This window comes from Cydia strobilella, chromosome 27, assembly GCF_947568885.1.
Source record: "Cydia strobilella chromosome 27, ilCydStro3.1, whole genome shotgun sequence".
Taxonomy (NCBI): Eukaryota; Metazoa; Arthropoda; class Insecta; order Lepidoptera; family Tortricidae; genus Cydia; species Cydia strobilella.
The window spans coordinates 2,074,937-2,208,492 of record NC_086067.1 but is presented as its reverse complement, the minus strand read 5'-3'; the positions used below and the strand labels follow the sequence as shown (position 1 = coordinate 2,208,492).

At 41.1% G+C, this 133,556-nt stretch overlaps 1 protein-coding gene across 1 annotated transcript; it reads left to right on the top strand.

Moving 5' to 3' along the window:
• The first annotated feature begins 29,532 nt into the window (after nucleotides 1–29,532).
• LOC134753462 (ankyrin repeat domain-containing protein 50) lies at nucleotides 29,533–126,850 on the top strand. Its single transcript, XM_063689336.1, has 46 exons — nucleotides 29,533–29,605; nucleotides 29,854–30,108; nucleotides 30,713–30,807; nucleotides 31,671–31,840; nucleotides 32,634–32,732; nucleotides 34,340–34,519; nucleotides 38,192–38,310; nucleotides 38,931–39,061; nucleotides 40,272–40,363; nucleotides 41,826–41,935; nucleotides 45,242–45,887; nucleotides 46,601–46,711; nucleotides 47,429–47,572; nucleotides 47,995–48,094; nucleotides 50,821–50,920; nucleotides 52,020–52,142; nucleotides 53,701–53,834; nucleotides 54,560–54,718; nucleotides 58,432–58,518; nucleotides 60,325–60,454; nucleotides 61,210–61,276; nucleotides 65,603–65,761; nucleotides 66,029–66,138; nucleotides 74,551–74,688; nucleotides 75,888–76,067; nucleotides 77,018–77,088; nucleotides 77,866–78,047; nucleotides 79,553–79,694; nucleotides 80,470–80,660; nucleotides 84,129–84,227; nucleotides 85,335–85,518; nucleotides 86,161–86,344; nucleotides 86,520–86,589; nucleotides 87,631–87,777; nucleotides 88,315–88,398; nucleotides 88,898–89,001; nucleotides 92,535–92,566; nucleotides 94,648–94,843; nucleotides 95,513–95,696; nucleotides 105,715–105,824; nucleotides 106,246–106,373; nucleotides 106,470–106,645; nucleotides 111,192–111,309; nucleotides 114,181–114,264; nucleotides 119,204–119,274; nucleotides 119,754–126,850. Exons 1-46 carry the CDS (start codon nucleotides 29,576–29,578, stop codon nucleotides 119,867–119,869), a joined length of 6,342 nt encoding a protein of 2,113 aa, XP_063545406.1. The 5' UTR covers nucleotides 29,533–29,575; the 3' UTR covers nucleotides 119,870–126,850.
• Nucleotides 126,851–133,556: the final 6,706 nt, after the last annotated feature.

The window sequence follows — 133,556 nt, the reverse complement described above, 5'->3', positions numbered from 1 at the left end:
GACACAGATACCACATTATGAAGCGAAGTGTTTACAACAAGCCCTTTAGTACCGTTTGGTCACCAAAATTTCGTAACTAGCTACAGAATGGGAATCAAGATTCCGTACGTATTGGTTACGTATTGGGCCAGCATGTTACCGTTTGGTGACTAGCTACAAAACTGGAATCTAAAATTCCCTGTATGTAGCCAGTTACGAATCGGGCCAGAGTGGTACCGTTTGGTAAATAAGTTTTGTAACTGGCCACAAAATGGGCATTCAAAATTACATTAAATCAATAGGTAGGTAGGTTAGGTTAGTTAGGTAGCTTCAAATGCCCGAAGCGCAAACTGGCCAGAAATAGGTGCCCCGCGAAGCAGGGCTCCGTCTAGTTGTAAAGGAAATGTTCTTTGAAAAGAAACAGTTGGACAAACTCCAGCTAACTCTAACAACCGTGGCTACGAATCGGTAATTCAAAAGTCCAATTTTTTGGTGACAGAACCCTTTTGGAAAGTGAAGTATTTGATGGAGCTCTAAATAAAAAAAATCGTTTGTCACTAGCCGGGTCTACACAAAGCGAGCATACGCGCGAGGCAATTTCCTCGCGCTCAAAACGGCCAGTGTAGACGTGCCTCGGCCGAGGCGGCGCGCGCGAGGCAAGTCTACAGTGTTGGATGCATATGCTCGCTCTGTATGGCCCGGTTACTCTGGACCAGATATACCTATAGAAAGGCTGTTTTTTTTTCTTATTATTACAAGTATTCTCGCGGAGCCCCAACAGAGGCTTTGCGGAGCCCCAGGGGTCCGCGGAGCACACTGAGAATGGCTGTCCCAGATACATCCCTAAAGCTTGATTTTTAAGGTTCCGTACCCAAACGGTAAAAACTCCCATACTCATTTTGTACTCCCGTACTTATGTGTGGTGACCTCGATTGTCTTATGTGCACCATCTTTTGGTTGAGGTAGTTGTGTGTTGAGCTCATAAAAATGGTAGTTCACTCCATCTATGGTAATCTTATTCCATTGGAATAAGTGATGAAAGTTATACACATTTTCCTGGATTTACCGCCATTATTTATTGTGCGATAATAATACTGTAAATGTTATTACATTTAATCACTACAGCAGTACTCCTTAAACATGGGGCATGTGATATCTTTAATACATGAACTGCCAGCTTAAATTTCTTGTAAAGTTTTTTTTACAACCTATAAAGTGCCCCATTGCTGGGCACATGCCTCCCCGTAAGTTATCATTCATCCCGATTATGTGAAGTATGAAGTATCCATCCGGTTGCTAAGAAATGCGTCCAAGAAAAAAGCTCATAGACCACGGGCCAGGAACAGATTTCCATGACCAATCGCCTCCCGGGCGAAAACTCGTATAGTGGTTAACGGCTATGTATGATGAACCCTCGTGAACGTCAGCTGCCGCTCCGTTGGTGGGTTGAGGAATGGCAGCCATCGAAACGCGTAACGCGGTCTTTCCACCGCGATACAACCGGCTGACGGTTTGTTTTATTCACAATAGCATCTAAACTATCATCTGACAAAGTATCAAGCGGGAGGCGATGACCAAATTTTTTTTATAGACTTTATTTGCTGACTTTATTCTTTTGTTTTTATTGAGGCTTTGATTGGATATATAAAATATTGATGATAACATTTTAGTTTTACTTTACTGTTCAATTCAATAACAATTTCTATGAAAGAGAGATAAGAATGTTTACTTATCATTATAATAACAATTTCTAGGACAAAAGTGAATCAATCTGAAGTCAGAAGTCTTATCTATATATGACACTTAACTTCAAACTCGAGTAAATCCATTCGACCCTCTCAGCAAATATTTACCCTAACCTTTTCTTAATACCAAAATCGGATAATCTGATATATGGATTTAGAGCGGTTTCGCACTACGTCTGCTCTGAATCGCTGAATCGGTTCGGAAAGAAATCAGTTCCGAAATCGGATGACGTAGTGCGTAAATTACCATAGAAATAGTTCTACGGCTACTTCGGACCATATTCTCACGGATTCGGATCGGACGTAGTGCGAAACCGCTCTTACCCGAGTTTGAAGTTAAGGGACTCATATGTGCCATTTTCAACCAAAAGGGTACTTATTGTCGGTTGTCAATAAGGCGCTATTTCCATATAGCGTCAATTTGAAATCAACCTTATCGACAACCGGCAATGTGGTACGTTTTGGTTGAAAACGTCACATATATGTATAAATGTATAAGTTTGGTGCAATTAAGAATATTTACTTACTTACTTAAATCAATCCCTATTTCACTTAGTCACGACACCACGCGTGAACGGGTGGACCAATTTCGCTAATTCTGTTTTGTTGTTTTTTAATGTCAGGAGAAGGTTCTTATGAAAGAAAAAATTAAGACTGCAAAAAAAAAATTGATAGATATAGGTGAAACAAAGTTTGACGCGTCATCTAGTCATAAATAAATCTATCAATATTTTAAGAGTATCTTAACATAAACATATTTCACATTTTCTTTTTTTTTTTCTTTATATTCCGCTACCCTTAGTTTGTCTAGAAGATCCACTTTGGCCGTCACTATCTCTCCTATTTAGATTTTTTTAATTTGAAACCCTTAGACCCCTTTGTTATCCAAAATAGATTGTGAAATAACTCCATATTATAAAAAAAGAACAAAGATGATCCTGGCAGTTGGCTCATTGCTTTCTATAGTTTCTATTGTTTTTTCTGGACGCCCCCTTTTTTCCTATTTTTATTCCTATAGAAGTTTAGATTCTTCAACCGATCAAGCATCTACAAGGACTGGACCAAGATCTGTTACTGAAATTCTGCTCTCACAACCTTGATGCTGGCAAAATTGTCCCAATGGACAGATGCCATAAGAACCAAGAACTGAACTGATCATTGTGAGTATTTCTCACGGTATTTCCTTTGTGCTACGACATGGGATTCTTCAAGAAACGGGTATTTAGGGTTCTCAAGGGTCGGCAATGCTTAAGTGGCTCCTGTGATGTTGCTTACGTCCATGGGCGACGATGACTGCTTCCCATCAGGCGGCTCGTCTGCTCGTTTGCTATCACATAAAAAAAAAATATATATATGTACAAAAATTGTGTGAAGTGTCTTATGGCTCCTTTACACTATCGGCGATGATAGACGATGACTGACGCGCACGATAGTGTAGTGGGCGTACTCGGCAGTCCCCGCCAGTCATAGTCTATCATCGCCTGCGACCCGTCAGTTGTCAGTTTTTGGGCACGCATCAAAGGGAACCGCCGGGTTGCGTTGACAGGCGATCGTGTGGATGCTTGCACGATGATCTCGCCGATGATACTATCAACGATCATCGGTCATCGCTGATGGTGTAGAGGCGGCATTAGAAGGCTATTTATTTTGATGCATACATGTACAGACCTTAATACACACAAATATGGTATGATATGACACACAAATAGCCAGATTTTTTTGATTGATTGTTTGATTGGTTTATCTTTTTTTTTTGGGACAATCTCACACAAATAAACCTAGTCTTAAGGGGCCCACTGACTATCAGTCCGCCGGACGATATCGGCCTGTCAGTTGTTCGGAACTGACAAATTTTTGTTCTATTACACATAGAAAACACCCATAACTCAAAAAGCACACAAATAAATGCCCTTACCATTACCATGACTTGAGCCCCAGAACTAGAGGTCCTTTTACTTCTTCACGACAGTCAAATGTTTTGGTTAATCATGAATTCATTACATGACATTAAACAAAGAGATGCCCTAGGTATAGGAAGTAACTATATTTGCCTAGCCATTGGCATTGAATACAAATTGCATGATTAAAATTATCATTGTGGTGACGCAAAAAAGGTATGAGCTTTGTCAATATCAATTATTGACTGCTAACTAATCTATGTCCACGGTTCCTGTGTGGTGTGGGATTTGTAGTAGTAGTAAAACTCTTTATTGTACAAAAATAAACATAAAACACGAGAAAAACGCATCATTTGTACAAAGGCGAACTTATCCCTTAAGGGATCTAATAATATAATAAGGGAAAAAATAATAGGGATTTGATCGGTTTACGCAACCTGGCGAAACACGTGAACGCGAAGCGATGCGGAGCGGGGTGAATCAATCCTTTGATACCTATAGAAGTGTCCTACGTGGGCGATCTCGGTGCGAACGCGAACGCCGTGGGCCCGCCGCGCCGCGCCGCTTCGCTTCGCGTTCGCGAGCGTTCGCCTACGTAAGACGCAGCGTTACAAATTTGTCTTTCTCCCTCCCTCTTATGTAGGATTGTCAAATAAGAAACGCGAGTGAAATGTCTTTAAAAAAACCGTAGGGGTCGGATCAGAAACTAAAGTAACTAAGTCCGACTCATGCTTGACTGCACATGTCTAATAGGTTTTCCTGTCATCTATTTCATAAGAACTACTTTGTGTATTTTTTTCAAAATTTTAGACCCAGTAGTTTTGGAGAAAAAGGGGGGGGGGGGAATGGTGCTTAAAATTCATTTGTTTACGTTACATTTATAATACATTAGCAGGACGGTAATTTTTAGGGTTCGGTACCCAAAGGGTAAAAACGGGACCCTATTACTAATACTCCGCTGTCCGTCTGTCCGTCCGTCTGTCCGTCTGTCAATACCACGATATAACAGTGCCCATTAAATCCCAAATTTGGTGTAGTTTGGAGTTGTGCAGAGGAAAGGAAAGGTTTTTAGGGTTCCGTACCCAAAGGGTAAAAACGGGACCCTATTACTAAGACTCCGCCGTCTGTCTGTTACCAGGCTGTATCTCATGAACCGTGATAGCTAGACAGTTGAAATTTTCACAGATGATGTATTTCTGTTGCCGCTATGACAACAAATACTAAAAAATACGGAACCCTCGGTTGGCGAGTCCGACTCGCACTTGGCCGGTTTTTATTCTTATATACTACGTCGGTGTCAACTACTAGGAGTGCATAGGTACACTGTCTAAATAATTCGCCCGGACTGCCAGTCAGTAAATGTAAGTACCTAATAACTGAGTAGGTATGCAAGTAAATAAAGTTCGAATTCATATTTTATTTTTCAATAAGCCCTCAAGGGCCTAGGGTAGGGTGGACCTAGACGGCGCCTCAATCAATGCTCCCCAATATAGCAAAGGCTGCCCCCCTGTCTGCGATCTCGTGTAGATCTAGATTTCTGGAAGTGCAGTAAAATGTTTCAGACCAGCGAGCTAATATAACTACAGAAGTCTGACTAGAGCTAAAAACCGGCCAAATGCGAGTCGGACTCGCGCACGAAGGGTTCCGTACCATTACGCAAAAACGGCAAAAAAACCTTTCGGCCGCATATGTAACCGAGTTTTGTAACCAGGTACCAAATAAAAAAAAATCTCTTTTCTCGAAACCAGTTACAAACTAGTAAAAATATTTAAAGACTTAGAAATATTATTAAATAGTTACCATGTTGTCGGACTGTTCCTTTTCAAAAAACATTTCCTTCACGACTTAACTAGACGAAGCCCCGCTTGGCGGGGCTCCTATTTCTGGGCGGTTTGCCCTTTGGGCATCTGTCGTCTCTATTATAGTGATAATAACTCGATGCGCGCAATTTGACAATTTTAAATATTGTAATGTCGCGCAAGATGTTTGACATAGGTATGTACAGAATTTTATTTTAGCCAATCAAGTCAATTAGTGACCAATTCCAATTTTTTATAGTGGGACATAAGCTGCGGGTGTTGTGATACGTGTCACTGTCAGGTAAGTGTAAGCAGGCGTGGCTCACTCCGCGATTTCGTCGCGTCGCTACAAGTACACGCGTCCCACACCAATTTTGGTGTCTAGCCGTAGTAGTTGCCGCGCACCGCTACGGAACGGACGCCTGTTCGCGCTTGCGCCACCTAGCGGCCATATCCGTCGTTATAGACACGTTTTGTTAGAGTGAATCTTCTGTACCTAGTTATTCTGTGGTGTAAGCCAATGTGGAGCGTTTTTTTAAGTCAAAAATGTACTAAAAGCATCTATCGTCAGCAAGCGTCTATTTATATATTCCCTCATTGTGAGTATTGTGACACATCCAGTAATATCTTAAATCATATCTCGCCCCCTATTTACCTTTTGCCCGCTTTCAGTGGTAATAAATAGCGTTAACATTTGCCTGCGTGGATTGAAAGCACTCTAGGGTATCTACAGACGTATTTCAGTTGCGAAATACAGTAAACCCCGCTAAAGGCGCCCACTGATTACCAGTCCGCCGGACGATATGCGCCTGTCAGTTGTTCGGAACTGTCAAATTTTTGTTCTAACTGACAGGCTTGTATCGTCTGGCCATAGACATAGTATAGTAGTTATAGACATGAAACCAAGCGACCAGGGGTAAGAGAAAGACATATTCATGTATTGACTGCAGGTTAATGTATGGCAGCATAATCCTTTTTCTCTTTCACTATTATAAATTTCGGTATTTCGCCATCGCCTCCTACCTATGCTGCCATAACCCGACCATGAAAAAAAACCCGGTCGGTGATAATGATAAGGACAAAGCATGGCACTATTTTCTCTTTCTTCTTATAGGAATCGCAATAAGACTATCTTTCTCTATCAAAGAGTGTCAGGCCCTTGCGTCTGGCGGACTGAAAGGCTTTAGAGCATTTAGTAACTGGAGACGCCTTGTCTGTCATTTTCTGTACAAAACAATACGTAACGTCCAAATAGCCATGTCAGATAAACGTCAGTCCATAGAAAAGTATGCACATTGGTGCAAGGTTTTCGGCCAAGGGCCTGACACTCTTTGATAGAGAAAGATAGTCTTATTGCGATTCCTATAAGAGGAAAGAGAAAATAGTGCCATGCTTTGTCCTTATTACCGACCGGGTGGCATCATAGGTAGGAGGCGATGGCGAAATAGCGATATTTATAAGAGTGAAAGAGAAAAAATCCTATGCTGCCCAAATTTTATATGAATATTCTTTCTCTTACCCCCGGTCGCTCGGTGGCGCGTCTATAACTACTTGTATATACTGTCTGTTTTCGGCAGAGGGGTAATTTCAGTTCAGGGGTTTCAATTTAAACATTATTACTATTAAAAACCATCCTATATAGAAACTATCCGTAATTAGCAGTCGCGAGCCATCTAAGCCCCTAGATTAGTGGATTGCCCACTTTTCTATTCCCGGTAGAGAGACGTCGCGTTCTCGGCTACCAGTCCCGTTCTAGGCATGCCGGATTCATTTGACATTCGTAAAGCTGTGTCTACATTTAGGAATTAATCCTACAAATGTTTTAAATGAGCGAGTTATTTTTGTTCTATCGTTTTTCCCTTACTCTTCATATTGTACGCGAAATGTAGGTATCTATTTATTTGCAAAATTACGTGATACGAAACTAAAACCTAAATGTGACATAAACCAGATATGGATTGTTACCGCTATGACGCTACGATTATATTCCTAATAACTTTATTTTATTTTTACTTTATTGCACATGAAATAATAAATAGGTTCAAATGGTGGACTTAATGCCTTAAGGCATTCTCTACCAGTCAACCACAGAGGACACTGGGCCTAAAGGAGACTTGTGAAACATTATAAATATAAATGAAATGAAATTTGGAATGGATGGGGATAGTTTAACGGCCCGGCCACGACATCGCGCGGCGGCGGCAGCGGCGAGCCGCCGCTCGCCGCTGCCGCTGCCGCGCGATATCGTGGCCGGGCCGAAAGGCCCCTATGTCCTTTACATAGGGTAGTTTTTAGGGTTCCGTACCTAAAGGTTAAAAACGGGACCCTGATACTAAGACTCCACTGTCCGTCTGTCTGTCACAAGGCTGTATCTCATGAACCGTGATATGATAGCTAGACAGTTGAAATTTTCACAGATGATGTATTTCTGTTGCCGCTATAACAACAAATACTAAACAGCACGGAACCCCCGTTGGGCGAGTCCGACTCACACTTTTCAGGTTTTATTATCAATCATTATCAATTTACACAGATGAATCACGGGGAGAAGCTGAAATAGTAGTATAAGGAAGTATTGTTTAAACAGTCCCATGAATGTAAGTCTACTGGTGGTCTACTGTAACCAAATGGCTCAAAACTAAAACATACGAGGAAACAGAAAGCCTTTTACGTTGAGTACCATTACAGACACACACACACACACATACATGCGCGCAGGCTTGAGTACCTACTGGAACTTCCATGTTGTTTGTATTGCTTTTATTAAGCGGTGCCTCCCAATACAGGCAAAAATATTGCTTACCGGGAGACACCATCCCTCAAATTATATGGACTATCCATACTAATATTATAAATGCGAAAGTCTGTCTGTCTTTCTGTCTGTGTGTTCCCTCTTCACGCTTAAACGGCTGAATCGATTTAGATGAAATTTGGCATAGAGATAGGTTGATTCCCTGAGAAGGACATAGGATAGTTTTTATCCCGAAAATCATCCCTTAAGAAAGTAAAAAGCGGGGTGGAATTGAGATAATTAATGAAGTGTCTGCTAATTTGTGTGCATAATATGCTCAAATTGAATAATTGCTATAAGACTTTCTCCAGGCGCTATTCGTCCACGCAGACGAAGTCGCGGGCAAAAGCTAGTATTATAAATGCGAAAGTCTGTCTGTCTGTGTGTTCCCTCTTCACGCTTAAACCGCTGAATCGATTTAGATGAAATTTGGAATAGAGATAGGTTGAGTCCCTGAGAAGGACATAGGATAGTTTTTATCCCGAAAATAATCCCTTAAGAAAGTAAAAAGCGGGGTGGAATTGAGATAATTAATGAGGTGTCTGCTAATTTGTGTGCATAATATGCTCAAATTGAATGATTGCTATGAGAATTTTTCCAGGCGCTATACTTACTTTAGCTGCTGTTACTAAGTCCACGCAGACGAAGTCGCGGGCAAATGCTAGTGTTTTATAAAATAAAGAATTTTTGTATTTTTTTGTATTTGTATTGTTGATTTTTGTTCTGACCTACCCCTCTTTCTCTTTAGTACCGAGCGTTATGCGTACCATTATCCATGTGTGCATTTAGGCATGTTTACTATTTATGCGTTTAGCTCCACAATGGAGACATTGACTTTGCTACGAAACAATACATCGTAAATTATATCGTATGTCATGTTTGATTTACGTTGCCGCACTTTCAAATATATGAGCTTTTACTGTTATTTAGTAGAGAGCTTCTGCCCGCGACTTTGCCCACATAGAAGTCGAAGACGGCTAGACAGATTTGTTTTTTTATTGACCGAGCGTCAGCGAAGGTCTCCGGTTCAGCTTGGGCGAAAATGCTTTCGTAAATATGTCCGGATGTTCTCCTCTACAGGTCGCAATGGGGTTGGCCGGTCGAAATAATTAGCAGATGGCGCCAGCGTAGCTTGCCCCGTCAATCCCTAGAATTGTCAAATTTTTGTTTTTTTAATGCCCTGGATGGATGTTTAATTTAAGCCAAATCTCATAGAAAAAGGGGCAAGCTATGATGGCGCCATCTCTGCAAACCTTTGACAGTTGCCAACCCCATTCTCAACCGATTCTCGTGAAATTTTGTGAGCAGAGTAGTTATAGAATTTTTCTGGCGTTTCGTTTTTTTGGAAAAGTTCAAAATGGTGGAAATTAGCATAAAGGACTTAAGTGCCATTAGCGTCTATGACACTTCTTTAGACCATTGTGAGTTCGCTTTCACAATGACTCAACAAAGTATTTTTCTTTTTAAGCTGCGGTCGTAAAGCTAGAAAATTCGAAGGGGACTAAGAGAGTTTTCACATTGTCCGACTCGATATCGGATAGAAGATAGAAATCTAGAACTGATTTAATCCATCCATACTATTATTATAAATGCGAAAGTGTGTCATGTCTGTCTGTCTGCCTGTCTGTTACGTCGTTACCTCTTCACGCTTAAACCGCTCAACCGATTAAGTTGAAATTTAGTGTAGAGATAGTTTGAGTCCCGGGGAAGGACATGGGTAGTTTTTATCCTAGAAATCATACTAGAAGGGGGTGGAAGTTTGTATGGGGAATCGATAAAAAGCAGATTGGGTAAAAAATAAGCTACGCAAATTAAAACTCACGCAAATCAAAAGCTAGTTATACGTATATCGAGCTTAGCACAGATCGAAGTGCTTTTCTATCCGCGGATGCCCGTGACATATGTAGGCCGACGGACGCCGCTAAGCTTATCTGGGTTTAGCTAATGCTTCGACAAATCCTAATGAGACACACGTAAGATATACTACCTAAATGTTCCTTTCGTTTTATGTGTGTACGTGTGTGAGTATGTTTGTGTCGTTTGTTTCACCGTTAGCTTTAATAAGTTTTTGCAAAAATTTCACATTTTGGTACAAGCTTTTATCGCTGACTGTACTTTTCTTGCCACATGCAACGAATACTCGTCGAGAAAATTCTAAAAACTCCAAAAACAATTAGATTGCGTTGTTTTATCACAGAGTTCCCATTGCCACCTCCTGTCTCCATCATCAGATCATCTCCATGTCATCATAATATTGCATTGCCATCCGATTTACATATATATACATATGTATATGCAAAATTTCAGCTTAATCGGATATCAGAAAGTGGTTGAAAAATGTTTTGCAAGATTTGAAAAAAAAAAAGTTACATACGAACATGCCAAGTTAAATAAAAGCTTGTAAAAACCCAAGCTATTTTAGTTAATAATATGTCAATCGATTTGCTTGTTTCAGTTTAGAATAGATTAGATTCCACAGGATTTTGACAAGGACAAGGAGTGGAACGCCCTGCCCGAGTCTGTGTTTCCGCATGAGTACAATTTGGAGCTCTTCAAGGCAAGAGTTAATAGGTAATCTCATAGGTAAGCGTGCTCCACCGTAGACCACATCATCACTTACCATCAGGTGGGATCGTGGTCAAACGCCTGCCTATTCATCATAAAAAAATAAATAAAAAATAACTGGAATTTCGAATGTGTTTTAGGTTTGGGGTAAATAGTCAACAGGGGTAAGAAAAAAGGTCCTCCGTAATTCCGCATCACTATTCAAGATATGTAGGATAAAACAAAGCAACAAAATATGCACAACTCCGAAGACTCATAGTTCACAATAGCACTGAACATAAATATCGGTCATTTCTCTTGAGATGAGCGATCGCTCACAAAACATGGAGGCTTTTAGCGGATTGGACGAGTCTGATAAATACGATCTGACAACTGACATGTGTATTTTGAGATTACAGTGAATTCTGTTTAAGAAAATATACGTAGACAACACAATTAGGAGTAGAAATTGTTGAAAGTGATGTTGTATAATATTCTACTATTAATTAAAACGTTGAATTAATCATCAGTAGGCCTAGACAGGAACGCCACGACAACGTATATCGCCCGCGAAACAGACTAACCGTATTTTTCTAACTGTATTAATTAAAGCAGGTGTCCAATCTTTCCTCTTCTATTTTCTATGGTTCTCAACAATGTCTCTCCTCTTTTCTCATACCATGCGTAAAACCTCTTCATATGTTTTCTTATCTATCCAACTGACCAACAACTGATTGAATGACTGAGGGAGAGTTGAGAGAAGACGGTGGGAAGGAGTCGTGTCGTGTCGTATCAGGCTGTCAAGGAGAAGGCAGAGGACCGACACACATGGAAATCGCTCCATCGACAAGAGTCTAACTCTAAAATATATGATGATATTGATTAATTAAAGATCCCCGGAGAAAAGGAAAGAGTCCCGGATAGTCTATCTCGCGGCCGAGACACGTCGCTCCAATCATGTGCTAGCCTGGGTACCATCGGATTTTAGGGGGCAAAATTTATTGACAGGTAAGGAGTTTATATATCCATAAACTTATTTATCGATGCTTTTTCAAAATGTATACTTAGTGATAGCTCCAAGTTTTGTTTGTAAAAATATAATTCTGTTGAAAGTATAAAAAATAAGCAAAATAATAGTAGTAATAGGCGCGGCTCCAGTTCGCACCGGATATATATGTAGTCGGAAATAAGCCGGGGAACATTACAATCGATACGATGTGTGCGTATCGAGTTACTTAGCCTGAAGCTTAGCGAAATTTTATCAAAGTATTTATGCCAAACCTTATTTTGTAATAAACTGCAACATTTATTGAGTTTGCAGTTATTTAGTCTGGGATATTTCTGAAGTTCAAATGAGAAATATTTCATTTCGCTAGACTTATATTGACCGTGATTACCTTTCCCGTTTTTTACCATGAATCATTCAAAACTGTTATCAGGCGTGTCTCACTCCGCGATTTCGTCGCGTCGCTACAAGTACCTGCGGCCGCCTCAATTTTGAGGTTTTGCCATAGTAATTGCCGGACACCGCCATGGAACGGACGCCTGCACGCGCTTGCGCCGCCTTGCGCGTAGTAGTCGCGTTTTGTTAGGGAGTGAGTCTTCTGTACCTAGTACTATTATATATTCTGTGCTGTTATTTCATTTGGCGTTGGATAGTCGGAAGCATTTATTTGCTTCCACATTTCTTATGCGAACTGCCAAGGAGTGGAACGCCCTGCCCGTCTGTGTTTCCGCATGAGTACAATCTAGGGCTCTTCAAGGCAAGAGTTAATAGGTATCTCATAGGTAAGCGTGCTCCACCGTAGACCGCATCATCACTTACCATCAGGTGGGATCGTGGTCAAACGCCTGCCTATTCATCATAAAAAAAAGCACAAATATGTACCTATTTACAATGGTTAAGTGGGTGCAATCATGCAATGATATTATACACGGGTGCTAAAAAATAAGTGCATTCCCGTTGCCAGGGAGGTTTTGGGATTATACTGAGCAACTTTTACTATGGGACCAATCCCGAAATCGCTAAAAAAAGTGGCTGTTTCATACATTTTGGCTGGTCCATTTTCTATGTAAGGGTAAAGTTTTTTTACCCTCCAAACACAATGCAAACAAAATTGAATTACGTTGAATAAGTTCGCTACGGTTTGTTCGGAGTTTTTGCTTCGTTTGTAGCCAGTGTGATTCCTTCTAATTTAAATAAAAATAAAACAACAAAATTCCTTTATATCGCTTTACTGAACACGGGCGCATGTGGAGATATTCTACGTAATTATACCAACAGTTTATCAGTTGCGAACAAATTGAATTGCGTTGAACAAGTTCGCTTCACGGTTTGTTCGGAGTTTTTGCTTCGTTAGTAGCCAGAGTGTGATTCCATCTATTATTTAAATAAAAATGAAACAACAAAAATCCTTTATATCGCTTTACTGAACACTGATCACGGGCGCATGTCGAGATGTTCCACGTAATTATAACAGGTACGTTTGCAATAGAAAAATGCCTCTACAATAAACCATTCAGTACCAGTTATTCCAAGAGTTTATCAGTTGCGAACAAATTGAATTGCGTTGAACAAGTTCGCTACGGTTTGTTCGGAGTGTTTGCTTCGTCAGTGTGATTCCCTCTAATTTAAATAAAAATAAAACAACAAAAATCCTTTATATCGCTTTACTGAACACGGGCGCATGTCGAGATATTCCACATAATTATAACAGGTACGTTTGCATAGAAAAATACCTCTACAATAAACCATTCAGTACCAGTTATTGCAAGAGTTTATCAGTTGCGAACAAATTGAATTGCGTTGAACAAGTTCGCTACGGTTTGTTCGGAGTTTTTGCTTCGTCAGTGTGATTCCCTCTAATTTAAATAAAAATAAAACAACAAAAATCCTTTATATCGCTTTACTGAACACGGGCGCATGTCGAGATATTCCACGTAATTATAACAGGTACGTTTGCAATAGAAAAATGCCTGTACAATAAGCCATCTCGTACCAGTTATTCCAACAGTTTATCAGTTGCGAACAAATTGAATTGCGTTGAACAAGTTCGCTTCACGGTTTGTTCGGAGTTTTTGCTTCGTTAGTGGCCAGAGTGTGGTTCCAAATGCTTTACCGAACACAGGCGCATGTCGAGAGGTGAACCCAAGTTGAACCATTATTTACCACACATTAGTGTCATTCGTTACATTCGCACTTCGTTCCAACGTTCCAGAAATATATTTACACACCCTTCAGACACTGACAATAAGGTAAACTTTCGGTCCTTGGTCGTCAGACACCAAAAAAATAGTAAAAGAAATTTCTACAAAACTTATCTGGGTGTCTGGCGACCTACGAGCTGGCGCATTTTTTGCGCAAAAACTCAGCCTCACTGTGCAGAGGGGGAACGCGGCCAGTGTCCTGGGCAATATCTCAGGCTAATTTAGGTTTAGAACTTTATACTTATGATCATTAATTTGTGACGTTTCAACCAAAAGGTACCGCATTGTCGCTTGTCGATAAGGTTGATTTCAAATTAAAGCTGTATGGAAATAGCGCCTTATTGACAACCGACAATAAGTACCCTTTTGATTGAAAATGGCACATTTGTTTAATCTCTGTTTTACAATAATGTTGGCTTGTAAAGATGTTTGTGGACACGACTACAAGACTGTACTTAAATTACAGTAGACACGGTGCAGTCGGTGCTCCAGTCGAAGATCCTCGGAAACAGATCGATCGAGCGAAACATGTTCGGCTTAAGGGTTAACATTAATTACGTCACACGTGTGACGTCACATTTTTTTAATGAAATCGGCAAATCGAATTAAGTAACTATTAATATTTTATCAAAATATTTTGAAAAAATATTAGTAATTTTATAACCCAAAACTAATTAGGACAGAAAATTAAACGAATAAAAACGATTATCGTTCCAAAAACTTGTTATTTAACTGTACAGCGAATAATAGTTATTTACGATACAAGTGCGGAAAAGAGGAAATTCGAAACAAGTGGCGATAAATTAAAACACGACCGCAGGGAGTGTTTTAAATCGACACGAGTTGCGAATTATCTATTCGCACGTGTATCGTACAACGTTTTACAATACATATGGCCCTTTAAACTTTCGATATATGCACGAAAAGTGCTCTGTTACGCACTAGTGCGAGAAAGTAGCACCATATGTACTGTAAAATAATTTAAAGTGAAAGTTTGTGACTCTCCCCTCCCACTTGTCACATTTTCTTGACACCCTCCCCCCCTAAACGTGTGATGTAATTAATGGGTGACCCCTATAAAATAATATGTGAGTAACCCTTTTAAAATATGTTTTTTATCAAAATCTTATAAACGAAATATTCTGCTTCATGTCATTTATTTATTCTCTCATATAAGCTTACAGTAATATGCCAAATCGCTTACACGGTAAACATTATGCATAATTAATTAACAAATACAAAATTTTGACACAAATAACACCAGACACTACAAACTACATAGAAGAACAACAAAACACTTATTACGGTTAAACAGATAAATAGCTGTTAGATAAATCCAACTAAATATTACGTCACTAGTAACAGAAACAATATCGAATTACTTTCGACAAAAGCCCTTGAAAGAGACGAAAGGTCTCAGAGGACGCTCGAAGGTCTGCTAAGTACACATTAACCTTTATCTGACAAATGTCTGAAATTCTGAATTATATCAAGCTCGCTAAATGATATCGACCGAGAAAAGCGATGTTTTAAGGGGCCCACTGACTATCAGTCCGCCGGAGCCGGACGATATCGGCCTGTCAAACCGACCAAGTAACGAATTAGATAAACCATTCATATTTAAGAAACAAATTTATGACGTTTTGCAACCTTCTTATTTTGGCAAATATATTCCGACACACCCAGGCATGCATATTGCGAAGGATGGTATTCCAACTGTCCAATCTTGGTCCAATGTGTATTTGCGTTTCACATTTTGCTTAATAAGAGAGTGAGACGCAATGCACATTGGACACAGATCTTGAACAAGTGGAATACCACCCCAAGAGAAGAATTGAGTCTCTGGCTTGTCAGCAGGCTCCGGGATGTCAGGTCTTTGCACATAGCATGATCGGCCCGGGCCCGAACCGTGCCCGCACCGTGCCACTTCCGAGCCCCGGTCATGACGTAATGCTTTTCATAGAAAACAACGCCCCGGAAGCTCCGGTCCGGTCTAACGTGAGTCATTTTGACAGTTCCGTTAGGATTAGTCCGGTTTCCTCACGATGTTTTACTTCACCGAAAAGCGACTGGTAAATATCAAATGATATTTCGTACATAAGTTCCGAAAAACTCATTGGTACGAGCCGGGGTTTGAACCCGCGACCTCCGGATTGAAAGTCGCACGCTCTTACCGCTAGGCCACCAGCGCTTTATAAATTGCCAAATTTCATCGAAATCTGTTCAGCCGTTTTTGCGTGAAGGAGGAGGAATTATCAAAACATATCCTTCATTCAAGCTTTTAGCTTTCCGAAAAGCATTATCTATCTACAGGGTGACTAAAAAATAAATGCATTCCCGTTGCCAGGGAGGTTTTGGAATTATACTTGGCAACTTTTACTATGGGACCACCGGGACCACCCACAGAATAGCGAAAAAAAAAATACTCTCTATAAACAATGGACCAGCCAAAATGTATGAGACAGCCAAATTTTTTCCGCGATTTCGGGGTTGGTCCCATAGTAAAAATTGCTCAGTATAATCCCGCAGATGGGAAGATGACATAAGAGCTATCGCTGGACCAACATGGACAAGAAGAGCAACCAACAGAGAGGAATGGAAGGTCTTAGTGTAAGGCCTGAGTGGACGCTCGAAGCGGAGCGTTCGGCGGGGCGTGCAGCGTGGCGTCGGGCTCACAAGTGATTTGAGCAGCGTGCACTAAGGCCGCTCCTATACGATTGCATTTGTTTAACATGGACGCCGCACGCCCCGCCCCGCTGCACGCCCAACTCGAGCGTCCACTCAGGCCTTACACTTAGGGGAGGCCTATGCCGGGAGGCAAGTCGACCGATGTCAATAAAAATACCAAATAACATATACGACAAAGAACTTATTATTATTATGTTTAAATTAAGAATTTGACATGTTTTGTTTTTCTTTTCCTAAAACTTGACAAGAAATGTAAATTTTTTTTTAAATTTGAGGTCGAAATAAATGGCTATTTTATTTTATTTACTTTATACAATACCAAAACCTCACTGGCAACGGGAATTCACTTTTTTAGCCACCGTGTAAAGTGCCTATACCGATATTACCAAAGCTCTAACCCGAATGGGAACAAACACGGAACAAACGTGCTATCTATACCGACCACGTGTTACCGATCCATAAATACATCCACACCTACAGTCACTGTCAGATATATCGTAGCGGCTGAGGTGCTCAAAAATATCCGAACACGCACTCTAACGCTTTGAGAATACAAGCGTGTTCAGATATTTGTGAGCACCGCGGCCGTTCCGATAAATCTGATGGCGACTGTACACCATTTCGTAGTATTGATCTATAAATACTCGTATCAATCAACAATCAACCTTATCTTCAAGACATAAGGTCAAATTTCCTCTGTCTCTCGTTGGAAGATTGTCTAGTATTACAGTTGCAAAAATGACGTATGTACAAGGATTTAGAAAATTGATTATGGACTTTACACCGTTTCAATAAGGTTTATTTTTTGTAAGAGTTAAGTCGTTTCGTATATAGGGTGTTGGAGTAATTGTAAACATTTCAGTATGATCATGTCATAACTGGGTGTGATGGTAAAGTGTTTTATAGTTAGTTCAATAACATGTGGTTTTTTTATACATTTTATACGTAATGGCAAAGATATATTAACTCCGTATAAGAACAAAATAAAACGTACCTCGAAAAATCAAGAACAATTTATGCTCGAATAGATGGCGCCATACCTTTGGCCTATACTTGTTTGATATATAGACACCGTTTGATATTTAACAATTTTAACACATATCAGTGAAAGAACATGGGTCAAAGTCATATGGCTTTCTAAAAATAATAAAGAAAAACTTAAATATAAAAAATCATTTATCCAATTATCCATACCTATATACAATTGCATATGTAATTGTTATACATATTAATTTTTAGTTTTAATCCTGTGTCGAAAGATGCCAGTAAAGCGGTGACTACAAAATTTACTATGACAATAAGCCTCTATACACTCTATTCTCTTTGCTAATGGTAATTGTTTGATTGGTAGGCAACGTAATGGTTTTTTTCTATAAGTAATTTTGATTACTAAACTGTACGAGTAATGACATCGATATGAGTTCGTGATACTACTACTAACTACTACTGCGTACTAGTTTCCTTTAAAAAACGAAGTAGTTTTTAAAGTAAAGTATGAGAACCCTTTCTAGAAAAAAAACCGGCCAAGTGCGAGTCGGACTCGCGCACCGAGGGTTCCGTACTTTTTAGTATTTGTTGTTATAGCGGCAACAGAAATACATCATCTGTGAAAATTTCAACTGTCTAGCTATCACGGTTCATGAGATACAGCCTATTTACAGACAGACAGACGGACGGACAGCGGAGTCTTAGTAATAGGGTCCCGTTTTTACCCTTTGGGTACGGAACCCTAAAAAAAGATTACTGAAATATTCGGTCAGGATATTTGATATAAATAAATATAACAAACATCAAAAGTTGTGTCGAGGAAAGGGTTCCCGGCAGGCTCGGTTCTCCATAGCAACGTAGTTACGCTCTCATTTTAAAACGACTAGCTAGATTGCTCTGAAACTTTGTACTTACAATAGGATAAGTTATATCTATGTCTGTAATTAGTTTATGTAGCTTCAGATACGATTGTTAAAAAAATACAGCGAATTTAAATTTTTCATACAAACTTGTTTTTGCTCTATTTCGTTTGTTTTATAAACTGGAGCTATATAAACTAATTACAGACCTAGATATACCTCATTTCATTTCATTTAATTATGTGCAAAGTTTCATTACAATCCAACACGTAGTTTTAAACTGAGAACGAAACCGTTTGTATATGGGAAGGTGAAATTCGGCCGAGCTTGCCGGGGACTTAAAGGGGCCCACTGACTGGGCACACTGTCAGTTAGAACAAAAATTTGACAGTTCCGAACAACTAACAGTCCGGCGGACTGATAGTCAGTGGGCCCCTTAAGAGACACGGATATCGTATTTGTCACGTTATCGGCCATGGTTTGATAACGGGTATCAGCAATGTTATCAGCCGAATGTCTGGGTCACGTATTATGTACATAGGGTGCCGTAGACCACGAATGTGTATGGTTAGGTTAGGTTAGTTTGGTTTTAATCGATTTTGTTCAAAATTAAATCCGTAGACAGTTTCGGCCGAAACCAAAACTTTAGACGTTTAAAAATTGAGTCTAAATGTACATATTCATTGCAATCTAATTTGAACCTTTTGATGAAACAAATAGAGTAGCATTTAAATATATTAATAACGGGCCACTCACGTGTAGAGTAGCATTTCTGTTGTTTTACTACGTTGTAAAACAAACAAAATTCGTTCCTATTTACTTATAGAACAAGGTTCAAATTAAGAATAGAAAAAACTTTATATGGTGGGTCTTACGAGGTTAAAGACGTTTAAAAATCGTTGAAAAACTTGTCGGTTGCCTTTCTTTTTACACATTGCACATTATCATATATTTAAGTTAGACTTGTCGGTGGAGCGATTTCCATATGTGTCGGTCCTTTACTTGATCTATGTACGTTCTCCTTGGTCTCCCCCTCCGTCTCTTTGCCTCAACTCTCCCTTCAATTATGTTTTGCACACATTGCACACATATAGAAAAAAAGACTGAAGACTAATCTCAATAGAAAACTAGCCGAACGCGATCTGTAAGTTTCGGCGCGGCCGATAGGTTCGGCGGTTTTCTGGCCGAAACCAAGCCGGCTAAAACATGATTTTTATGCCGAAACCGTAATTTCGGTCAGACAACTAATACATACATAGACTGCTTAAATCATAACCCTTCTCGTAGTCCGGGAAAATGGGTCCCTTTTCTTCAAGGAACCCAATTTGTCCACAATTTATCCCTCAAAGCTGTACGGGAAATGAGCCCTCGCCACCGTAATGGGGGCTTTTCAATTTGAAGCTTCCAGCGAGAAGCTTCATTGTTTTAACCCTGCCTAAGATATACCTATTTATGGGTATTGTACTTACGTACTTACGTCAAGATAATGACCCATTCTTCATCTTATCCCCTAGCCAGTAGCTGCTCAGATATTATAAAAAACCGGCCAAGTGCGAGTCGGACTCTCGCACGAAGGGTTCCGTACCATTACGCAAAAAAAGGCAAAAAATCACGTTTTTTTGTATGGGAGCCCCACTTAAATATTTATTTTATTCTGTTTTTTGTATTGGTTGTTATAGCGGCAACAGAAATAAATCATCTGTGAAAATTTCAACTGTCTAACTATCAGGGTTCATGAGATACAGCCTGGTGACAGACAGACGGACAGCGGAGTCTTAGTAATAGGGTCCCGTTTTTATCCTTTAGTTTAGGTACGGAACCGTAAAAATAACCCTAATAACAATAACTTGCGGCTCAAGACCAGGATAAAAGAAAGAAATGACATATTTTAACATGTCATCATTAATTACATCTGTCCCACTATCTACTTGACATACTTAATCATTGTAACATTGTCCGTTTGTACTTGATAAATGACAATAATGTCAACGGTCAAAGTCATGAATACATAAAGGCCGAAACGTACCGCATGCGTGGGCGAGCGGGCGTAGAAATGCGCGTGGACGGTTGTAATATTTGGAATTATAAGTCAGCTGTCACATTGCTTGCGTTGCGTAAATGCGCATCCAACGCAAGCGATGTGCCATCTTACTTACAATAGTCTAGTTTCCTATCACTGTCACATCAACTATTCTAAATAAAACTTGTAAAATACTTGTCACTATGAAGTTAAGGTGCACCGGGATTATTTATGATTGATCAGGAAAAAATATGTAAAGAAAAAAAAATTATTCTTAATTTTTTTTAAATATAAAATGTAGGATCCCTTTCCAAACAGCTCGACGTCTACGAGTCCTTTCATTGGCCACACTTAGGCAATTCAAAAACTTCTAGCACGCTCCAAATCTAACAAACTTTCACAAACACCTACCTTAATCCCTATTCCTTCCTGTCTAACAACCATTTTCAAATGGCACAGCTACTTTTACTTCCAACTGGAACTTTTCTAACAAATACAACTTTGTACTTTATTGGTTTAACTTAAGGTTCATTTTGCAATGACAGAGTTTTAAAGTGAATTTCCTCCTTAAACTGACAATTGCCGGAAGCCCTACAGAACAGAGTATTAATTTTTAAATGTGTTATTGTTTTAGAAATATGAACCTAGATTGTTTGAGAATAGGGTGCAGTTTTGAGTGGGTATTGTTTCGACTAGGGTGGTTTTTCCTAATATGGCACGCGTCTAATAAAGAAGCCCTAACAACCATTTTCGGTCGCCGTTACGACACGGTGTAGACACATCTTGCGTCGACACCGTCTTTTCCGGTCACAAAACGGTCGCAGTGTGGTCGCCGTTACGTCGTCGTTACCAAAATGGGGAAGGCTCGACACGGACACATTTCAGTCACAAAGTGTCGTCGCCGTGTGCACACATTGTTACCAGTTTGCGACTAGTTATCCCAAAATCATTCGTTCATTCGTTCATTTTGTTCGTTTCAAATGGGAACTGTCAGATGGAAATATACTTAAATAAAAATAAACAAGTGACAAACGCCATCGCTAAGAAGGATTTACAAGACGTAAGTATTTATTGTTTGCATTTATATTACATTTTGGCTTTAAATACTATGGGAAATTAAACTGCTCGAGTGATTTGATTAACTAGGTGTAATTTTATCAACGCGCCACCTCATTATTTTAGTTTAGCCAGAAATGAAATTATTTACTTCTCAGTGCATGTGTTCATAACTACATTATTTGATGCAATTTTAGTGCTCCGATGCATATACTATACCTAAATAATAAAAATAACGCTTTACATACTACTAAACTTGGTAATTATGATGTGAAAATATGGTTTAAGGCTGAGAAAAATTCCAGTCACAAAGTAGTCGTAATGTTACGACTCTGTGTAGACACTGTGTAGACATATGTCAAAAGTAGTAACAAAGTTACTGGATTTGCAAAATGGCTCCTTGTACTCATTTGTTTTCAGATCAGTGTTGCCAGATCGTACCTTTTATTTACGTACTTTTTGAATAGCATACGTACTTAAAACGTACCCCGCCCAAAACCGTACTAAAATCGTACTTTTTGGCTAAACCGCACATTTTAGTAAAATTTTACGTACTTTTCGTATGAGCGGTTCAAAAATATGCTATAATGGCGTAGAAATAATAGTGACAGACCAAAAAAGTACGATTTATTTGCGTAAAAATTTGTGACTTTTTGTTTTGGTATTTATGTGCCTTACTATTTTGCATATTAATACTGTTCCCTTTGCCCTGAGAAAAACAAACTAAACATAGTTTTTTGCCCAACGTGACCGCAAGTTATCTTTATTTTCAGATCTAACCAATTGCTACAGAATACAAATGACAAAGAAAAGAAGCAAGAAGAAAATAAAACAAACAAAAATACAAATGATTCCTCGACGCAATCGGGTGATTCTTAAATTGTGTCCAGATTTTTTGTTTTTGTCATAAAAGTGTTTATAAGAGTTTTGAATGATTCACGGCTAGTTTCACTACCTATATAGACCGTGATTACCTTTTGTATTGTTTTTGAGGTCCCGATATTTCGACGCGGTTACATGCATCTTATTCACGGGTGACTGAAGATAGCGGGTGGGTGTCAAAGTTGTGTAGACTGCGCTCTGTCTACCCTCATTATATCATATGGGGGATATCGGGAGCTCAAAAACAATACAAAAGGTAATTACGGTCTTTTTTTTTCATACAAAACATGGTACTATATTGGTGATTCTTGAATTGTGTCCAGAAGTTTTTTTGGCATAAAAGTTTATTTTTCACATATTGTTACATATGAAGTACATACAAAAAGTGAGCGTTCCGTGACATTTCTTGCATTTTCTAAATATGTATTCTTTATCTATGAGGATCTCACTAGAATACCTAATATAATTAAGTCGTTAATTTTTAATTATTTGTAGTTTAAGTTTTAAATAAGTATTAAATAAGTACAGACGGATGGTTGTGATATAATATATAGACTGCGAGCCACGAACCGATTTTAATGACCAATACCTAATATAATTAAGTCGTTAATTTTTAATTATCCTGTATAATGATCTCAGCAATTCGTTTTAGTAGTTTAAGTTTTAAATAAGTATTAAATAAGTACAAACGTATGGTTGTGATATAATATATAGACTGCGAGCCACGAACCGATTTTAATGACCAATAGCCTCCCGGGCGAAAACTCGTAAAGTAGAAAACCCTGGTTTTTTTCTTGTTATTTTATAATAGTTTAGTATGGTCAACCACTGAACAAATATTAAACTTTAAAATATTTTGAGTCTTGCCAAGATAAGGGTAAAAAAAAGTATGCTTAGAGAATGTTAATAATTAATGTTTATTTATCGAAGCGTTGATAATATTGGAAATAATACCATTTCGGTATTGCAATCCATAGCAAAAACTTTGCATTTAATGTCGTCTAAATTATATTCTCTCAATTCTTCATTTTCATAAATGATCGCTGTAGCATATATGTTTATGTTTGATGATTTAAATGGCAACTCAAAAAAAATATATTTGTTTTTTATATTCCCGCCGAAGACTTTTATTTTTCCTTCTACACAAGTAGCGTATTGCATTTCTGTTAAATTTTTGTCAGTAGTTAGAAACCACTTGTCCTTATTGTTTTTAAGCTTAGAATAAATTTAAAAGTGGAAAAATTACTGCCTTAGGTGAGACTTGAACTCGCGGTCTCTGGATGCCTCGGCAGAGCGCTGGAGTATCTATCCAGAGGCCGTGAGTTCAAGTCTCACCCAAGGCAGTAATTTTTCCACTTTTAAATTTATTCTAAGCTTAATAGCATCGATCGCAGACGTTTCTGCTTGTTAAAAATTAACTTATTGTTTTTAGATATCGAGTATTTTTTACTAATTCTGACTGTCTTAAAAACTTTTTCACCAGTTTCCAGTAAAATTTCGTTTTTGAGGGCGGGATCTGATTTGTTGCAAGTAGTCTCTATATTCAATTTCGACAGTTCTTGTATGCGATTCGCTACTTGCGCCAATGGTTGGTCCCCTTTTCGTAACAGGTTTTTAATACTGTTAAGCATACCTTCAAAAGGATAGGCGCTAAGAGAAGGTAGAGACCCGAACTTCATAACGTCAATCATTGACAACATGGCATTAAATCTTTTATACTGGACGCTCGATGCCCAAAAGGGACGGTAGTTCGGAAGGGACGACAAAGGGACGGTAGTTCGGAAGGGACGACAAAGGGACGGTGTGGCATTAAAAAGGAAAATCGTCCTATTTGGGACCATCTGGCAACACTGCTATTAATGGACAGTTTGACAAACCTTCGTTTTCAAGAGGTATTTTATATTGTCATTTGCGGTCACAATGTTTCGAAACATTTCAGTAACCGTTACGACACATTGTGTAGAGATTTGGTCACAAACTGAACGCAAAGTGTACACAGTGTGTCGACACCTTGTTACCGAAAAGTGTACACACGGCGACGACACTTAGTTACTGAAACAATTCTGGTCACATTGTGTGCACACGGCGACCACACTAAGTTACCAAAACTGAACACAGTCGCAAAGTGTAGTAACGGTTACGACACCGTTTCGACACATCTGACATTTAGTTACTACTTTGATGATTCTGCGACCGGAATGGTTATATGGGAGAATAGTGAGTGATTACGAAAATTGCTTGATTTAGGGATCCTCTTTTCCAAAGAAACATTAACGGTTTTTTATGTAAAATCGCTCACGAAAATCACAAAATTTCTGAACTGTCCATTGAAATGGGAAAACATAACTTTTGACCCATTTTACAAGCTTTTATTTAACTTGCCCTGGTACGGCTGTTAGTTATTTTGTTAGTGTGGGTCAAATCTTGGAAGCTAAATTTGACCCAATTTCCGATTGAGCTGAAATTTTGCATACAAAATGTAAATCGGATGACAATGCAATATTATCGTGACAGGAGCTGATCTGATGATGAAGACAGGAGGTGACCATAGGAACTGTATAAAACAACGCAAACTAATTGTGTTTGGGGCTCTTAGAACTTAGAATTGCCTCGATGAGTATTAGCTGCCTGTGGACAGTGTTGGCCGAAACGATAATGCAATTAACCATTAACCAGTACAAATTGAACCGTAAACTGTAATCGTCCGTTACGGTTTACGGTTCAATCTGTACTGGTTAATGGTTAATTGTAATTAACGTTCGGCCAACACTGCCTGTGGAAAGAAAAGTACAGTCAGCGATAAAAGCTTGTACCAAAAATGAAGATAAAATAAACTATAGTAGATTGTTCACCAAGGGATGAAAGGCACTCATTTCTGCCGAGGTATTATGGTGCTCGAACGCAGTGAGAGCGCCAATAGTCCGAGGCTGAAATGATGCCTTTCACCCGAGTTAAACATTCTACTTTTCATTTCTAATACGAGGAAAGTAAATTGAATGTGTTTTTTTTTAAAACATGACTAAGTACCTATATACATTTTTATAGTATTTGTTGAGGGTACTTTCAATTAACAATTTAGGCAAAAGTATCGTTATTTATGGAATGTTGAGTCAAATATCAGACTGGAAATTGTATAACAAATCCATTTAAACTCAAATTTCAATTGCTTATCGTAAAAAAATTAAAAAAAATCGTATTTCGAACGTAAAATGCTCTAGTGCAGACACGTATCATTTTCTGCACACCTTTTAGAACAACAACGACCCTCTTTCAGAGCATGAGAAATGGAAAATAAAGATAAAGATAGGCATATTACAAGAAATTTTTGGCAAAAACTTATTTATAACGGAAATAAAAGCCCTTTAACATTCGGCTTTACCAAAGTCCGCGCGCGCTCTTCAACTGTCGCGTCGTTAATATTCATACTCGTACATATGTGGGAGGCGAGGCCTATTTGCTCTATTCTACTGTCTACCGGTTTGCGGCAAAAGTGATGGTCAGTTTTGTATATACCTACATACATAGCTGGTTTATTTACTACCCTTAGCTTCGCGACTTGGTCTGTGTAGAATTAGTATTTTGGGTAGTTTCTTTTTTATCCAATCTGCTTTTAATTGATTCCCTATACCAACTTCCTTATATCCTTATTTGAGAGACAATTCTAACTTCTAACGCCTTGATAAAATGTAAAGGCAATGAATCAATTTGAGCATAATACTTACATCATTGTCAGATGTCCTTCCCCGGGACTCAAACTATCTCTATGTCAAATTTCAACTGAATCGCTTTAGCGGTTTAAGCGTGGAGAGGTAACACACAGACAGACTTTCGCATTTATAATATTAGTATGGATTTACATGTAACATAAGTATAGATATACAGATTTTATTATGGTTCTTGTATGTATACATATACTATAAGAATAATAATGTACATATAATGTTTGTAGGTAACCGCCTCACAAGCTTAGACATAAAACGCCAGCCAGGAGGGCTTAGGTCTCTCTTTCCGTGAGAGCTAAATTAGCTATATTTGTGACGATTTCAACCAAAAGGTACCGCATTGTCGCTTGTCGATACGGTTGATTTCTTTGAAGCTATATGGAAATAGCGCCTTACTGACAAGCGACAATAAGTACCCTTTTGGTTGAAAATGGCACATTTTTGCGTCACGTTTTTGACCGTACCTTTTCAAGGCTATGGGTATCAGAATCAAAAAATTTGTACTATCAAAATTCAAAACGCATTATAACTTTCTGCTAGGGACCTTGTAAGTTGTACCGAGGTCTCTCAGACCTCCGGAATGTTTCCAGTTTTCCACCCACACGGGATAAGTCATATGACATTTAGATACGTACGGATAGCGAGACAGACTGACAACCGGGGCGTTTATCTGCGATTATAATAATAATCCCTTTAAATTTACTATTTAGTTTCAGTATTTATTTATCTTATGGATTACATATTATAACAGGAAAACAAAAAACTTATATTTAGACTCTAGAAGAGCCTTTGCCTCCTTGTGTGTGTTCTACCGCCTGTACAATGGGCTGTGCTCTGAAGGATTGTTTGACATGATGCCAACGGCCGCTTTCTATCACCGCACCGCTCGGCATCGGCATGGCGTTCATCCTCATACTCTAGCACCTAAATGATCGCGTGCTGTGCGGTTTAAGAGGAATTTCCTCCCGCGGACGCTTCGGCTGTGGAATGAGCTCCCTGCCGAGGTTTTCCCGAGGGGCTACAGTATGGGGTTCTTCAAAAAAGGAGTGTAAAGGTTTTTAAAAGGTCGGCAACGCGCATGTAATATCTCTGGTGTTGCAGGCGTCCATAGGCTACGGTGACTGCTTACCATCAGGCGGGCCGTATGCTTGTTTGCCACCGTCGTGGTATAAAAAAATAATTTAGAATTTCGCCCTTCCCAGGTACGCGACTGCTTCTTCTGACAGGATCTTAAAATCGTCTACATGGCCTGTGTATCTGGTAAGGGGGCATTCCAGAATGATGTGGTTGATGCAGGTTGATGGTCTGATCTGGGTGCCCGCAGTTACAGGCAGGAGAGGAGCTCCGGCCCCATTATTAAATACAGCCCGGCAACTCGAACATGTCATGCTCGCTTAAAAGTCTTTGCTTACGGTGGCGTCGTTGATCGGGTCGCCACTTTCCCGAATGAAGGTTGAGGGAGACGATGACTGAGATACGCGTCATACTCGTGAACGGGTGCTGTTTGTGGAGACCGGTCTGTTTAAGTTTACACGGGCTTCATTTTACCTATGTAACTTTACTTTTGAGTGGCATTAACGTGAGGCACTTCATTCGGTTCTTGTCTGTTTGTCTGATTTTATATCTTGTCTTTTTATTAATTATATACTCGTAACAATTCAAGTCTTGGAGACCCTTTACATCTCTGGATAATTTGATGATCTTTTTTATTATTATATGTATACATTTTATCTCTGACACCTAGAGACTTTTACATCTCTAAACAATTTTAGTACTTCTGTTGTTTGTATATTTTTTATTAGTTTTTTTTTGTGTAATTTGACATTTATATTTATGTAATTGTTTTTTGTAATTTTGGGTTAATTTTTATTGTTTGTAAAAATTGACATGTAAAAGTGCCCCTGTGGCCTATTTGCTGAATAATTGTTTGATGTTTGTACCAGTGCCCAGGTAGCAAAATGACGTCAAATGACGTCATAATGACGTAATAATGCCGTCATTGTGACGTCGCTGACGTCATTTTACGTCATTTTGCTACCTGGGTGGTGGCCGCAAGTCGCCAACTCCTGTTCTATAAATAAATAGTTTCAGTTATTGTACAGTCCGTTGCCAGAAATAAACAAATTTCTATGCAATGGGGGTCAGTTATCTCTGCAGCTGATTGTACATGTACGGTTAGCATCAAAAGGAGCTGATAGTAGATAGTAGAAGAGTAAAAACGGGACTCTATTACTATGACTTCGCTGTCCGTCCGTCTGTCACCAGGCTGTATCTCATGAATCGTGATAGTTAGGTATCTCATACGTGATAGCAAGACAGTTGAAATTTTCACAGATGATGTATTTCTGTTGCCGCTATAACAACAAATACCAGAAACAGAATAAAATAAATGTGGTATTTTCTATAAAAAGGGACCTTATTGTCGATGGCGCTTACGCCATTATTAACGATGCTCCGATATAAATACAATGCCGCGCGACGCTGTGCGGCGTAAGCGCCATCGACAATAAGATCCCTTTTCATAGAAAATGCCCCATATTATTACAAAGGTACTTATACAGGGTGGCTAAAAAATAAGTGCATTCCCGTTGCCAGGGAGGTTTTGGGATTATACTGAGCAACTTTTACTATGGATAATGGGACCAACCACAAAATCGCGAAAAAAAAATTTACCCTCCCATAGGAATGGACCAGCTAAAATGTATGAAACAGCCAAATTTTTTTTCGCGATTTCGGGGTTGGTCCCATAGTAAAAGTTTGTATAATCCCAAAACCTCCCTGGCAACGGGAATGCACTTATTTTTTAGCCACCCTGTATACGTACGATACATAATGTGTCATAGATAGATAGATAGATTTATTTATTGGTATTGATATACTGTCAACATTTGATCTAAATGAATTACAATAAAGTCAATAGGTATATACATTTACAATTATCAAGTTAGGAATTATTAATCAATGCAATTAGAAATTACAATAAATTACAGTTAAAAACAATAATAAAAAAAAAACTATGTATACAATTATGTCAATGTCAAAGTATTTCTTTTTTTTTGTATTATTAATAGTTGAATATGCTATGCACCCGTTTTAACATAAACTTTTCTCCTTGTTCCAGATAACCGCAGCCATTATAGCCCCTGTGATATGCTGCCTATCGTTCCTCCATCGTACTGTCAATTACCAAAGCTAAACCTCTAGATATATTTACCAAAGCTAGCGTAAGATGTCCAATCACATGCCAATCTATAGTCAGGTGGGTTTCTATTAATCTTACTTTAAAAATCCCTAATAACATTTTATATAATCGGTATAAATGATCTCGGGCCTTTTTAGGCCACTCAGCAATGACCAAAGCTAAACCTCTAGATATATTTACCAAAGCTAGCGTAAGATGTCCAATCACATGCCAATCTATAGTCAGGTGGGTTTCTATTAATCTTACTTTAAAAATCCCTAATAATATTTTATATAATCGGTATAAATGATCTCGGACCTTTTTTAGGCCACTCAGCAAGACCAAAGCTAAACCTCTAGATATACTTACTCCAACATTTCGTAGAAAAGCCGACAAAATGAGAGCAGCACCAGTCACGTAGTCAGCGAATAGAAGTTAAGAATGTAGCTGTTTTGACTTCTAAAAAAATACAAAACCCCCATTTTATTTTTCAGGTAGTACCAAAATCACAATATCGAAAACCGAAACCGGTGAGCACCCGAGAACGCCCCCAAAACTTGGCACGGACCGATTTCGACCCCCTCAACTATAACAACGGGGGCAACTTCCAACTTCTCAACGCTCCTCTGGAGGTGAAAATGGATAAAGAGAAGAAGGAGAGGAGGGTGGAGAGGGAGAGGGAAAGGGGGGAGAGAGGGGAAAGGGGGGAGAGAAGAAAGACGCAACGAGCGGAGACGAATGATGGAAAGGTAATGTAGCATAGTTGTGGTATTTTCCATAAAAAGGGACCTTATTGTCGATGGCGCTTACGCCATTATTAACGATGCTCCGATATAAATACAATGCCGCGCGACGCTGTGCGGCGTAAGCGCCATCGACAATAAGGTCCCTTTTCATAGAATATGCCCCAGTTTTGAACCTATTAAGCAAAGGGTCATCATCTTGGCCTGGCAAAGAGCCGGGGTCCGTCTGGCAATCCCATGAATTGGCACAGGCACTAGTTTTTACAAGAGTGACGACTACAGTTCAAAGTTCAAAAATGACAATAGAATCGCAGTCTTATACGCACTGAATATATTTGAAGTGAACTGAAGTGGTTCTTTGATCTCATTATAGTTCAAAATTAGATTTGATTTTGTCCTTTAAAAAGGACATCGGGATTTAAAAATAAACATAAATTATTGCTTTGAGCTGGATTCGAACTAGCGATCTTTCGCCCAAAGCAACAGCAAAATTTTCACAGATGATGTTGCCGCTATAACAACAAATACTAAAAAGTACGGAACCCTCGGTGGGCGAGTCCGACTCGCACTTGTCCGGTTTTTTACATAAACGTTTAATTGTGTTTTCCAGGTGGAGGCATATTTGAGGCAAAACCAAGTGAGCATAAGACAGCAGCAACACAGACACTCGGCGGTGAGGCAAGCCGAACACAGAGTCAATTTGAGGTAATACATCACTAACTTTAAAAAAAATAGGATGCCAAAACCACGCCAAAAACGGGACCCTATTACAAAGGCTCCACTGTCCGTCTGTCTGTCACCAGGCTGTATCTCATGAACCGTGATAGCTAGACAGTTTAAATTTTCACAGATGATGTATTTCTGTTGCCGCTATAACAACAAATACTAAAAAGTATGGAACCCTCGGTAGGCGAGCGCAACTCGCACTTGACCGTTTTTTTTTTAATTTGCCGCCTTTTTCTACTTTCATTGTGGCTGTGTCCAAGTACAACAGTAAAGAAAGTACAGTGGGCGATAAAGGCTTTTACGAAAATTGATTTTAATTACACAAATGTAATAAATTTATGTATGGTAGCGAAAGTTGGGTATGGCAGAAGAGGCATCAGAGCCAAGTGAATGCAGTGGAAATGAGAGCGTTGAGAAGTGTGGTGGTGTGGTTACAAGATAGAATTAGGAACAGTGTGATAAGGGAAAAGTGTGGACTGAACGAAGATGTAGTGACAAAAATTGAGAAAGGTATGTTGAGATGGTTTGGACACGTGGAAAGAATGAGTGAACGAAGGCTAACAAAGAGAGTATATAAGGGAGAGGTAGAAGCGGGAGTTGGAAGGGGCAGACCTCGGCGGACTTTCTCTGATCAGATCGGGGAAATCGTGAAGAAAGGCCAGGTCAAGAGCACCCTAAACCGGCGAGCGTGTATGAGGAATGTTATGAAAGTGAAGGAAGCGAAAGAGGTATGTCAGGATCGTAGCTAGTGGAAATCCATGGTCTCTGCTTACCCCTCCGGGAAATAGGCGTGATTATATGTATGTATGTATGTATGATTTTAATTTAATTTTTTCTCACAGATCTCTACCGCTAAACGAGAACGCGATATCTCGCGATCGCGGCCACGACAGAACACCAACCGAACGGCACCGAGGTTTCGAGAGAGAGCGGGACAGGGAACGGGAGAGGGAGCATCGGCGCGAGAGAGACAAGGACAGGGATAGAGACAGGGAACGTGATGAGTTTGATGGTGAGAAAACACATACTCGTTTTTTATATTTAAATAGTATCCTATACAGGGTGGCAAAAAATAAGTGCATTCCCGTTGCCAGGGAAGTTTTGGGATTATACTGAGCAACTTTTACTATGGGACCAACCCCGAAATCGCGTAAAAACATTTTTCCCTACCATAGAAAATGGACCAGCCAAAATGTATGAAACAGCCAAATTTTTTTTCGCGATTTCGGGGTTGGTTCCATAGTAAAAGTTGCTCAGTATAATCCCAAAACCTTCCTGGCAACGGGAATGCACTTATTTTTTAGCCACCCTGTATAGTATATGGGGCATTTTCTATGAAAAGGGACCTTATTGTCGATGGCGCTTACGCCGCACAGCGTCGCGCGGCATTGTATTTATATCGGAGCATCGTTTATAATGGCGTAAGCGCCATCGACAATAAGGTCCCTTTTTATAGAAAATACCACATATGTGTGCGAAGTGCGTAGTGGGAAAATATATGGAACGACAAAAAGCGTAAGAAAAATGTGACCTTTCATGGGATGATATAATACATTTTGACAGCTGTCAACTGTCAGAAAAGTCAGAAAACTAACGTGTTCATACCCGCCAGGCGCTACAGCCATAACAATCTGAGCTATTTTTTCTGTGTATTGTGTTTCACACATTGTAGCTAGAGTTAGACGCAGTGCAAGTGTTATTTACTTATTTTATAGGTACGTCATAATTTCACACTTTTACTGCACATCAAAATCGTTGCAGACTTATCATGGTCTAACTCTAGCTACATTTTTATTTCATTACAGGTTTTCTTGAGCGTGAAAGAGAGAGAGAACCGAGAGAGCACCGGCGCGAGCGAGACAAGGACAGAGATAGAGACAGGGAGAGGGATTTGGAGTTCGATGGTGAGTATGAATAATAAACTCTTCTTCTTCTTTGTCCGTCCCTGCTCCCGTTATCTGAGGTCGGGTCTCCTCACATTTCTGCGCCAGGCCCGTCGGTCCTGGATTGTCGGTTTTGGCAATTGGGTTTTCTTGAGGTCTCTCTCTATGTTAGACCACCAGGTCAATGGCGGGCGGCCGATACCTTTCTTACGTTCTGGTAAGTTTAGAGCATGAAGAGAGAGTATGAATAATAAACTCAATGAATATAAAAACTAAAATAGATGTACTAAGGAAAACATGTACTAGATTAAAGCAAAGAGTATTAAGAAGACATAGAGTGCTCACTTCATATACCAGTTTTGTTACCAAAACGACATCTAGCGTCAAGTAGCGGCTGCTACTCGACAATAGATGTCGCGGCGAACGGAAAGTCTAATTGCTCGACGATTTTCAGCTAATATTATAACCGGATTAACCGGAACTCTATTTTCAACTCCTTCTTGTCTACTTTGGTGTCCCACTGCTGGGCAAAGGCCTCCCCTCGTTTTTTCCACTCGACCCTGTCATCGGCGTTTGACCACCATTTGGGGTAGAATGCGTCCAAGTCGTCCCGCCATCTCCGGTCTGCCTGAACCCCGACCTGCACCCGTCTATGGTGTTCCGTGGGTCCCACTCAGTAACCACTCTGCTTATAATATTAGCTGTAAATTGTTGAGCAATACAATTTTCGTCAGTCGCGACACAGGTGACATCTATTGTCGAGTAGCAGCCTACAATGGCTACTTGACACTAGATGTCGACTACGAAAATAATAGTCTTTTTGGTAACAAAACCGATGTATGGAGTGAGTACTCTATGTCTACTTAATTTCTTTGATCAAAGTGAGGGAGTGTCATTATGAACGCCATGCAGAATTAGCTTGGTCCGACACTAGATTCGAATCTGGATTACTACTAGATTCAGCTTAGAAACAAATTAAAAGTGGAAAAACTCACTGTCTTCGGTGGGACTTGAACCCACGACCACCGGATCGCTAGCCCGATCTGAGCTACCTTTTCGGATTCCTGACAGTTGGTATAGATGGAATCATATCAATTGAGCTAATGCACTTACCTGTTTACTCAAAGAGTCTCAAGAATACAATGCCATTGAGTGGTAAACCACAAATTAGAATAACTACCTCGTAGTAAAAGCAGATTATAGCCGCCTTGAAATGTTAGTATAGATTAACGACTCTATTTTTTAACAATAGGCTACAAAATACACTAACTAAATAATGGCTAACATAACTTTATTTGCATTTTACAACCGTCGACACCCAAAACCAAATCACTCTGTAGAGAACCATTTGCTACAACATGTTTTTAGACCATTTTAACCCCATTCAACAAGGAATAAGGCTAAAAATTAAATATACATGCAATGCACTTCTAACTTATTTTGTAAGTAACTGGTTGGCGGCTACGAGAACAAAAGCAGATAATAGTATTGTAATAATACAATGCCATTGTTAGTACAGGTAAGTGCATTATAGCTCAGTTGATATGATTCGATCTATACCATGTATAATCTGTGAGTTTTCAACCACATTCCGCGTTGTAATCACCTAAATGCTTTTCTTTTCCCAGCAATCCCTCTAACCCCACCGTCGTCGCGACCAGTTCGCAAATCATCATCAGCGCACCGCGTCTCCGAGACTATATCCGCAGACAAGAGGAGGTTTTTCTGTCGCGAGTGGGCGTTTCAAAAAATAGCACATTGTCTGGAGCAGCGACCCGCTAGCAAGGCGTGTGGGGCGCTTATTTTGGGTACGTATATGGGGCATTTTCTATGAAAAGGGACCTTATTGTCGATGGCGCTTACGCCGCACAGCGTCGCGCGGCATTGTATTTATAGCGGAGCATCGTTTATAATGGCGTAAGCGCCATCGACAATAAGGTCCCATTTTATAGGAAATAGCACATATTATCATAGGTTAGGTTAGGTTTGTTTTATGGCAATCCCGAAAAGTTACGCGTTTCTGAGAAAAACCAAATTATGACTAATGATAATATATATTTGTAGTAATTTTAAAATAAATAGTTTAGAAGTTATTAAAGAAAATAGACAAAAAATGACCATCCCCCCCCCCTCCTTATCTCCGATATTACTGGGTCTAAAGTTTTGAAAGAAATACACAAAATAGTTCTTTATTTTAAAGACATTTCACTCACGTTTCACATAAAAAAATACATTGTTAAAAATTGTGTAATGTACGGAACCCTTGGAACGCGAGTCCGACTCGCCCTTGGCCTTTTTTTTTAATATATTCTGTAATATCTCTTTTTTAATGTGTGGCAATAAATGTTTTCTTACTCTTATTTATCATTATTCGCTATTATACGTATAATTTATTGATTCAATCCAATTTAAGGTGGTTCGACTAGGTTACCCAAAGCTTAAACCCCGCTAGATGGCGTCACTTTCGCAAATTTTCAGGTTTTATTTTTTTGTGGAATAGTGTTGGTATCTGTATACTTAAAAGTATGTTTAGCGCACTCTTTACATAAATATTGAACTATTATAATAAACATTGAATACTTCATTAGTGTAAAAAACACTTTTAAAGTCGACAGAGTGTTTCTGTCATGCTATTTCCTACTATTACTCACACATGCAAACAGTGTTTGCGTGATTGCTTGTAGTAGACAATTTCATGCAGTGTAAGTATGCTGCAATGGCGTTGCGGTATGTTCGTGGAAATACGTGCAAGAGGATTCGGGTTCGAGACTGGTACGTCAGGGGTACTTTTTTTTGTCCTTTTAGTGTTATCTTATGTTTCTTATACCTTCTATTCTTCGAATTCTTGTCCGATTCCGATATAACCGAAATATATTTCAGTGATATCGGAAACGGCTCTAACGATTTCGATGAAATTTGCTGTAAGGGGTTCGATCTAGCTAGGTCTTATCTCTGGGAAAACGAGCATTTTTGAGTTTTTACTTGTTTTCTTTTTCTCCCAGATATTCAGTATTATTAATAAATTTAGTTTATAACGTTTTATAAAAATATGTGACGTTTTGAACTAAAAGGTACCACATTGTCGGTTGTCGATTAGGTTGATTTCATTTTGAAGCTTTATGGAAATATTACAACAATAAGTAGGTACCCGTTTGGTTGAAAACGCCACATATATTGAAAACCTGACTTTCACAAATCTCACCTTTTTGGGTTCTTCCAACTCAGAAAGGATGGAGAATACTGACGATTCTTAGTAGCACTAGCCCAAGGAAGTCCAGGTTTGTAAGTGTCAGGTATCAGTTTTTTTTAAAGCGCTAAATATAGTTCTACAAGTAAAGCAATCCCTTACTGCCCAGCCTCTATAGTATTTTTCAAACTGGAAGGGTACGATGATAGATTTCATCTCCATACAATTTATAACCTAATAATGCCAAATGTTGCAAAATTATATTGAATTGAGATCTATCATCGTACCCTTGCAGTTTGAAATAGTTATTTACGATACAAGTGCGGAAAAGAGAAAATTCGAAACAAGTGGCGACAGATTAAAACACGACCGCAGAGTGTTTTAAACCGACACGAGTTGCGAATTACCTATTCGCACGTGTATCGTACAACGTTTTACAGTACATATGGCCCTTTAAACTTTCGACATATGCATGAAAAGTGCTCTTTACGCACTAGGGCGAGAAAGTTGCACCATATGTACTGTAAAATATTTTTAGTACATATGGTGCTACATATACGTTACCGCCCTAGTGCGGTAATTAGTACAATACGTGCATATGTCGAAAATGTAAAGGGCCATAATTATGTACTGTAAAACGTTGTAAAATACACGTGCGAAAAGGTAATTCGCAACTCGTGTCGATTAAAACACTTCCTTCGGTCGTGTTTCAATTTATCGCCACTCGTTGCCAATTTCCTACTTTTCGCACTTGTATCGTAATGTACTAATAATAAAGTAGTAATTGTAAAATAAAATTAAAACTTTTTTTATATATTTTTTTTTGGATTCAAGTAGGTACAGTGAGTAACAACATTGCATGGCCTTCTCATTATAACTATTATAGAAAACGGGATATTTATCATGTTTATTTATATTATTTATTTCTCGATATTTTGGTCGGTCTTGCAAGACCAATCGTTGTGGAGATCCCTGGGGAGGCCTATGTCCAGCAGTGGATGTCTTGTTGGTGTAGATGGATTCACACAACAAATGAAATAACATTTTTTCATATTTGTTATCCGTAGTTGTCCCTGTACCTGAAAGAAAAATAATATCATGATAGCACAAAATCTCTAATGTTATAGGAAGAAAGATGAAGCAACAATATGGATTCTAATAAAGTTATCATTTACTTACCTAGTAATAATTGTGTTTTTCATTCATAGACAAAATTCCATAATTTTCATCCCCAGGAAATGTTTTATTTTACTTTATTGCAGTGAGGATGTCCTGATTTTTTCTGGCTAATGAAGGAAAACATTTTATTTCCAAGAATGCCTCTTCATTTTGCACAATACCTAAAAAAACCTAGAGTTAGTGACACATTGACTATTCGGCAACCAAAACAGTAATAATTACATTATATAGGTATTGTTCACTGCTTATATCTACCATTACGGAAGAAGTGAGAATTATTTTCTAAAAAGATCGGCACGAGAAAATTACAATGCACAATGAAGGAATGAAACTGTACCTACCTTACGAAACTTCACCATCATGAATTCCGCTTCAATTGAGTCTGAATTTTTCTGGATTTTCGCGGACCAGAACACCGATGATTTTTGTAACTTGATTTAGACGTTGCTACATATATTATTATACTCTTTGCGTTGCTATCATTTTCAATTTATACAAACAAATTGATGTCACAATAAACATGACCCTATGTGTCAGTGTCAACACTGTCAAATAAAAATGCACTAAACATGACGGCACTGCAAATCCTGCCAGGACGGCCAGGCAACGTCGCCAACGTCATAGAGTGGCAACGCCGCACGCAACGTATTTGTACACGACATTTGTGACACACACATACGTAAAATTGATGAAAAAATTACGTTGATTTATGTATGATTTCTGTATGAAACAAAGTTTTTCTATTAATTTAGCGCAAACGAATATTCGAAAGTAGATAAATGAGCAAATATTTGTGTAGTAATAGTGTGTAGTGCCTTAATTAAAGCAGATTGAATTTTGTATGAAAATCGAACCACCTTAATTTAAATTTATTTTATTTACTGTAATTAACGGAATCATTCGTCTTGCCAATTATTGTATTATTAAATTACTTGACCGTCACTGGAAGCTTTATAATTGAGAGAGCATATCTGTTTCCGTCGAATCTATTTAAAAGTAATTAATGCATGTTAGATAATAGGTAATATAATGCCAAATAGCACGTAAGGTTTATCTGTTAGTGCTGTCTGATTGATATAAATAAATAAACTAAATTATCTTATCATTACTTCAGGGGACGCCGGCAGTGGCAAAACTGCGCTATGTCAGGAGCTAAGCGATCCCGGTCAAGGTCCACAGGCTCGCCAACAGAGGGCGCTGAACAGAAGACTACTGGCCAGGCATTTCTTACAAGTAAGCACTTATTGCTACCATCAATGGTCATTAGATTGCTGGTTATAAAGCGTTCATGAAATGGTCTCCACTTAGCTTCATGTCAAGGAACCTGTGAGGTCCCCGACGCTAGTCTTCCGTGGAAACCCTTCCGAGAGAGCGCAACAAATACAAATACAACTTAAATATAATACAACAGCTATACAAATCATATATAACAATAAAAAAAAAATTTTAGTTAAATTATTGATCCACATTAAAACTGGAAAAACTGTTGACCAGTACAGTAACAGTCATACTTGTTATTTGTAAAATTAGTTCCACAAAGAAGAAAGAAACACACAAGTACACAAAAAGAATTAGCACAGACTTCTAACTACGATTTTTCTGTACACTTAAAATGTATTTTTTGTAATTCACTTTGAACGAATTCACTGACAATGAGTTCCTAAGAGGAGGCGGTATATTGTTCCAGCATTTCGTGACACGAAATGCAAAGCTGCCACGAAATGCGGCGGTGCCGTGCCGTGGACAAAGCAAACGAGTCATTACTAAACAAGCTAAAGTCTCAATGGATATAAGACTTCTCAGTATAACGATAGTTTCTTTAGGGTTTACATAATTATTACATAAATTTTCAGGGGCACAGCGAAAGCAGCCTTCGTCCAGGCGAATTCATCCGCTCCCTGGCTATGCAGATTTTGAGCCAATCGTCGCGCCGCCCCCGCGCTGACACGAGCGAGAGAGATGCATCTCCGAGGGACTGTGACGGGTGAGGAACAATTGTTTCGTTTTCAATCAAAAGGTACCACATTGTCGCTTACCATAAGGACGAAAATTGCTTGTATCTTTCTGTTAGAGCCTCCTTATGACAAGCGACAATGTGGTACCTTAAATTGTGTTTGAAAACGACACATTTACACTCAGAAGCTATGAAAATGGGTGACTTTTTAAGAAAATTTACTTGTCTGCATATGCAAATTCTGAGACAGGCATCTTGCCACTTTCGATCTGACACAAGCGATGAGAAAGGAAAAGATTATGTGGCTTTCCATCACAGAAAGGTCCGTATGCTTCAAGTACAATAAGGTCCTTTCCATCTGAAATTCCAATAGAAATTCAGATAAAAAGGTCCTTATTGCATAAGGACCCTTCTCTGATGGAAAACCACATATAAAACTTATAAACAAAAAACCTGTAAAAGAGTTCTGTGACCAAACTCTTAACATGTGATAAATTATCACTGATAATGATAACTGTAGTGGTTAAAGGAGGTGTATAATGAAGCCTCGTGTACATCAGCTGCAGCTCCGTTGTTAAGTTGCGCATTACCTACCTAAACACAATGTGATTTTCTTTCGATTGTGAATTTATACAAGCAAAAGCTAAAGAAAAAAAGTTTAAGGACTTAGTCCCCGGCAAGCTCGGCCGAATTTCACCTTCCCATACAAACGGAGTTTCCTTCTCATTTTAAACCTAAGTGTTGGATTGTAATGAAACTTTGCACATACAATAACATGAGGTATATTTAGGTCTGTAATAAGTTTATATAGCTCCAGTTTATAAAACAAACGAAGTAGAGCAAAAACAAGTTTTATATGAAAAACTTAAATTCGCTTTTTTTTTACTATGGTGTCTAAAACTACATAAACAGACATAGATATACATACCTTATCCTATTGTAAGTACAAAGTTTCTGAGCACTTTAGCTAGTCGATTTAAAATGAGAGCGTAACTACGTTTGTATGGAGAACCGAGCTTGCCGGGGACTCTTAAAGGAGGTGTACAATGAAGCCTCGTGTACATCAGCTGCAGCTCCGTTGTTAGGTTGCGCATTAGCTATCTAAACACGTAAACACAATGTGATTTTCTTTCGATTGAGAATTTATACAAGTAAAAGTTAAAGAAAAAAAGTTTAGTAATTTTAAGGACTTAGACAACGATAGAAGTAATAGGTAATTAATTATGCTTTTCATCGACAGACGCAATTCCGAAGAACGTTTTATCAGCAAGTTCCAAGAGCTTGGTGACGATGGCGAAGAAAGCTGTAAACCTCTCCTGGCTGATAGCGAAGGTTCGTATCTTTGCTTTGAGGGACCTGTTTTATAATGAACTAGCTTTTGCCCGCGACTTCGTCTGCGTGGACTTAGTAACCGCAGCTAGAGTAAAAATAGCGCCTGGAAAATATCTCATAGCAATCTAAATTTGAGCATATTATGCACACAAATTAGCAGGCACTTCGTTAATTATTTCAATTTACCCCGCTTTTTACTTTCTTAAGGGATGATTTTCGGGATAAAAGCTATCCTATGTCCTTCTCAGGGACTCAACCTATCTCTATGCCAAATTTCGTCTAAATCGGTTCAGCGGTTTAAGCGTGAAAAGGGAACCCACAGTCAGAAAGACAGACAGACAGACTTTCGCATTTATAACATTAGTATGGATGAAGCAATTTGTTTCTTGATAAACATAGTGTACGGTCGCCATCAGATATATCAGAGCGGCCAAGGTGCTCACAAATATCTGAACACGCCTCTATTGTCAATGGTGTTTAGATATTTTTGAGCACCTCGACCGCTCCGATATATCTGATGGCGACTGTACATACATAGATACTTACATAGGTACATTACAACAAATAAACAACCTTATAGCAATGACATAAAATCTAGAATACTATGATTGAATTTGAAATCAGTGGGTGAAGTTCTATTTTATCTGTTTAAATAAATGAAACCCACTCCCTGCTTCATTTCCTGTTACCCCAGCAGGGGGTAACAGGAAATAAGGAAGAGAAGAAGAAGTAAATTAAGATTAGATTTGTTATGTTTTACATCTGGTATATTTGTCGTGGTAAAAAATGTTCTCTTTTACTCGGCAGTATAATTTATTCACCTCTCATGACTTGAAACCTTCGTAACACTTAAGATTCCATTTTTTTAGGGTTCCGCACCAAAAGGTACAAAAGGAACCCTTATGGTGCGACCCTGTCCGTCTGTCACATCGCAAAATTTTTGGAATATGAACAACGCTAACCCAAACACATTGAAAGTGTATTTATTTTTTTATTAATCATGGAAAATGCACAATATAACTTTAAATACTTACTACGCTCTTGGTTTAGTTTTGATGATGGGTAAACAACAACTGCTTCAAAAAGTGCAATCTTGAGCGTTCCTAGGGTTTCAAGGCACGAAGAAGGGTGAACAAACTTCGCTGTAGAGTGAAAATCACCAAATGTTATGCACGTTAATTTAATATTTGTGCCATTTTCAACCAAAAGGGTACTTATTGTCGCTTGTCAGTAAGGCGCTATTTCTATATAGCTTCAATTAGAAATCAACCTTATCGACAATGTGGTACCTTTTGGTTGAAAACGTCACGTTTGTGACGTTTTTTAATAAAAGGTACCACTTTGTCGCTAACCATAAGGACGAAATTTGTTTGTATCTCTATACGAATAACTTGTCAAAACGTTCTTTTGGCAAGCGACAATGTGGTACCTTTTGCTTGTAAACGACACATTTTGTGAGCAGACCAACGAACGGACGAAGAAGATGGCGGCGGGCGGCGCGCGCGCACGATCGATCGCATCCACGAGCGAGAAACGTATACAGACTCTATGGCCGATACTAGCGCTGACAATGTGAGTAATGGAGTTCAATAACTATTACTAAATATTAACAAACCAGTAGGGAATATTACGCGAAACTCTGCGTAGGGGGCGCCACTACCACAATACACAATCTGAAGGTCTATCGCGATCGCGAAACAAGAAAATCGAAATTTCGTTATTTAACTTCTCTGTCACTTGCATATTCGAGCGATTTTATTTTTATTTAATCGTATGGCATTATGTTAATATATACAGATACAGAGAAATCATAAATCTAACTCCAGAGAATTAATCCACTTGATAGCTTCGTCGTTCAGTTTTATCAGGTCTTCCGGGGGGCCTCCAGTATATCGAGTAGATGGGCACTCTTGGAAAATATGTCGCATACTCTGTTCGTCGGCACCACAGTGACATGCAGGAGACTCCACCCACCCGCAACGATATTTATATAGGGCACAGCGACCGTGGCCGGTGCGCAATCTATTAAGGTTACACCATGTCCGCCTCGGCAGCTCAAATCCATCTATTTTCTTACCCGGAACAATCCCCGATCCAAACTTTCCAGCCATTGCAGTAGTCCATTGTTGCGTCCACTCCCTGTTAGCGTTGTAGTCTCCCTGTGAAAGAGTTGACGCAATACTGTAGGGAGGGTTCCTGGACTTCAGGCGACTATTTACAGGGTGCGTGAATTCGCTGTGTATTGGTAGATTTAGGTTTTCCCTAATTTTGCGAGACTCTTTCACAAGCGCATCCTTCCTTCGCAAATCAGGCGGCAGGATCCCACAAAGAACCGGGAGCCAGTGGCATGGGGTAGATCGCAGTGTGCCAGATATGAGCCGCATAGTTTTGTTTAGCTCCGTATCGACTTTGTTAGTGTGAACACTGCCCAGCCAGACCGGCGCGCAATACTCAGCTGAGGAATACACCAGCGATAAGGCAGATGTACGCAGAGTGTTGGCATTTGCTCCCCAGGATGTTCCAGTTAATTTGTGAATGATGTTGTTGCGCGTTTGTAGTTTACGTCCAGTACAAGTGAGATGTTCTTTGAAGGTTAGAGAGCGGTCAAGGATGGCACCGAGGTATTTTGGAGTAGAATTGTGTCTCAGGGTCGAACCGTCAAGAGAAACTTTGAGCTCGCGGTTTGCCAGTTGGTTGTGTAGGTGGAAACAGCATGTTTCGGTCTTACTTGTGCTAGGTGTGAGGCGCCAAGCTTTGAAATACCTTGCTAGTGTAACCATGTCCTGCGTTAATGTCCGCTCCAGGTTGCTAAAAGTCTTATGCTGCGTGACAAGGCAAATATCGTCGGCGTATATAAATTTACGAGCCCGAGTAGGAGGCAGGTCGTGGATGTACAGATTGAACAAGGTAGGGGCTAGTACAGAGCCCTGTGGCAGCCCGTTGTTCAGCTTCTTCACTTTGCTGACCTTGGAACCCAAGTGAATGCGGAACCGTCGTTGAGAAAGCATACTTGATATAAGTTGAACGATTTCTAAGTTAGGGACTGCAACTAAAAGTTTGTAGAGCAGCCCCTCTCTCCATACCGTATCGTACGCTGCTGTTAAGTCGATAAAAACTGCCCCAGATTTAAGTCCATTTTGGTATCCCGTCTCTATGTGAGTGGTTAATGCTAGAACTTGATCTGTACAGCTGCGCCCGGATCTAAAACCCGCTTGCTCCACTGGAATAATGTTGTCTATGAGCGGCGCTATTCGTTTCAGCAAGACTCTTTCCAGAAGTTTATAAACATTACTTAGTAGAGCTATGGGGCGATAACTAGAGGGATCATCGTCATTCTTTCCTGGCTTCAGTAATGCGATCACTTTGGATTCTGTGAATAACCTAGGTAGTTTATTGGACTTCAGAATTTCGGAGAAAAATAAAGACAACCACTTTATAGCATGAGAGCCCAGATTTATGAGAAATTCGTTGTAAATTTCATCGACTCCTGCTGCTTTTCCAGGCTGAAGACCTTTGATGGCTAGTTTGACTTCGTCCACTGTGAAGGGTTTTGACAGGCCGGGGTCAGATTTATGCTCGGCCTTCAGCTGTTGCCACTTTTTCTTAACCTTTTTTGTCTCCAGCTTGTCTCCTTTTGCTCTGGACACAGAAACTAACCGGTTTGCTATTTGATTTGGGTAGATTGCAGGTAGAGAACCCGACGATGACTGTTTCCCAGAAAGCCTGTTTAACACCCTCCATGCTTTACGGCTTGAGCGCCTGAAGTCCATGGATTGGACAGTATTCCTCCATTTGTTGGAGCGGTTTTCGTCCAAGGTGACTAGAAGTTCAGTGCCGATCGAGCTATCCCCAGTTTTTTGGTAGTCTTTGTAGAGCTGTTCACTAAGTTCATTCCATCCAGGAACATACTCCCTTCTGAAACCCCTGCATACGTGGGCCTTAGCAGAAGACAGAATCAATCCCACGAAACGTGTGATTCGAGCGATAAAGAGGCAGATAGCGAAATTTCGGATTCGCGTTTCCCGGTATTAGGTCCCCTGTAAACAAACCGCCTTGATGCATCAATGTCATATTTTATTATCTCTGAAAAGCCTGTTAAAGGTACAATATGTATAAGTTACTCTATGGTTTACTAAAAAGGCTAGTGCTGCACTCTGGTGACAGAACATTGCAGTAATATCCCCTATTAGCCTTTATTAGAGATGAGGTTCAATATCGTCAAAAGAAAATTGAGGGTCAAGTTTTTTTTTAGTATGAGTTAAGATTATACAACTTTCTTTCCTGAACGTTTGTGACCCTTAAGCTTACTTTTTATAAAACTTGATTGATTTGGGGTTGATTTTGATGATTTTTAACCCCCGTTTTATTTGGTAAGTAAGATTTAGCTTGAACTTTTCTCCCCAAATCTCACGTGAGATTTTTGATCATGTGACATGATTTAGATTTATAAAAAGTAACCTTAAGGGTCACAAAAGTTCAGAAAAGAAAGTTCCATAATCTTAACTCATACAAAAAAAAATGTAACCCTCAAGTTTCTTTCTATTTAAGACTTAAGTCTAATACTTCTAATACCTATTACTTTCAGCTTTCTCGCAATTATAACATTCTCTCGGAAAATAACAATAAGTACGTGATGTTTTCCGATACTCCTCTCTGGAGTGAAATTTTGCTCGTTCCATAGTATACTAACTAGATAAACATACAAGATATATACAGCAGTACTACGTAAACGAAATTAATAACTAGCTTAATTTTAAGCCCTTGAGGCATTGTACCAAGGATGCTGGCAGCATTTCCTCGCTGTATCGCAATGTTAAACGTTGTGCGAGGAAGCCGCCAGCTCTTCGGTCACCAGTAAAAAAAACTTTTTTCTTTCAGGTGCCAGAAATCCTACCCCGTTCCAGCGTAAAAACCACCAACCCTTTCGCAACAGACGAAAAAGAGAACCCCCTATACGAAAACCACGAAAACGTGTTCCTACGCAACATTTCCCAACGCCAATCCAAAGAAATACGCAACTCAAGATTACTTCGTCAAAGCTCAGAACCGCTTAATGAGAAAAAACCCAGCGCACTACAGAAATCTTTATCTACAGAGCAGAAAACTGATAGTAACAGCGAAAACGAAAAATCTAATAGCCCTCCTAAATCGAGAATACCAGTGGCCAACTTCAAATATCCAAATAAGAGTGAGCTTAAACCTAATTCTGTTGAAAACTCGCCGCAAAAATCTAAAGAAGTCAAAGAGTTGCCTGAATATCAGAATGTTTTAGAACGTGAGAAAAAAGAGGATGATCCACCGCCGATACCTTCTTTACCAGTCAGTCCAAGGACTTTAATAGCAAATGCTTATTATGATAAGTTATTATCGGAACCGGAGATACAGCAAGCGTTATTGCCTCACAATTTGGAGAAGAATCCGGATGAATGCTTTAAGAAGGCTTTATTATTCCCGCTGCTGGAGATAGATCCGCCGAAGCAGTGCTTATTTTTGTTGGTGGACGCTATTGACGAAGGACTAAATGGTAAGTTTTCTTAACAGTTAAGGAGTGTTAGGGTCGGCAACGCGCGTGTAATATCTCCGGTGTTGCAGGCGTCCATAGGCTACGGTAACTGCTTACCATCAGGCCGGCCGTATGCTTGATTGCCACCGACGTGGTATAAAAAAAAAGTTAACTTTCTAATTATAAATCATTTAACATCTATTATATGTCAAATCGCGGACGCCATAGACTAAGACCTAAAGGGAAATAGGTAAAAAAAAGGAGAATAGGTGCCAGGTTGCGGGCGCCTGACAGTTTTACGTCGGTGGACGACTGAGAGAGTAGAATCCGGGTGAGTGCTTTAAGAAGGCTTTATTATTCCCGCTGCTGGAGATAGATCCGCCGAAGCAGTGCTTATTTTTGTTGGTGGACGCTATTGACGAAGGACTAAATGGTAAGTTTTCTTAACAGTTAAGGAGTGTTAGGGTCGGCAACGCGCGTGTAATATCTCCGGTGTTGCAGGCGTCCATAGGCTACGGTAACTGCTTACCATCAGGCGGGCCGTATGCTTGGTTGCCACCGACGTGGTATAAAAAAAAAGTTAACTTTCTAATTATAAATCATTTAACATCTATTATATGTCAAATCGCGGACGCCATAGACTAAGACCTAAAGGGAAATAGGTAAAAAAAAGGAGAATAGGTGCCAGGTTGCGGGCGCCTGACAGTTTTACGTCGGTGGACGACTGAGAGAGTAGAATCCGGGTGAGTGCTTTAAGAAGGCTTTATTATTCCCGCTGCTGGAGATAGATCCGCCGAAGCAGTGCTTATTTTTGTTGGTGGACGCTATTGACGAAGGACTAAATGGTAAGTTTTCTTAACAGTTAAGGAGTGTTAGGGTCGGCAACGCGCGTGTAATATCTCCGGTGTTGCAGGCGTCCATAGGCTACGGTAACTGCTTACCATCAGGCGGGCCGTATGCTTGATTGCCACCGACGTGGTATAAAAAAAAAAGTTAACTTTCTAATTATAAATCATTTAACATCTATTATATGTCAAATCGCGGACGCCATAGACTAAGACCTAAAGGGAAATAGGTAAATTTTGAAAATAGGTGCCAGGTTGCGGGCGTCTGGCAGCTTTACATCGGTGGAGGACTGAGAGAGTAGAATCCGGGTGAGTGCTTTAAGAAGGCTTTATTATTCCCGCTGCTGGAGATAGATCCGCCGAAGCATTGCTTATTTTTGTTGGCGGACGCTATTGATGAAGAACTCGATGGTTAGTTGTCCCAAGTAACATTTTAGTTTTATAAAATGGCAGCATTTCATCGGTGGTGGCCAGAGAGGTAGGTCAGCAAAGGGTTGTAAACTCAATTGCATATAGACGAAGAATGAGGTGTTAATAAATTCTATTTTATTCTACGATGTACTTGCTGGTCTGCTACTCTCACCTCCACCGATTAACAACTGCCAGATTCCAATCCAGAGACCAATTAGTGAGGTTTCGTTGCTCTCAAAATGGTATACCTTTTTCCATGGCTAGCTCTTTGTCTACCAGTGTTTATATTTACCTCTTTTTCCTCAGGACAACCGCCAGAGCGAGACAGCACGACGGAGTCCCGTACTGTTGCCGCTCTCCTCTCTCGCCACCAGCACCTGTTCCCTCAGTGGTTGCTGCTCGTCTGCTGCGCCAGGAGACAAAGCAAGAGTCTCACCAAGATGTTCACAGGTACAAGCGACTTTCAACCTAGAGTCGTTGGCATAAAGTTCAAAACAAATGTTCAAGGGTAAAGGTAAAGTTGACGCAATCGTCCGCTAGATGGCGCTGAACTGGTCGTGGCGTTTTCTACATCGCGCTAACGATGTGTCGACGTCGTGTTAAAAGTAACAATTGTAGTTTTTTTTTACCAACACGTCTAACTCCTACTTTATAGATTATCAACCTTAGTGTCATGGACGTAAAGTTGAAAGTCTAATGTTAAGTTAAGAGTAAGATGAAGTTGACGCAACTGTCCCCTAGATGTCGCTGTTGCTGTACTGGCCGGTTTTTCATTCATCCCGGTAACTTTATGAGCGATTCTTTTTCTTCCAAATAACATTTTTTGTTGTAAAAACATTTAATTTTAAGTAATAATATTTCTTTGCTCACAGGATTCAGGAAGATAACTTTGGATGAGCTCCAGCGAGCTCACGTGTCGGCTGACGTTCAGAGATATGTACTGTCCAGACTAGATACGGAGCCTAGACTCAGGTAAACATATCAGTCTAATGTTCTCAATAGTATCTGTTTTTGGGATAAAAAAATAAGAAGTTTAGAAATAAGACTCAGTAACGAATCCTTAGAGCCAAAGATAGATATAACTCCGTAATAGATGGATACAGTCTAAGGAAAAAACGTGCCTAGAAAATCACGAAACATTTGATTCTTGTTCAGAGAACGCTACTAGCTTTGGCCTACTGTCGTATAGATGGCGTTGACGGTTTCGTTTGTTATTTAACCATTTTAACGCATATCAGTGAAAGAACATGGGTCAAAATCATAAAAATAATTAATGCAAATAAAAAAAATCATTTATCCATATTTAAATACATTTTATCGTATTTTTATCAATCTTCATTTTTAGTTTTAAAGTGTGTCGACAGATGGCAGTGAATTTACTGGGGTTACAAAATTTACTATGACAGTACCGCTCTAGTATAAGTTACTCTATGTTAGAGCTCTTGAACGCCTCGAGCATAATGGCAAAACAAGTGAAGTAGGCGTAGTAGCGTTTACAGTCACGGGGTAAATAGAGAAAAGCTGACGAGAAAAAATGCGGTATCATCATTCAAATTGGTTTTATTGAATATTTTACTTTTTCATCACACTTGTTTGAACAAGATCTTATTTCATGTAGGTGTACTGAAGGACAAAGGCCTATATTGTTCCCGCATGAGTTATGGATTCTGAAAAAAAAAAATCTATAACTCAGTCGTGAGTTATAGCTTTTTTTTAAATTATATCACTAATTCATACGAAACAAGTAGGTATTAATGAATTTTACTTTGAAAATACTGACGCTTACAAATTATTTTTTGTTTGGTTATCCTTAAAAATATTTAATTTGATTAATTACCACAATAAAAATTTTTTTACACATTTTTCAATTGTGGCTGAATGCCGAATTTCAAAATGGCGGACGAATGTTTGAAATGTCACCGTATTTAAGAATGATTTCGCTTAAAATTTAGTTTTTTCTTCGCTAGTGTAAGCGAATCCTTTTGAACCGTCCTTTTTATGCGATTTACCACTAATTATTATTAAAATAATGTAAAACAATTAATAAGGTTTCGTTTTACCAATCATTGGCGCGACTCGATTTGCGAGTATTGGAACGGCCATTCGAACGTCATCGAAAAAAAAAGAAAAAAGAGGGGTTAGAATTGGCGGACAGAAGATGTGGGACGTCAATTAGATAGCGATCAAAAAAAGACAATTATATGTTAATGATTATTGAATATTATAGTAAACACATTTATAAAATCAAGACGGTGTTTGCATTAAGGCCAAATACGGCTGTTCTAGAGGATTAACCTTACACTAGTGTGATGAAAAACATTGTGTGTAACTCCGGGGGTAAGAATATTGTTACTCGATATATTTGACTTACCCCCCCCCCCCCACACTGTACTATAAGTTTTGGCAACCGTGACAAGGTATTCAAAATACAGAAACGAGCTTTGCGTGTAATCTCCAACAAACCGTTCGATCACCCCGCCAAGGAACTATTTAAGACCCATAAGATATTAACACTGCCAGCCGTTTATATATTAGAAGCATGCAAATACGTTAGAGCAAACCTAGATGCATATAAAAAAACCTGTACCCGCGACGCAGACAGCCGCAGAATGCCCATGCTCCTACTCAACGACTCGCGAAGTCCCGAAAGTCTCTCAGTGTTATCGGGCCAAAAATATACAACAAAATTCCTAATGACATTAAATTTACAGAAAGCGATTCAATATTTAATAAAAAACTTAAATGTCTACTCCTTGACCGAGCATGTTACTCTATTGATGATTTTATGAAAGAGATTATTTAAAATAGTATTGTATTGACAACTATTGCACGATGATTATTTAAGAAATTGTAAACTTTGACCAATGTATTTTATCAATCATATTTAATTGTATATAACTGTCGTATTTCAAATGTACCTGTGTGACCTGTAATAGTACATTATGATACAAGTGTGCTAAGTTGGTTACTACACACGAGGCGATAGAAAGCCGATGTTTGTAATGACCAAAGCACACGCGTTTCATACGACGTTTTTGAACACACTTGCGAGAAAAAAAAGAAACTCATATTAATCAAATTTTAATAGTTAAAACAGTTAGTATTGTGTATTGCATCTGTCATACTGCCGGCCGCCCTTCGCCCCGCCGGCGGGCGGGCGGGCGCGCCGGTGCCCGCCAGTCCGACCAATTAAAGAAGGTTCCCTTTCCATGCATATAATGAAAAAGCACGAGTGGAATAATACACTGAAAGAGCACGCGTGTTTAATATCTAAGATTATTAGCCAAAAATCGGTGAAATAAAAACGTCGTTTTGAGCAAGTGTGTTGAAAAACGTCGTATGAAACGCGTGTGCATTGGTCATTACACACATCGGCTTTCTTTCATCATCTTTCATCGGCATTCGGCCGGGGCGAGCGAGGGCCGGCCGGCAGTACGAGTATGACAGATGAAACACACAATACTAACTGTTTTAACTATTCAAATTTGATTAATATGAAAGTTTCTTTTTTTTTCTCGCAAGTGTGTTGAAAAACGTCGTATGAAACGCGTGTGCATTGGTCATTACACACATAGGCTTTCTTATTGCGCGCTCGCTTACAGCTCGCGCGCACAATATCGCCTCGTGTGTAATGACCAACTTAGCACACTTGTATCATAATGTACTATTTTACCAATGAACTGAACTGAACTGGTCAGAGCGCGCGTGTCGCACGACGCCACCGCCGCCGCGGCCGCCGCGGCCGCGCTCGACCACCTCAGGATCAAGAGCGACGGCTGCCTTCTGTATCTAGAGAAGGTAAATAATATATCCGAGTCCTCATCATGCCGAATCAGAACGAGCAAAGATAGATATAACTCCGTAATATATGGATACAGTCTAAGGAAAAAACGTGCCTCGAAAATCAAGAAAATTTGATTTTCGTTCAGAGGGCGCTACTAGCTTTGGCCTACTGTCGTATAGATGGCGTTGACGGTTTCGTTTGTTATTTAACAATTTTAACGCATATCAGTGAAAGATGGGTCGAAAGCATATAAAAATAATTGATGCAATTAAAAAAAATCAATACATTTTATGGTATTTTTATACATCTTCATTTTTAGTTTTAAAGTGTGTCGATAGATGGCAGTGAATTTACTGTGGCTACAAAATTAACTATCACAGTATCGCTCTATCCTATTATATCCTCTTTGTTATAACGAACTCCCTGTGTAATATCATCAATGCACATACGCATACGCACTATTGCTGTTGTTTTTGATCTGTAATTAATCAAAAAGGTTTTTAGGACATAATTAAAGCGCCAACTTATACGGACCTTTTAGAGCCCGATAAAGAGTACAGCGGTGTCAGCATGGTTGCATTTTTATCACCTGTCGCTATGCCTGTCACTTTTGCACTTACATACTTGTTAGAACGTGACAGGCATGGTGACAGGCGATAAAAATGCTACCGTGCTAAGCCCGCAGTGTATAATGTGCTGTTTGTTTAGAAATAATTTATCTAAACCATAGAGTAACTTATACTAGAGCGGTACTGTCATAGTAAATTTTGTAACCCCAGTAAATTCACTGCCATCTGTCGATACACTTTAAAACTAAAAATGAAGATTTATAAAAATACGATAAAATGTATTTAAATATGGATAAATGATTTTTTTTATTTGCATTAATTATTTTTATGATTTTGACCCATGTTCTTTCACTGATATGCGTTAAAATTGTTAAATAACAAACGAAACCGTCAACGCCCTCTATACGAGAGTAGGCCAAAACTAGTAGCGCCATCTGATCGAGAATCAAATTTTCGTGATTTTCGAGGCACGTTTTTTCCTTAGACTGTATCCATCTATTACGGAGTTATATCTATCTTTGTCTAAACTAAACAAAATCTACAGGTGTTAGATGGAGTGGCGGATGGCTTCATAGCGCTCCGCGAAATCAAAGAAATACCAGGCACGCTCAACGGGTTGTATCTATGGCTGGCCCAGCGGCTATTCCATGGACGGCGATTTACTAAGGTACTGTTATTACTGTTATTTTCAAAAGATGCTAAATAATATAACATTTTCCAAAATATTAAATCATTTTACGGTTTAGACTCACTTGTTTTAGTCACTCGCGCGACATGTGTATGCGGCGCGCGGCAGCGGCAGTACGCAACACACGGTCGTCGTGAACGCTGCTCGCACTATTAGTGCTTGAGAAAGGAGACCTAGGCTCTCCGAAACATGTCGCGCGAGTGACTAAAACAAGTGAGTCTAAACCGTAAAATGATTTAATATTAGTATCACAACAGTTTAAATTCGATTATTTTCCAAAATTTTGTAATAATGTTTAGGTGTAAAAATGCACCATTACATGAAAGGACGAACTTGCGACTAATAAATTTAATACAGATTTCGTTCGGACTGTTTTTAGGGTTCCGTAACCAAAGGGTAAAAACGGGACCCTATTACTAAGACTCCGCTGTCCGTCTGTCCGTCTGTCTGTCTGTCACCAGGCTGTATCTCATGAACCGTGATAGCTAGACAGTTGAAATTTTCACAGATGATGTATTTCTGTGGCCGCTATAACAACAAATACTAAAAACAGAATAAAATAAATATTTAAGTGGGGCTCCCATACAACAAACGTGATTTTTTTGCCGTTTTTTGCGTAATGGTACGGAAGCCTTCGTGCGCGAGTCAAACTCGCACTTGTCCGGTTTTTATTTAATCACCTGCAATAATTTACAATGTGAATATATAGCCCATACTGAACAACGTTTACTATGGCACCAACCCTGAAATCGCTAAAAAAAATGGCAGTTTGACTGGTCTGATGCTAATATTTTGTACATCTCGTCGAGACACCCCTAGACAGGCCGAGATCGAATGTGTACATACTGCTCTCTCGTCTCGCTCTTACTCGTCTCGCGTTCTCCGTTTGGGTCGGAGACTCTTGGCGAGAGAGAGAGAGAAAGAGAGAGAGAATTTTTATTTCGCGATTGTGGGGTTGGTGCCATAGTAAAGGTTGCTCAGTATGACCAAAGATAGACATAACTCCGTAATAGATGGATACAGTCTAAGGAAAAAAAGGTGCCTCAAAATTAAAGAAAATTTGATTCTCGATCAGATGGCGCCACTACCTTTGTCCTACTCTCGTATAGATGGCGTTGACGGTTTCGTTTGTTATTGAACAATTTTAACGCATATCAGTGAAAGAACATGGGTAGATGTGGTATTTTCTTTAAAAGGGACCTTATTGTCGATGGCGCTTTCGCCATTATAAACGATGCTCCGATATAAATACAATGCCGCGCGACGCTGTGCGGCGTAAGCGCCATCGACAATAAGGTCCCTTTTCATAGAAAATGCCCCATTACATTTTATGGTATTTTTATACATCTTCATTTTTAATTATAATCGTGTGTCGATAGATGGCAGTGAATTTACTGTGGCTACAAAATGTTCTATAACAGTACCGCTCTATTCTATTATATCCTCTTTGGTATGACCTATATATTCAGTAAATTATTGCAGGTGATTAAAAAAATAAATATTTATTCACTTTATCTAAAACTAAAACATGTTGCAGGTCCGTCTACTACTAGACGTATTGCTCGCGGCCCGCTGTGGTGTCACTGAAGAAATGCTCTACAAATGTCTACTCACTAAAGAGTACAGTGTTACTAGAGAGGATTTCAATAGACGCCTGCATTTGCTTAGAAGGTAAGATCTAATCCTGATGCTTAACCTTATTCATAAAACTTCGGGCTTGATTTAGTTAAATTATGTTTTATCCCTTTCTTACAAATACATAAGTCAAAATGACAGATAAAGACAAACGATAATGTTGCAGGCGTCCATAGGCTACGGTGACTACTTACCATCAGGCAGGCCGTATGCCTGTTTGCCACCGATGTATTAAAAAAAAACGATTTATAGCTAATTCATGCCAGTAACTCATTTATGAATAACGCCATAAGACGATATTACAGAGCAAATGCTCTACATGTGACTCTACACTAAGGAAATTAGTGATCTAATCTACTTGTAAATCTAAACTTGCGACAAGTCGCGGACACAATAGTTTTCGATGAGTTACGCAGTGTTCAGATATTGTCATTTAAAAATATGTGCGCGTTTAGTTGCGTCCTTGTTGAAAACTAGTACTTTTTAGTTTTTGTGAGAAAAGGGTATAAATATGCATAAAGTTACTAGTAGCGATACATTGCGGTAAGATTTTATTAAGATTATTTTTTTACAGTAAAATACTTACAGATGGAGGAGGAAATGTTGTTAACCATTTAATACAATTCAAAATATTTAGACAAGTACGGTTTCAGTCACTATTATTATTAGTCGCTTTATGTTTCGGATTCATCGTGAATCTTTCCTCAGGCACGAGTGTCCGCGGCGGTTGTACGTCGTGCACTGACATTTAATACTTACAGGATACTAGTGATGGAGCGTTCCACCGGCTACCTATCCATCTTCCACCACTCGTTCGCCGTGTGGCTGTTGGACGTGAAGCACTGCACGCGGCGATACCTCTGCTGCCCTGCGGATGGACATGCTGCCCTCGCCATGTATTACACGCTATTGGCTAAAAGGTAATACATGATTTCCCCAAATATGAAAGCCTTATCGAGATATCGAATGCGCCTAGCCGTATTACAAAAATTGCCTGGTCTAAGAAGGCTGAATGATAGTTGGAGTAAATGCTAAAGAGGTATGGTTTTTTTCCCATATATGAGAGCCGTATCGGGATATAGAATGCACGTTGTCGTAATTCAAAATAGTAGATTGTGTCACAAGGGAGCAAAATTACATATTTACGGCGAGGGCGTACATTGAATCCTAAGCGAAGCGAAGGATTCTATAATAGAATCCCGAGATTAACGAGGGATTCTAAAGTAAAATCCTGAGCGTAGTGAGGATTCAAGTGTGTTACGCCCAAGATGGAAATAATTTTGCTACCATGTGACACATACTGCTTTTTACATCACGTATGAGGTAATTATGATGTTACAGATATTATTTAAGCTAAAAAAATAATGTGCAATAAATGTGAAAATAGTGTCCTAGAAAAGAAAAGTGTTACTTTGATCCCTCCTAGCAGGGAAGAAAAGTGCCACTTTGATCCCTCCTAGCAGGAAAGAAAAACCCCGTTTTCGAATTGGTGATGTGAAAAAATTGTTACATAGATGCTCTGAAGAATTGTTTGACATGATGCCATGCTTTCTATCACCGCACCGCTCTCCATCCGCAGGGTGTTCATCCTCACACCCCAGAACCTAAATGGTCGCGTACTGTTTATTTGTTTATTACTGTGCGGTTTAAGAGGAATTTCCTCCCGCGTACGCTTCGGCTGTGGAATGAGCTCCCTGCCGAGGTTTTCCCGAGGGGCTACAGTATGGGGTTCTTCAAAAAAGGAGTACAGGTTTTTAAAGGGTCGGCAACGCGCATTTAATATTTCTGGTGTTGCAGGCGTCCATAGGCTACGGTGACTGCTTACCATCAGGCAGGCCGTATGCTTAATTGCCACCGACGTGGTATAAAAAAAAGATAGATAGATAGATAGATAGATAGAATACTTTTTATTGGCACACCTCAGTTAAAGATAAAACTTAAAGAAAAACGATTGATTAAACATAGAGATTGGCAACAGGCGGTCTTATCGCTAAAGAGCGATCTCTTTCAAACAACCTTGGGGTAGCGGAAACAAAGCAAATCAGAAAAGAGTAGGAAATGTCTAGGATGGTTGGAGTAAATGTACTACACTCTGCTGGTCAAGAGGTATTGTCACAGATTTAATATATATACGCTAGATGACGCAAATACCACGATTTGTATTGAAACCAATCGTGCCGACTTTTTCATTCAAAATTTACGCATAATATAATTTTAAAATTACTTATCTGTAATAGGAAATATGTTGTTGCCTTTGGGTGCTCGCAATTTTTGGACTGTTGCAGTCAATTATCATGCAACGAAGCATTTTTTAAGTTTTTACGGACGTCCGGCTGCAACAACTGACGCGCGTGGACTGTAAAGAGCGACGGTCAACCTCGACGCTTGGTCGGGGTTCGGACACGCAAAGTAGATGCATTTGCGTCTTCTATGGTATATTTATTTCTGTGGATATGGTTTTCCCCAGTTATGCAAGTCATAATAATAATAGCCTTTATTTACAATCATTCTTTAAATATAGTTACAATAATCTTATTTATTTATTTGACACCGGTACGTGAAGATTGTCTTGCTGTCCAGCATAGGCCTCCCCTAGAGTACGCCACTGAATGCGATTCAGCGCTTGTCTTTTCCAAGTAATTCCCGCTATTTTCTTTATATCGTCTTCCCATCTACTTCGTTGTCTCCCTTTTTTTCTTTTGAATTGTCTCGGGCACCACTCTGTTACTTGCCTAGACCATTTATCCTTACTACTTCTAATCATATGGCCTGCCCACCTCCATTTTAGTTTTTTAATGCAATAAGTGATATCTGTAATTCCAGTTTTGTTCCTTATAGCATCTAGTCTTATTTTATCTCTTAGTTTTATGTTTAGTAAGCTTCTCTCCATACTGTGTTGGCAAGTTTCTAATTTACGTATGCTATGATTAGTTAAGCTCCATGTTTGGCATCCATATGTCATTACAGGTAGTATACATGAATTAAATATTTTGCTCTTCGCTTTCATTGGTATGAGAGGGTTTTTTACTACCTCCTTGAGAGACCAGTACCTTTTCCATGCCAAAGTGATTCGGTTGTTTATTTCTTTCATTGTAAGGTCTATTGGCGATATGATCTGTCCAAGGTATGTGTATTCGTTCACATAATCTATATTTTGGCCGTTAACAATTATAGGGATGTTTTCCGAGTTTGACATTATTTTAGTTTTCTCAGTGTTCATTGATAGCCCTACTTTACCACTTTCATACACCAGTTGTTTTAACATCTTTTGTAAGCTTTTTGGATCTTCGGAAATTATTATTAGATCGTCTGCAAACCTCAAGTGGTTTAGTCGCTCTCCATTGATATTTAAACCGTAATTTTCCCACTGGAGACGTCTAAACACTTGTTCTAGAACAGCTGAGAAAAGTTTTGGTGACAAAGGATCGCCTTGCCTTACTCCTCTTTTTATCGGGAAATATTCTCCATCTCTTTCAGTTCGTATTTTTGCTTTCATGTTCTTATATATGTTGGTAATCAGTCGCACATACTTTTCCTCCACTCCTTGTGTTTCTAAAGCTTCCCATATTGTTGCGTGTTTTAAGGAGTCAAATGCTTTGTTATAATCCACGAACGCAAGGTAAAAGGTAATATTGTATTCTTTACATTTCTGGATTATTTGTTTTATCGAATGGATGTGATCTATTGTTGAGAACTCACTGCGGAAACCTGCTTGTTCTTTAGGCTGATTTTCATCCAGAGTTTTTGTTAAACGTTCTAGCAGTACCTTAGAAAATACTTTGTACACATTGGACATCAGGCTAATGGGTCTGTAGTTGACTATATCATCCTTTTTACCTTTTTTGTGTAGTATTATTATAGTTGATATAGTCCACTGTTGGGGTATATGTTCTGTGCGCAAAATTTCATTGAATATGTCTGTGATAGTGTTTATCGTTACTTTGGATGATCCTAAGAGCAGTTCGTTAGATATGCCGTCTCCTCCGGGTGTTTTTCCTTTATTCTGTGATTTGATAGCTTTATTGACTTCATCACTCAGTATACATGGGACCTCTTCATTGTCGCATTTCACTAGCTTGGTGGGTTCCTCTGTTGTTACTTCGTTGTTGTATAATTCGCGGTAATATTCTGTCGCTGCTTGTAGTATTTCAATTCTATTTGTGTTATTTTTCTTGTTTTTATAGTGTTTCATGTTATCGATCCAGGTTAAATTATCTCTTAGTTCCGTCCATGCTTTCTTAACTCCGCCTGATTTTTCTATATGGTAATTTAGTGTTTCAGTTCTTGTTTTCTCTCTGTGTTTACGTATTTGCAGGTTTATTTCTTTACTCAGTTTTATTATTTCTTTTTTGTTGTTTTTTCTGTCTTTGAACATACTTTTCCTTTGCATGATCAGCTTCCTTGCGTCTGGTCCTAATTTGTCTTTTACCTTTTTTGTTGTTCTAATTTTACTTTCGACTTCCTTCGAAGTCATATCCCGATATCAAATGCATGTAGCCGACAAACAAGATCTGTCGAGGATGGTCGCTCTGTTTGAACTTTTGAACTGCAAAATGTAATGTGTTTTTTTAAATAATTAGTATTGTTATTTTATGAGTATTTATATTTGTTACATTTATATATTTATTTACAGATTGAGCGCTCTGGAAATACACAACTATGTGTTCCACATGACTAGTTTGGAACAACATATGGCCGCACAAAAGAAAAAGACTAATAAGTAAGTTAATTTTGCATATTTATTGTATAAAATTAGTTTTTCCGACCAATATAACTTTAAGATTAAACCTTGCCTTATAATTGACGGCTGAAGTAGATGGTGTACGGCTCCATTTGTTTTACAGTGGTCTTACAGTGCGATTTAGGGTCATTTGCACCAAACTGTTTGTCATCGTTAAAGAGTTCGCTAAATTTTATTGTATGGAAAGTTTCATAGTAAACCGCCGCGGCGCGCCGGGTGACGTTGATCAGTCTGTCAAGTTCGGATGGTGCAACTGGCACTTATTCTGTACAATTTCACGCGTCTTTACTTTTAGTTTAGTTTCTTCATACCAAGGCTCGGGACAGGTTTTTTCTTCATACAAAAAATACCGGTACCTATTATTACGTTATATTCGTTCTTTGGTTTATTATTTCATTTTTAATGGGACGATCTAATAATACGAAGTTGTTACCTAAATACCTACATGATTCAGTCCGACGTAAAGAGCATAAAATAATCCATACTAATATTATAAATACGAAAGTCTGTCTGTCTGTCTTTCTGTCTGTGTGTTCCCTCTTCACGCTTAAACCGCTGAACCGATTTAGATGAAATTAGGCATAGAGATAGGTTGAGTCCCTGAGAAGGACATAGGATAGTTTTTATCCCGAAAATCATCCCTTAAGAAAGTAAAAAGCGGGGTGAAATTGAGATAATTAACGAAGTGCCTGCTAATTTGTGTACGTGATATGCTCAAATTTAGATTGCTATGAGAATTTTTCCAGGCGCTATTCTTACTCTAGCTGCGGTTACTAAGTCCACGCAGACGAAGTCGCGGGCAAAAGCTAGTTAAAAACATTGTGCTATTTCGGGGTTCTGAAAAAAACTGGTTCCAAGAATCCATACTGATATTATAAATGCAAAAGTATGTCTATCTGTGTGTTACCTCTTCACGCTTAAACCGCTGAACCGATTTAGTTGAAATTCGGCATAGAGATAGTTTGATACCCGGAAAAGGACATAGGATAGTTTTTATCTCGAAAATCATCCCTTAAGAGGATGAAAAGCGGGGTCGGATTAAGATAATTAATGAATTGCCTGATAATGTGTGTCCATATGTTCAAATTGAATGATTGCCATGAGACTTTATCCAGGCGCTATAAAGTGTGTCTCAGACCATGGGGCTTTAAATTCAGGGCTTGATTCTATTCCCTAAACTGAGCTACTTTTATTATGGGACCAAACCTGAAATCGCGAAAAAAAAATGGCTTTTTCGTACATTTTGGCTGATCAGATGTGACGTTTTCTATGGAAAAGCCAAATTCATTTTCGCGATTTTGGGGTCGGTCCCATGATAAAAGTAGCTTAGTTTAGCGATTAGAATCGAGCCCTGAATTTAAAGCCCCATGGTCTGAGCCACTGTATTTACTAGACTTATATTGACCGGGATATAGACCGTGATTACCTTTTGTATTATTTGTGAGCTCCCGATATTTCGACGCAGTTACACGCATCATGTTCACGGGTGACTTCGTTTCTATTGACAAAACGGGTGTGTCTGTGCTACAAACTGTGTTACTCCCATTGTTGCATCCTATGTTACTTGAGTCACCCGTGAACATTATGCATGTAACTGCGTCGAAATATCGGGAGCTCACAAATAATACAAAAGGTAATCACGGTCTATATCCCGGTCAATATAAGTCTAGTGAAACTAACCGTGAATCATTCCAAACTCTGTATTTACTTAAGCTGCTATTACTAAGTCCAAGCAGACGAAGTCGCGGGCAATGGCTAGTTGGTTTATCTTACGTTTTTTTTTAGTGACCAAGAGGAAGTGATAGATCTCCACACACTAGTACTTTTATGGGTACTGGATTCGGGCTGCGACGTGGAGTCGGCGTTGCGAAGAGAAAACGATACTATGCGACAACTAGAGACAATTGACACTCAGGTATGCCCTTAATTTAAAGTACATCTGACAAGGGTAAAGACGGGACCCTATTTCAAAATATTTATCAGTACGGTTTTTACTCACTATTATTTTTAGTCGCTTTTGGCGACATGTTTCGGATTCTTTGGGAATCCATCCCAACGACGAACAACCGCCGCGGACACTCGTGCCTGAGGATGGATTCCCAAAGAATCCGAAACATGTCGCCAAAAGCGACTAAAAATAATAGTGAGTAAAAACCGTACTGATAAATATTTTGAAATATGTCTCACGATAGTTTAAGTGCGACGGGACCCTATTACTAAGATTTTACTGTCTGTCTGTCTGTCTGTCACCAGGCTGTATCTCATGAACCGTGATAGGCTAGACAGTTGACAATTTCGGTCGGTTTATGACTCTGGATACAGGCGTTATCAGTTGTTTAAACTGCCTGCCTGCATTACAAATAATAATAATAATGTATTTCTGTTGCCGCTATAACAACAAATACTAAAAAGTACGGAACCCTCGGTGCGCGAGTCCGACTCGCACTTGGCCGGTTTTTTCTTAAATTATGTATGTATGTATGTAAACACTGTATTGTACATAAGACAGATTACAAACACAATAAAGGAACATAAATATATACAATGTACAAAGGCGGACTTATCCCTATAAGGGATCTCTTCCAGTCAACCTTTGAGCATTTGACCAATTATCTTGTGGTGGTAAAAACTGCGATTATTTTAATTTTAATACGGGGTTTTTGTTTTCAGAAAACAGAAAGTAAACCCGAGGATAAAGAAGGCGACCCAGAGTCCGAAGGCAAGGATTCCATTTCCGGTAAGTTTATGTATATGTGACGTTTTCTATGAAAAGGGACCTTATTTTCGATGGCGTTTACGCCGCACAGCGTCGCGCGGCATTTTATTTATATCGGAGCATCGTTAATAATGGCGTAAGCGCCATCGACAATAATGTCCCTTTTTATAGAAAATACCACATATGATCTATTTAATTGCTCTAAAGTGTACTTTCGCTTACACATAATACACATACAATTAATTAAGGTCATCACCAGCATAGGCACTGTGAGTGCAATGACGCTCGAAACGTCGGAGGCAATTTTTAGGGTTCCGTACCCAAAGGGTAAAAACGGGACACTATTACTAAGACTCCGCTGTCCGTCTGTCTGTCACCAGACTGCATCTCATGAACCGTGATAGCTAGACAGTTGAAATTTTCACAGATGATGTATTTCTGTTCCCGCTACAACAACAAATACTAAAAAGTACGGAACTCTCGGTGGGCGAGTCCGACTGGCACTTGTCCGGCTTTTTAAATTTTATTTGATACCCAGTTGAGTCCCGTTTCCTTTTGTTATTTTCCGTATTATTTCTTAACACAATTGCGGACACGAATGCTATAGCATTCGCGTAGGTTTTTGTTTCCTTTGACCGTCATTTACCGTCCGCGAACGTGTTATAGTGTTAATTTTATGAATTGAGCTTGGTTACTCAAAGTGTCAAGAATACAATACCATTGAGTGGTAAACCACAAATTAGGATAACTACCTCGTAGTAAAAGCAGACTATAACCGCCTTGAAATGTTAGTATATATTAACGACTCTATTTTTTAACAATAGACTACAAAATACACTAACTAAATAATGGCCAACATAACTTTATTTGCATTTTACAACCGTCGACACTCAAAGTGGCTAAGGTGGATATGATTTCACAAAATATTGAATATGATATTATCTTTTTAGACCATTTTAACAACAAGGAATAAGTCTTCGGTTACCGCGATAGTTACTCATGAAATAAAACTATGAAAACGGATTATATCGCGTATATTGAATTTATAATACATCCCGACGTTTCGAACTCTTTACAGCGTTCGTGGTCAACGGGTGACTGAGGAAAATTACAAAATGCAAAAATACCCACATACTAAAATAATGAACAATCATAGACTACACCAGCCTTAAAGTTTGTAGTCTATGATTGTTCATTATTTTAGTATGTGGGTATTTTTGCATTTTGTAATTTTCCTCAGTCACCCGTTGACCACGAACGCTGTAAAGAGTTCGAAACGTCGGGATGTATTATAAATTCAATATACGCGATATAATCCGTTTTCATAGTTTTATTTCATGAACAAGGAATAAGGTTAAAAATTCAATATTCACGCAATTCACTTCTAACTTATTTTGTAAGTAACTGGTTGGCGGCTACGAGAACAAAGCGGATAATAGTATTGTAATAGTACAATGCCATTGTTAGTACAGGAATGAGCTCAGTTGAAATGATTTAAACTATAACCTTTGACCAGAACAAAATATAATTAAATAAATAAATATACACGCTAGTGGTTTAATACAGGTCATTTGTCTTGCTCATTTGTTTTCCTGGTCGCAATAGTAGTTTCAAATGAACCAGGTGGAATATAATAAGTTCATTAAAATTTGAACCTTAATATGTAAACAAGAAGGTTTAAGTTGTAATAGTTTTTATATATGAATTAAGTAACTTTTATTTCCTTGTATCCTTATTATTGTGTTTTCCATTAGCGTCAGAAACGAATCAGCGGACTTATTTGTATTTACAATCATCGTCTGTATTATTATTATTCATCTATTTCATAAGACACAGTACATAGGTGTTACATTGAAATCATAAACATAGTATATACAAGTAGTTATAGACGCGCCACCGAGCGACCGGGGGTAAGAGAAAGAATATTCATATAAAATTTGGGCAGCATAGGATTTTTTCTCTTTCACTCTTATAAGTTTCGGTATTTCGCCATCGCCTCCTACCTATGATGCCACCCGGTCGGTGATAAGGACAAAGCATGGCACTATTTTCTCTTTCCTCTTATAGGAATCGCAATAAGACTATCTTTCTCTATCAATTGACGATAATTATTTAAAATACGTATAAGTTTGTGATACAAATTTGTATTGTGTTTTTATAATGAATAAACAAATTCTATTCTATTCTATTCAAAGAGTGTCAGGCCCTTGATTGAAATAGTACTGCCGCGAGCAGTAAATAAGAACGCCTCTAGATAATTCTATATATTGGCCTATTTAACACAACATAACTGTCGCTTGGTATAAAAAAAGCCGGCCAAGTGCGAGTCGGACTCGCCCACCGAGGGTTCCTTGCTTTTTAGTATTTGTTGTTATAGCGGCAACAGAAATACATCATCTGTGAAATTTTCAACTGTCTTAAGTATTACCGTTCATGAGATCTAGCCTGGTGACAGACAGACGGACAGACGGCCAGACGGACAGCGGAGTCTTAGTAATAGGGTCCCGTTTTTAGTTTTTGCCAAAAACTTCATTTTTGGTACAAGCTTTTATCGCTGACTGTACTTTTTCTTTCACAGGCAACTAATACTCATCGAGACAATTATAAAAACCCCAAACACAATTAGGTTGCGTTATTTTATCACAGAGTTCCTATGACCACCTCCTGTCTCCATCATCAGATCAGCTCGATAGTACCATAATATTGCATTGTCACGACTTACATATATATGCAAATTTTCAACTTCAATGGAAGTCGGGAAGTGGGTAAAATTTAACTTGCAAGATTTGACCCGTACAAACATACATACTTATCTTCTCTATGTAATGTACATACATTGCAAGTTAATAAAAAGCTTGCAAAAACCGGTCAAGTGCGAGTCGGACTCGCGCACTTAGGGTTCCGTACCATTACGCAAAAAACGGCAAAAAAATCACGTTTGTTGTATGGGAGCCCCACTTAAATATTTATTTTATTCTGTTTTTAGTATTTGTTGTTATAGCGGCAACAGAAATACATCATCTGTGAAAATATCAACTGTCTAGCTATCACGCCATATATAGCCATATTCTGACAAATAATTACATTTCATTTCATTTCATTTCACGGTTCGTGAGATACAGCCGGGTGACAGACAGACAGACGGACAGAGAAGTCTTAGTAAAAGGGTCCCCTTTTTACCCTTGGGGTACGGAACCCTAAAAAGCACGTCACGTACTCAAACCCTTTATCAGTTGGATAAAACGTCAAATTAACTGTCAAATAAAACAAATGGTGTCACTGTCAAGTGTCATTAGCCCTCATTACAGTATCAATTCCACAAACTGATTACCAATTACTACTAACTCTTATCTCATCCTGTGTTTACATGCCGATAGCAAGACAATTTCAATCGTATTGCTCATGGGATTAGGTTGAAATTTAATCGTCATTTTATTGTCATATAGGAGAATGCTTAAAGTATATTAGAAGTGTGAATGAATTTGTGTTGTTTCTGAACGAAATAAAGTTTAAATTACAATGACATGTTTTGAGGATTTAAATGTTTTCCTTCTTCGAGAGATAGTATGTTGTGTACAAGGAAATTTGAATTCTATTTCTAAAGTGATAAGGTTGAATTGAAAAGGATTCGTAATTGTTTTAGGGAAATAAATTATTAGTTGTGAGCAGTTGTTGTTTAATTGTGGTGATGGATGGTTGTTTTGATTTTTTTTTATGAAAATTATAAGAACATTTAAATTGACTTATAATTAGTAAAAGTTTTTTTTAAAACAATTAACCTTTGTTTAGAATAGAGTTGATATTCTGAAGGGATAATATTAGTGTGTTTGTGTAGTGTTTTTAAGGAAAATCTTATAGTTTTAAAATAACAATGAAAGAAAGTAGGACAACGTGGTATTGTAAGTAATCATGTATATTGTTATCCTTAATTTATTATTTCATGTGGGTCGATGTTTATTATTAAAGATTCAAAGATTAAAGATTCAAAGATTTATTTGTTTAACATATGTACGTTACAAGATGTTAAATAAATATTTCAGTATCACTATGTCGTGCCTATTGGCATACAAATTCAATAAAAATACACACTAATCGTAATATAACAGAGAAACAGTAATAGTTAAAACGCACAATGCAGTAAATCTTAATTAGGTAATTCAGTCGAAAGATTCTATAATAGAGTAATATGCTTTCTCGGTAAGAAAAGCTTTTAGGTTTCTTTTAAAAACATTATCCTTGTCTTTACATGCAATTATATTCGCCGGTAACTTGTTATATATTTTGTGAGCTATTCCAAGTATGCTTTTATGTAAAATTATTCTAATTATATTTTTTGTTTGTCCACAGACCCCTCGGCCCTAGAGTCCATCATGCCGGAGCTAATATCAGGCAACACAGACGCAAGGTGGCCCCACGACAGACGCGTACTTCGCGCGCTATTAGAACTGAGCCGCTCTGATTCTGCCCCAGGAGAGACTACCGAGGAAATACCTGATTTGGTAAGTTAAACCTTATTGTGCGTTTAATAAAGTTTAAATTTAAATAGAGCAGCCTTAGAGTCCATGTCCGAGCTAATATCAGGCCACACAAAGGCAAGGTGGCCCCACGACAGACGCGTACTTCGCGCGCTATTAGAACTGAGCCGCTCTGATTCCGCCCCAGGAGAAACTACCGAGGAAATACCTGATTTGGTAAGTTAAACCTTATTGTGCGTTTAATAAAGTTTAAATTTAAATAGAGCAGCCTTAGAGTCCATGTCCGAGCTAATATCAGGCCACACAAAGGCAAGGTGGCCCCACGACAGACGCGTACTTCGCGCGCTATTAGAACTGAGCCGCTCTGATTCCGCCCCAGGAGAGACTACCGAGGAAATACCTGATTTGGTAAGTTAAACCTTATTGTGCGTTTAATAAAGTTTAAATTTAAATAGAGCAGCCTTAGAGTCCATGTCCGAGCTAATATCAGGCCACACAAAGGCAAGGTGGCCCCACGACAGACGCGTACTTCGCGCGCTATTAGAACTGAGCCGCTCTGATTCCGCCCCAGGAGAAACTACCGAGGAGGTGCCTGATTTGGTAAAATTAATAAATAAAAACAGGTTTGGAAAGAAATCTAATTATTTTATTAAATATTTTAATTTGTGTTTTTATATTGTTATGACAGTACCGCATTCATACGATTATTAAAATTCTGTTAGTTTAAATGCGTCAGTTTTTAAGAATGACCCTAGTAGTTTCTGGTAGTAAGATCATTAAAGAATACAAACAGTCATAATAACTAATAGCTAACTGGTGTTACCTAATCTTGTATATGCACATACATATGTGGCTTTCCACACAGAAGGGTCCTTGGATGTTTTTTTTTCGTTGTAAGTTCATGAGTTGTTAGGGATTTGTGAAATTTTAGGTTTTCTCTACTCAGAATCACGAGCCTTATCGAATCTACTAGGTGAAAAAAAGTGGCCCAATTTTTACGTATAACTTTTTTACTTCCAAAACGCTACTGCCATACAAGAGCTAATAGAAAAGTAGCGTTATTGGAACAAAAAAAATAATGGGACACTTTTTTCTCTCTCGTGCTCGTGATTCTGAGTAGGAAAAACCAAAAATTTCACGGATCCCTAGCAACTCGTGAACTTACAACTAAAAAAAAACGCCCCCTTGGAGCGTTTTCACATTGTCCGATCCGACTTTGGAAGTAGGATCCTACATCCGCGTAGTCAGGTAGCGGTCAAGCACACTACAACAAGTGTACGCGCGTGGATATGGCTAGGTTCAGCTCGTAGCCTCTTGGAGCGGGTTCAGCAGCAATAATGTAGACGACGCCTTTCGTTTTAAATACTTTAATTACAAACTAGTACAATTTGTACAGAAATCAGAAAAGGTATAAGTATATATAAAAAGGCACGTATGCGTGCATCTGGTAATGCGGTGAATAGCGAATGCCTTGAGTAGGTGGGGATCGGCTCCTCCGTAGCAACGTCCTGGACCAATCACAGGGGCTTTAGATGTCGTGATATCGGCGCTGATTGGCTGCCGATGATGCGATCTCGTACGGTAGGCTGCGTAAGTTGCATTGGGTACGGTCTCCCACATAAGTTGCATTAACATACTCCCGGCCTTGGAAACTGGTGGTTTACAAAACGTGAAGAATAGGTCGGAGATGTAGCTAACAGTCTGCCTGAAGAAGCGGACACAGTTTCGAGAAAGCGCGTCTCACAGTTCCTCCTGAAGGCATCTTTACGTCGGCCACTCTCGAGACGCCGTCCTTGCCTGGATACGTTTTGACGATGCGGCCTAAACTCCATTTTAGCGGGGGAGTATTGTCTTCCTTTATGACGACAAGCGTGTTTTCTTTAAGGTCGTCAGACTGGAACCTCCATTTCGATCGGGCTTGTAACTCCGTCACGTACTCTCGCGACCAACGACTCCAGAAATGCTGACGAAGCTGTTCGACTCTCTGGTAATGCGTTAACCGATGCTCAGGAACGTCGCTCAGGCTAGCGCACACAGGTGCAGTTAGCGGACGACCAATCAAGAAATGCCCTGGGCTAAGCGGTAAAAAATCGTTGGGGTCGGATGACATAGGAGTAAGTGGTCTAGAATTAAGCAAGGCCTCAATTTCGGTCAAGGTCGTGCCTAATTGCTCAAATGTCAAATGTGCGTTGCCTACAACGCGTCGCAAGTGGTATTTACAACTTTTAATACCTGCCTCGTACATCCCACCGAAATGACTTGCATATGGCGGGTTCATGCGAAATTTAATTTTCTGAGATACGGCGTATTCTTGTATATCGCCAGATATACTTGAAATAAATTTTTCAAAATCGTTCATTAGTCCGACAAAGTTTTTTCCATTATCGCTTATTATTTCAACGGGTTTACCCCTACGCGATATAAAACGCTTTAATGCTAACAAGTAACCATCAGACGTGAGGTCACCGACCAGTTCTAAATGAATAGCGCGCGTTACTAAACATACGAATAAACAAATATATGATTTTATTAATTTCGCACCCCTTCCTTTGCGATTCAAAATAAGCACTGGACCGCCATAATCTACGCCGCAGTATATGAACGGATACCCTGGTTCCAAGCGTTCGCGAGGCAGATTGCCCATGATAGGTGTCAATGTTTGACCTTGCATCCGTTTGCACGTGACACAATCATGAACGATCTTCCGTGCTAAGTTTCTAGCTCCTACTGGCCACCAGGTTTCCTTTATAGTAAACAACAACAGCTGTGGCGCCGCGTGTAACAGTCGCTTATGTTCGAAACGAAATAATAGCACGGCTAAATAATGTTTACACGAAATTAAAATAGGGTGTTTTTTCTCGTAACTAAACTGGCTAGCATTATCTAAACGGCCGCCTACTCTTAATACGTTGGTATTGTCTAGAAACAAATTTAATTTAGTAAGGCTTGCACCGTGTTTATTTGTTAACAGCTGTTTACGTGATAAGCAATTATGCACATCTCGGTATGACTCATACTGCGCCAGCCTAGCTAGCAACAGAACGGATTCATTCAACTCGTCTACACTTAATGACCCAGTTTTTTTGCTAAGTTTATTGCGCGCATTAAAAATAAATCGCAAAACATAGGCCGCGGTACGCTGTAAACGATTGAATTGAGAAAATCTATGGAAAGGAAAACATCCCTCATTATCACGATTAGGTACACAAAAAAGTGTAACATTCGCCTTTAGCTCGGGTAAATCGTCATTGTTATTATTTTGTAAGTCAGAGTTAGGCTCGAAATTTATATCGTGGAGGAATTCTGGGCCTTGTTCCCAAAATGTAGAAGACCACAACGAATTTAACGGCCGAGATCGGGAAATCAAGTCAGCGGGGTTATTTTCGCTTCTGACGTGATACCAGGGATGATTTTGGGTTAAATCGTGTATTTCGGTGACCCTATTTTGTACAAACGTTTTAAGTAAGTTAGGTGGCGTGCGTAACCAACATAACACAATTGTGGAATCGGACCAAAATACAACTTTGTTTAACCGACTGCGAAGTGAGCTATCTATTTTTGCATACAGTCGTGCCCCTTCTAGAGCCGCACATAATTCCAATTTTGGCAGGGTCACCGGTTTTATTGGGGTCACTTTCCCCTTTGCGCATAATAACCTGACTGTGACGCTGTTATCATTATCAATAGCGCGAACATATGCGCACGCTCCATACGCGGTTATAGAACTATCACAAAAAATATGTAACTCTAAATGTTTAGGATTGTCACTTGATACGTAACGCGGAATGCGAATTGATTTTAAATTCGAAAGATCAGCGACAAATCGTGTCCATGCCTTTGCGATGTCGTTTGGGACCGGGGTGTCCCAATCGGCCTTTAACATCCACAACCTCTGTAAAAGTACCTTTGCGATCATAATAGTCGGGCTAAGCAAGCCGAGAGGGTCGTATACTTGAGACGAAACCGATAAGATAATGCGCTTTGTTATCGGCTCAGAATTTATTTCAAATCTAGTGTTATAAAACAATTCATCAGAACGGTTATACCATCCTAACCCTAATGTTTTATTTTGTACGTTTTCACCTAATGATAACTCTTTGGACGAGTCCATCGATTCGGTAAATTCATCAAAATCGAAATTAAAAATCCATTTACGCAATGGAAAGCAACCCGATTGCAAGACCTTGTCGACCTTTGAACAAATTTGTTTTAATTTATCCTGGCTAGGGTTGCCACAAATAAGGTCATCGACGTAAAAATCATCATTAATTACGCTGGCTATTTCAGGGTCATCACACTCTAGCGCTAACTGCTTAAGGCACCTACAACTTAAAAACGGGGCGGAATTCGTGCCATAAGTCACAGTTTTTAATTTATATACTTGTAGGCGGTCAGACGGATTTTCCCGCCAAAGAATTAATTGCAAGTCGCGTTGCTTCTCGTCGACCAGTACTTGGCGGTACATTTTTTCGATATCCGCACACGCCACGTACTTGTTTTCCCTAAAGCGCAATAGTATGGATAGCAAATCACCCTGTATCGCGGGGCCTACAAATTGCAAATCATTAAGTGAATATCCCGACGTAGAAGCACAGCTGCAGTCGAACACGACCCTTAAGCGTGTAGTTTTGGCGTGTTCACGAAACACGCCATGATGTGGCGTAAAGTAGTGTGGCGTACCATACGAATCTACTGGCGCCATGTGACCTAAGTCGCAATATTCCTTAATAAAGTCGCTATACATTTTTTTATAATTCGGATAACGTTCTAACCGTCTCTCTAGTGCGAGGAATCTATGTTCGGCTTGTTTGCGCGTATCGCCTAAAATCTCAGGTGACTGTTTGAACGGAATGCATACACAGAACCTACCGTCGTCAAGCCGTTTTGTGGTTTGCATGAACAAATCCTCACAAATACGTTCATCCTCACTGCGCGATTCGTTAACCCGTTGAATTATCGGCGCGTCTTCGAGTTCCCAAAATTTACGTAACTGCTCGTCTATGGAACCTTGCTTGTCTATAGTTTGCATAAAATTACATACAACGTTAGTGCTCGTTGTATTTTTGCGCGTATTAGATGAATTGCATGTACGCCCGGATACGAACCAGCCAAAATACGAATTTTGCATCACCGCTCCGTTACCTAGGCGAATAATACCTTCTTGAACCACGTCCCAATATCTATCTGCCCCTATTATTAGGTCTATCGGTTTTTTTTCATAAAATTTGGGATCCGCGAGTACGATTCCGTCCGGTATAACGAATTGTTCTTTGCGCATATTAAGGTATGGCCGCGGGGGGGTTACGCGTGGTAATACTAAACACTTAATGCGCGTAGAATAAGTGCTAGTTAAGGATTTAATGCCAATTTCACAAAAATGCGTGTCCTGTGAGACTGGCACCTCCCCGACGCCATATAAGCTTCGTGTGGACTGTATAACGCGCGTATTTAATTTATCGCATAATGATTCAGATATAATGCACCGTTCGCTTCCATTGTCGAGAAGCGCGCATGCCTTCGTAATTTTACCTAAATCATCGACTATTTCAATGATAGCGGTTGTCAACAAAACCGGTTCATCGAAATCATCGAATGATGCCTGTGCGCATTGGACATCTAACTTAGACACCTGACCGTTGTCAATGTGTGCGTGATTCGTTATAGAATAATTGCTAGATTTAGCAGTGGAAGTATGGGGCTCATTAGGTTTATTTTGGCTCGCATTCGACGTGCCGGAGCAACTATTTGTACTGATAGCATTAACTTCATCGCGATGAATAACTGAGTTATGTTTTTTGTCGCATTTCCTACAAGGCCCATACCTACACACATCAGCTGTATGACCAGTTCGCAGACAGTTTTCACAAAGGTTTTTATCGTGTACTAATTGCAATCGATCCTGCATTTTCAAATCCAGAAACGCCTGGCATGAATATAAAGGATGCTTCTCACTGCACATCGGACATAATTTAAATTGTTTTTTGAAAGGTGTTTTCACTTGCGGTTTTTCCGTCACGACATTGCAGTGCAACTTTGGTGTATAATTACTGTTAGTATACTTTTTAGTGTCTTGCGAATTGGCCTTACTGTGCGTTACGATTAAAGTTTCAAGCATGTCTGCCCTGCCTCTTAAAAATGTTAGTAAATCGTCAATAGTTAATTTTGACTCAGTTGAATCTGCCGACAAAGAACCTTTGTGCTGCTCCCACTCTCGTTCTGTGGTGGAATCTAATTTAGAAACGATCATATAAATAAGTAATGTGTCCCACGAGTCTACAGGCTCCTTTAGGGCTTTGAGAGCGCGTATATTTTTTAACACGTTATCTATTAGTTTCCTTAGCAACACCGGTGATTCCTTTTGCAGCGTTTGCATTGAAAATAAGGCCTTTACATGATTATGAACAAGTAAGCGGCTATTATTATATCTATTCAATAACAACTCCCATGCGATATTGTAATTGTCGGTTGAAAATTCAAGTGAGTCTATAACTAATTGCGCGCTTCCTGTAAGTGACGATTTGAGATAGTGAAATTTTTGAATGTCTGAAATTTCTCGCGAGCTGTGTACTAATGACGAAAATGTATCTCGAAAGGCAATCCAGTGCTCATGTGAACCGTCAAAGCTAGGCAACGAAATGGTAGGTAATTTAACCGATTTTAATGCAATCGCCGATTTTTGGGTATCGATTTTAACCTCGTCCTTTACCAAACTTTCAGCATGGGCCAATATACTATAATACTCGGCTTCAAACTCGTCTCGCGCGTCGAGTTGAGCGCCCAAATCTGTTTCGGGAAGTGCATCTTCGATTTGTGACTGAATAATATTAAATTCGGTATATAAACCCGTAGCGCCTTGTGTACGGAGCCTAACTTCGGCCATTTGATTAATGGATAAACCTTGGTCGAACGTTTCTATATATTTAATGAATTTTGTGAGTCTACCTTTAACAGAACCTCTCTTTTTAATAAGATCTTTTAACACCTTATCTTCCGCCATGTCGGTAGGATGTAAGAAGCGAGGTACTTACAGTTATCCGGATTAGGTACTTATCGCTCCCTGCAACTGCTAACGATGCAGCTGCCGGCCTGGCGACCTTTGCGTGTAGGCAGATCACAAAGACGGCACGTTACAACCACTGGAATTTAAATATGAACACGTTTATCACAACTGAAATGAGACAGGGCCGCTATTCTTGATTGGTTCGCCTTACCAAAGCACTGAGTAGCTGCTATCTTTGCCGATTGCGTTACTCTTGCCAAGTATCCTTTGTAGCCACGTCGCTGGTTGCATCCGAGGTCGAAGGACCAAACTTTATGTACGCGCGTAGCGTTCAGCTCGTAGCCTCTTGGAGCGGGTTCAGCAGCAATAATGTAGACGACGCCTTTCGTTTTAAATACTTTAATTACAAACTAGTACAATTTGTACAGAAATCAGAAAAGGTATAAGTATATATAAAAAGGCACGTATGCGTGCATCTGGTAATGCGGTGAATAGCGAATGCCTTGAGTAGGTGGGGATCGGCTCCTCCGTAGCAACGTCCTGGACCAATCACAGGGGCTTTAGATGTCGTGATATCGGCGCTGATTGGCTGCCGATGATGCGATCTCGTACGGTAGGCTGCGTAAGTTGCATTGGGTACGGTCTCCCACATAAGTTGCATTAACAACAAGCATTATGCCTACACATACGCACACAATCAACTATTATCGTTCCGACAGCTGACGGGGGGCTCCGACATGGATGGATCGCATGTCAAAAGGCGCCTACGACAACAACAGCTGCAGGAGAGTGCCATTGGCATTAAATCCGCCTTTTTTAATGGTGATTTATTAAATGCATAAATAAATATCTTACATTTTACATCCTTCCGACATCCGATGTCGGATCGGACAATGTGAAAACGCTCTTATGCTTCAGGTGCAATAAGTACGTTTCCATCTGAAATTCCAAAATAAATTCTGGCATACGGACCCTTCTCTGATGAAAAGCCACATATTTACCATGGCATCTGCATAAAGGAGATAATGTACCAATATTTAAAAATAAATTGTATACAATGTGATGCTTTCACTATCTTTATTGTGTTGCCAACCTTGTACAAGAGTACACATTGGTGTAAATATGTTAGATATTTGAGCCGCAAAATTACATGGACATTGGACATATTATGAATGGAGTTCATTCTTTATTTATTACCGATTTACCGAAGTAATTAATTAATTAATTAGTAATTAATTAATTTAATTTATTAGAGGCTTCTGGTGACCAGAGGACTGGCCAATATGTTGCCCAGCGGATCAGCATTGCCATCAAAGAGGATATAATAGGATAGAGCGGTACTGTCATAGCATAGAGTAACTTATACTAGAGCGGTACTGTCATAGTAAATTTTGTAACCCCAGTAAATTCACTGCCATCTGTCGACACACTTTAAAACTAAAATTGAAGATTTGTAAAAATACGATAAAATGAATTTAAATATAGATAAATGATTTTTTTTATTTGCATTAATTATTTTGATGATTTTGACCCATGTTCTTTCACTGATATGCGTTAAAATTGTTAAATAACAAACGAAACCGTCAACGCCATCTATACGACTGTAGGCCAAAACTAGTAGCGCCATCTGATCGAGAATCAAATTTTCGTGATTTTCGAGGCACGTTTTTTCCTTAGACTGTATCCATCTATTACGGAGTTATATCTATCTTTGGTATTAGTTACCTGTGGAAAGAAAAGTACAGTCAGCGATAAAAGCTTGTACAAAAAATACGATTTTTGCCAAAAACTGTTTTCCCTTATTATTAGTGTCGTTGCAGCTCTCTCTGGACGTGCCTCTTGAAACAGAAGTTCTGGCGCCGGACGTAGAGTCCGTAGAGCCGATCGCCGTTGATCCGAACGCTGTCTTTGAATTAGCGACCAGAGGAGAGGACGACACTCTCACGGCTTTGCTAAAGGTTGGTTGACTATTTTTACTTTAATAAATATACTAGGAAGCATAGACAAATAAATAGTTCAAGTGAAATTGACATTTACGATAGTAGGGCTTCTGAAGATTCAGATGCGGACTTTCGAATGATCCATGGAACATGGCGGATCGTGCTCCAGACATTATTTTTTCACCTCTGCAGCTCGAACAAACCTACTTTCGTCAAACAAAGTAGCTTTTTAATTTAGTGAAGGCCATGAACTGCCACTTTATACTTCTATTACAAATTGTTTTTCTTCGTGTATTATTTTCTGTGTAATTCGAAATACATTTTAACCTTTAATATGTTCTCACTACTGAGGTGAAAAATAATATGAACAACACGAGCGCAAAGTTATTTTACATCTCGTGTTTTTGAGTCCCTCGCTACGCTCAAGATTTTAACTTAGAATCTTTCGCTTTCTCGGGACTCAAAATAAACACTCGCAAGAAAAACCAACTTTCCTCTCTTGTTGCACAAATAACAATTTTTTTTTTTTTTTGCATTCTGCTGTTTAATGTATAATTTTGCTAGCATATTATGCAGAGAATGGCAAACGTGACGGATGCAGTTAATGAAGAATTCTTCTGGAAATGCGAATAACCAATACTTGGACATCATTCGCCAGTACTCTATACCGGTGGTTCCTAAAGTTGACTCTCTTCTTCCTCATGGCTGAGGGTCGCGACCACATGAGGTCGTTATTTTGTGCACCTAGGCTCTCCATTCTGCACGATTTTCCGCCTTTCTAGCGATAGGCGCCTGTGCCAGCAGGCCTTCTTTACAGTGTCTGCTCAGCGGGTTGGTGGATGTCCACTACCCCGTCCTCCATCCACGATGCCAACCATAATGCGCTTTTCAAGGTAGTCCGGCTCCCGCCTGGCCACGTATCCAAAGTAGCTAAGGATCCGCTGGAGGCAAATGGCTGATAAACGACACTGGATTTTAAATTTTTGAAAAGTTGGAAAGTTGACTACCACTTAACAAAAACTGCCAAATTCGGGACCCACCATTTGGTCGTCCTAAAAAAGGTACATAAAATAATACTCACGCTCAGATACCACGGTAGTGTTTATGGTAGTTTCAGGGCCCACTAAATATTCGCTCGCGACCCATATTTTGGGAAATGCTCTATACATTTATTTGACATTTCACGAATAAATTACTATTCTAGTTACTTTTCACAGCGCTGCCCAGAGCTAGCACTAGTAACAGACGCGACGGGCGGCACCGCGTTGCACGCCGCAGCACGCGCCGGTCGCGCGTCAACTTGTTGCGTATTATTACGCGCCGGGGCCCGGCCTGACGCCCCCGACGCGGACGCTTGGAGCGCGTTGAGGGCTGCGGCATGGGCGGGACATACTGAGGTACAGTCGCCATCAGATATATCGGAGCGGCCAAGGTGCTCACAAATATCTGAACACGCCTCTATTGTCAAGGCGGTAGGTGCGTGTTCAGATATTTTTGAGCACCTTGGCCGTCAGCACGTGAACTTCCTATTACTTTTATATATATTACGACAAGCATACGAGTCATTCGACCCGCCGATGGTAAGCAGTCACCGTAGCCTACGGACGCCTGCAACTCCAGAGGTGTTACATGCGCGTTGCGACCCTAACGCTCCGCACCCTCGTTTGCTAATGCTGTTGCACGTCAAAAACTAGTACCTAAATACGGCATCCCGATTTACAATATACTCGGATGCTACAGATGTGTGATACGGAGCTGTTTTATCACAAAAGGATTGTTTCATACACTCATGTTATAATGGTGAAAACAAAGAGGATATAATAAGATAGAGCGGTACTGTCATAGTAAATTTTGTAACCGCTGTAAATTCACTGCCATCTATCGACATACTTTAAAACTAAAATTAAAGATTTTTAAAAATACGTTAAAATGTATTTAAATATTGATAAATGATTTTTTTATTTGCATTAATTATTTGATATGCGTTAAAATTATAAATAACTAACGAAACCGTCAACGCCCTCTATACGAGAGTAGGCCAAAACTAGTGGCGCCCTCTGATCGAGAATCAAATTTTCGTAATTTTCGAAGCACGTTTTTTCCTTAGACTGTATCCATCTATTACGGAGTTATATCTATCTTTGGTGAAAAGAAAGACGAACTGCACTTTATATAATTTATTCTAATTAAATCTTTGTGGAGCACAATCCAGACACTTGTACAGCGACGCCATCTTGGGTGAAAGAGAGAGTTGCCACAGATAACACTAAATGTCAAACTAAACTAGTGATGTTATTACCAACCTAACAACAAATACGTGTAAATATTCTTACTTTATTATTTGCAGGTGGTTGAGGCTCTACTCGAGTTTGGATGTGACGTGGATTGCGTTGATGCAGACAACAGGACAGCTTTGAGGTGAGAGAAGAAATATAATATAACTTAAATATGATTATCACTTATTTGCATACGGATAAGTATTTCCTAACGTCTATTTTGAAATTCACCGTATTTGAAAGCAATGGCCATGTATAAAGTTTTAAATTAAAATAAAAGTGTTGTTATTAAAGTCATACGCAGAATAATTATTGACAAGCAAAGTAAACTATAGTAGAATCAGACATAAAAATCATGTTTAAAAAAATGTGTTGACTTTCCCATATCATTTTTAATTAAACCAGTTTACCACGCTTTTAGAATAGTTATTTGTGTATAGTTAGTTGGTTTTTCTTGCGAGTGTTTATTTTGAGTCCCGAGAAAGCGAAAGATAATTGAATCACGAGCGAAACGAGTGATTCTAAGTCAGAATCTTGAGCGTAGCGAGGGACTCAAAAACACGAGAAGTAAAATAACTTTGCTCTCGTGTTGCACATATAATTTTTCACCTCAGTAGTGAGAACATATTAAAGGTTAAAATGTATTTCGAATTACACAGAATAATACAGAAAAAAAAAAAAAAAAAAAAAAAACAATTTGTAATAGAAGTATGAAGTGGCAGTTCATGGTCTTTACTAAATTAAAAAGCTACTTTGTTTCACTCTCTGGAGTGACGAAAGTAGGCTTGTTCGAGCTGCTGAGGTGAAAAAATAAATGTTCACTTTTTTACGGCTTCTTTCCGTGACCCATATGGGGCTCATGCTTTTAAATTTATACGTACTTATATCAATATATTTGTATTGACATATTGTCCGACAGAGCGGCCGCCTGGTCGGGCCACGAATGCGTCGTATCGCGTTTACTGGCGGCGGGCGCGGACCCGGACAAGGCGGACGCGGAGGGCCGCACGCCGCTCATAGCGGCCGCTTATATGGGACATGCCGATATTGTTCGAGCGCTGCTGGACGCTGGGGCGAGCGTCGACCATGCTGACGAAGATGGTGAGATAGTAGTTAGAGTGAGATAGATATAGTAGGAGGGCCGCTCATCGCGGCCGCTTATATGGGACATGCCGATATTGTTCGAGCGCTGCTGGACGCTGGGGCGAGCGTCGACCATGCTGACGAAGATGGTGAGATAGTAGTTAGAGTGAGATAGATATAGTAGGAGGGCCGCTCATCGCGGCCGCTTATATGGGACATGCCGATATTGTTCGAGCGCTGCTGGACGCTGGGGCGAGCGTCGACCATGCTGACGAAGATGGTGAGATAGTAGTTAGAGTGAGATAGATATAGTAGGAGGGCCGCTCATCGCGGCCGCTTATATGGGACATGCCGATATTGTTCGAGCGTTACTAGACGCCGGGGCGAGCGTCGACCATGCTGACGAAGATGGTACGTGTTGGTGCCTGTTTGACGAAAGAAAATCAAATTTCGAATTGGAGATTAGATTTTTTTTTTCTTTAAAACGAGCTCTTTCCATCTCAAAGTGTCCCAGTTTTAGTTTCTGTGCCTAACGTACAAAATGGGTACAAAAATATGACGATTTAGTAATAAATTGGACATTCGAACTACATGGTTAGAGTTTTGAATGATTCACGGTTAGTTACAAAAACAAAACGTGAACGTGATACAAAAGGCATAGAGTAACTGATACTAGAGCGTTACTGTCATAGTAAATTTTGTAACCCCAGTAAATTCACTGCCATCTTTCGACACACTTTAAAACTAAAAACGAAGATTTATAAAAATACAATAGAATGTACTTAAATATAGATAAATGATTTTTTTTTATTTGCATTAATTATTTTTATGTTTTTGACCCATGTTCTTTCACTGATATGCGTTAAAATTGTTAAATAACAAACGAAACCGTCAACGCCATCTATACGACTGTAGGCCAAAACTAGTAGCGCCCTCTGAACAAGAATCAAATTTTCTTGATTTTCGAGGCACGTTTTTTCCTTAGACTGTATCCATCTATTACGGAGTTATATCTATCTTTGCAAAAGGTAATCACGATCTTTATCGCCGGTCAATATAAGTCTAGTGTAACTACATGGTTGTTTTATTCTGTTGTAAGGTCACATTTCCCTTTCAGTACCATTTCTATTTATCGAATAAATGCCCTAATCGTACGGCTGCGATCGTGGCCCGAAATGGTCCCGCCGGAAGATCAGCGCTGACTTTCGGGTCAGCATTATGCTGAGGCGAGACCATTTTCGTGGTAAACTTCTACTCCTACCTATTTTATAAATTCCTATAGTTTTAGTTATACATTTGTATGTAATTTTAGTTTTAAGTTTATTTATTTATAATTTCTTTATTAAGATAACTAGGATCCATTGGGGTTAGGCACATGGTGACTTAAAATCTATTGTTAATATTTAAAATACTAATTAAATTAAATTAATTTAAAAATTTACAATAAATTAAATGAATGTTTTTTTTTTTTATGACGAATAAAACATTTGATTCTGATTCTAAGCGTATTATTATGTCCCCAGGTCGCACAGCACTGTCAGTAGCGTCTCTCTGCGCCTCGGGAGCGGCTTGCGCGGCGCTGCTGTTAGAGAGGGGCGCTGACGTGTCCCGCTGCGACCGGGACAGAGCCACTCCGTTATTAGTCGCCGCTTTTGAAGGCCACTCGTAAGTAAATAGGAGGATATGATGGTCGCGTTTGATGGGAAAGCGTGACAGTAACAAATATCTGTCAAATTGAAATAATAAAATAAAAAAACCGGCCAAGTGCGAGTCGGACTCGCGCACCTAGGGTTACAATTTTAAAACTACGTGTTGGCTTATAATGAAAAATTGCACATACAAGTAATCTCTTTATTAATTTTCTTCATTTTCATCAAGTCGATCTTATCAATTATTATGCTGGGGCCACACTAACGGAAAAAGCCGTTGTTTATCGCGATCGCGATAATCCCAGTGTGGCCGTATGAATAACGTCCAATAGGGTAGTTGACACTTGTTTTATGGTATCAGTCGATCAGGTTTGTTTTGAGGATCAAATGTCTGTATGGGACCCATTGTCTTAAAGCAATACAAAAGTCACAAATGATCTATAAATTGTATAAACAGATGTCAATCACAATGAAAAAAAATTCCCTACATTTTTCAAACTTTCCTCTTTGTTATCGCTATACAAAGTATATGGGGAAACGGTAACACAATAGGAAAAAAACCTTAGGACATTTTTTATCCCATTAGGATAGAAAGAGCTCGTGATTCTGAGTAGAAATAACACAAAAGTTGCAAAAAAGTTCATATAAAAAAATGGCAAGAAAAAAGAAACGCTCCAATATTCTATTTTATTTATCCGTACATGGCGACCCTGCCAGGATTTGCCTGCCTGCCTACTTGTGTGAGAAATAAACCCTTTTGAAAAGACACTCCTCAGTTGATAATTCCCCAGTGAAATCTGCGAGCTGCTACTAGAGCACGAGGCGGACATCGAGGCGCACGACGCGCTCGGGCGCACGGCGCTGTGGGCCGCCGCGTCCGCCGGACACGCGCGCGCCGCCCGCCTGCTGCTGTTCTGGGGCGCCTGCGTCGACTCCATGGACAGGGAGGGGCGCACTGTGCTCACTACCGCTGCTGCACAAGGTGGGTGTAGTTAGTTACAAGTGGGTCATATGTGGGCCACGCGGCTGCTGCTGTTCTGGGGCGCCTGCGTCGACTCCATGGATCGGGAAGGAAGAACGGTTCTCACTACCGCTGCTGCACAAGGTGGGTGTAGTTAGTTACAAGTGGGTCATATGTGGGCCACGCGGCTGCTGCTGTTCTGGGGCGCCTGCGTCGACTCCATGGACAGGGAGGGGCGCACTGTGCTCACTACCGCTGCTGCACAAGGTGGGTGTAGTTAGTTACAAGTGGGTCATATGTGGGCCACGCGGCTGCTGCTGTTCTGGGGCGCCTGCGTCGACTCCATGGATCGGGAAGGAAGAACGGTTCTCACTACCGCTGCTGCACAAGGTGGGTGTAGTTAGTTACAAGTGGGTCATATGTGGGCCACGCGGCTGCTGCTGTTCTGGGGCGCCTGCGTCGACTCCATGGACAGGGAGGGGCGCACTGTGCTCACTACCGCTGCTGCACAAGGTGGGTGTAGTTAGTTACAAGTGGGTCATATGTGGGCCACGCGGCTGCTGCTGTTCTGGGGCGCCTGCGTCGACTCCATGGACAGGGAGGGGCGCACTGTGCTCACTACCGCTGCTGCACAAGGTGGGTGTAGTTAGTTACAAGTGGGTCATATGTGGGCCACGCGGCTGCTGCTGTTCTGGGGCGCCTGCGTCGACTCCATGGACAGGGAGGGGCGCACTGTGCTCACTACCGCTGCTGCACAAGGTGGGTGTAGTTAGTTACAAGTGGGTCATATGTGGGCCTCGCGGCTGCTGCTGTTCTGGGGCGCCTGCGTCGACTCCATGGACAGGGAGGGGCGCACTGTGCTCACTACCGCTGCTGCACAAGGTGGGTGTAGTTAGTTACAAGTGGGTCATATGTGGGTCACGCAGATACTACTCTTCTGGGGCGCTTGTGTGGACTCTATAGATCGTGAAGGAAGAACGGTTCTTACTACGGCCGCGGCGCAAAGTTAGTTACGTGTGGGACATATGTGGGCCACGCGGCTGCTGCTGTTCTGGGGCGCCTGCGTCGACTCCATGGACAGGGAGGGGCGCACTGTGCTCACTACCGCTGCTGCACAAGGTGGGTGTAGTTAGTTACAAGTGGGTCATATGTGGGCCACGCGGCTGCTGCTGTTCTGGGGCGCCTGCGTCGACTCCATGGACAGGGAGGGGCGCACTGTGCTCACTACCGCTGCTGCACAAGGTGGGTGTAGTTAGTTACAAGTGGGTCATATGTGGGCCTCGCGGCTGCTGCTGTTCTGGGGCGCCTGCGTCGACTCCATGGACAGGGAGGGGCGCACTGTGCTCACTACCGCTGCTGCACAAGGTGGGTGTAGTTAGTTACAAGTGGGTCATATGTGGGTCACGCAGATACTACTCTTCTGGGGCGCTTGTGTGGACTCTATAGATCGTGAAGGAAGAACGGTTCTTACTACGGCCGCGGCGCAAAGTTAGTTACGTGTGGGACATATGTGGGCCACGCGGCTGCTGCTGTTCTGGGGCGCCTGCGTCGACTCCATGGACCGGGAGGGGAGAACAGTCCTCACTACGGCCGCGGCTCAAGGTGGGTTAACATACCTTATGTAGATTCTAATGTCTGCGGGCGGGACTGTACTTACTACAGTAGTTTCGACATACTTTTTTGAAAATATATACACTTAGCCCAACGTAGCTGTGCTTACTACAGCTGCAGCACAAGGTTAGTTAGAATAGAATAGAATAAGATTTTGTTCGTAAGCACAAACAAACAAGACATTACATAATATAAAAGAAATCATAAAAAAAGATTAAAGTGCTACGAAATGGCCTCATCTCAGCATGTTGCTGGTGGCTTCCAGCGCTGATAGTTATGTGTGGGTCATATGTGGGTCACGCAGTTCCTGCTGTTTTGGGGCGCCTGCGTGGACTCCATGGATCGTGAAGGAAGAACGGTTCTTACTACGGCCGCGGCTCAAGGTTAGTTATGTGTGGGTCACATGTGGGTCACGTAGTTCCTGCTGTTTTGGGGCGCCTGCGTGGACTCCATGGATCGTGAAGGAAGAACGGTTCTTACTACGGCCGCGGCTCAAGGTTAGTTATGTGTGGGTCATATGTGGGTCACGCATATACTGCTGTTCTGGGGCGCCTGTGTGGACTCTATGGATAGGGAGGGGCGGACTGTGCTTACTACCGCTGCCGCACAAGGTGGGTGTAGTTAGTTACGCGTGGGTCACCCACAGACCACGCAGTTACTTGCGTATTTGCGGCGTTTGTATGGACCAGGTGGATACTGCTGTGGAACAAGGTGGATATTGTGGGGCATGGACGCGTGACGCTACCGTATAGTAATAGAATACGAACGAAGCTGACATTAAATACTGAGCACTGTTCATTGTCAAAAGTCACACAGTTAAACCGGTAGGTCGAATTTAGCGTTTCTGTTTGGCCCAGTGGTTGACTGGTAGAGAATGCCTCAAGGCATTAAGTCCGCCTTTTGTACTTGTTCTTGTGCAATAAAGTTTAAAATAAATAATAAATAAATAAATAAACCGCTATGCTAAACCATTATTACATCTTATCATCGTCAGTTGCGTTTGGCATAAATATGCATAATTACATCGATCATTTGTCCTGAATAGAATAGAATATTATTCATCCTCACACCCTAGCACCTAAATGGTCGCGTACTGTGCGGTTTAAGAGGAATTTCCTCCCGCGTACGCTTCGGCTGTGGAATGAGCTCCCTGCCGAGGTTTTCCCGAGGGGCTACAGTATGGGGTTCTTCAAAAAAGGAGTGTACAGGTTTTTAAAGGGTCGGCAACGCGCGTGTAATATCTCCGGTGTTGCAGGCGTCCATTGGCTACGGTAACTGCTTACCATCAGGCGGGCCGTATGCTTGATTGCCACCGACGTGGTATAAAAAAAAAGAATAAATAATGTTTTGACTTAACTATGGCTTAAAACGCCCTGCGTTTAATTTCTTGCGGTTTCAGTCTTTAAGTGTGTGCGCTTATGAAGCATGCCGTACGTTACACTTTTTGCGGTTCTGAAACCGCAAAAAAATAATCGCAGTGCGTTCTCAGCCTCAGGATGGTATTCCATCCGTCCAATATCTTGGTCCATTGTGTATTTGCGTCTAACATTTTGCATAATGAGAGATTGAACTAAGAAATTGGACCAGTGGAATACCCTGATTTAAACTAACACGATTTTCACTCATAATTTTAAAACTAACACAGGACTTAATCACGTTTATTTATGGCCTGACGTTTCGAACGTGACGTTACGTTCGTGGTCACAGGCAGACTGGCGAGGAATTGTATCAACATCTTCTTGCCGCGCGGGTTTTGCGAACTACCCGCACTTGATCTTGATTATACGCGGCTTGATTAGTTTGTACGCGATTAAGTCTCGTGTTAGTTTTAAAATTATCAGTGGAATACCATCCTAACTTCCTACTTTTGTTTAACAGGCAACGTGGAAGTAGTCCGGCAGCTCCTAGACAGAGGCTTAGATGAACACCACAGAGACAACTCCGGGTGGACGCCGCTACATTACGCCGCTTTTGAAGGTACGCTGGCGCGGCTCACTCCGCGATTTCGTCGCGTCGCTACAAGTACATGCGGCCCACACCAATGTTGGTGTCTAGCCATAATGGTTGCCGCGCACCGCTAGGGAACGGACGCCTGCTCGCGCATGCGCCACCTAGCGGTTATAATCGGTGTCGGTACTCGCGTTTCTATGTGTGAACGGCACGTCTGTACACGCGTCATGCGTTATTATGTGAGTAAGTTGCTTAAAATCAGTACTGAACGGCCGGCAAACGGCCGTCAATCTGCTGTCGCGGGGCGAGGGCATTCGAGTCAGGGCGGGGCGGTGCGTGGCCGTTCTGTATGATAATACTATTACTTATTCTGTGCCTATGCCTATACAGTACATCTAATAATCTATTTAATTTTATTAAAGCTTATGAGTAGATAAGGACCAAAGCAATAAAAAAATTACAGAAATATATAATTATGTCGGCGGCCGATTGTAATATCCGCCAGATCATGAAATTCCTCGGAATATCGTGAAACGTGAAAATCATTGTCTTGTTCCCTGAGTCGACGGAGCTCCTATTTCTGGGCAGTATTAGAATAGAATTAGTTTATTACTCAAACAGTTTTACAAAACATAGTTACCAGGGGCCCCCGCACTAGGTTGTTGCACCTGTATCGCGGGGAACCAGTTACACAGGATCTTTACGATCGGGCGGACATTACGATCGGCCGCTGACTTAAATACCTACTCAGTTATTTAATGAAATGATGCCATGCCATTATTAATAGTATTTAGTCGTAGTTAATGTAATTTTTAAACTGAAATAAATGTCATATACGAAGGAAAATTTTTTACCAAAGCCTCCAGTGTCCAGAGCTGGTATCGAACCAACGTCCCCCGTTTACCGGACAGGTGCCTGAACCGCTCGGCTATCTGGTCACGGTGGCATGGGTCGAAATTTCCAAGTATGGGGCTATGGTCATTTTTTCCTTCGTATATGACATTTATTTCAGTTTATAGTTTAAATAATACTGCGTCTACTTGAAAGAACACAAATTAAAATATTTTCATAGAAAATAATTTAATTTGTTCTTAGAATGTAATTTTTGTTTAATACTGTAATGTTACCCCGCAGGTCATATAGAAGTATGCGAAGCATTATTAGAAGCGGGTGCTAAAGTGGACGAGGCGGACAACGATGGCAAGGGAGCTTTAATGTTGGCCGCTCAGGAAGGACACACGGGATTGGTGGAGGTGCTGGTCGATGATTGGTCCGCGCCGGTGGACCAGCGGGCGCACGATGGAAAAACTGCGCTCAGGTATGCCGAATTACTCCGATTTGCCCATTAGGACTCGACATATACCGGATTGTCCGTTCGAAAGTCGATATCAATCGGCAAAGAGGATATAATAAGATAGAGCGGTACTGTCATAGTAAATTTTGTAACCCCAGTAAATTCACTGCCATCTGTCGACACACTTTAAAACTAAAAATGAAGATTTATAAAAATACGATAGAATGTATTTAAATATAGATAAATGATTTTTTTTATTTGCATTAATTATTTTTATGATTTTGACCCATGTTCTTTCACTGATATGCGTTAAAATTGTTAAATAACAAACGAAACCATCTATACGAGGCCAAAACTAGTAGCGCCCTCTGAACGAGAATCAAATTTTCTTGATTTTCGAGGCACGTTTTTTCCTTAGACTGTATCCATCTATTACGGAGTTATATCTATCTTTGCAATCGGCTTACCTAATTATTACTCGATTTGGGAATCGCCAGCGCGCCAAATTTGAGGCTATTGTCTTACAGTTAATAAGTAAAATTAGCTATATTACTCAAGCTTGCCCACTAAGAACTTAAATCGCATCGGTTTATGTATATTAATCAAGAATATTAGCCCAAATTATCAACGAAATTGAACTTAATAAAGATATTTTCCCTTCCCCAGACTGGCGGCCCTAGAAGGCCACTTCGACACAGTACGAGCGTTATACCAGCGCGGCGCCGACGCGGACGCGTTAGACGCAGACCGACGGAGCGCATTATACGTCCTAGCGTTAGACAATCGCCTCGCCATGGCTAGATTCCTCTTGACTGAATGTGGGGCGCGAGCAGATACTACAGATCTTGAGGTTAGCCACATTTGCCGCTAGATGGCGTTGTAAAGGGCGCTGCATCGCGCTAACGATACGAAAGAACGAAAATATTTAAATATTAAAATTTAGTGTATCTGAAATATACGTTGAAATTACACAAAAAGTTAGCATATGTACTAGTATAAGGTTAATTTTCGTTATTTTATTACAGGGTCGGACTCCCTTACACGTGTCGGCGTGGCAAGGGCACGTCGATATGGTGAACTTACTTATTAAAGTCGGTTAGTACTTAATAAAAAGTTAAAATCTCACTATACGCTGAATTTTTCATCTTTCCTCAAAGGATGACTCACGCTAGACCGGGTCGTGCCCGGGCCGAGGCGTCCGACATTTTCTATGACGGCTGATCGGTGATCACGTATTGCTTTCCAAAGATAACGAAGCGCCGGAAGCTCCCACCTGGCCCCGGCCCGGTCCAGCGTGTCATCCTTAAATTCTATTATTTCGTTGGCTATAATATTTTAAGGGTAGGAAACCTGTCAACACCTGTCATGGTGTCATCTCCATATAATTTATAACCTAAAGAAGCCAAATCTCGCAAAATTGTATTGAAATGACTCACGCAAGAAAAACCAACTTTCCTCTCTTGTTGCACAAATAACTATTTCTCAAACATGCTATGTAATATTGATATTACGTTCTTTATATTAGGCTGGGAAGTATCACGTTTCAGGCGCGGCTAGACGAGAGGTCTGTAATGAAATTTCATACAAAGTTACAGGCCTAGTCCGGGAAGTGGCTTTTTTTTTAATTTCTATTTCACATATAATTGTGGCACAGCATCATAGCATTCAGCCATTTTTTTTTTGAACCTGACTTGAGCTCTATGGCACTATATGGCCATTCGAGCGGTAGGACTGTGTGGGGGGATGGTAGCCTAGGGAAAATCCAGGACCCTTCCGCATCACACGAGACGGTTTTGCTACCCTGGAAGCTGGAATACTCCTAGAGTTAAAAAAGAAAAAAAAAACGATATTTGATTGATATATATAGTTGGTCAAGCAAATCTTGTCAGTAAATAAGAACAAAAAAAACTATACTCATCCTTTTCTTTTGGGTCTTAGTACTAGTGTAAGACAAAGATAGTATGATTCTCTCTGTCTATGTTTGAAATAAGACAGTCCTTTGACAAACTATGTACCTATATTAAACGTTTGAGAAAAGCACTATACATACATCTCACCACGTACGGCCGTATATTCTATTCGGCCGGCAACCCCTTCCTTCCCGGCCTCTGTAGTAATGTACAAATTTTGTTACAGGCGGTGCTGACGTAGACGGGCGCGATAGATGCGGTCGCACCGCGCTGCACGCGGCGGCGTGGCGCGGGCGCGGCGCCGTGCTGGCGGCGCTGCTCGCGCGCGGCGCCGACACCGCCGCCGTTTGCACGCAGGGCGCCACTCCGTTAGGTAACTCAAGGCGGAAACAGTGGCTCAGCTCGAACAGTGGCTCAGTCGCCCAAATATTTTTTATTTCCAATTTCATTTTTATTTTATTTTATTTTATTTATTTTATTTATTTTATTTATTTTATTTATTTTATTTATTTTATTTTATTTATTTTATTCATTTTATTTATTTTATTCATTTTATTTATTTTATTAAATTATATATTTCATTTATTTATTTAAATATCGCCTCTCTCCTGTTGAAATTAGGTTGAGTGAGCCACTGTACCCGGCCTTTTTCTACCAAGCCACTGTTTCCTCCTTGACCCTACCAGACTATGTAACTCCGTATAAGGTCAGTCTAAGGAAAAAACGTGCCTCGGAAATGAAGAAAATTTGATTCTTGAACAGATGGCGCTACCATGACTGGCTGGCTGGATGGCTTTGGCCTATTCTCGACTATATAGCGTTAACATGTATTGACATAACAGTATTCCTCTATCCTATATATATATCCTCTCTGATAACATTTATGGTACCGGTATGCTGTTGTTTCTAGGTATCGCAGCTCAGGAGGGCCACGAAGAATGCGTTTTGTGGCTGCTGCAGCACGGCGCGGACCCATTGCAAGCTGACCATTGTGGTAAGCAACACATATTCTCATACATGTGCGGAAATAGAATAGAATAGAATAAAATTTTATTCCTAAGCACAAACGAACAAACATTACATAATATAAAAGAAAACATAAAATAAGATTAAAGTGCCACGAAATGGCCTCATCTCAGCATGTTGCTGGTGGCTTCCAGCGCTGATCTTCTGATGAGACCTCCTTCCTCTCGGTCCTTCTGGTGAGAAGAATCACGGAAGGTAACAGACAAGAAGAAAAAAATCAAATAACATACAGTGAACAAATAGTGATTTAATGATCGGATTTCAAATGTAAATATTTAACATTAAATAACTTCACGGTTTAGACTCACTTGTTTTAGTCACTCGCGCGACATGTTTCGGAGAGCCTAGTAAATATAAATAAGCCATTTTTTTAAACTACGCATAAATACTATGCCATCTAACATTTTCAATTCATCTGGAAGCTGTTTAAAGACATTCATAGTATAGTAATGTGTATATTGTTGCAGGGCGTACTCCGGCCACGGTGGCGTGGCGCGCCGGGCACGCGCACATCAGCCGCCTGCTGGAGCGCGCCATGCCCCTCCAGCAGCTCCCTGCCCAGCCCGAACACAACACCAGTAAGTTTATACAGTACTCCGGCCACGGTGGCGTGGCGCGCCGGGCACGCGCACATCAGCCGCCTGCTGGAGCGCGCCATGCCCCTCCAGCAGCTCCCTGCCCAGCCCGAACACAACACCAGTAAGTTAATACAGTACTCCGGCCACGGTGGCGTGGCGCGCCGGGCACGCGCACATCAGCCGCCTGCTGGAGCGCGCCATGCCCCTCCAGCAGCTCCCTGCCCAGCCCGAACACAACACCAGTAAGTTTATACAGTACTCCGGCCACGGTGGCGTGGCGCGCTGGGCACGCGCACATCAGCCGCCTGCTGGAGCGCGCCATGCCCCTCCAGCAGCTCCCTGCCCAGCCCGAACACAACACCAGTAAGTTTATACAGTACTCCGGCCACGGTGGCGTGGCGCGCCGGGCACGCGCACATCAGCCGCCTGCTGGAGCGCGCCATGCCCCTCCAGCAGCTCCCTGCCCAGCCCGAACACAACACCAGTAAGTTTATACAGTACTCCGGCCACGGTGGCGTGGCGCGCCGGGCACGCGCACATCAGCCGCCTGCTGGAGCGCGCCATGCCCCTCCAGCAGCTCCCTGCCCAGCCCGAACACAACACCAGTAAGTTAATACAGTACTCCGGCCACGGTGGCGTGGCGCGCCGGGCACGCGCACATCAGCCGCCTGCTGGAGCGCGCCATGCCCCTCCAGCAGCTCCCTGCCCAGCCCGAACACAACACCAGTAAGTTAATACAGTACTCCGGCCACGGTGGCGTGGCGCGCCGGGCACGCGCACATCAGCCGCCTGCTGGAGCGCGCCATGCCCCTCCAGCAGCTCCCTGCCCAGCCCGAACACAACACCAGTAAGTTTATACAGTACTCCGGCCACGGTGGCGTGGCGCGCCGGGCACGCGCACATCAGCCGCCTGCTGGAGCGCGCCATGCCCCTCCAGCAGCTCCCTGCCCAGCCCGAACACAACACCAGTAAGTTTATACAGTACTCCGGCCACGGTGGCGTGGCGCGCCGGGCACGCGCACATCAGCCGCCTGCTGGAGCGCGCCATGCCCCTCCAGCAGCTCCCTGCCCAGCCCGAACACAACACCAGTAAGTTTATACAGTACTCCGGCCACGGTGGCGTGGCGCGCCGGGCACGCGCACATCAGCCGCCTGCTGGAGCGCGCCATGCCCCTCCAGCAGCTCCCTGCCCAGCCCGAACACAACACCAGTAAGTTTATACAGTACTCCGGCCACGGTGGCGTGGCGCGCCGGGCACGCGCACATCAGCCGCCTGCTGGAGCGCGCCATGCCCCTCCAGCAGCTCCCTGCCCAGCCCGAACACAACACCAGTAAGTTAATACAGTACTCCGGCCACGGTGGCGTGGCGCGCCGGGCACGCGCACATCAGCCGCCTGCTGGAGCGCGCCATGCCCCTCCAGCAGCTCCCTGCCCAGCCCGAACACAACACCAGTAAGTTTATACAGTACTCCGGCCACGGTGGCGTGGCGCGCCGGGCACGCGCACATCAGCCGCCTGCTGGAGCGCGCCATGCCCCTCCAGCAGCTCCCTGCCCAGCCCGAACACAACACCAGTAAGTTTATACAGTACTCCGGCCACGGTGGCGTGGCGCGCCGGGCACGCGCACATCAGCCGCCTGCTGGAGCGCGCCATGCCCCTCCAGCAGCTCCCTGCCCAGCCCGAACACAACACCAGTAAGTTAATACAGTACTCCGGCCACGGTGGCGTGGCGCGCCGGGCACGCGCACATCAGCCGCCTGCTGGAGCGCGCCATGCCCCTCCAGCAGCTCCCTGCCCAGCCCGAACACAACACCAGTAAGTTTATACAGTACTCCGGCCACGGTGGCGTGGCGCGCCGGGCACGCGCACATCAGCCGCCTGCTGGAGCGCGCCATGCCCCTCCAGCAGCTCCCTGCCCAGCCCGAACACAACACCAGTAAGTTAATACAGTACTCCGGCCACGGTGGCGTGGCGCGCCGGGCACGCGCACATCAGCCGCCTGCTGGAGCGCGCCATGCCCCTCCAGCAGCTCCCTGCCCAGCCCGAACACAACACCAGTAAGTTAATACAGTACTCCGGCCACGGTGGCGTGGCGCGCCGGGCACGCGCACATCAGCCGCCTGCTGGAGCGCGCCATGCCCCTCCAGCAGCTCCCTGCCCAGCCCGAACACAACACCAGTAAGTTAATACAGTACTCCGGCCACGGTGGCGTGGCGCGCCGGGCACGCGCACATCAGCCGCCTGCTGGAGCGCGCCATGCCCCTCCAGCAGCTCCCTGCCCAGCCCGAACACAACACCAGTAAGTTTATACAGTACTCCGGCCACGGTGGCGTGGCGCGCTGGGCACGCGCACATCAGCCGCCTGCTGGAGCGCGCCATGCCCCTCCAGCAGCTCCCTGCCCAGCCCGAACACAACACCAGTAAGTTTATACAGTACTCCGGCCACGGTGGCGTGGCGCGCCGGGCACGCGCACATCAGCCGCCTGCTGGAGCGCGCCATGCCCCTCCAGCAGCTCCCTGCCCAGCCCGAACACAACACCAGTAAGTTAATACAGTACTCCGGCCACGGTGGCGTGGCGCGCCGGGCACGCGCACATCAGCCGCCTGCTGGAGCGCGCCATGCCCCTCCAGCAGCTCCCTGCCCAGCCCGAACACAACACCAGTAAGTTTATACAGTACTCCGGCCACGGTGGCGTGGCGCGCCGGGCACGCGCACATCAGCCGCCTGCTGGAGCGCGCCATGCCCCTCCAGCAGCTCCCTGCCCAGCCCGAACACAACACCAGTAAGTTTTTTTTTTTTTTTTTTTTTTTTTTTTTTTTTTTTTTTTTTTTTTTTTTTTATTTAGGAAACAAACAGTCACATACAGATAAGTTTAAACTTGCAGATATACAATAAGACCTATAGTTCCATTAATTATAACATACTGATATTGATAACAAGTAGAAACAGGGCTTGTTCGGCACTGCCTATAAATAGGAAGATACACAGAAGTAACAATTGGATACACAACTAATAAAGTACCTAAGTATCAAACATGCTTACAAACATACATACGTTACATAAGACTATAGAACAATTACAATTTTTTTTTTTTTTTAAAGCAAAGACTGCTATGGAAAAAGTAAGCTCCGCAGACCACTACTATATTTACCGAAAGACAATGAGAAGATATCTAGATTTATGAAATTAACATTGTAATCATGACAGGCTCGTCTAAAAAAAGTATTTTTGGCGAAATTAGATCTACAAAAATCGATATGGAATGTTTGGGGGTGGCGCGTGGGAATACGAGGCAATTTAAAGACAATTTTTTCAAGAAGAGTGGAAGAATCAGTAAGGCCATTTAAGAGTTTATACAGAAACATTTGGTCTATATAAACACGTCGTGTATCTAGTGGCCCTAGACTACGACGGTGTGTGCTATTCTCTGACATATTCAGACCGTGGCGGAAATTGAGCGACTTTAACAGCTTTTTTTGGATTCTTTCAATTCTTTTTATGTGAACGGTATATTGAGGGGTCCAGACGACGCTACCGAACTCTAAAATGCTGCGAACGTAAGAGGAGTATAATACTTTTAGGGTGTTTGGTTCTTTAAATGGTTGAGATAGTCTAAGTATCAGGCCCAATTTCTTGTAGGCCCTCTCGGAGATGTGGTCTATGTGTGAAATGAAGTTAAGCTTAGAATCCAAAATAATACCAAGATCTCGGACCTTGGTGATTCTATTTATGATCTTTCCTGAAAAACTATAATTGAAAAGAAGGGGACTTTGTTTATGAGTGAAAGTAATACAGTTGCATTTATCAGGGTTCAGAAGCAATTGGTTATAACCGCAATATGCGGCAAAGCTATCAAGATCGCGTTGCATGTCCAGGCAGTCGTTCTTTGTTTTTATGATTTTGAAAATTTTTGTATCGTCTGCATAAACTAGATGTCTTGAACTAGAAAACGATGAACCCATGTCGTTTACGTATATGATAAATAAAAGCGGTCCTAAATGAGAGCCTTGAGGGACCCCTGAATCAATGGTTAAGTATCTGGAAGTATAGCCTCTTAGTGATACTGCCTGGCATCGGTTCTGGATGTAGGATTCAATCCACCTGTAGAGGTCTCCGTGTATACCGAGTTCGTATAATTTGTGTAATAACATAGTGTGATTAATTTTATCAAAAGCTTTTGAGAAATCGGTATACACGGCGTCAACCTGATGACCGTTGCCAATAGCGTTCAAAATAAAATCAGTGAAGGTAATAAGATTGGTGTCAACACTACGGCCACGAAGAAAACCGTGTTGGTCAGGGGAAATTATACGAATGATACAATTTGTCAATTCGGATGTAACAATTTTTTCTAATATTTTGCCAAAAATGCATAATTTAGATATGGGTCTATACTGTGTAACATCATGTTTATCTCCGCTTTTATGTATTGGTGTTATTAAAGCCGTTTTCCAAACAGACGGGAAACAACCCTCGGATAACGATTTACGGAAAATAATAGTAAGAGGAGTAGCCAATTCCTTGCTACAGCGAGAGATTAAAATTGGATGAATACGGTCAAGTCCCGCTCCCTTATTTGTGTTAACCTGTTGGAGGTGTTTAAGAACGAGTTTATTATTTATGTTAATTGAAGAGATATCTACCGGGCTATTGTTAGTATGAGAATTTGGAGAAACAGGGTACGCGATACCTTTAACAAAAACTGAGTGGAAATAATCGTTGAAATAATTAGCTACTGTCTCACTGTCAGTTGAGGAATTGCCTCCATAATACATACAGTCTGGGGTTTTATTTGCGGAAAACTTTGATTTAATGAAAGACCAAAAATATTTAGGACACTTACGGATATTTTTCTCAGCAAAAGATATGTATGAATTATAGCAATCCAGTTCCATTTTGTGCTCTCTTGTTCTTAACAGCTTGAATGCAAGATAGTCTAAAGGATTTTTGTAAGTTTTCCACCTGGTGTGAATTTTACGCTTTTCTCGACCTAATTTCACTAATGCCCGGGTGTACCAAGGGGGACGATTACTAGAGCAGTTTGTCTTACTGAGAGGAACGTACTTTTTAATAAGAGTATTTAAGATTGAGTAAAAATGAGTAGTAGCCTGTTCAGTATTCATATATTGCATTGGGGTCCAGTCAGTAGAAGAAAGAGCGTCACGTATTTTTTCGTAATTTGCAGCATAAAAAAGTAATTTCTCTCTAGGAGGATCATACGCGGCCGAAAGAAAAGGAAGCTTGATGTTAATGTCGAGAGATTTGTGATGGGAGTCCTCAGGGGTTAGTGGTGTCGTACAATGCGTAACAGAGCAAGACAAATCGCTTAACACCAGGTCCAAGATCCGATTGTTTACATTCGAGCACCCGTTAAGTTGTTTTAAACCCGAGAGGTTTAAGAAATCGGAGATTAAGGTTGCAGTCGTATTGTTGTTTGTGTCAATAACTAAGCTTCCATTAAGAAGCGTCCAAATGGCATGACTAATATTAAAATCGCCTAGAATTATGTAACTATCGTTCGGATTACTAATTATAAAATCGGACGCAGAGTCAAAAAAGGATTGCAAGTCGGAATAATGTTCACCGCCGTGAGGGAAATAACAACAAGCAATAAATAACTTAGCCCGATGCGCGGCAGCGCCGGGCGGGCGCGTCCGCGGCGGCGGCGCGACGGTGCCGGCGCGTTCGATGCTCAGCCACAGCTCCTCCCGGCGCGGGCCGGAGCGCAGCTCGGGGCGCTCGCGCACCGCCAGGCCGCGCCCGCGGCGCACCGCCACCAGCACGCCGCCGCCCCGCCCCGCGCCGTCGCCGCGCGCCGAGCACCGGTCGTGGCGGTAAACGGCATAATCATTCCAGAAATACTCAGCATCGTTAAAGTCACTCGTCAACCACGTCTCTGTCAGGCATATAATATCATAATCGGCTTTCAAAACGTTTGCCAGAAAATAATGCGATTTAGTTCGCAACCCCCTAACATTTTGATAGTAAACGTTTAAGTCAGGTACTGTCGTCACGAGAAATACAGGTTTGTATAATATATTATGAAATTCAAAAGTATTAAATGTGGTAATAAAAATAGGTATATTAAAGGGCTATTGTTATTGAGACAATTTCCGAACGTAACAAAAAATAAGTTGAGTCGCCTGTACGAGAAAAGTATGTATGGGTGGGTAAAACGAGTGCAGTTAATTGTAATTTTAGGTATAATTAGAAACACGGTTATAGTCAGTGAGAGTGTGTTTAAATTGTTTTTATAACGTAATAGTAATATCGTTGATCGGCGTAGCAGTAAAGTGAGCACGTAAACAACGTAAATAATGAGTCATTTCAGTTTTGAAAGGTCGGATTCGTTTGAGATATGCAGGATTTTAGATTTATCATTTTTACGCATTAAAATCTTGCAATCTCTAACCCACAGGTAGGCATAGTTTAAATTAGATTTAACTGCACGGGCTTTTTTTAATAATAGCTTATTTTCGCGAGTTAGGTGGTCGTTTATGTAGAGGTTTTGTGGGGGCCCCGGCATTCCGATGTCGACCGTGGTGAGTGTCCGGCGCGTGCGCATAGCCGCCAGCAGCTCGTCCTTGCGGCGGCGTTGCACGAATCGCACGATGACTGCTGGCTCGCGGTCCGCGCCGGCGCGCCCGGCCCCGCCGCTCGCTAAAGCGGTGATGGTTCCAAAGCGACGCACTCGGTGAATGGAATCGATGTCGGAGTCCGACACAAAAACTCCTAGCTTTCTTGATATATCGGTCAAAAGAGACATAAGATTTTCCCCACTTTTATAGGTTAGTCCAGAAATTTCAATGTTGCTCAAGCGAGAGAATTGATCGCGACTATTCAAATCGTTTTTGAGGGATTCAATAGTAACACAGGCCTCGTCAAAACTCTTCTGCAGGGGACCCAGTGAGGAAACTTTGTCTTCTACGAGAACCAGCCGCGCATCTATGGCAGTAAGCGAGGTGTCGAGCTCGCTCCATTTTGCATTAAGCTCCTGCAGGCCCTGTGAGGTTGCGCGAATCTCGCTTTTAATAGTGTTAACATCCGATTTCATTGCGTTAAAGTCATTTCGAAACGATCTGATCTCGTTCAGAATGTCGGCGGTGGTTCCGGTGTCCGCTGATGGCGTATTTCGGCAGTTTACACATCGCCAGGCTGCTTTTGCTGCGGTCCCTTTTTTTCGATACGTGGCTTCAGTCAATCCAGCACAATCGAAGTGCAATCGGCCGCGGCATTGACCACACTCAGCAAAGTCCGTTAATTCATCACCACACTTAGCGCAATTCATTTTAATCTTGGGTAGACTTTTGAGGTTAGTGCAAAAACACAACACAAAAATGAACCTTAAGTTTGTGAACACAAGGCTGCAATACGTATGCACTTAGATTAAAATTAACTTGTAAACAAGTCCCGGTACCTATGAGTCGAGTTAACCGCGATAAGGAAAAAGTGCAGGCGGCCGCTCCGACCCGGTTTCGAGCGTTGAATAAGTTAATACAGTACTCCGGCCACGGTGGCGTGGCGCGCCGGGCACGCGCACATCAGCCGCCTGCTGGAGCGCGCCATGCCCCTCCAGCAGCTCCCTGCCCAGCCCGAACACAACACCAGTAAGTTAATACAGTACTCCGGCCACGGTGGCGTGGCGCGCCGGGCACGCGCACATCAGCCGCCTGCTGGAGCGCGCCATGCCCCTCCAGCAGCTCCCCGCCCAGCCCGAACACAACACCAGTAAGTTTATACAGTACTCCGGCCACGGTGGCGTGGCGCGCCGGGCACGCGCACATCAGCCGCCTGCTGGAGCGCGCCATGCCCCTCCAGCAGCTCCCTGCCCAGCCCGAACACAACACCAGTAAGTTAATACAGTACTCCGGCCACGGTGGCGTGGCGCGCCGGGCACGCGCACATCAGCCGCCTGCTGGAGCGCGCCATGCCCCTCCAGCAGCTCCCTGCCCAGCCCGAACACAACACCAGTAAGTTTATACAGTACTCCGGCCACGGTGGCGTGGCGCGCCGGGCACGCGCACATCAGCCGCCTGCTGGAGCGCGCCATGCCCCTCCAGCAGCTCCCTGCCCAGCCCGAACACAACACCAGTAAGTTTATACAGTACTCCGGCCACGGTGGCGTGGCGCGCCGGGCACGCGCACATCAGCCGCCTGCTGGAGCGCGCCATGCCCCTCCAGCAGCTCCCTGCCCAGCCCGAACACAACACCAGTAAGTTTATACAGTACTCCGGCCACGGTGGCGTGGCGCGCCGGGCACGCGCACATCAGCCGCCTGCTGGAGCGCGCCATGCCCCTCCAGCAGCTCCCTGCCTAGCCCGAACACAACACCAGTAAGTTAATACAGTACTCCGGCCACGGTGGCGTGGCGCGCCGGGCACGCGCACATCAGCCGCCTGCTGGAGCGCGCCATGCCCCTCCAGCAGCTCCCTGCCCAGCCCGAACACAACACCAGTAAGTTTATACAGTACTCCGGCCACGGTGGCGTGGCGCGCCGGGCACGCGCACATCAGCCGCCTGCTGGAGCGCGCCATGCCCCTCCAGCAGCTCCCTGCCCAGCCCGAACACAACACCAGTAAGTTTATACAGTACTCCGGCCACGGTGGCGTGGCGCGCCGGGCACGCGCACATCAGCCGCCTGCTGGAGCGCGCCATGCCCCTCCAGCAGCTCCCTGCCCAGCCCGAACACAACACCAGTAAGTTTATACAGTACTCCGGCCACGGTGGCGTGGCGCGCCGGGCACGCGCACATCAGCCGCCTGCTGGAGCGCGCCATGCCCCTCCAGCAGCTCCCTGCCCAGCCCGAACACAACACCAGTAAGTTTATACAGTACTCCGGCCACGGTGGCGTGGCGCGCCGGGCACGCGCACATCAGCCGCCTGCTGGAGCGCGCCATGCCCCTCCAGCAGCTCCCTGCCCAGCCCGAACACAACACCAGTAAGTTTATACAGTACTCCGGCCACGGTGGCGTGGCGCGCCGGGCACGCGCACATCAGCCGCCTGCTGGAGCGCGCCATGCCCCTCCAGCAGCTCCCTGCCCAGCCCGAACACAACACCAGTAAGTTTATACAGTACTCCGGCCACGGTGGCGTGGCGCGCCGGGCACGCGCACATCAGCCGCCTGCTGGAGCGCGCCATGCCCCTCCAGCAGCTCCCTGCCCAGCCCGAACACAACACCAGTAAGTTTATACAGTACTCCGGCCACGGTGGCGTGGCGCGCCGGGCACGCGCACATCAGCCGCCTGCTGGAGCGCGCCATGCCCCTCCAGCAGCTCCCTGCCCAGCCCGAACACAACACCAGTAAGTTAATACAGTACTCCGGCCACGGTGGCGTGGCGCGCCGGGCACGCGCACATCAGCCGCCTGCTGGAGCGCGCCATGCCCCTCCAGCAGCTCCCTGCCCAGCCCGAACACAACACCAGTAAGTTAATACAGTACTCCGGCCACGGTGGCGTGGCGCGCCGGGCACGCGCACATCAGCCGCCTGCTGGAGCGCGCCATGCCCCTCCAGCAGCTCCCTGCCCAGCCCGAACACAACACCAGTAAGTTAATACAGTACTCCGGCCACGGTGGCGTGGCGCGCCGGGCACGCGCACATCAGCCGCCTGCTGGAGCGCGCCATGCCCCTCCAGCAGCTCCCTGCCCAGCCCGAACACAACACCAGTAAGTTTATACAGTACTCCGGCCACGGTGGCGTGGCGCGCTGGGCACGCGCACATCAGCCGCCTGCTGGAGCGCGCCATGCCCCTCCAGCAGCTCCCTGCCCAGCCCGAACACAACACCAGTAAGTTTATACAGTACTCCGGCCACGGTGGCGTGGCGCGCCGGGCACGCGCACATCAGCCGCCTGCTGGAGCGCGCCATGCCCCTCCAGCAGCTCCCTGCCCAGCCCGAACACAACACCAGTAAGTTTATACAGTACTCCGGCCACGGTGGCGTGGCGCGCCGGGCACGCGCACATCAGCCGCCTGCTGGAGCGCGCCATGCCCCTCCAGCAGCTCCCTGCCCAGCCCGAACACAACACCAGTAAGTTTATACAGTACTCCGGCCACGGTGGCGTGGCGCGCCGGGCACGCGCACATCAGCCGCCTGCTGGAGCGCGCCATGCCCCTCCAGCAGCTCCCTGCCCAGCCCGAACACAACACCAGTAAGTTTATACAGTACTCCGGCCACGGTGGCGTGGCGCGCCGGGCACGCGCACATCAGCCGCCTGCTGGAGCGCGCCATGCCCCTCCAGCAGCTCCCTGCCCAGCCCGAACACAACACCAGTAAGTTAATACAGTACTCCGGCCACGGTGGCGTGGCGCGCCGGGCACGCGCACATCAGCCGCCTGCTGGAGCGCGCCATGCCCCTCCAGCAGCTCCCTGCCCAGCCCGAACACAACACCAGTAAGTTTATACAGTACTCCGGCCACGGTGGCGTGGCGCGCCGGGCACGCGCACATCAGCCGCCTGCTGGAGCGCGCCATGCCCCTCCAGCAGCTCCCTGCCCAGCCCGAACACAACACCAGTAAGTTTATACAGTACTCCGGCCACGGTGGCGTGGCGCGCCGGGCACGCGCACATCAGCCGCCTGCTGGAGCGCGCCATGCCCCTCCAGCAGCTCCCTGCCCAGCCCGAACACAACACCAGTAAGTTAATACAGTACTCCGGCCACGGTGGCGTGGCGCGCCGGGCACGCGCACATCAGCCGCCTGCTGGAGCGCGCCATGCCCCTCCAGCAGCTCCCTGCCCAGCCCGAACACAACACCAGTAAGTTTATACAGTACTCCGGCCACGGTGGCGTGGCGCGCCGGGCACGCGCACATCAGCCGCCTGCTGGAGCGCGCCATGCCCCTCCAGCAGCTCCCTGCCCAGCCCGAACACAACACCAGTAAGTTAATACAGTACTCCGGCCACGGTGGCGTGGCGCGCCGGGCACGCGCACATCAGCCGCCTGCTGGAGCGCGCCATGCCCCTCCAGCAGCTCCCTGCCCAGCCCGAACACAACACCAGTAAGTTAATACAGTACTCCGGCCACGGTGGCGTGGCGCGCCGGGCACGCGCACATCAGCCGCCTGCTGGAGCGCGCCATGCCCCTCCAGCAGCTCCCTGCCCAGCCCGAACACAACACCAGTAAGTTAATACAGTACTCCGGCCACGGTGGCGTGGCGCGCCGGGCACGCGCACATCAGCCGCCTGCTGGAGCGCGCCATGCCCCTCCAGCAGCTCCCTGCCCAGCCCGAACACAACACCAGTAAGTTTATACAGTACTCCGGCCACGGTGGCGTGGCGCGCTGGGCACGCGCACATCAGCCGCCTGCTGGAGCGCGCCATGCCCCTCCAGCAGCTCCCTGCCCAGCCCGAACACAACACCAGTAAGTTTATACAGTACTCCGGCCACGGTGGCGTGGCGCGCCGGGCACGCGCACATCAGCCGCCTGCTGGAGCGCGCCATGCCCCTCCAGCAGCTCCCTGCCCAGCCCGAACACAACACCAGTAAGTTAATACAGTACTCCGGCCACGGTGGCGTGGCGCGCCGGGCACGCGCACATCAGCCGCCTGCTGGAGCGCGCCATGCCCCTCCAGCAGCTCCCTGCCCAGCCCGAACACAACACCAGTAAGTTTATACAGTACTCCGGCCACGGTGGCGTGGCGCGCCGGGCACGCGCACATCAGCCGCCTGCTGGAGCGCGCCATGCCCCTCCAGCAGCTCCCTGCCCAGCCCGAACACAACACCAGTAAGTTAATACAGTACTCCGGCCACGGTGGCGTGGCGCGCCGGGCACGCGCACATCAGCCGCCTGCTGGAGCGCGCCATGCCCCTCCAGCAGCTCCCTGCCCAGCCCGAACACAACACCAGTAAGTTAATACAGTACTCCGGCCACGGTGGCGTGGCGCGCCGGGCACGCGCACATCAGCCGCCTGCTGGAGCGCGCCATGCCCCTCCAGCAGCTCCCCGCCCAGCCCGAACACAACACCAGTAAGTTTATACAGTACTCCGGCCACGGTGGCGTGGCGCGCCGGGCACGCGCACATCAGCCGCCTGCTGGAGCGCGCCATGCCCCTCCAGCAGCTCCCTGCCCAGCCCGAACACAACACCAGTAAGTTAATACAGTACTCCGGCCACGGTGGCGTGGCGCGCCGGGCACGCGCACATCAGCCGCCTGCTGGAGCGCGCCATGCCCCTCCAGCAGCTCCCTGCCCAGCCCGAACACAACACCAGTAAGTTTATACAGTACTCCGGCCACGGTGGCGTGGCGCGCCGGGCACGCGCACATCAGCCGCCTGCTGGAGCGCGCCATGCCCCTCCAGCAGCTCCCTGCCCAGCCCGAACACAACACCAGTAAGTTTATACAGTACTCCGGCCACGGTGGCGTGGCGCGCCGGGCACGCGCACATCAGCCGCCTGCTGGAGCGCGCCATGCCCCTCCAGCAGCTCCCTGCCCAGCCCGAACACAACACCAGTAAGTTTATACAGTACTCCGGCCACGGTGGCGTGGCGCGCCGGGCACGCGCACATCAGCCGCCTGCTGGAGCGCGCCATGCCCCTCCAGCAGCTCCCTGCCTAGCCCGAACACAACACCAGTAAGTTAATACAGTACTCCGGCCACGGTGGCGTGGCGCGCCGGGCACGCGCACATCAGCCGCCTGCTGGAGCGCGCCATGCCCCTCCAGCAGCTCCCTGCCCAGCCCGAACACAACACCAGTAAGTTTATACAGTACTCCGGCCACGGTGGCGTGGCGCGCCGGGCACGCGCACATCAGCCGCCTGCTGGAGCGCGCCATGCCCCTCCAGCAGCTCCCTGCCCAGCCCGAACACAACACCAGTAAGTTTATACAGTACTCCGGCCACGGTGGCGTGGCGCGCCGGGCACGCGCACATCAGCCGCCTGCTGGAGCGCGCCATGCCCCTCCAGCAGCTCCCTGCCCAGCCCGAACACAACACCAGTAAGTTTATACAGTACTCCGGCCACGGTGGCGTGGCGCGCCGGGCACGCGCACATCAGCCGCCTGCTGGAGCGCGCCATGCCCCTCCAGCAGCTCCCTGCCCAGCCCGAACACAACACCAGTAAGTTTATACAGTACTCCGGCCACGGTGGCGTGGCGCGCCGGGCACGCGCACATCAGCCGCCTGCTGGAGCGCGCCATGCCCCTCCAGCAGCTCCCTGCCCAGCCCGAACACAACACCAGTAAGTTTATACAGTACTCCGGCCACGGTGGCGTGGCGCGCCGGGCACGCGCACATCAGCCGCCTGCTGGAGCGCGCCATGCCCCTCCAGCAGCTCCCTGCCCAGCCCGAACACAACACCAGTAAGTTTATACAGTACTCCGGCCACGGTGGCGTGGCGCGCCGGGCACGCGCACATCAGCCGCCTGCTGGAGCGCGCCATGCCCCTCCAGCAGCTCCCTGCCCAGCCCGAACACAACACCAGTAAGTTTATACAGTACTCCGGCCACGGTGGCGTGGCGCGCCGGGCACGCGCACATCAGCCGCCTGCTGGAGCGCGCCATGCCCCTCCAGCAGCTCCCTGCCCAGCCCGAACACAACACCAGTAAGTTAATACAGTACTCCGGCCACGGTGGCGTGGCGCGCCGGGCACGCGCACATCAGCCGCCTGCTGGAGCGCGCCATGCCCCTCCAGCAGCTCCCTGCCCAGCCCGAACACAACACCAGTAAGTTAATACAGTACTCCGGCCACGGTGGCGTGGCGCGCCGGGCACGCGCACATCAGCCGCCTGCTGGAGCGCGCCATGCCCCTCCAGCAGCTCCCTGCCCAGCCCGAACACAACACCAGTAAGTTAATACAGTACTCCGGCCACGGTGGCGTGGCGCGCCGGGCACGCGCACATCAGCCGCCTGCTGGAGCGCGCCATGCCCCTCCAGCAGCTCCCTGCCCAGCCCGAACACAACACCAGTAAGTTTATACAGTACTCCGGCCACGGTGGCGTGGCGCGCTGGGCACGCGCACATCAGCCGCCTGCTGGAGCGCGCCATGCCCCTCCAGCAGCTCCCTGCCCAGCCCGAACACAACACCAGTAAGTTTATACAGTACTCCGGCCACGGTGGCGTGGCGCGCCGGGCACGCGCACATCAGCCGCCTGCTGGAGCGCGCCATGCCCCTCCAGCAGCTCCCTGCCCAGCCCGAACACAACACCAGTAAGTTTATACAGTACTCCGGCCACGGTGGCGTGGCGCGCCGGGCACGCGCACATCAGCCGCCTGCTGGAGCGCGCCATGCCCCTCCAGCAGCTCCCTGCCCAGCCCGAACACAACACCAGTAAGTTTATACAGTACTCCGGCCACGGTGGCGTGGCGCGCCGGGCACGCGCACATCAGCCGCCTGCTGGAGCGCGCCATGCCCCTCCAGCAGCTCCCTGCCCAGCCCGAACACAACACCAGTAAGTTTATACAGTACTCCGGCCACGGTGGCGTGGCGCGCCGGGCACGCGCATATCAGCCGCCTGCTGGAGCGCGCCATGCCCCTCCAGCAGCTCCCTGCCCAGCCCGAACACAACACCAGTAAGTTAATACAGTACTCCGGCCACGGTGGCGTGGCGCGCCGGGCACGCGCACATCAGCCGCCTGCTGGAGCGCGCCATGCCCCTCCAGCAGCTCCCTGCCCAGCCCGAACACAACACCAGTAAGTTAATACAGTACTCCGGCCACGGTGGCGTGGCGCGCCGGGCACGCGCACATCAGCCGCCTGCTGGAGCGCGCCATGCCCCTCCAGCAGCTCCCTGCCCAGCCCGAACACAACACCAGTAAGTTTATACAGTACTCCGGCCACGGTGGCGTGGCGCGCCGGGCACGCGCACATCAGCCGCCTGCTGGAGCGCGCCATGCCCCTCCAGCAGCTCCCTGCCCAGCCCGAACACAACACCAGTAAGTTTATACAGTACTCCGGCCACGGTGGCGTGGCGCGCCGGGCACGCGCACATCAGCCGCCTGCTGGAGCGCGCCATGCCCCTCCAGCAGCTCCCTGCCCAGCCCGAACACAACACCAGTAAGTTAATACAGTACTCCGGCCACGGTGGCGTGGCGCGCCGGGCACGCGCACATCAGCCGCCTGCTGGAGCGCGCCATGCCCCTCCAGCAGCTCCCTGCCCAGCCCGAACACAACACCAGTAAGTTTATACAGTGTGCAAATAATTAATGGGCCCTTAAGGCCGTTCCATCGGTTTGCCGCTGTCACTGTCACATTTCGCAAGAAAGAACGGGAAAGATCATGCGCGCCAAGTGGCAATTTTGATCGAATTTTGTCGGTTCTTATTTATTTTAAAAACGTTACCTTACAATATCGAAATTCTAAAGCTATCAAATTACTATTAAAGTTAAGATTGTTTTTTCTTCCTTTTTTGCTTATGTGATACTACATAATAAATAACCGAGTAAAGTTGGATTAAAAGTCCGAGTTAGAGGTTACTTTAGGAATTAATTGTATCGAGCGAAGTGTCATAATTCGTGTATCGGAAGCTATGTTGTTAAAGATAATATAGTCAAGAACTACATATATTTTTTCCACGTCTACGAATATCAACGCCTCTTAGAAAAACATGATCATAATATATAAGGAGATTTTTCGCCTTCTGGCCCAGGGAACCGCCTTAAGGGAAAGTGCCTTAAAACCTTAAGTTAGTCCATTTGGCTCAAAGGAAACATTCTTCTAGCTATACTTCTTGTACCTACACGGTTTATACAATAAATATTTCTGATTCTGATTCTTTTATTTTTGAAAATAAACAAAACTGCAATCATAGATTTTTAATTTCTTTTTTTTTTCTTTGCTTTTCTAAAAATATTCTTGAATACTAAATATTCGATTTTATGGATATTTTGTACGACAGACGAGTGTAAGGCCTAATGTTTCATAAAGAAATGTTATCATTGACATTAACTGTATTGAATAGTAGAATAAAATGTTTTTTATTTTTTTATTTTTAGATAGATGATGATAGATAGATAAAACGTTTATTTGGATGCTGCAAAACACACAATTTTATAAATAGGTACATTGCAATCAGAACAAAACTCAAAATACTTATGTACTAAATTAAATTAACAAAAAAATATTACTTAAACGCGAAAAATTAGTTTTTAGTTTAGTAATTAGCTGTACGCTGTGTTCATTGCAGCAACAACAAAATGGTTCCGACTCAGCTATATGCTCCACTCTATTGTGCAAAGCACTGATATTCTGCCGGAACCCAGATCACGTTACAGTTGGGTAAATATGACGGTGATAAGTATACAGTACTGTAAAAAGTGTGTAGTTTAGTGGTGTTAGATAGTTCTGAAATAAAATACATAAATAAAACAGAAAATAAGCATAAACAAAGAAATAAAAATAGAAGTGGCCATAAAATAAGAGTGAGAAAGTGCGAAAGGTTCGGTACAAGATCTCTTAGCAATACCGATTAGATCCTGAAATCAGCAACCAAATAGCCGTATGGTATCCCTGTTTTTTGTTTCTCAAGCAGTATCTTTTTAAACTGGTGTTTAAAAGTTTGCTTATTTTTGAGCCGTCTTACAGGTGGAGGGATATCATTCCAGCATTTGGTCGCGAGATATCGGAAACAAAAATAAATAAATAATATTTTAAATTTTAGTCGGTTCGATTACCGGGTGAAACATGCGAGTTTCAAATTTTTTTAAACGAACCGTCACAAATGTGGACGAATTTCTAGGGTAAAAATTTGCTTTACATCTCATTAATTTTACAGAAGATTCTCCGGAGTATAAGCGTCGCAGCACGCACAGTAATTCAACCAAATCGTCCGCCGGCTCCACTCGCGACCACGACCCGCCTCCCGATCTCACACATCATGATAAGGTTAATTAATTAATTATTTTAATTAAATTACATTCACAGTACGTATGTACGTAGTACTGATTTAAACTTTCACGATTTTTACTCATTATTATTCACAACGACGGGACTTAATCGCTTAAAATAAGTTTTAAATTTACCTCCGACGTTTCGTTGACTACTTCGTACAAATTCCCTATTTTTCGCACTTGTATCGTAATGTACTAATTCGAATGGCGTTTTCTATTAATGATTTTCATCTTGTCTAGGCCCTGATTTTAAAGGGTCCACTGACTATCAGCCCGCCGGACGATATCGGCCTGTCAGTTGTTCGGAACTGTCAAATTTTTGTTCTAACTGACAGGCCGATATCGTCCGGCGGACTGATAGTCTGTGGGCCCCTTTATTGCTGGTAATCTCGTTAACACTTTTATTTTTTTTACAGCCAAATCGAGCGAATCTATCGCTCTCTTTCGCGCAACAGGTCGCGCGTTGCGGCCGCAGCAGGCGCGAGAAAGAGAGGGAAAACGTGATACCCGAACATCAGGCGGTCGAAAAGGATTCTAAACTTAGGTAAAATACAAAAAAGTACACACAAATCAAACTAGAGGCGGTTTTGCCGCTAAAGAGCGATTTAATGTTATTAATATATATATTTTTTTCGTATAGGAGTTACGCAGCCAACGAACGAGACGCAGATTTACGCGGCTACGCGTGCGAGCGAGACAGACGACGCGACGAGCGCCACGGCTACCCGTGCGACAGGGACAACATGAGTCCGCTCTACGCCTCGCCGCCGCGGAGCCCTATCAGCGACATTTGTAGCCCCACACAACCCACACATGGTAAGTGAACAGTCCACAAATCTGTCAAGAGATGTCGCCACCTTCGAGTTAGATCGCGCTAACGACGTGTCGACGTAGAAACATGACTAGGTACGGTAATAAGTAGTGTAGTACACAGATCTGTCAAGAGATGTCGCCACCTCCGAGTTAGATCGCGCTAACGACGTCTCGACGTAGAAACATGACTACTGAGATGCATATCAAAGATAGATATAACTCCGTAATAGATGGATACAGTCTAAGAAAAAAAACGTGCCTCGAAAATCACGAAAATTTGATTCTCGATCAGATGGCGCCACTAGTTTCGGACTACTCTCGTATAGAGGGCGTTGACGGTTTCGTTTGTTATTTAACAATTTTAACGCATATCAGTGAAAGAACATGGGTCAAAATCATATAAAAATAAATATTTTTTTTTTTTATTTATTGCAAAGGGAAACAAACAGCATATAATCACACATATAGTTTAACAAATTGAGTTGACACAACAGCCAGAACAGTTTCCACTTATAGGTAACACAATTATTGCTCTGAGAGAAACAACATGCAGTACATGCACATTCGTAAATTAACAAGGCAATTACAAACTAAAACTGAAACTAAGATTATACAATTTAATGACAAAATTTATGAACAAGTAAATTAATGATAATATTTTAAAAAAAAAAGAGAAAGAAGAAGAAATTTTAAACTGATTTACTACATTAACACGCATCAGCTCCAAGAGTTGCTAGTGTAACAAAATAAATGGAAAACAATAATAAATAAAAATTAGTGCTCGTTGTTTAGTAATTGTTTTTTTTTATTTGTTTTTTATTTTTTATTTTTATTATTGTTATCATTTGTTTGCTTATTTGATTTTGATGCTTTCATTGCAGATACAAATTTACGAGGATTTAGGTGAAACATGTCTATATGTAAATATTTCTTATTATAAGTACTACATGCTCTTACTAAATACTTGTTGTTTGAATATCTTTTTCGACTAAATGGAATAGAAAACAAATAAGCGGACCTGGTACGAAAGGTTGGACATCTAAACGACAATTTGTTTACAAAATATTCGGAGTCAACCATATTGTTCAAAATCTTATACAAGAACGTGATATCCCTTTTTTCTCTACGCATCTGAAGACTTTCTATATTTTCACAAACGAAGGAGTTGAATTTATATTTAAGACGATTAAGGAACTTTTTTTGAATTCGTTCTATTGAATTTATGTGCACTGAGTATAGAGGGCTCCATGCTGCAGACGCATATTCCAAATGCGATCTGACAAATGCATTATAAAGGAGAAGTATTGTGTTGGGATTTTTAAAATCTTTACTCTGTCGAAGGATGAACCCGAGCATTTGATAGGCTTTAGATGTAATTTTGTCAACATGAGACGTCAGCTGAATCTCACTATCAATATACACTCCTAAGTCCCTGACCACATTAACTCTGGTAAGTATTTGCGTACCTATCTTATACTTGAAATGTATAGGCTGATATTTCCGCGAGAAAGTAATTATGGAACATTTATCAATATTCAGGAAAAGTTTATTATTTGCGCAATATATATCTAGTCTGTTTAGATCATCCTGTAACTTGAGACAATCGTCTTCGGATTTAATAACTGTAAAAATCTTAGTATCATCGGCATATAGTAATATATTTGAATGTGAGAAACATTTGATAACATCATTAATATAAATGTTAAATAGTAGAGGTCCCAAATGGGACCCCTGCGGGACGCCCGATGTAATAGGGATGAAACTAGATGTAAAGCCTTTAACAGTTACAGCCTGAGTCCTATCTCGCAAATAAGATGTGAGCCATCTGAGTAAATCGCCATGAATGCCGAAGTTTTCCAACTTTTTAAGTAATATAGAATGGGAGATTTTGTCAAATGCCTTAATCTGTATAAATGGCGTCTACTTGATAGCCCCTATCCATGCCAGTCAAAATGTAATCTAGAAATTCACACAAATTTGTTTCAGTGGATCGTTTGTTAATAAAACCATGCTGTTGGGTTATCAATAAAGATCTCACCGTGGGGTATAGAGTATCATAAATAATCTTTTCGAATAATTTAGGAATAACTGATAGTTTCGATATGCCACGATAGTTTTTTATGTCTCGTTTATCACCCTTTTTAAAAATTGGAACTACAATCGATTTTTTCCAGATCTTGGGTAACACTCCTGATTTCAAGGAACTATTAAACAACAGAGTTATCGGTAACGCTAAAGAGCCACTGCAACGCTTGAGAAATACTGGATGAATACCGTCGGGCCCACTACCCTTTGACTCGTTTAACGTCTTCAGATGCTTCTCGACTAACGACACTGTGATGTCAACGTTATTGATGACGCTTATTGGCAGATTATTTTCTTCGGAATCAGTTGAGCTCGACTTTACAATGGGTTCAAAAACGGATAGAAAAAAGTCATTAAATAAATTAGCTGTAGAGTGTCCATCATTTGCTGATCTATCATCTAAAAATAGAGTGTCAGGAAGCCCGGTATCGTTTCTATCAGTTTTGGATTTTATGAATGACCAAAAATGTTTGGAATTAAATCTGATATTATCTTCAGCTCTAGATAAAAATAACTTATAGCACGATTGTTCCATAGACTTAATTTTGTATCGTAAACTGGAGAAAGCATTATAGTCAGATATTCTTTTATAAATTTTCCATTTTTCATGTATTTTATTTTTATTCTTTATTAAAGTAATGAGAGAACGGGAGAACCATATCGGATATTTACAGTTATTATTAGAAAGAGTTTTTGTGGGAACGAATTCATCTATAATCTTATTAACTATGGAATAAAAACAATCTACGGCATTTTCAACGTTATTAATGTCTAAATACAATTTCCAGTTTATTTGGTTTAATTTTGAATTTATGATATCATAATCGGCTGCATAATAACGGCGGACAGTACGTAATGCAGGTTTTAAATGACGCTCAATCGAACCTATATCAGTCGTTATGCACAAGACTGGGTGATGAGTGTCAATCGGAACTAATGGGTCTACGATTTTGACTTCACAGTCACGGTTACAAAGCACTAAATCCAACTGCCTACCATTTTTATTAGGTATATTATTATACTGTTGCCAGTTACAAAAGTGCAAAAGTGCCGCTAACTGAGTAGTGAGGCAGTTCATGTTAGGATTACTTAAGTTAAGGGATTGTGAACGCTGATCAGTGTGGACCCAAACTGCATCTCCAATATTAAAGTCACCTATGACTAAAAAATCGTCATCGGGAAAATCCGTATTTAAATTAGATAAATATTCAAAAAATAATAACTGAGAGTTTACTTGATCTTTTCCTTGGGGAAAGTAGCATGTAAACAATCTAAGTTTTTTCGTCGAAGGACTTTGAGTGTAGGGAACATCAAGATAGGTTATGTCAGCGTCCGGCAGGGCGACGACAGGCCGCGCTCCTTGATCTGCGGGTAACTCGCGGCGCACTGCGATCAGCGTGCCGCCGCCTCTCGTTACCCCCATTCTTTCGCAATCTCGATCAGTTCTGTATACGTTGTATCGTGAATCGAAAAGTTCTGAATTAAAAATGCCGGGCAACAACCATGTTTCCGTGATACAAATAAAATCATAGTTTGAATTCAACACATTGGATAAAAACTCTCTGGTTTTAGTACGGAGCCCACGGGCGTTCTGGTAATAAAAGCTAAATATCATTAATTATTAAGTGTGATGGATAATTCATGTGTCTAATAATTTTTATAATAATAGCTTTAAATTGTTTATGCATAAACATTGTCTTAGATTCCTTATTAAGATTTAATTGAATTGTAGCGAAATGAGGATACATCACTATTCCAATAGATATGATTCTGAGCATATTCGAGCAGGTCCAAAATATAGTAATAATTAAGAAGAGTATATTGTTTCTGCAATGAAAGAGTCGTACTCGTATAATAATAACTATGAGCAAAAAAATACGGTTGTTTACGTTGTAAACACTTATGTTATTTTGTTTAAAGCGTCTTCGGAATTTATGTACAAAATAGGCGAGTTATCAGTCTTACGGACCATAACCGTGCAGTTTTGAACCCAACACCACTTATATTCCTTTTGATTTTTCCTTTGTTTAGCCTCCTTAAGCAAATACTTATTGTAAGCAGATAATGCAAATAAAAAAATCATATATCCATATTTAAATACATTTTAACGTATTTTTATAAATCTTCATGTTTAGTTTTAAAGTATGTCGATAGATGGCAGTGAATTTACAGTGGTTACAAAATTTACTATGACAGTACCGCTCTATAATATTATATCCTCTTTGTCCATATATAAATACATTTTTTGATACTTTTATTTTTAGTTTTAATCGTGTGTATATAGATGGCATATAGATGGCAGTGAATTTACTGTAGCTACAAAATTTACTATGACAGTACCCCTCAATCCTATTATATCCTCTTTGGCGGTAGTGTAGTCCCATAGAAAACTTGAATTTCGCGCCTTTTCCTACTGGAAAGATTTGCTTGACCAACTATATTTATAATATTTTGTTATTCGTAGGTTCTCAACCTCCGAGTCTGACCGCGCAGCCAGTGTTGACCGACACGCACTTCAACCGCGACACGCACATGCGTATCATACTGGGACGAGACACGAAGACGCAGCAAGAGCGAGAGAGGTGAGAATATACATAATTTACGAGCTATTAACTTGCGTTAAGGCCGTTCCATCGGTTTGCCGCTGTCACTGTCACATTTCGCAAGAAAGAACGGGAAAGATCATGCGCGGCAAGTGTCAATTTTGATCGAATTTTGTCGATTTTTATTTATTTTAAAAACGTTACCTTACAATATCGAAATTCGAAAGCTATGAAATTACTATTTAAGTTAAGATTGTTTTTTTTCTTCTTTTTTTGTTTATATTCACATAATAAATTACCGAGTAAAGTTTGATTAAAAGTCGGAGTTAGAGGTTACTTTGGGAATTAAATGTATCGAGCGAAGTGTCATAATTCGTGTATCGGAAGCTGTGTTATTAAAGATAATATTTCTGTTTTTTTATTCCGTAGACTAAAATGACATTTCATGTGGTACTAAGAAATGTCATGTCTTACACATGAAACGTCATTTTAGTCTACGGAATAAAAAATAGACCTTACTTATATCTTAACTACGTCTACGAATATCAACGTCTCTTAGAAAAATCCATACTAATATTATAAATGCGAAAGTCTGTCTGTCTGTCTGTCTGTGTGTTACCTCTTCACGCTTAAACCGCTGAACCGATTTAGTTGAAATTTGGTATACAGATAGTGTGTCCCGGGGAAGGACATAGGATACTTTTTATCCCAGAACTCACCCCTCAAGGGGGTGAAAAGGGGGGGTGGAAATTTGTATGGGGAATCAATAACCGCTGAACCGATTTAGATGAAACTTGGTATGGGGATAGTTTGAGTTAAAAAAGCGCTGATAAACATAAATGTATAAAGACTCACTAGCATGTAAAATATTTAATTAAAATTTAATAATGTAAGCAGGGGTTGCATCCCCATATCCCTTAGCCTATATAATCTTAAAAATATAAGATTAGAGCTATGAATATTGTAATTCTTGTTCCTTATGAAAAATAAACAGTTATAATTTAAAACATTTTTTTTTTAGCTGTGGGAAAGGATATAGAATAATTTTATTCCCGAAATCATCCCTCAAGGGTGTAGTAAAAAAAATGGGGTGGAAATGTATAGTGTGGACCAATTTGGGGGTGAAAAAGGATGTATTAAAAAGCAGATTTGTTTAAGAATTAAGGTACCCAAATTACTAATTCCACGCAAACGAAGTCGCGGGCAAAAGCTAATATGATCATATAAGCAGATTTTTCGCCTTCTGGCTCAGGGAACGGCCTTAAGATATAAGTAAGGTCTATTTTTTTTATTCCGTAGACTAAAATGACGTTTCATGTGTAAGACATGACATTTCTTAGTACCACATGAAATGTCATTTTAGTCTACGGAATAAAAAAACAGAAATATTATCTTCAATAACACAGCTTCGGATACACGAATATGACACTTCGCTCGATACAATTAATTCCCAAAGTAACCTCTAACTCCGACTTTTAATCAAACTCTACACGGTAATTTAACACAATGCGCGTCTCTGTCCTATAATATATGATATATCAATACATAGAAAACTTACATAACACAGGATCAAATAATAAACTGAAATAGATGTCATATATTAAGGAAAACCGGCCAAGTGCGAGTCGGACTCGCGTTCCAAGGGTTCCGTACATTATAGAATTTAAACAATGTGTTTTTATGTGAAACGTGAGTAAAATGTCATTAAAAAACACGTAGGGGTCGGATCAAAAACTAAGTAATTAAGTCCGACTCGTGCTTGACTGCAATTTCTAATAGGTTTTCCTGTAATCTATAGGTAAAGATCTATTTTGTGTGTTTTTTTTTAAATTTTAGACGGTAGTTTCGGAGATAAAGGGGGGGGATGGTCATTTTTTTCCTATTTTCTCGAATAACTTCTAAATTGTTTATCCTAAAATTATATACAAAATATATTTGAGATTCTCACAATGAGCTCTTTCATTTGATATATAACACGATATAGTTTGAAAAACTTTGTTTTTTAATTTTCTCATTTACCCCCCAAAAGTGCCCCCCATGTTTAAAATTAATTTGTTTACGTTACATGTCCGTCTTTGGGTAATAAACTTACATATGTATACCAAATTTCAACTTAATTGGTCCAGTAGTTTCGGAGAAAATAGGTTGTGACAGACGGACAGACAGACAGACAGACGCACGAGTGATCCTATAAGGGTTCCGTTTTTTCCTCTTGAGGTACGGAACCCTAAAAAGTGACGAAGCACTCCGGTGGTGGCACTTTTTCTTTAATATATGACGTCTATTTCAGTTTATTATTTTTATACAGTGTGGCTAAAAAATAAGTGCATTCCCGTTGCCAGGGAAGTTTTGGGATTATACTGAGCAACTTTTACTATGGGACCAACCACGAAAACGAGAAACAAAATTTGGCTGTTTGATACATTTAGGCTGGTCCATTTTCTATGGGAGGGTAAATTTTTGTAACCAATTCCAATTGGTGACTATAGTATTTAAGGCCATGTAGGTGATATTTAACCTCATTATACGTGTAAACTAGAACCTAGTCGTTTCCTTTAACGTCTAACCTCACATGGCGAGCCTGCCAGTGCGGCCTAGCGCTGCACTGGCAATTCTCCTTGGTATGATAGAAAGGAGAGTTTAGCTTCAGCAAAGTTTATAGCAGGGTTCGAAAGGATAATTATCAATGATAGTTATCTTGATCTTATCGTGATTCTTATGCCTGATAATTATCGATTTGATAATAACCTAAAATTTACGAAGATTCTAAGACGAGATTTTAAAATTTACTAAAGAATTCAAATGAAATAAATATAGCACCATCCATACCTGGGATAATTATCGTGATAATTATCAAAGACTATCTGGATAATTTCGAAGCCTGGTTTATAGTATAGTTTGTGTACATAGTGTGGCTGCATCCAAGAGCCGGCAGGCGTACAACAGGCTAGTGGGGAGTTTGGGGCGAGCGAGAGGGCGCATATTTAAGAAAACGTGAGTGAGCTAGAGAGGTTTATACTGTAACGGCACAGTTAAAGTGGGCCAGTATTTTGATCTCGTAAAAAACTATCTTCTTGCTACCCCACACTAGCGTCTCCGTCTAGTCAGCGCTATGGAAAATGGCGTCTGCGGCGCTGCGCAGTTGCGACAACGTTGCGTCGAGCAGCAGCCATACGGCTCGGCTACGACTGCGCGACTGGCGACGGCGGCGGCGATAACCATAGGTTGGAGCGGAACACAGCGATCGGACCTTTCGTTGCCACCTATGGGTGTCGCCGCCGCCCATCGCGAATCACGCAAAGTCGTGGCCGAGCCGATAGAGTTGACTAGACGTTGACGTTTGGGAGACGCTAGTGTGGGGTCTCTCAGACACGCCTCCCAAACGTAAGCTGCTTGTAATAGTTGTTAAAACTATTGAATGGACTTAATGTTTATTATAATAACGTAGAAAATCAATTAGGAAATTCCAACTGTCAATTTATGGTTGTCTCTTAATACAGGTATCCTGAATACTTAACCTCCTAAGGCCCTATACCTATAGTACTTCTTCAGTTCGATGAAATTTAAATCATATTCAATTGGAACAGTCGCTTTTGCTTTGTTTCGTTAAATTTTCAAACAACGCAAAATCAACTATATTTCCTACAAATTAGGTTCTAATTCCAGTGGCAAATTTTGAATTTTACATTTGTATGGCTGAAGGCTAAAAAGAGGCACCAGCACAGATATTTTTTAATGAAAATAATTAAACAAAGAAAATTAAAAGTTTTATAGCATTTTTCAGTTTCCTAAGTTAACTAAACAACATCACAGAATAAATAATAGTACTACCGTACAGAAAGGAAACTTCCTACCAAAGCGAAGTTTGACAGCGGTTCAGGGTCGAATCTTGCTGTCCCTTTCTAGTATATGGCACTATCCCTTTCGGCTGTTTAGGGTTGTCAAAATTCAAGTCATTATCTTATCTGTGGTCGTGCACCCAAAGGGATGTCAAGTTGTGTCAGCCCTAATAATTGCTCGGAGCAATGCTGAGCCGAACGGAGCCGGAGTTTAGCCGAAGCGAGGAGTTTCGCACCCCTGACAACATTCAATATTTTAATACGAATAAACATGCCTATTATGTTATGTGTTGTCATTTAATTCAAACGTTTTTACGTGATCATAATACTGGCACAATACTTACACTGTGACATCATCCACTCATCATCAGTTGGGCTTAGGTCAACTAATTAAGGTTCCATGAAAATTCTAGGTTTAATCTATGTGGCATTGAATTTTGCACCTTAAAAGTATGAGCACAAGGTTTTGAATTGAGAAGACACGAGAACGGCTCATCTAGGCAGGGAGCACATAATATGAAAACTTTATCGTCCGTCCAGTGGCGCCCTCATTGGGAGAATTGTGTTTTCTGATAAACCAATTAATTTTCGTATAAATCAGTATATGTGACGTTTTCAACCAAAAGGTACCACATTGTCGCTTGTTGATGAGGTTGATTTCTAATTGAAGCTATATAGAAATAGCGCCTTACTGACAAGCGACAATAAGTACCCTTTTGGTTGAAAATGGCACATATCAATATTGTTGTCCTATTGATTCCCCAACTTTTGGTCTTTGTCACATAGTTTTATATTACCAAGGTCGGCAACGCGCGTGCAGGGTCGGCAACGCGCGTCTAATATCTCTGGTGTTGCAGGCGTCCATAGGCTACGGTAACTGTTTACCATCCGGCGGGCCGTATGCTTGATTGCCACCGACGTGGTATAAAAAAAATACCAAAGAGAATTAAGAAGACATAGAGTGCTCACTCCATACATCAGTTTTGTTACCAAAACGATTATTATTTGTGACATCTAGTGTCGAGTAGCAGTACTGGTAGTTCCGCTACTTGACGCTAGATGTAGACTACGAAAATAATAATCGTTTTGGCATAGAGTAACTTATACTAGAGCGGTACTGTCATAGTAAATTTTGTAACCACAGAAAATTCACTGCCATCTATCGACACACCTTAAAACTAAAAATGAAGATTTATAAAAATACGATAAAATGTATTTAAATATGGATAAATGATTTTTTTTACTTGCATTAAATATTTTTATGATTTTGACCCATGTTCTGTCACTGATATGCGTTAAAATTGTTAAATAACAAACGAAACCGTCAACGCCATCTATACGACAGTAGGCCAAGGCTAGTAGCGCCCTCTGATCGAGAATTAAATTTTCGTGATTTTCGAGGCACGTTTTTTTCCTTAGACTGTATCCATCTATTACGGAGTTATATCTATCTTTGGTTTTGGTAACAAAACTGATGTATGGAGTGAGCACTATGTCTTCTTAATTCTCTTTGATATTACTTACTTTTGACTTTATCACCTAAACAGAATACAACACCTACTGATTGCGAGTCGGACTCGCGCACCGAGGGTTCCGTACTTTTTAGTATTTGTTGTTATAGCGACAACAGAAATACATCATCTTTGAAATTTTCAACTGTCTACCTATCACGGTTCATGAGATACAGCCTGGTGACAGACAGACAGACAGACGGGTCTTAGTAATAGCAAAGATAGATATAACTCCGTAATAGATGGATACAGTCTAAGGAAAAAACGTGCCTCGAAAATCAAGAAAATTTGATTCTCGTTCAGAGGGCGCTACTAGTTTTGGCCTACAGCCGTATAGATGGCGTTGACGGTTTCGTTTGTTAATTAACAATTTTAACGCATATCAGTGAAAGAACATGGGTCAAAATCATAAAAATAATTAATGCAAATAAAAAAATCATTTATCTATATTTAAATACATTTTATCGTATTTTTACAAATCTTCAATTTTAGTTTTAAAGTGTGTCGACAGATGGCAGTGAATTTACTGGGGTTACAAAATTTACTATGACAGTACCGCTCTAGTATAAGTTACTCTATGGTAATAGGGTCCCGTTTTTATCATTTGGGTACGGAACGCTAAAAAATTATTGGTTTACATATTAGGAAACACAATTCCCACACAATGAGGGCGCCACTGGACGGACGATGCCCTCGTAAGAACTAATGCGTAGTTTAAATTATGTATAAGTCGCTTACTAACAATAATTATAATAAATCATCGTCACCGTTTTCATAATTAAATCTATAGAATTTATTAAGTTTGCTTTTTTTTTGTGAAAAGCAGGTTTGCAAAAGTAACAATATTCCTAATTTTATTTTTCCTAATCCTATTCCGTCTAAATACCTACGTAAACTAAGTACGAATATTAACTTGTTATAACTACTAGTACTAGTTACCATTTAGTACATTGTTATAAACAAGAGCGATTTATGAATTAATGTATTTATGTGTAATCTATGTTATCAAATAGCTTAAAAATAGCTTAAATATTATAACACAAACTTAATATATTCTTTAGATTCTATGTAACAGTATAAACGGCTTATAATAATATCCAGTTGTGGTGTGTGATAACTAACAATAGAATTTGCGGGTAAGGATTGTGCGCTCTAAATAGGTGTGGTAATACTGTGGCTTTGGCATAACTTTTCTTCGCCTAATCTAATGTTTCATCTAATCAACTGTTGACATAATAAGATGCATATTTTGTGGTAATTGGTTTACAAAACGTTAACCATATTTATAGATTAAGGTAATCATTTATTTGGGTAGAATTTTAAATGACTTCAGATTGAATGTCATAGATTTTGACAAAGTATTTGGGTTACGAAAGACACTGAAAATAACGATTAAGACTAACTGCGAAATCTCTAGAACAGTCCTGTTTGGTATGTATATAAATTGAAGGCCCCTTTTCATGTCCACACCATTTGACATTTGGGGACCTCGAGGATTCGCAGCCATCTTGGAAAATGTGTACCACCCTGGAGAAATTCGCGTTTTACTCTAAATCTACGTAATACATCTTGTAATAAAAAATACTTGCTGAATCCAGATTAAACGCTTATACCCATTCAGGGGATATTCTCTTAATAGGAAACTTGGAGGAATATGAATTCCACTTTTGGCTATACATTTGTTTGTACACATCCTACTCCAATATCAACATTTTACTCGACTGCGACTTAACCAGAAAGTAGGGTTATGGGTTTAAGTACTGATAATTCAGTACATCCTGTAGCTTAGGATACTGGACGGATATTTTTATAATGACGTATCAGTAGATTCCTCTTGCCCTTCACAACCTGTTGACATTGACTTCTGAGCCATATTTCTATGAGATGGCTTTGTTTTGGAGACCTAGTGTTGTAAACCTTTTTTATGTGAAAAGCTTTCATTTTGCCATACACGATAATCATATAAAATCCATAGCTACCGAAAAAACAATTAACCATTATAAACAATAATCTGGTTAAGTTATCTTTTGTCTTTAACAAAATGTAGTGCACTGCAAAAATGTAGTGGTAAACATAGTTGTACAGTGGGTAATTTTTAATGCGTACATTTTACTTAAAGAAGCATGCAAACATTCCTTATTAACTTACTTTTTGCATATTACTACAGTTACCCCAGAGTAATAGACCATATCGCAAATTGGACATTACATGTCCATTGAATGCTAAGAGTGCAGTTTTTTGCGAAGAAAGTTGAGAGAGCCTTCGCAGGGCAAATATTAACCTGTTTAATTTATCAATTAACATTACTGTATGGTCTTTCCAGTTAGTATAGCATCTAAAATAACACCCAAGAAACGAATTGATGACACACATTCAATCGCATGACCATCATAGTTTATATTTACATTCCTTGGCTCACCTTGTGGTGCATAAAATTCCATAAATTTTGTCTTAACGAGGTTAACTTTCAAATTATTATTTGTTAACCACAGGTTTACATCCTTAAAGATTTGGTTGATTTCATTTTCATAATTTTGAGTATCTTTCTCTTGATATTGACTATAATATATGATTTGTTCGCAGTAAGGGAAAGAGGAATGGTATCGTGACTAATCCGGCAATGCGACTTGTAGCGAATGTCAGAAACGGACTCGGTAAGTAAGACAAATCTCTCTAATTATTAATGGACGCCCTCCTACTCGTGCAAGTAGCCAGCGCCTTTACTTGCCCCAACCGCTTGTGCCGTGCCGTGTGTAAGGGTTCCCTATTGTGTTGCAGAAAGTTTTTTGACATATTTTTGTATCGCACAATGTTACTTGGCAGAAATGTCGTTTGGCAGAATTACCTTTCGCATAATATTAATTTACACAATTTCTTTTTGCATAATACAGACATGTATTATTTGGCAGAAAACCCTAACCTAACCCACTTAGAAAATTCTGCCAAATAAATATTATGCGAAATTACTATTATGGCAAGTATACTAATGCGAAAGTATCATTCGACTAAAAGTTTTCTGCGATACGTGTTATGTGAAGAGTATTTCTGACAAATAATATTCTGCCAGACGAGGGAAACCCGTGTGCAAGCACAAAAACTTTGAATTCACGTATATTTTTTATTTATTTAACAGACAGCGCCGCAGCCAATATTCGTCGCACAGGGGTAGCCCTAGCAGCGAGCGCCAGCTCAGCCAACCCAGCTGTCAAAACCAACGCCTTCCAGTGGAGGAAAGAGACACCGCTATAAACTAAAGCGAGACAAGACCGGAATAGAAAGTTATGTTAAGTAGACAAAGGTTTCTATAGGGCGCCAAATTAACACATTTTTTCGCGTATGAAGGAAAGCAGCGTTAGCGTCTGACAAGTGTAGGTCCATAGGTTTGATGACAAATTTTCATTAATTGTATCAATCGATCAGGTTTGTTTTTGGGATCAAATGTCTATATGGGACCCGCAGCATTAAATCAATACAAAAGTCAGAAATGATAGTCAAAGTCCTATCCTATTGTAAGTACAAAGTTTCAGAGCAATCTAGCTAGTCGTTTTAAAATGAGAGCGGAACTACGTTTGTATGGAGAACCGAGCTTGCCGGGGACCCTTAATAATTAAGGCAAATTAAATGACATCAAACGTTGACGCCAAAATGACATCATCATTTTTCAAGGGAGGAAGTACCACGAGTTTGACACTGACATTATCGTGTGCGTAACTTACTTTCTATGCATCTCGCTCGTACTGACTGTATTAGTGCGAGCGAGATGTATGGAAAATAAGTTACGCAGACGTTAGCGAATATGTCAGTGTGAAACTTGTGGTAGGGCTACTTGTATCTGTACAAGTACATACAGAAGAGCGAGAGAGCAAACGAAATAATGAATCGGTATTATAAATCAAAGAAATAAATGAGAAAATGGTGTAATGTTTTTGTTTATATTAATGATATTCACAATTATGTCGGTCTAAGGGAATTATAATATACTAAACTATGATCCTAAAGACTTGGCAAATAAGTCTCATTACATTTAGACTATGATATTAACAATATTATTATTTGTAAGTTATGTAAATATGATTTAATTGTGTAAGTGTAATTTGAATCTGAGATATTGTGTAATATTATGATTTTGATATTTTTATATGATGTGACATTCTAATTTTTTATGTATTATAGTTTGTCTATGTGAGCCAATTAAATGTAAAAACTGAGAATTATAAATAAATAACACATTTTTCGGCCCTTCGGCCGGAAAGCGTCAATTTTCGACCCGCTGCGCTAAACAAATTTGCCACTTTCCGGCTCAGTTGAACAGAAAAGTAGTACTTATACACAACTCGACCAGTAAATAAGAAAGCCTCAGATCACATGCTTGTTGACCTCGGCCTTGCCTCGGCCGACAATTGCATGTAATCTGAGCCATTTCTTACTTAACTGCCCTAGGTGCCCTATTGTGTTGCAGAAAGGTTTTTGACATATTTTTGTATTACATAATGTTACTTGGCAGAAATGTCGTTTGGCAGAATTACCTTTCGCATACAGCTTTTCGCATAATATTACTTTGCAGATTTCTTTTTGCATAATATTATTTGGCAGAAAACCCTAACCTAACCCACTTAGAAAATTCTGCCGAATGAATATTATGCGAAATGACTATTATGGTGAGTATATATTTATGCGAAAGTATCATTCGATTAAAAGTTTTCTGTGATATGTGTATTTCTGATAAATAATATTCTGCCAGATGCGGATAACCCGCCCTAGAGGGTAACCCGCCCTAGGTATGTAATAATAATATAATATTTAAACTTTGATATTTAAAACTACAAAAGCGTTCTTTAAAAAGCAAGCGTTTAATCATTTAAATATCGACCTTATTTGTTGACATGTAAGGTCGATAATGAAACACATTAAACAATGACGTTTACGCATTCGTCCATACAAAAACGATTGTCGTATTAGTTGCGTTTAAAAAAAAGTATCTAAGGAGAATTTGTAGTTTGACAAATCGGCACGTAAAAAAACTTGGCAAAATGGTTCCTCATTACAATTCACCACTTTATGTCAAACTTAGAAATAAAAGAGAATGGAACCTTTTCATCACACTCGCTCAGTAAACGTGGAATTGCACGCAGGCTTAGCGGGAACTATAGAAAAAGCATTTTCCCTACGGAGTTATGAAGTTTCTGCTACCGTAATTGACAGTTTTTTGTCTTTATACTTCATTTTTGTATCGCAAGTGTGATGAAAAACATTGTGTGTAACTTAGGGCGTAATAATATCGCAAACTCGAGTCTATAAATCGCTCCGATAAGCCGTAGCGATTTAACTATACTCTCGTTTGCAATATTTAACTTACGTAACGTAACCAAAAATGCTAAATAAACAATTTTGTCTGTTTTGTAGGATGATTTAATACGGTGCTTCGTTTTGATATAACGTTTTTAATGTAATGCAATGTTTCACATAATGTAACATTTGATATAATATCCTCCTAACCATACAAATGAAAAATCCAAAATTTGCTACCAATATTTGAATAGTGTAGGAAATAGAGCTGATTTTTGTCTTGTAAAATTTAACGGAATAACCCAAATGCTACTCTGTTTTAATTATATATGATTTAAATTTCATCGAATTGAATAAGTACTATGTATACTTATAGACAGGATAGTGAGCATAAGGAGGATATGAGACTTATATCTACTAGATATAAGGTGAATTTCATTTAAGACAACAAAAGTAGAAACACTAATGCCAAATTTTATGTGAAAAAACTTTATATCAAAAACGATGCACCCATGACTGTATTTATAATACTCTCAATCTAAATCTATAGTTAGATAAAAACGTCCGTAGTGACTAAGTTTGCTCGGTTAGGCTAAATTTTCTTAAGGAAAATTTACTTTTAACTCGATTTAAAAATATATAGTAAATTTAGTGTTAAATTAAATGACAATCAGTTAAAACTTGAAAATGCACGCTACGATTTTTATTTAAGTCTTTGAAATATCTTAAGACATTCTACCTTCCGTCTATAGATTCACGGTTGATTTCAGCTTGAGACTTTTTGTCAAAAAAGCTTGATACGTTTATGACTTCCATAGCAAACGTGTGCAAATTAATTTAGAAAGCTACGTACAGTTGATCTTCGCCGAACTTGGCAAAAATTAATACCAAGGGGCGCCGTAAGTCCTTAAGGGCGTCCGCTAGATGGCGCGGTTGCTCGAAGCGGGTGTGCGGGTTTACGAAATATGAAAACGTAGTATGAGCATTGCTGAGTGGTGCGTGGTGGATTACTGAATAAATGATATGATATGACGCGTGCGACGGATTTCACCTAAAATGGCACCCGCGTGCGTGCGCCCGCTCCGTGAACCCGGGCCACTCAAGCCAGTTAGCGGTGGCCGAGTGGCCTAGGCAACTGCCGCGAATGCAGAGTACACTGGTTCAATGCCAGCCCTGGGCACTGGAGGCCTTGGTCACTTTCTTTCGTTTATGACATTTCAGTTAATAAAAAAGTTGTTTTAAGTTATTAAAGTTATTGAAAAATATACGTAGCTAAATGGTACGGTAGCATTCCTAAGGTTAGAGCTAAAATACAAAACAGAATCCAGTGGATTGATCCCAAAAATAGTACAATAACCATACAAATGTGATCTCAGAAATGCGAACAAAATAGACATTCTGGTTTAAAAAAATGTGCATTTAAACGTAATATTATGGTAAACTAGTCCCTTTGGCCGGGTCTGTACTGACCGAACGACTGTCCGGTCGGTGTAAACCCGGTTTGTGTAGATATGGTGTTTCTATAGATTTTAAGACACAATACATACTTTTACTTATCTATAAATTCTCAGAAATAACATCTAAAAGAATTAAAATTAAAGTCTATAGAAACACCAAAACATTCTGATGTTTATACACAAGTTAATATATGGCAATATGTATTAATATGTAATTTAGGTAATAAATAATAAATTTAGTAGGGTTTTGAAATTTTAAGATGGCAACACCAACTTTAGTATACGCGTGTATAATTTAACAAAATGGTTACTAACACTAACGCAATATTAGCGGATATATGCAAAAATATATTATCACTTCAAAATTTAAACAATTAACAAGATACCTCAATGTCCTCAATATAGAATCGGTACTTTTTGGTTTTCTTATTTGCTTTGCTTCCAATGTTTTCTTTAGTGACAAAAGTATATCGTTTTATGTAAACCAATACGGGTAATTGCGGCCTTCACATTGAGGCATATTTACACAAGGATTAGTGTTTATTGCGTTTCATACTTGCGTTTAGTGACAAATGTATGAACTCGTACTAAACAGTAATCAATGTGTAAACATGCCCCGGTGTGAAACCCAGTTACACTTATCCCGCAGGTACACTTACCCGTATAAACCATTTTAGAGGCCCCAACGGGCATATAAAAAATTATATTCAAATTAAATATATTCTCAGTAGTTTCAAAAAGCAATATAATTTTAATAATAATATTCAATGAATAATTTTACTAATAGTTTTGAATATTATACCACATTAACGAATTCACCTCATAATAGGTTTATTACATTTAAAGTAATTTTAAATATTATGTGAAAGAAAATTAGGTGAAAGTCATTTTAAATTTAACACAGTATTGTTCGAGGCACTAATGTTTAGGAGAAAAGAGGAAAAATTATAAATGTAATGACTTCTTTATTATAGAAAGGTTTCTCAACAATATTCTAGAGACGACTATGCTTGATAAATAACTAACAATAGAAAATAGTTATTCATTCATTCATTCATTTCATTTATTTATTTCTTTAACAATAATGCATTTGTTATACAAGGGTGTAAAGTTGTTGTTTTACTCTCGCGCTAATATTGATATCCGAGCAAGCTAGATTCTAAAAAGTGGAATCTTGAGCGTTGCGAGGGTTTAACAAACTTTGCTACCGAGTAAAACAAACTTTTTCACCACACGAACCCAAGGAAAATACTAACAACTGTAAAACTGTAAACAGATTTAATTGAAAAATGAACGATTTGTCAGTCAACAATAAAACAACATATAACTCTTAAATATAGTTTAATTCACCAACACAACGTTTAATATAATCATTTAGTTCTAATTTAGAAGAAAACGGGGGCGTTTCAATCAATGTTAGCACTTAAAATAAGATAATGCAGAAGTCATTGCTAATAAAAATTAGAATTTTAAAAATTCTCAATGGTATAGTTGTGGTAGTGTTTCGGCGTAAGATTAAAAATCGAATTAAATTTAACTACATTTTTGAGGCTGAATCTTGATCGAGTTTGAATTTCGTGTCATAAAAATTGAGGCTAGGATACTTTTTTATATTTTATTTAAATATACAAAACCGCGATCTATAATAAAGGGTTGACTTGCTTTAAAAGCGGTTCGTGACATCTGTTTTTATTTTAAAATCGTAGTTATACATTTTTAGTGTACAGAGTTTTCAAGATTATTCGTCCCTAGATGAATATTTTGAATAATTATTCATTTGATTAACTAGATGTATCTAGCAAGGGGATACATACACAAATATAACAAATACTATACCTATCTCATGTATATTGTATTTTTAGTATCACAAAAAGTATCAAGATATGTCACTCTGTCTAAGAAAAGTGATTTTAAAATATCTGTTTTGAAATACATAGTTGAAAGTTATACTCATTTTATGATTAAAATGTTGTCATAATTTTCCCTTGCTATAAAAATCGCTTCGAAACCTCAATTTCACAGGCGTACTATAAAATATCTTGATAGTTTTTGACGCTAAAATGTCAAATTATTTTTTGTATGATAGTTGTGAATCAATTCTTGCTAATCTCCAGTCAATATTTTTTAGTTTTTTTTTTTTAATTATTTTTAATGATTTGCCGTGTGGGTCATATTAATATATATATATGACTTTCATACAAAAATCGTCGCATATAGCGTATTAGTTTACACTTATTTTGTAAAAATATACTAATATTTATTTATTGATTTTTGGCCGCGTGATATTATATTCTAAAATCTAATGTAACGTTCATAATAATATGATTATGATGCGTTTAAGATTTGTTAAATACACAGTAAAATAGGTAAAAAATATACTTGTCGCATTATACCAATTAAAATTATACGAAACGATACATTAGGTTAAAAAATATTATGTCAAATTACGTGCCCAATGTCGTGCAATTTTAAAAAGTTTACGAATTAAAGCCAATGTTAACGCTGTCGCCTAGACGAGGCATGCTATCCTTATCGCACCTATGCATTGGAAAAGGACAACATTTATACACATCAGCCAGGTGCAAGTTATATTACAGAATTTTTGAGCCAACAGCGGCAGAATATACATTTAAATCCAATATTTATAATATTTTTTAGTCTAAATATTTGCCATATAAAATAATAAAAACTATTTTTGTCAAAAGTTTAGGTCAATCAATCAATTGTTTATTGCACTATGGTAAAATCAAGAGGTCATCATAATTATGCCAAATACTGGCAGTCTTGTTTACTCTTTGACATTTCTATTGAATGCTATTTCGGTTTGATATTTTGGGCGTATTTTGTCGTCTATATCAAAGAGAATAGGGAATATTACTGCAATGTTCTGCCACCAGAGTGCAGGACTAGCCTTTTTAGTAAATCATAGAGTAACTTATACATACTGTACCTTTAACAGGTTTTTGACAAGTTTTCAGAGATAATAAAATATGACGTTGATGCATCAAGGCGGTTTGCTTACAGATGACCTACCGGGAAACGCGAATCCGAAAATTCGCCATCTGCCTCTTTATCGCTCGAATATGCAAGAGTGACAGAGATGTTAGATAAAGAAATTTTCTTGTTTCACGATAGACCCTCATATTGTGGTAGTGGCGCCCTGGCGCACCCTACGCAGTTTCGCGTAATACTCCCTAAGACATAGTGCTCACTCCATACATCGGTTTTGTTAGCAAAAAGACTATTATTTTCGTAGTCTACATCTAGCGTTAAGTAGCGGAACTATCAGTACTGCTGCAGCCCACAGGAGTTATATCTATCTTTGCCACAGGCTTGGTTCGTAAACTTTCTATTTGCACATTTGTGTGAGTTTGGTGACATTGTGATTTAGATTATGATTTGTTTGCGTTGAATCTTGTACGAATATAGCGTAGGTGGTGCCGTGATGTTGTGAAGAAATATATTGAAATATATATAATTTCTCTTAGTTGTGTGTTTTATTTTGAATAAATACTGCCCAGAACACAGATTTAATATATACGCTAGATGACGCAAATACCACGATTTGTATTGAAACCAAGCGTGCCGACTTTTTCATACAAAATTTACGCATAATATTATTTTAAAATTACTTATCTGTAATAGGAAATATGTTCTTGCCTTTGGGTGCTCGCAATTTATGGGCTATTGCAGTTAATTATCATGCAACGAAGCATTTTTTAAGCTTTCACGGACGTCCGGCTGCAACAACTGACGCGCGTGAACTGTAAAGAGCGACGGTCAACCTCGACGCTTGGTCGGGGTTCGGACACGCGAAGTAGATGCATTTGCGTCTTCTATGGTATTTTCTATAAAAAGGGACCTTATTGTCGATGGCGCTTACGCCATTATAAACGATGCTCCGATATAAATACAATGCCGCGCGACGCTGTGTGGCGTAAGCGCCATCGACAATAAGGTCCCTTTTCATAGAAAATGCCCCATTTATTTCGGTGGCCCAGAATGTTATACAGACCCTACACGTCGGAACGTCTACCTCCTTAAGGCCTTAATCGAAATTTAACACTTTCAGTGCCAAGCGCCTCATTTCCAATACAAAATGTGATATTTTCAATCAAAAGGTACCACATTGTCGCTTACCATAAGGACGAATATTGCTTGTATCTTTATACAAAAAACCTGTCAGAGCGTCCTTATGGCAAGCGACGATGTGGTACCTTTTGCCGTTTCCACACGTATCATTAAATCCCATGATATAGGGAGCATGCGCATGTAGCGCATGTCAACTGTAGGGGGCAGCACCCGTTTATCGCGTCCAGTGACACTGCAAAGACCCCGCCAGGTGGGTTCATTTTTAAAATTAATTGAAAACGACACAAATGAACCCACCTGGCGGGGTCTAGGCAGTGTCACTGGACGCGATAAACGGGTGCTGCCCCCTACAGTTGACATGCGCTGCATGCGCATGCTCCCTATATCTTGGGATTTAGTGATACGTGTGGAAACGCCACCTTGAGATAACTACATGATACTGCTACATGTAAATACCACTTGAATTATCATCATCATCAAACATATCAAAATAAGCTTAGCGGTAGAACAACATGTAATAACAATACAAACATACATACGTAAACAGAAACCCTTTTATATGCTTTGCCGTTAAAGGTAAACATTACACACATTTCAGTCTGTGCATTCTGCATTTCGTTCGATTTCATGTTTTAGTGCGCCATCTGTAGTATTCCTAATGTACTAATCGTTGTGCAAGACGTCGACGGTTAGTTCCACTACTCGCCACAAGATGGCGGCAATGTCGTGTTACAAATGTGAGCGTTGCGTTTTCTACGCGTAATCGAAATAAATAAAACTAATAATAGCAAAGATAGATATAACTCCGTAATAGATGGATACAGTCTAAGGAAAAAACGTGCCTCGAAAATCAAGAAAATTTTATTCTCGTTCAGAGGGCGCTACTAGTTTTGGCCTACAGTCGTATAGATGGCGTTGACGGTTTCGTTTGTTATTTAACAATTTTAACGCATACCAGTGAAAGAACATGGGTCAAAATCATAAAAATAATTAATGCAAATAAAAAAAATCATTTAAATACATTTTATCGTATTTTTATAAATCTTCTTTTTTAGTTTTAAAGTGTGTCGACAGATGGCAGTGAATTTACTGGGGTTACAAAATTTACTATGACAGTACCGCTCTAGTATAAGTTACTCTATGCTAATAGGGAGTAATACTGTATTTTTCTGCCGTTAGAGGCAGCACTAGCACAAACCGTAAACCATGGAGTAAAAATAAAGTAAATAAAGTTGCTAGGGAGGTTTGGGATTATACTGAGCAATTTTTGCTATGGGATTCGACCAACCCCGAAATCGGAATGCACTTATTTTTTAGCCATCCATAACCTATGCCTTAAACAGTATTTTGACAAGTTTTCACAGATTATTTGTTATAAAGAAATATGAAATTGTTGATTTAAGTATAAATTGAAGGCGGTTTAGAGTGATGTGCTAATGGCGCTCCCTACACAGAGCTTTGCGTTTGCGTAATACTCTCTATTACATATTGGACCATTCCCAATTTTTACACATTTTAGTAAAACCATCGAAAAATAAGAAGCATAGTGCTCACTCCATACACCAGTTTAGTTACCAAAACGACTATTATTTTCGTAGTCGACAATAGTTTAATGCTCAACAATTTTCAGATAATATTATAACCGGATTAACCGGAACTCTATTTTCAACTACTTCTGCTTATAATATTAGTTGTAAATTGTTGAGCGTAAACTTTTCGTCAGTCGCGACCCATGTGACATCTAGTGTCGAGTAGCAGTATTGATAATTCCGCTACTTGACGCTAGATGTCGACTACGAATATAATAGTCTTTTTGGTAACAAAGCTGATGTATGGAGTGAGCACTCTATGTCTACTTAATCTTTGGTAATAGTTTCTTTAAAAATGACAAAGTAAACACAAATAACAATATTTTCTCAACTTTTAGGCAAGTACCTCATTAACTAACTCCTAAGAAAAACCCCACTTCCTAACAGAAGAACCACTGATCCTCATAATTATTCCTCAAAATTAAACAGTAAAAAAACGTCTGTCACGAAACATAAAAGCACTCGGTCAAATCTAGCGTAAACCAAAAATAATTGTCCAATAATTGCTATAAAAAACTCCCTTGGTACGTAATTTGACACCGTTCACCCTTTGTTCAAGCGTCCGTTTTGTCTAGACCTCCCCTAAGCTTGTATACGTCAAACGAAAAACGTCCTAAGTACAAGGTTGATTCACGAAAGCTGAATGGAATGAACGAAACTTTCATTGTATAGTGACACTAAACTTGGGCTATGATATTATAACCGCGAAAATCGAAGTTCGCAAACTGCGGACATCTTTCTCAGCTACTCTAATTACACCTTCATTGGAGTAAAAGTGAAAGATTTCGTTTTTCGCGGTCCCCCGTATCGGTAGTCAAAGCCACCATTTTATTGGTGAGTGATATGTGATATTTTCATTCACTCATTCATTCCATTCGTGCCAGTAGGGCTACCGCGAAAACCGAAATTAGCAAATTGCGGGGATCTTTCTCTTTTACTCCAATGAAGGCGTAATTAGAGTGACAGAGAAAAATGCCCGCAATTTGCGAACTTCGATTTTCGCGGTTATAGCCCAGCTCTTGTGAATCGACCTTGTACGTGTGAGGGCCTTTGGCTTTGGCGTTTAGGCTTTTTTACATTTGAAGTTATGTTAGTGAGTTTGTGAAAATCGTAAAGTGTAAAGATGTGAGAGGTCTAGAAATGCTGGCTAGTTAGTGTGTAAGCCCAATTATCTGCGAATAGTGTCGCATTCTCCGCTTATCTGTCAGTTTGAAAACAAACCCGAGATTTTTAGGTTAGTTTTTAAGAGTTGATTTTTGGTTAGGGTGGGATTTTTAAATCGACTTTATGGGAATTTTCAAATTTATGTCTGAGGATTGTTTTTCTTTTTTATGTTTGCATGTCTATTTTTTTCCACGTCGCACAGCCAAAACAAATTGACTGGTTAAAAGTGGTAAGTAAATAGATGTCGCTTGAAATTTTTTTATTTTATTGCGGGATATGTTTTTATAATTTATATATTATATTCTTAGCTCTGAGAAGCGAGTGAGAAGTCGAAAACATCACGTAGAGGCCCTTTCTACATCATCTTCCTCGCGTTGTCCCGGCATTTTTGCCACGGCTCATGGGAGCCTGGGGTCCGCTTGGCAACTAATTCCAAGAATTGGCGTAGGCACTAGTTAGTTAGTAGAGGTCCTTTCTACAATTTAATAATATCAAAAAACATGGGGTAATTATTGGTTCCTTTAGATTTTATGTGTATTTATTACTATTTTTTATCTAATAAATGTTATACATATATAACCATATATAACGAATGAGTTTACCTTTAAAATTAATGCATGAGTAGGTATCATACAACTATTAATTAAATTACCGTCTTTCGTTTAATCTTTAAATACCTAACGGATTAATTTTCGACATAGTTACGTCGTCGCGTTGGTACTTACGTCAATTAAGTGCGCTTATCCTACCCGCCGCTAGATGTCGCTCCCATGTGGCTTGTTACTGATGACATGGAACGACCCTTTACTTTACAGCTTATGTTACTTTAATATTACAATGGCTCCATTAACAAGAAATGGTTTTGGTTGTGGTAGTAGGTCCGCCTGGCGGCGTGGCGGCTAACCTTGTAAGTACTAGTACTAGAGTACAAGTAGGTACAAATCAAATTTTAGTTATGAACTCTTATAGATAAAAAAGTTCCAAAGGCAAAAGCGTAAAAATTACCCTGGGTGTTACGAGGTCATAAAGCATACTCGTATATTAGGCATTTGTAAGATCACGAATGCCAATTAGTATGAAAAACCTTCTTTCGTTTTTGTAGTAACTCTCTTCCGTCCTTATTTCGATATTCCAAGCGCCATCAAAATAAATTTCTTTATTCCTTATTTTATTTTGAATCTGTTTTTAGGGTTCCGTACCCAAAGGGTAAAAACGGGACCCTATTACTAAAACTCCGCTGTTCGTCTGTCACCAGGGTGTATCTCATGAACCGTGATAGCTAGACAGTTGAAATTTTCAGATGATGTATTTCTGTTGCCGCTATAACAACAAATACTAAAAACAGAATAATATAAATATTTAAATGGGGCTCCCATACAACAAACGTGATTTTTTTGCTGTTTTTTTCCGTAACGGTACGGAACCCTTCGTGCGCGAGTCCGACTCGCACTTGGCCGGTTCTTATACATCAGTAAAAGTATTAAAAAGATTTTTCAATTAGAACTCCACCTACATCTCTGAAATTCAGTTCGAACTAAAGTAGTAAATTATATGATTTACCTTTCTTTTGTTTCCAAATACCATAGAGTAACTTATACTAGAGCGGTACTGTCATAGTAAATTTTGTAACCCCAGTAAATTCACTGCCATCTGTCGACACACTTTAAAACTAAAAATAAATATTTATAAAAATACGATAAAATGTATTTAAATATGGATAAATGATTTTTTTATTTGCATTAATTATTTTTATATGATTTTGACCCATGTTCTTTCACTGGTATGCGTTAAAATTATAAATAACAAACGAAACAGTCAACGCCCTCTATACGAGTGTAGGCCAAAACTAGTGGCGCCATCTGATCGAGAATCAAATTTTCGTGATTTTCGAGGCACGTTTTTTCCTTAGACTGTATCCATCTATTACGGAGTTATATCAATCTTTGCAAATACCAACGATTTTAAATTATACGTATTAAAACAATTTACAACTGAAATAAAACAGTTGAAATGATTAAATGTCAGTATTATTCGAAATTGTGCCGTAGTGCATTGATATTAAGGTTGATTGACATAGAATCTGTTGTTTGTGTAAACAATGCGCTTAAGGATCTTAGAATGGCAGCTCGTGACAAGCGGGTAGGGTTGTCGCTGGTGTCTTAAATAAATAAATAAAATTAATAATATACGACAACAGGCCGACCTAGTTCCACAGTAAGCTCAATATGTCGTCTAGTACCAATTTTTGTTCAGTCACCTGCAATAATATGTTACCCTTCGAAGGCCGCAAAAATATGTATCACGCTTATGGCTGTACAAATAAGATCGTGGCAGATATTTTTGCGGCCTTCATGTAACATATTATTGCAGGTAATACATGGAATACATTCATAATCATAACTCAGAAACATACAGGTAATTACAAATATTTGTGATAAAGTAAGTAAGTAAGTAAGTAAATATTCTTTATTGCACCAAAATTATACATTTTACATACATGTAAAACTACAAAGAAATATTTAAAGAAAAAATAGAACCAGGTAACAACAGGCGGTCTTATCGCTAAAAAGCGATCTCTTCCAGACAACCTTTGGGTAGCAGGAAATGTAGAACTCATACAAAAGTCAACAGGTAGTGCAAAGACACACAAATCAAAGTGCTTATCAGGATTCGAACCCGGGATTTCCCGGGATGCTTCATCTATAGGGCAGGGTAGGCTACGAGGCCGATGTCACTGTCTTCCATGGTATGACCCTGTAAGTTGACAGCCCTGCCGCGTATCAAGTTACTCGCGCCACGCGCACTCCTGCGCACTTGAGAAGACAGCATCCTTCCACGAGAAGCGAGAAAGGAAGTGCGACGGCTAGACAAGGCTCCTTAAAACGGGTACTGCTCATAGACATAAATATAGATGTGCCGTTCTCGAGAACGTTCTCTGGGTTGTACGTTGTTTCATTTACTACATTTTTATAGAATTTCGCTTCATATAAAATGATTCAAATATTATTAGTTTATTGAATTATCACTTCGCAGAATGCTTACTTTGTAGGACTTTTAATCGTAGATTTTTGTTGCAAAGAAAATATAAAGTTTCGATATTCATTTCAGGCTGTCAAGGAGAAGGCAGAGGACCGACACATATGGAAATCGCTCCACCGACAAGAGTTTAACTCTTAAATATATGATGATGATATTCATTTCATACAATTTCTAATCATATATTATTTATCCTTATATTATTTAGTTCATGTAAACTTTTTACCAAGACATATGTTTTATAGAATTATGTTTCTGATAAACAAAATCGCATATTATCATTTCATATAAAAATCCATTCGCATCATTTGC

Excerpts from the sequence above, each read along its gene's own strand:
- LOC134753462 (XM_063689336.1), top strand. The coding sequence starts at position 29,576 with ATGTCCAATCACATGCCAATCTATAGTCAG. Across the intron at positions 39,062-40,271 it reads TCTCCGAGGGACTGTGACGG|ACGCAATTCCGAAGAACGTT; the intron begins GTGAGGAACAAT and ends TTTCATCGACAG. Across the intron at positions 41,936-45,241 it reads CCGATACTAGCGCTGACAAT|GTGCCAGAAATCCTACCCCG; the intron begins GTGAGTAATGGA and ends TTTTTCTTTCAG.